We start from the raw sequence: 102,792 nt of genomic DNA on the forward strand, positions 1-102,792 counted from the left end.
CGCCGGCGGGGAGGGCGCGGTCTGGCCCCCTCCTCCCGCCGCCGCCCGCGTCCCAAACCGCGTGACCGCGGCACTGCGGCTGCAGCGCCGCCCTCCCCTCGCCGCGCCGGATTCCCGGGGATGGGGGTGGGGGTGGGGTCCCGGGGGTTCAAGACCCGACCTCCGCGGACGCGCACCGCAGACGCCCCAGCTCCCGCTCCTCATTCCTGGCCTCTTGGCGCGCGTCGCTGAGTCACCTTCCCGGAACGCGTTCGGGACGCTCAACACAGCCGGGGCGGCCCGGGGCCGCGCAGGGCGCAGGCGCGCTGCACCTCCACGCGGCCGAGCCGGCCCGCGGCCCCGCGCGTCCCTGCGGGCGCCTCCCCGGACCCGGGACCCTCTGGCACTGCCCCCCGCCCCCCCCAGGGTATTGGGGAACGAGGTCGAGCCGCCTGGGTCCTCCGGAAGAGAAGATACCGCGAAGGCGCGCCTGTGTTACGGGCGCCACCCGGACCTGCCTCTTCCTGACTTTTAAGGGGCGGCAAGAAGACAGGTGTGTGGGGTCGTACGGCTGCAGGTGGGGCGCCTGAGCACTCTGCGGCCTGGGCCTGGGCTTGGGCCATCTCGGGGGTTTAGTTTCTTCCAACTTTGGCCCTACCTGGTCAGGTCATCAGGTCAGCCTTGGCACCTTCCTCCTCTGGGTTTTCGGCAAACAACCCCCCAGGGACCTAACTCGAGTCGGTCGCGGACACGGTCAGGTCAGACACTTGCCCGTGACATGTATATCACGCACACGTTGACACACGCGTCCCTGTTGGCCTCCGTTGAAGTGAAAACTCCGGGACGCGTTTGCATCTTCCCGCCGAGCCCGGGAGAAGGGGCGCGAGGGACACGTCCCGATGCTACAGCCGCGATGGGGACCCCTAGTCCGGTTTTTCTCTCTCGGCTTCTCTCCGGTGAATGAGGGGCGTCGGCCTGGATCGCCGGCTGCGGGACAGCTTCTCTTGCCCAGGTGAGCCTCGATGGTGTCCTCTAGGGACAGGACCCAACTTTTGAGGTTCTTGGACAGGCCCCCTCCTCCGGACCTCAGCCCCTCGGGCCGGTCGCCCGCCCTCCCCGCGACAGCGCGTCCGGCAGCCTCGGCCTGGGTGGCTGCGCGGCGGAGCTGCGGCTCCGGGAAGCCGAAACTAATCCTCCGGGGAAGAACAGGGCGAGAGGAGGGACGCCCCGGCACGGAGCAGGGGCGCCCTGGGCATCTCGTTCCGGGGAACTGGGGCGGCGCCCGCGAAGGGGGCCCTGATGCCCGCCGCGGGCAGCATGGGCGCTCCCGCGGGAAGACCCCGGCGCGGGAGATGGCAGTGTTCTCGGGCACCTGCGCGTCTGCCCTTTGCGCTGAAGCGCGCGGGCCCGGCGCCGCCTCCGGGGCGCTGCGATTTTGGGCGCAGAGGCGAGTTCGCTCTGGGCGTGCGCCGGAGACGCTGAGCTCGCGGAGCGCAGCTCGTGGCCGGGCTTGGGGCTCAGCACCCGGCCAGCGCCTCTGCCTCTCTTTCCGATCGGCCGCGGTGCCGCCTTATTGCCAGTCGCCTACTCCGAGCGGCGGGGGCATGTGGCCGTGCGAGAGGCGGCGAGGTGAGGCCGGGGGCAGGCGAGCGGGCTTCGCTCCGGGTGCCGCTTCCACCCCAGCGAGCGCGGGGAGCGCGGGGTGTGGCCAGGCCGCGCGCAGAGGCACCCGCGGCAGCGAAGTTGAGCGAAAAGTTTGAGGCCAGAGGCCGCAAGGCCACGCAGTCCGCGTTCGCCCGGCGCGCCCGCTGTCGCTCGGGCTCGGGCTGAGCCCGGGACGAGCGGCGTTCGGCCGCAGACCTCTGCAGGGAACGGAGGTGGCGCCTCCCAGCAAACCGGGCCGACCGGGTAGGGTCTCCCGCCTTCCCCGCTCGCCGCTTGTGGCTCCCGGGCGGCCCGGGAAACTGGCCCCGCACCACGCGGCCTCCGCGCCCAACGGCCGCTCGGGAGCTCCGAGGGGCGGACCCGGCGACCGGCTGACTCCAGGCGGCGACCGCCCGCTCCAAACTTCGTGTCCTGAGAAGTCCGCTCAAGTTCTAGAGTTTTCAGACAACTGGACTCCCCTGCCCCAGGCAGCCCCTTGTGGGCGAGGAGCTGGTCCGCCGGAGACAGCCACGGGGCTCTGACTCATCTTCGGGCTGGAACCGGGGCCGCAGAGAGGAAAGGCCCCAGGAAGAGACTTCTGGCCCCTGGCGGATGGGGCACTCGGTTCTTGGACGGGAGCGCCCTCGGTGGCCCCCGGACCTTGGCTCTCTGTATCCCGAAAAACTAGGCGATGCCCAAGCGCGCGGCTTCCCGCGCGTGGCCCAAGGATCTAGCTGGGTGCCCCCCGCCTCAGGGAGCTTCGTCGGACTCCGCCAGCGCTGTCTCCTTTCCCCAAGATGGGGCAGCCGCAGGGAATGACGCTGCTGCCTCGACAGCCCCGGCTCCGGGCGGGGAGGCCGAGCCCCACAGCCGGCACCGCGACGCCCGCCTGCGCAGCACAGATAAGGAGCTAAAGGCAGGAGCCGCCGCAGCGGGCAGCGCCCCGACATCGCTGGGGACCCCCGGGCAGCGGGTGCCTCAGGTCGAGGTTATGGATCCAGGTTTGTGGGGACCCGGCGAGGAAGGCTATATGGGGAGTTTTCTTTCCCTGGCCAGGAAGGATGGCCAGGGTCCGCAGGACAAAAGTTGTAGACACTTAAGAGAAACTTTCCCCAACGAGTCCAGAAGCTGGCCCGCCCTGAGCCAAGAACCCGGGTGTCGAGGGCTCGGTGTACCCCACCGGAGCTCCCCTCTGAGCTCCCCTCTGGAGGCCCCTACTTCTGGCCAGGATCTACTGGATCAATTCCCCGGAGATTCAGGCACCACGTATCCACCCCAGTGCCCCTATTGTGATTCTCAGCCCCCTAGTGGCCGGTTGGGGACGCGGCCTTTTCGGGTTTGTTTTAACAGCGGGCGGCCCCCCGAACAGGCTCCCACGGCCCTGCCGCGTGCTGGTGCTGTTGAACCCGCGCGGGGGCAAGGGCAAAGCCCTGCAGCTCTTCTGGAGCCACGTGCAGCCCCTGCTGGCCCAGGCCGATGTCTCCTTCAAACTGACGCTCACTGGTGAGTGCCTCCCTATCGGTGCCGGTAACTCTCCTGGCCAGGCAACCTGAGCTCTTACAGCCACCTTTCTGCAGAGCGGCAAAACCATGCCCGGGAGCTGGTTCGGGCGGAGGAACTGAGTCGCTGGGACGCACTGGTGGTCATGTCCGGAGACGGGCTGATGTACGAGGTGAGGCCTGAACCGAAGGCCGGGGGTGGTGGTGGTGGTGGTGGTCGGGGGTGGGGTGCCTCCCAGGCTGAGGCCATGGTGCTCCAACAGGTGGTGAACGGGTTAATGGAGCGGCCTGACTGGGAGACTGCCATCAGGAAGCCCCTGTGTAGCCTCCCAGCTGGCTCTGGCAATGCGTTGGCAGCTTCTCTGAACCATTATGCCGGGTGAGAGCCCAGGGCCAGAGTGGGCTTCAGTTTCCCCTCAGTGCCACTCTTGTGCCAGATTCTCTTTTTAAATCCCCATTATGTTTGGGTGACTTCCACTCCCTCTTCTTTGGGGCAGTCTTGGTGATTCTAGCTGCCTGCCGCCACCTGCTCCATCTGTCATTCCTGCCAACTACCCCAGGGACCCAGTGTCACTCTGCATCCCCAGCTCCCCAGGAGGAGGAAGGGGAGGGTGCCCTGCCCATCAAAACTTTTCCCTTGCAGCTACGAGCAGGTGACTGATAAAGACCTCTTGACCAACTGCACACTGCTCTTGTGCCGCCGGTCGCTGGCGCCTGTGAACTTGCTGTCATTGCAGATGGCCTCGGGGCAGCGCCTCTTCTCCATGCTCAGCCTGGCATGGGGCTTCATTGCTGATGTAGATCTGGACAGTGAGAAGTTTCGGCGCCTGGGGGAGATGCGCTTTACTGTGGGCACCCTCCTACGCCTGGCAGCCCTGCGCGTCTATCAGGGCCAACTAGCCTACCTCCCCATAGAAAGGGTGGTCTCCAAGATGCCCACCTCACCTGCTCTGGACCGGCAGGGCCCTGTGGACACCTACCTCGTGCCCCTGGAGGAGCCAGTGCCCTCTCACTGGACCATGGTGTCTGAGCAGAACTTTGTGCTGGTGCTGGCTCTGCTGCACTCACACCTGGCTAGTGAGATGTTTGCTGCGCCCATGGGCCGCTGTGCTGCTGGCACGATGCATCTGTTCTACGTGCGGGCAGGTGTGTCCCGGGCCATGCTGCTGCGCCTCTTCCTGGCCATGGAGAAGGGGAGGCACATGGAGTGCAACTGTCCCTACTTGGTGTATGAGCCCGTGGCTGCCTTCCGCCTGCAGCCCAAGGATGGGAAGGGCGTGTTTGCTGTGGACGGGGAGTTGATGGTCAGCGAGGCTGTGCAGGGCCAGGTGCACCCAAACTACATCTGGATGGCCAGTGGCTGTGTGGAGTCCCCACCTTCTCAGGAGCAACAGACTCCACCTGACTGGAAGCCTCAGCAGACGCCACTTCCAGAAGAGCCCTTCTGACTTGTGTGGGCCTTGCTGTGCCTCAGTCTGTGTATTTGGTCTACTCTGAGCTCAGGACCCTCCCTCTTTCCTCCAGGATTGGAGGACCCTCCTCAGCCCGCACTGGGGGGCTGGAGGAGGACTCCAGCAGGAAGGTGGAGGGTGTGTTTTGGAAGGACAAGCTCTCTCCACCAAAGGCCAGGACAAAGCCCTGGGCCAGGGGCCCAGCTGGTTAGGCCCTGCTGCCTGCAGAAACTACCCTTTTGTTCTGGGAGCCCTACCCCATGAATTAAATCCAAATAAAGTGATATTCCCTGCCTACCAGTCATATCATAGGGGTTGTGGAGTGGGGTCTTGCTCCCACAAAGGCTCTAGAATTTAACAGTGATGGCCAAGTGTGCTTCCTGCATCAGGCAGTTCTGGCCCCTGGGAACAGTCACTCCGGTGGGGGGCACAGGAGAGCTGATCCAAGCTGCTTCTGCAGGTTGGGAGGCCCTGTCCCTACGATCATACCACCTTCGGTCTGGAAGAAGCTGGGGAGCTCAGCCAGCCGTCTCACCCAACATGGGAAGCCAAGCTTGGAGCTGGTGTCTTACCCACACAGCCAGTGAGAAGAGAAAATGTCTAAGTTAGGGGTGCTGGGGAAGCTGGCAAGGAGCAATGGGAATCAAAATGGGGGGCAGCTGTTCCCTTGTTAAAAGTAGTCTGTCATCCCTCCAGCGAGGGATCGGGGCTCTCCAGCTTCCTCTGCCCTCCACCACCGTCGTCACTGAAGGGGTTTGGGGCAGGAGCTGAAATCAGGAAGCAGCAGGGAGGACTGCCAGTCTCCCACACTGGGTAACCATTTTGGCCTAAAGCCCAGGCCAGGTGCTGCAGTGTCAGCTCCCCTGGCATCTGAAGCAGAACTGGCAGAACTGGTCAATACCAGGTCTCGGGGACCTCAGCTGCTGCTAGCAGAGTGCTTAAAAACTGCCTCTTGCGGAGCCAAACGGCCCTGCCCAAAGGCAAGAGCACTTGACTCACTGAGCTTCCAGATCCTGATCCCCAGCCCCCATGAGTCCGGTGACTGAAGGGCAGAAGGCACGGCAGCAGGCAGGGGAGGGAAGTCAACACCATGAGCCTTCTCTGGCATCAGGTCCTTCCTTCCCCTGGGAGGGGCGTGTGTGAGGTGCCCCAGTAGGAAAGAAAGGCAACGGAGCCCAAATGAATGGCAGAGGCAGGTTTAATGGTGCCACCTTGTCTTTTTTGTACATTGTAATGAGCCAAAACAAACAAAAAATGCAAGTAAAAAAAAAGTTTAATCACACAGCACTTTATACAGATATCGTAAGCAGTAGGCATTCACATCTCCACCTGAACAACACACTGGGAAGCACAGCCCCATCAGCCGCTCTAGGTGCTAGATGTTTCTCAAACAAGATACCACTCTGGGCTCCCAGTGCTGCGGCCGAGGTCCGGCCCTGTCGTTCCCCGCGGCTGCTGCCCCCTGGGCTTCACGGTGCAGCACAGGTGTGGAGCCAGCTTAAGGCGGACAAGACGCATCATGCTTTGGCTTCTTTTTTTGTCTTTTTTCTAATAAGAGTTTATATCTTTGCTCTTGAGATTATTTTCTTTCAACTTTAAATATTACATACATACACCAAAAATTACATAGCTGCAATGTGCTCAACAGCATCCTCTTAACCTGGAACTTCACATTATCAAAACCTTAGAAAACTTGTAAACCTCTGGGCCTGTCCCTGTGAGGGAGAACCCCAGCCAGCCACCTCTCCCCCCACGCTCCCCCCAGATTGAGCCTGCAGAGTCTGTAAGCGAAGGGCTGACAGGAGGCCCTGTTCTCACTGGAGGGCTGGCTCCTCCAGGTTCAGTGAGCTACAGCCACGGCCCAGCGGTAGCACTTGAGGGGCAATACCTACGGGAGACGCCTCAGAACTTGCCTGGCCTTGTTTGTGCCGCTGCTGCGGCCTCCTGAGGCCCTGGGATGGGGCTGAGCGGGGAGCAGGCATGGGCTTCGGTCCCAGCAGGCAAGGCCTTGATGCCAGAGCTGCCGATCCCCACCACCCGGGACAGGAAGCGCAAGGTACCTGCGGCTGCTCCTTTCCTGGCAGCTCCCTGGGCCTCATTCCAGGTTAGTATGTGGGGGCCACCACCTCTCCTGGTGGCACCCCGAGCCCAGCCTGGTCCCTACCTCTCTTAGAGAGCAAGTTTCAACAGGACTGAGGGCTATCCTGTGGTAAACGGCCAGAGTACAGCCAGGAGCGGTGAGGGCAGCTTTAACTCCCAAGGGCGAATGCGGATGCTGGGGCATGTAGGACCTGGTGGCGGCGGCGGGAGGGCCTAGGACACAGGGAGGCTGCGGTGGAACTGAGGGGGTTGAGAGGGACCAGGGGAACTGCTGGAGCAACCCACACTTCATGCAAGGTGCACCCACTCGGCGGCTGGCCAGCACAGCCCTGGGCCTGGAGAGCCCCTGTGTTAGGCCTTGGGAAACCCCATGTGTGCCCTGAGATGGAGACACAGGGAAGGAAGTGCCAGGTCATTCTGCCTGGGGTAACAAGTGGAGAATCAGCAAGAGGATTCAGATTTTCTTTGCTATAGGGGCCTGCCTGCCACAGATTGCTTCAAAGTAGAAACGGCAGCATCTCAAGAAACTTCTTGCGCTTTAGCATCAAACTCATCTTGGGGAAAAGAGGTTGGGGTGGAGGTGGGATGGCGGTCTGCCCTGGGGACAGAGGAGAAAATGGGAAGAGGGGAGATTCCAAGGGAGGGAGTAGCAGGCAGCAGCTGGCCTCTCCCCGCTGCGACGCTCCTTCCTGGGGCTGGCGGCTACTTGCCCTCTGTGCTCTCAGGCATGCCCGCCTCTATCAGAGTGGCCCGGAACTGCATGAGGACACCCCGGATGCTCTTGATGAAACCCTTAGAAAGCGGGAAGAGGGGGAAGCCAATGTCGGGGTAGCCACTCTTCTCAGGTAAGAAGCTCCGGTAGCTCTTTCTCCGCTTCTTTGGTTTGACACTGGGTGGCACCGAGGCATCAGGTGCTGCCTCCGAAGTCTGCTCTGTGTGGTCCCTGCTAGCTGAGGCCAGGCCCTGGGTGCCGCCCTCTGAGTCTGAGCCCTGGGAGGCCTCCCCAGGGCCGAGCCCTCCATCCTCAGGTTCTTCTCGGTTGCAGTCTGAGAGCTCGGCCATGGCAGGTGGCTCTGGAGAGCTGCTGTCCTTGGGGACCCCGTTGGGCAGCACCTGGGCCCTCTCCAGCAGGGCATGGGTTTCTAGCCAGGACTCGATGCGGTTCACCAGCCGCCAGCCACCAGTACTGAAGTGCTGCCGGATCTCCTGTTCAAAAACCTCGGGGGGCCGCCGCACCAACTGGGCCATGGACTGCACCACACGGATCAGCGCCATCTCGTTGTAGCAGCGACTGTTCTCGTAGCCCTCTTGCAGGCCCCGGTCGCTGTCAAAGCCGGCTTCGTTGTAGTACGGTTCGTTCACCAGGATTAGGCCTGACGGGGAGAAGCCCATGACAGGCCTACCCTCAACCCCCAGAGGCCGGCTAGAATCAGCAAGCCTCCCGCTGCTCCTCACCCCGCCGCCCACCTACCTTGGATGGAGATGAGCACCTGGAGAAGGCTGGATTTGCTCGTCCACCTCTCTGTGCCCTGGAACACACAGCACAGTCAGCTCGGTCCAGACAGCGGCGGATTAGCTCCTTCCCCATTCCAACAGGCTGGCACCGTACTCACCTTCCCAATCCAGGTGCCCAGGAGGCTGACACACACCTTCCCGTTGTCATACAGGTTGGGGTTCAGGCGCCCACTGCACTGAGAGAGGTAGCAAAAGTGGGGGGGCACGGCCGGGTAGATGTTGGGGAGCTGGATGTCAAATAGGTAGAGGCCATCCTCGTAGGGGGTGCGAGTGGGGCCCTTGATTAGGGCTGAGAAGAGGTCCTAGAGGGAGGGGAGGCCGAGGTTGGTGGGGGGCTTCTACAAATGGTCTCTGCTTTTGCTCTTTTCCAGGGAGCTATGCAGATCAAGTGGGAGGAGGAGCATAATGGGCCTCCAGGCATCGCCAGCAGTGGAAAAGCTAATGCTAAGTATCTCTGTGCAGACCTACTTAGCACCTTTAACTCCTGGTATAAAAGGAGTCCTCCAAATTGGCTTTCATCCTACCGGGTTTTTTCCTCATAAAGCATTACTTCTAAGTTGTATTCCTCAGAACACCTGTCCAGACTCCCACTCCCAACAAACAAGCAACAGTTACAACTAATTAGAAGGCAAAAGAACATTCTAGGATGGCAAGGCTGCACTTGCTTTTAGGGAACCAGAGGAACACAGGGATTTGAACTCCAGGGGAACATGTTGGGAAACCAGAGCAACTCAGGTCACTAAGTCATTAGACTCTCTACAGACATATGAGGTCTGTGTGTGCACGCCAGGTGGGGGTGGCATCAACTGCCAGGGCAATGGGCTTGGGGGTGAGGGATGTGCTAGAGGCGAGGGCAAAGCACCGACCTGAGTGATCAAACCCTCTTGTGTACGTTCTTATTGATGCCACCCTGTGGGCCTCAATAACACACTACTTCCCTGTCCCTGTGAGTGAGATTTGGAAAAAAACAGAAAACAAAAAAATACTATTCTCTCCTTCCCTCAGCAGAGATGAGGCAGGCTGAAATTTTCAAAAGAAATTTTACTAAAACTGAGAAAAACGACATTGTTATTAAGAACTTGAATGGTTCTGACCCTGTGCCAGTTCCCAGCCCGGTCCTGTAGTGCTGGGCCTGCAGTGAACCCATCTGAAGAGCACCTGAGAGGCCTCTCAGGGCTCAGACTCAGACCAAGCCGTGACCTTGGGCAGACTCAGTCTCAGTGGCTCGCACAGGGCCCAGCATGCAGTAGGAGCCGAGTAAAGGTTTGTGGAATAAATAAGGTGGTAGGTGGAACGGGCTTGCCCATTCCTGGAGTGAACAAGGACATGCTCACACTGCCCTGGCAGCACGACTCAAACACTGGGCCCAGGCCTCAGGGAGACACAGACCAGCAGTGTGCTGTGGCCAGGCGAGGGGCTACTCTTCTGTAGCTAAAAAGGAGTGAACTAGATCAATACACACTAACCTGTACCCTGTTGAGTGAAAAAAAGCAAACAGATGATGTGTATACAATGACATGCCATTCAGGTAAAACAAATCATAGAAAAAAAGGTGTGTTTAAGGGGATACATGAGAATGTAAAAATATAAAAACAGGTGACCAAACTAAAGTCATGATGACCCCTGGGGACAGGGCAAGGATTGGTCAAAGGCAACTTTAGCTTCTTCTATAATGTTTTAATTAAAAATAAATAAAGAGCAGACTCAGGTGATAACTGTATAAAAAGGAAGGAGGAAAGAACGAGCCATCTATCCTGACGCAGGCATGGGGCTCATGCCCCTCACCTGCTTGGGCCCGTCTCCCGCCCTGTAAGAGGCAGGCAGCCTCTCAGGTGCTGCTCAGTCCTGGAGGTGCAGGAGCCCAAGGCCGGCAGCTCCCACCAGCTCATCTGCACCTGCCCGCACCAGGCCCACGCAGGCTACTTGCCATTCTATCCTCAAACGTCTTGACCATGATGCCATCGGGCAGCGAGGTAGCCAGCAGGGCCATCTCCTTTCGCACTGTGCTGAAGAACTTCCTGGCTTCTGGAGGCTGGAACTCAATTTTCTTAAAAGAGTGATTTGCTAGAGGGAAATAAAATGGTCACTCAATCCCTGATGGTGAGGCCCTGGGAGCTCCCGCTGGAAACCCAGCTGCAACCCTTGGGAGGCTTGGCCTGGAGGGAGCAGCTGCTGGCTGTGCTCCCCAGAAGGAGGAATAAACCCACAGGCTTCCCACCCACCTCTCCTGGCCTCAGGGCCTCTGTACACACTAGGAAAATGATTTTGCTTTCCTCCTGCACCCCCCGCTCCCCAGGAGGCAGCCATGGGGGACTGGGAGGGGCTGAGCCACCTGGCCTCCAGGTCTGTTCACACACACAGGGCTAACTCACAGGGTGCAAACTCCAGGACTGAGAAGACCTCGCCCTTGGCACTGGTGAAGGTGACTCCAGGCTTGCCGCCACACTGCTGGCAGAGCACGGGGGTCTCACTGGGCCATTCGGCCTTCACAGGTGACGGCCCCTCCGGCTTGTCCTCCTTGTGCTCCGTGTCCATCATTGCCTCCATCTTTTCCTCCTCTGCGATGGCCACATTGTCCAGGGTCTTCTTGAGATTTTCCTGCAGCTTCTTGATGTCATCCAGAAACTTCTTCTCCCGAGTTGGCTTCTCTGGCTCCACCGTGGGGGAAGTGGGTGAGCCCGTCAGAAGTTGCTCCACGGTCATGTTTTTGAGGCTCTCCAGGATCTTGATGGCCTCTTTTAACTCCCGGAAGCTCTTTGGGGGCCCATCTTTGCCCGCCTTCTCCATCAGCCCAGCCACAGGGGCGGCCATGGCCACAGCCCCCTGAATAGCAGCCGTGGCAGCCTCTTCGCTGATCACCACCCCCTTGTCTTCCTCGGGGGCCACCGGCTCCTTAGTGGGTGGGATGGGGGGCTCCTCTATCTTGGGGTGCTCATCTTCCACCAGCCCGTTGTCCGTCTCCCAGCTGTCACTGTCATCTTCCCACTCATCCGAGGATGCCCCACTGGTGCTGCCTTCCACCGAGTCATAGTCTGACTCTTCAATCTCAGATTCGATGTTGTATAAGTGCTGCAGGCAGACAGGTGCCAGTAATTCAGAGGAGCTCTGCTGGGCTCCGGGGAACCCCAACCCTCAGAGCTGAGAGTGCAGGGGTGCACCGAGGCCTCAGCAGCCCCTCCATCTTGCTCCTTTACTGCTCTGGGCTCTGCAATTGGGCCTCTCTGCCCTAGGTAGTCCTTAGGTCTCTGGAAGTGTTTCTGTCTGCCCCATACCTGCCAGCAGGCCCAGAAGCCTCAGCCCATGGCCAGTTTCAGCCTTCTTGTGTGTCCTGGTCAGCATCTGCCCTTTGGGGCAAATCCAGTTCTACCCCTAGAGGACTCAGGTCAGTGGCCTTTGTAAAGACGGCTGCACGGGGGGGCTGGCAACATGTGACAGAAGGAGGAGGGGAGGGGAGAGAAAGCTACTTTGCCACATCCCATTCCTGTGTACCTGGAGCAGCTGCTGGGATGAGGGGGTGAACCACACTTTCCCCCACTCCATTAAGACACTAGGAGAGGGGAGCTGGGGTGTAAGGATCAGCTTGAACAAGGGGGCAAAAGAACGGTACTAAGAACAGCCTTGCTGCTCAGAACCCACCAGCAGGGACTCTTCTTTCATTCCCTGACCTGTGAAAGTTTCCCTAAATGTGATGGTAGGAGAGGTTCTGTCTCCTATAGAAAGTAACGTGCATTTTCTTAGCATAGTGAGATGGGGATCCAGGCAAACCAGATGCTCATGAAAATCTACACACACCTGGCAAGCTGGGGGCCATCTGTGGGCTGCTCCTCTGTCCTCCTAACTCCCTTCCCTGGGGCTTTGCATGTAATACCACCCTTTTCTCAAGCTTTCCCTGATACCCTAATACCCAAAATAAGACTCCCTCGCCAGGAAGATCCGAGAGCCTGTCTTTCCCATTCCCTGAGCAGGCACCGGGGATGGGCCACGGCTCCCAGCCCAGCTGCCACAGCTGTGAGCCAAGCGGTCAGAGTTTTGGCAGGGTCTTACCTGGGGCAAGATGATGGTCTTTGAGTTGTCAGCCCACACAACCTCCACCTTGCTACTGACGTCCACACGGGCCACCTGGCCAACTGATGGCTGCAGGGCAAATGGGACAGGGTCAAGGCTGCAGCTCTCCGGGAGGGGTGAGGACTGAGCACCTCTGCTAGGGAGCTCCAACAGGCGTGGCAAGAGCGAGGCCATGAGAAGAGAAGGGATTGGCTTCTAAGTCTTGAGCGTGGGCCTGCCGAGCTCCTACTCCTTCACCTGGCAGTCCAGGACACAGCCCCCCAGTCCCCTCCTGCTTGCAGCATTCTGGTCTCTGTGGGCTTCGACGTTCCCAGGATGGGGTTCCTCAGGACTTGGGCTCCTGCTCTCCCTCTGCCTGGAAACTGCCTGACCCCACCCAACATTCCCCCAGTTCTCCAAGGCCCAAGGCCCAGCTCAGATGCCATGTCCCCAGGCCCTCCCATGCCCCTGCAGCACTCTGCCGCCTGCTTGCAGCACTCAGGAAGAGGAGCTGGGCTTCCTGATAAAAGGGACCAGTAGGGCTTGGGGAGCAGCTCATGATGGAAGCCTGACCCTGGCAAGCAGGCCAGTCCCTGCACAGGTGCGCAGGTTGGGTGCAGAGCTGCGGCAGCTGCTGGCCTGGGAAAGGCAGGGGACAAGTGCTGCCCAGACTCCCAGGTCTTGTCTTCTGGAGCCACCTGGTGGCAGAACCAGGGACTGCAGCTGCCAAGGAGGAGGGGAAGCCGCCACCGGGCACGTGCACTTGCAGTGGGAGCACAGCCGCACCTCATCCTCCTTGTGAGGAGCGTTATCCTCAGTATTGCCAATGCGGATGACAATGTCCGTGGTGCGGAACCGGAAGTCAGGGTGGTCGGCAATGTCGTAGACACTCACGTCTTCCTCTTCTCCAATCATCTGGGGCACAGGAGTTGTGGTGAGCCCAGAGACCCTGCACCAGCCCACCAGAGCCCACCTACAAGCAGGTCCTGCACACTCACCTCCACATCGTCTCCACTTGGCCGCAGCTTGAACCACTTCACCACGCAGGTGCGGCCCACATGGTCCCCAGACTGCACCACGCCGTAGACAGTGGGGTCTGCACCGCTCTGGACTGGGGAACCACAGGAGGGGGCACAACCAGCTAAGGAGCCTGGTGGTACACCTGTCACCCACTATGACTCGGCCATAGCAGGACACAGGACCCCGGTTTTCCCTGGCTAGGTCAGTGGAGGCCAGAGAAGGCCCCTGAGTCCCCGGAAGAGTGAGTCACCATCCCAGGGTATCTCTTCCCTGACCCCAAGACCTCTGACCCATCCTTCCCAAGCCCTGCCCAGGCCGCATTACCTCGCTTGTCCACCACGAAGTCTCCGGGGCAGAACTCGTTGTTGTCCAGGTGGTGCACGGGGAAGAGGTCGTTGGAGCGGATGTTGGACTCCACAGAGCCGTCCTGCCACATTACATCTGCTGAGGTCATCGTGGTCACCACCTCCACAGCCACCCTGCGGGGCGGGACCAGTGAGAGAGGCCGTGCAAAACACTTACAGGAGAAAAGGACTGGTGCTCTTCCTACACCCCACACCCCAGCCCCTGGTTACCTGGCCACCTCTGTGGGTTTGGTAACCTGCAACTCTTAGTCCCAGGCAAGAAGACAAACAGGTCAGTAGATGCTCACCCACAGCTCCCATGCTGCGATCTCTGACCTCACCCTGTTTGGGGCTCAGGTCAGTGTGGTGGTCCCAGAGGCCAGACTTGGGGCCAGTACCACCATCCCTGCCTACACCCCCTCCCAGATCTCTCCTTTCCACCCGGGCCAACCCTGGGCACCTACGTCGTCTTGGTTGCACAACTGAGCCTTTACAGGGCCTGCAAACTGTGTACAGGCACAGAGGGGTCAGTCTCAGGCTGGACACTCAGCCAGGAGGGAGAGGTGCCCTTTCTGGATTTACCTGTCCCCCGGCTTGAAGTCACGAGTGATTTTATTCTTCTTCCGCTTGTGTTTTCGCTTCAAGTTCTTGATAGATAAGGGGATACTCTTTTTGCGACTCGTGCCGCTGCCGCTCTGGGAGGAGGTGGTAGAGCTGGCAGAGGAGGTCACTGAGCTGGTGTCATCCGTGTCATCGGCGGCCTCGTCGTCCGCATCCTGCTCTGCGGAGTGCAGTCTGTCGTCTCTGCCTTCCTTCAGCAGGAAAGGGGGCAGGTGCTCACCCGCCTCCTGGGCTTCCTCTGTGCCCTCATCCTGCATCTCCACCGGGCTGGAGGACCCATCAGGGGTCTCCTCAGGGCTGGCGGACCCCACTTCACTCTTGGCTCTGGCCCCACCTTTCTTGCCTGGGTCCTCCGTGGAATGGTCTCTGGAGCACTGGGTGTCCGGGGAGCAAGACATGATCCTCACAACCTGCTTCTTTAACAGGCGCTTCACCTGCAGGGCAGAGCAGAGGCCCGAGCTGGGGAGCAGCGGGGCTGACCCACCCCACTCTGGGTGTGGGACACCCGGGCTCTAGAGGATGCCCTAGGGGTGGGGACCGCTATACACACCTAAGTAGCCTGCAAGGGTCATCAGGCTGCCCCCCAAGGCCTAAAGCACAGACTGGCCTTCCTGGCTGTGGAAATGGCTCAAGGCCAGTTCCTCAAATGCCCACCAACCCCACCCCCAAGGACATACCTTCTTGGCCATAGAGCCCTCCCCCTGGGCGCAGTGTTTTTCTGGACATTCACAGGCAATCCTGGCCGGCTCTACCTTGGCTGGGAAGACATACAGACAGCGCTCCCCAAGCTGCCGCTGAGCATGGTCAAAGCATCCGAGACGCTTCACCCTGGGAGGGAGAGAAGTGGGGGCTGGGCCAGCAGTGTTCTTGGTCCCCATGCACCTGTGACTTCAGCACAGAGACTTGCTCAGGGTGTGCCCTTAGCATTGGGGTGGGCAGCACAGTGGAGCCACTCACCTGCCTAGGTTTTCCTGGGTGATGATGGAGGGTGGGGGGCTTGCGCTGTCCGTGCCCCCTGGACAGAAACTCTTGGTAATCCACGTGACTTTCAGTTCTACAACCTGCACCTGGGGACGGTGGGTGGGACACAGTCAGCAGGTTTAACAGTTCTCTCTTTAAGCAACTGCCCAGAGCCCACCTAACCTCCAGAGCAGGAAGTGGGTCTTCATACTGTAGATCCAAGTATGACACCGCCGGAGCAGGCCCCACCCACAACTAAAGCCACACCCTGGGATCACCACTGTCGGGGCCCAGTGTACCTGCCACTCGCCGCTCTCCCACCTTGCTCAGCCTGGGTCAGCCAGGCTGGGGGACATCTCCCTACTGGTCACCCCATGACCAGAGCTTAGGTTCCCTTCACCCTCAAAGCCCTTTCAGATCACCAGGGCCCAGATGCCAAGGAGCAGGGCTTAGCCCTCAGAGCAAGAAGGAAGACGTGGGTCAGAAGCTCAGCTCCAGAGTGAGGAGGTCAAGGATTCCACCCCACCCCAAAACTGTCCCCCAGCCCCTACCTCTTCCACCACCACTCGGAACTTGCTCTTGGTACTGAGCACAGGCTTGACCCCAGACAGCCACTGGACGCTGGAGAAGATCTTGGCAGGGCCGATAAGCACCTGGCCCGGGTAGAATCCATAGGAATCATCGAAGAAGAGACCCTGCAGGATTTGGAGTGGAAGGAAAAGTCCCTGTGAGCAGTGCCTCCTCAGGGGATGGTGCTCTTTGCACCCCCCACTTCTTGCCTGCCCCCTGCTTGCCCCACACCTGCACCCCTCCAATGCACTAAAAAACAAACTTGAGGTTTCAGATCAGCACCTCTCAAACCTAAGGTGCATGTGAGTCACCTGGGGATCTTACTGAGATGCACATTTGATTCACTCGGTTTCTAACAAGCTCTGAGGCCAATGTTGCTGGTCGAGGGGTGACACTAGAGGACGGACGCTCTAAGGGTGGGGTTCCCAAGCCTGTTTGATCATATACCCCCCACATACTTAATGTATATACTGCTGTTCCAAAACATGAGATTACAGTAAAATACTACATATACTCTAAGACAGAAAACTGGAGATTTTTTTTAAAAGATGAGAAAGAAAGTTAACAAAACGCAAAGCAAAGTTCTAATACTTTCTGCCCACACCCAAACTATCAGACTTTTGGTACACAGCCACCCCTTTTCTAGGAAACCACTCTGCCTAGAAACAGAGCTTAGCGTGGGCCAGCAACAAGCTCTTTTTAAGTCACCCTCCTTCCCATGCAGCCCAGAGGGCTGAGGAACACGAGACTGGCACCCCCACCCTCGAGCCTGCCTGTGTGAAGCAGACATACCGAGTCACTGACGTGCGGGCAGACATCATAGAGCTTGGCACCATCTTCTGTGTTCATGGAGCACCTGAAACAGTGAGCAAGGGTTTGGTCTACTCCCGGCACCATGACTGAGCCTCAGGGGAGGTGTGGCAGCCCGGACACAGTGGGTGCTAATCGGTATCGAAGGAGTTATGCAGAGGTGTCAGTCCATCGGCATGCCCTAAACAGCCCAATTCGTCCCTTGCCCACAGCTCAGCCTCTGCATGATGTAAGTAACTCTTCTAAAACAAAGCAGACCCGAACCCCATGTCTGAGTGCTCCCTACCAATAATTTCTAAAATAAAGCACCAGCCCCTAGCAGATATTCTGAATGATAATGCTTCTTTCTCCAAGTCAAAAGAGAGCCAGAAACCAGAAACCAAATGAGAGAATTTGGCCAGTATGATAAGGAGACCTGCCCAGGGCCAGGCACTGAGATGCAAGGTCCCAAATGTCAGCAGCACCTGCCATGGCCTCGAGGATACCTGTCACCGCAGGCCCCATAGGAAAATAACCCTCCTCCCCAGCTCTAGCAGCTGCCCTTCCGGGCAGATGGCTCCTGTGTGGTGAGATTACCTGGCCCCATTGGACAGCTTCAGGATGATCTGGTTCTTCAAGTCATAGACCTTCCCCAGCCAGCAGTCATAAGCAATGTAGTCCCCATACATGAACGGCTGCAAACCAAGGGGAGGGCAGATGACACTGGTGTCCAGGGCAACAATTCCTCTTTGTTTCACTGAGACAGAGAGGAAGGGTCTAGATAGCTGACTACAGGGACTGGTCGGCCACTGGCCCTAAATGACCCCTGCCCCAGGCTCCCCCAGGATCTAAGCTGCACTGTAGGTCCCCCTCCCGGTGTGGAGGAGGAGGCGGCAGGGAACTGCCTGGTGGTGATGGGAGAGTCATGCAGTGGCCTGGTGGCACCCAAGGACACAGGACTCTTGGCTGGGAGTGGGCTGTGGAGGTTGGCTACCTGGACAAGCAAGTAAAGTGATTTAAGTAAATAAATATAATGAGGATATCAAGAGCCAAGTTTCTCACTGTAGGGTAAGTACTCACTAATGTAAACGAGGTAAGGAGAGAAAGAATTGGAGGTGTTAAAATGGAAGGGGAGGTACCAGGATGGACTCTTATACTTTCATGTATATGTAGAATAGGTACTGATGAGTTTAGATGTGTAGACATGTAAATACATACATGCATATTCCTGTTCTGAAAAGGGCCTTGCAGTATTTAGTATACCTGGCATGCATTCAATTTTGGTTTTTAAAGTACCATTCTCCTCTGAAGGAACCAAAGCTCCTTGAAGAAATGGCTGATTTCAGGGCTACAGAAGAAAAAAATTCAAGATGGAAAGCCAGAAAGTGCTTAAAAAAAAAAAAAAAAAAAGAAGATGGGACATGTCAAAAGGACACAGATGCCAGCTTGAACAGTCTCCTATTGGCCAAATTTGGGATAATTAAAGCAACAACATAAATAATGGTAGTGAAAGATTACAATCAAAATTCAGTAAAACAGGACTGAATCTACACTAAATTACAAAATGAACACATCAACGGGATAGAAGGTGAAGCTCTTCCATACATTGAAATACTACCTAGTAAAACGAGAAGGGAGCCATAAAAATCATTGTTTAGTGGCCATCAGACTGCTGGTCACATCGGGGGGAACTGTTGGAGGCTAATGTGGTGGATTTAGCGTTTGACAAGTTACCGGTTCCTGACACAATTGCAGAATATCTCCCCATAAGATACAATCACTGGCAAAGGGGTAAATGGTGACTGTGGTGGAGAGGCTTGGCCGACACCAATATGACCAGGGATCAGAGTGAACGTCCCCACGGTGCTCTGAACATGATGGGCAGGGAAGAGCTCTGCAGAGTTTCTGGGGTGGTCCTGGCAAGATGGCAGGGCCTGAGGAAACGTCAGATCATCCCCACTCAGGGTCGCCCAGTGGAACGATATGAGAGACAAAGCCAGACTGGGGAACTATGTCAGGCTGGAGGGATCGGAGTCAGCAACTAAATGCAAAGTGTGTTCCTGAATAGAATCCTGGATCTGAGAGGGCAAAGGACAGTGCCAGGACCACGGAATGGGGTCTGCGACGGGGCAGGAAGGCATCCATGCTGACTCCTAAACTGGGGCCTGAATGGCGGTTAGATGGGAAAATGTTGCTGTTGGGGGAAATATGTATTGTAGTATTTGGCGTCCGTGGGCATCACACCTGTGCTTGCTCTCAAATGTTTCAGAAAAAGACTCAGAAGAGGAGATGAAGGAAGGGAAGGAAGGTGATGAAGCAGAGGGAGTAAGTGCTACCAGCTGAGGTGAGCTGATGTGCAGGGAGATACAGAACTTACCACTTTTTGGTGTTCGAAATCACTTAACAAAATAAATTAAGAGAGAGAAATTTATTTAAAAATAAAAAAAGTGTTAGGGGAGAAAGGAAACGGGCAAAGAAAACCACACCAGCAACCTGCACTGGAGACGTAAGGATGTATCCCGACCCCGTGCTGAAGCGGCTCACTCACAAGCAGGGGTGTCCAGGCCACGAGGCAGCCACAAGGGCCAACTGCCATGCTCTGCCGCCTGAGCTGGGCTGGTACCGTACCCTGGGCTGGCAGGACAGAGCCAGAGTGCCGCGAAGGAACTCACAAGGGAGGGCAGTGGGGCCGCTCACCCAGATGTGCTGGAGGTCCCTGCTGTTGACAGGGTAGATGATGCAGTTGGTGCCTATGAGCTTGACGGCGCAGTCGATGCTGACGTCTATCACTGTGCCGCACTGACTGTCCTGCGAAGGAGAAGGCATGCAGCCCGAGCAGGCACACAGCGCCAGCCACCATGGGAGACCCAGCCCAGACAATCCCCAGGCAACCCCCAAGCAGGGGTGGGGATGGGGACGCAGGACTCACGGTGGATCGCATGTGCCGGACCACATCCCGGGGCACCACGGAGCGGTCCTCCAGTTTCAGCTGCATAAGAAACACGTGAGTGAGACAGTGGCCTCTGTAGTCACTAGGGGATCCATTTCTCCCAACCTCTGAGTGAGGGAGGATGTGCAGACATTTTGCTAAGTGATTCTGGCAAACTGCACACAGCCCTCTAACAGCACCCAGATCAAGAGACAGAATTCCAGGTACTATCAAATTCCACCACAAGCAAACTATGCTGCCTGGAGGTGACCTTCATTATACTGAAAAGTGTGGCTAACAGACAGATTACATGAAGCCTCATTTAAATTTGAGATTTAACTGCCTGTCTACAGAGAGCAAGAGTGAAATCCTTTTTCTACCTTTTGCAAGCACCCTCTGACCAGCTAAGGAGTGCTGAGGAAGGCAGGGTAGAGGAGGAGCATGACTCGGGGCTCTGTGGGTCACCCTGAAGCCGCTATCACCCCACACGACCTTCTAATCTGGGCTATCCTTCCAGACCAGCCACAGCGTGCTCCTTATCTAGCGCGCTGCAGAGCACTGCGGGCTGCTGAGTAACTCTCAGGACAGCCAGCTTTGGGAGGCTGGCCAGACGCACGGCCGGCACCTGGCCCATCCCTCCAAGAACACCCTGCAGCAGCGCCTCCAAGACAGCCAGGGCCTCCCAGCAGCTGCCCCCTCCTTCTGCTAGGCACTTGGTCTTCCTCCAGGAGCCCAGGCGGGAGATGGATCCCCAACTGGGGCTGCTCCTCTAGTTCTTCAGAGTCATGGTCATGGCTGGGTCTCTGTGACTGCCCACCAACTTTGGATGGGCACCTTCAGCACCCCAAAACAGGGCATGGAACTGCTGTTCCCTCAAGCAACACCCGACCAGAGACTCCCCAAGATCACGTTCTCTCCACTCCAAACCCTGGGGCATGGAAAGGTCACCTCCATGGCAGGAGAATTGATCACTGAAAGGGAAGATACTGCCTCAAGGTCATGACATTTCGGCAGTGATGACTGAAACTCTATTAGTAGGGTACGACTTACAAAAAAGTAAAGGGGAAGCAGTGGGTCCTGTCACCAATGGGGAAATTTTCCTACAGGGAACACAAGCCTGTGATCTGGAAGAAGCAAGCCCAGGAGTTAAATATGGGGGTCCTTGAGCCAGACACTTGTGCTGGCTCTGAAACCTCAGGCAGATCGCTCATGCCCACACGTATAACAGGAAGTCATGGCAGCCACCTCAAAGTAGTCGAGGGAGAGTTCCAGGGCACCTGGCACACTGTAAGTGCTCAGCAACGCCACTGTGGTCACACCACATGACTGCACGGCTTCCAGGGCAGAGGCTGAAGACCCTTGAGTTCAAGCTCTTCTTACGTCTACTCAAAGACCCCAGGAGGCTACGAGGGGTCACATGGACCTCTGCTAAGATGTACTGAGATGCCAGTGCCACTATTCTACTGCACAGAACTTCCCAGCCTGCAGCCTTCTGTGCCCAGATCTCTGGTCTGGAACGTGGTATTTTCAGTGCTGTCCACCCATCTCAAACCTCTGCTCCCTTTTTAGACTTCAAAAAGCCACAACTGCAGGTCTTTCCAAGTTGCCATAGATACTACAAGTTGCAGTGACAGGAAATCCAATGGGAGAGGGACCTCGCTGTGTGGGGTGGAGAGGATGGCAGCACTGGGGTGAGCTTTAACAGCAGGCACAGGCTGCCTCACCTGCCCAGGTTCCCTGAGAAGAGAGCCAAGTCGAGTCTGTGGGTCACGTTTCGCCCTTGCTGTTTGTGTCCGTCCCCAAGAAAGGATCCAGGACAGGAAGAGAACAGTGCAGGGGCAGACCCTAAATCAGTGGTCTTTGATGGGACACTGCCTAGCCTCACTGCACCCAGACCATGGGACTCCGGAGGACACAGCAGGAACTGAAGCTCATGTTATGAGGCTAAAGAAGGAACAGCACAGCTAGTGACAGCCGGCATCACCACGGGCCAGGGGCAGGCTTCCCCCTTCCTTCCTTTGCAGGACCTCTGCTGGCAGGTGAGACTGGCAGGGCAGACAGTTCCCAGTGTTCCAGGGAGGAGGAGCCTGGCTAGCAAATGCCAGCCTCTGCATGTGGCCCTCCTGACTTGTGCCTGGCCTCCTGCCAGGGTATGACTCCACTCCACCACGAAGCCCAGTCTCCAGGGTCTTCTAATCTCCAATGACATGGCGTGACATTTCTCCAAAGCCCTGACAATGCTGGGAGCAGAGTCGGGGTGGCAGGGAGCAGGATGGGGTGTAGTGGCCACTATTCTGGCTATATTCCCCTCCTTTGGGAATTCTAGAAAATGAGAAAAGGGTATCTGGAAGGGCTTACGACGACTTGCAAGGCTCTGCATTCTCATTTGCAACTTTCCCTGCCAACTCCCTGTGCCCCACTCCCACTGGCACTGACTTCCTCTAATTGAGCCTAGAGGACGCTCCAGGTGAGTACCCTCCACCGGACGTCCTTCCACAGTCCTCCTTCTGCCCCCACCATGTGCTCCCCTCATTATGAAAGCTTTTGGTGTGCCCACAGGAGGAACCCTCGTGCTCCCGGGGCCTCGGGAGCTCTGGAGTGCCCTGCCTCGGAGTGACCACAACTGGTGCTTATTATGCTCCAGGCAGTTTTCTGGGCTAATCTGTGAAACCTTACACAATGCTGTGAAGTAAGTATACTATTATTGCCATTCCCGTTTTTTAGATAAATAGAGACAGAGAGAAGACAAGTAACACGTTCATGGCCACAGAGCTCCTGAGCGGGAGAGCTTGACTTGAACTCCGGCAGTCTGGCTCCAGAGTCTATTCTCTTAACCACACAGAAAACTCATCTGTATCCAGAGCTGCAGAGAGAAGCAAAGAATAATCATAATTTCTGGCATGCCTGCACATTCTAGCAGACAGTGATTATTCTGGTTAAAAAAGCAATAAATGCTGTAATCATTTCTGGAGTGTGTGGAAAGCAGAGCTGTGGCCCCTGACGGCAGATGTCGTCAGGGCCCCAAGCACCTACTGAGGCTCCAGGTGGAAGAAGCCCCCACTTCCATGCCCACCTGAAAGGTCCAGGAGCAGGCAGCAGATAGCCAGGGGTGCTAACACTGGAGGGCGCTGCGCCTGCTCCGGGAAAACAATCAGATCCTGGATCTAAACTAAGTCATTGAACAAGACCACGTTGTTTTTGTTAGGTGCACCTGGAGAGTAGTTTTTTAAAAAACTGTTACCACGAGGGGATCTGGGGTGGAGTTGGACGGACTTCAACTGTCATTATAGCTCTAAAATTCTGAACAATCTCTGAGGTGGGGAACTATTAACATTTCCAGAGGGGGAGCTGTAGCTATCACACATTCCTGAACAGAAAAAAAGGTCACACACCAAAATGTTAAAGGTCTCTGAGTGAGGAGGGGCTATCGATGGCTTTTAAAATGAACATGCATTACTTTAGACACTTCCGTGACATGACTGTGCGACGTACCTGGTGGAACCTGAGAACCAACATACTTTGCTCCCACTACCTGCTCTGGAGATAAGCGCATCAAACAACTGTTCTCCATGGAGAGGTGCTCTGACTCCTGCACTGGGGCAGGAGAGCCAAGCCTCATGGAGGGGTTCCCTGATGGGAGCAATGACTGAGCACCTTCCACATGCCAGGTGCTGCTGGGGAGACAAGTCCCTGCTCTCACGAGGCTTCCATTATAGTGCAGTGGGGGACACTGACAGACAGACACACAGGTCAAGTAGTGCCCAGTGTCATACAGAAAAATAAGGCAATATTGGTGTGTGTGTGTGTGTGTGTGTGTGAGAGAGAGAGAGACTGGTAAGGGGGGGAGGGGAACACATGTCACTTGTTTTAAATGGACGGTCAGAAAGGCCCCTCCAAGGTGACATTTTATCAGAGATCTGAGTGCAACAGAGAGCTTTCCAAGCAGAGAAAAGACCTGCCATAAAGACCCTGGGTGGGGTGTGCCTTACGTGTTGACAGCCAGCAAGGAGGCCAGCAGGGCTGAGAATGGAAGCCCTGCGGTGCTCTGAGCAGAGGGCATGCAGGACCATAATGTTAAAGGGACCATGTGGCTCTTGGGTAGAGAATGTGCTGTAGAGAGGGCTAGGGAGACCACTTAACCCAGTCATTCTCAACTGGGAGCAACTCTGGCCCCCACTCCCCCTGCCACAACTACCAGAGGACATCTGGTATGTCTGGAGACAGTGTGGGTTGTGGCCACTGGGTCAGAGGCTTCTGGTACACAGTGGGGAGAGGCCAGGGATGCCACTGAACATCCACCAGTGCAGAGTACAGGCTCCACAATAAAGAACCACCCAACCCCAAACAGTGTCGAGCTGGAAGCTCCAAGGCTCCTCCCAGGACGGGGGCTCACACTGGAGCAGTGGGTGAAAGGATGCCCTTGAAGGCAGGGCTAACAGGTGTCTCATGTCCAGAGGTGATACAAATGGGCAGGGAGGCTGGGCACTTCCATCTCCCGCCACTGGAGCCCCAAGGAGTTCTGTCCTGGCCAGGAGGCCCACTCTCCTCCCTTGCCCCCCGCCTGCCCACAGCTCCTCTGAGCCGCAGTCATGAGGCCCACCACTACAGCACAGCACGGACAATGACCTGGTCCTGCAACTCGTGGTCTAGACCCTTGTTCATAACACTGCTCCTGACTGATCTAGAGAAAGCCAAACTCACTGTATGAAAATATTCCAAGAACAGAAAAAGGCAAACTAAGGTTGATCAATAGATTGAAACACAAGGAAGCTGATACAAGAAGCTACCTGCAAGTGGATTTGGATGTCACATCCTGTAGGACTGCGGTGGCCCTATGGGTCGGCCTGCTCGGTGGAGGGCAAGCACTTGCCCTAGAGAAAGAAGGCAGCTTCCTGCCTGGCCAGCAGCACCAGCACCTACTAATGGGGCTCCTGGGTGAGAATGAACTGCAGGAGTCCAACAGAAGGCAAAGGAGGGGCCTTGAAGGTGCCGAAGCATCTGCACCCACCCACCGTCATCTCCTGTCAAACTTGGGAAGGCCAAAACGTAGGAGATGTGGGTGCTCTCCTGCAGTGCCACAGGAGGAAAACCAAGCCAGTCTTTTCTGGGGGCTGGTGATGTTATCAGTGCCACAGCCTTCATTGCAGCTGGGAGCAGCACCCATTACAAAAGGGGCAGCATGGTGCATGGCATCCACCAGGGCTTAATAAAGGCTCAGGTCGTGAGGACAAGCTGCCTGCCTGCCCCTCATGGTGCTCCTGGTGAGTGAATGGGAAACGGGGCAGCCCGCAGTGGTCCTCCATTTGGGTTTGTACGACGCTTTACCTCAGCTGAGCTGAGTGAGGCTCGAGATACCCAGGAGCCTCACGGTGCTCAGCAAGGAAAACAAAGTCTTTGGAAAAGAAAAACAAGCCAGCTGTTCTGCCTGGAGAGGGGAGGGAGGGACAGAGAAGTGGCCTATCAGACATATACAGGAATTAGGCTGTGTACCAAGGCCAGGATTCAAAGAACAGATTCCTGAAAGGAATACAAGGCCAGACAAGCACTGGAAATTTCTAAAGGCTTGCTGCTTCCCACCGGGTGAAAACAATCTGAGAAACACCACCCCTCCCATCCTCCATTCCAGCTTGAGCTGAGTGAGTCCTAGATCCACTGGAGAAGGTGACAGGCCAATGCAGCTGGCAGTTGTGCTGGGGACCCCAGGGCCTCCTAACCAATGCCTCACCTGCCTCAGTTGAGGTCACAGACACTTAAGAAGGCTCCTTTAGTTCTTCCAATGTCATCCCTGAGCTCGAAGGCCTAGCCACACACGGGGGACAAGGTTTCCATGGTAAAGATGTCCAGGCAGGAAGGCAGCTTCCCGGCCTGCACTGTGGCCATGGAAACAGACTTTTAGAACTGGGTTTCTGCTCAGGAACGAGCTGGTGACTCGCATGTGGCTCTCCCTATGTACGAACTCCAGGTCAGAGAAAATGTAAGGTATTTTCATTTTGTTTTCCCATCTAAATGTAATTTCTTTAAAGCCGAAGCACGTTCCTACATACTTGTATTCTTGTCTCATTATGAACCTATAGAAAACACTCAGAAGCTATGGAATTGATTGATCTCAGCCTTTGGTGTTAGCAGGGCTAACTCCTAAGCCCGAGTTTCCAGTTCACACTGGATTCGGGAACATGGCTAGTCAGTGATTCTGGGGTGTGCCAGTGTAAGGACTTTCTCAGAGCAGTTGACCATCTTGTGGTCAGGCTGTAAGGGCGTGTCCCAGCCGCGACGAAACCCTCCAAGACGGCCACCAGGACCTGTGCTTCTCAGTTCACGACGAGCCCCCCACCTCACTGTGGGGGCAGGCCAGCTGCACTACCACACAGGACAGACTGGGGGCATGTTTGTGAGTGTCCACATAGATGCTTCCCTGGCTGAGAAACCCAACTCAGTGCTGGGGGTTGGGGCTGAAGCAGAGGGTACCATTCAACAGGAACTCTGCTGAAACCTAGGACTTAGGTCCATTTGTTAAAGTGCTTCCCATAGAGTCAAGGCTAAAGAACAACACAAATATAAAATAAGGAATGTACATTGTCTTCTAAAGAATTCACAAGAATCTAGCACAGAGATGGGTGGGGAGGGAGAAGGCTGGCCCAGTAACCTTAACCATCCCTCCAGAGCAAAGGCCACTCGGCAGACAAGAAGCTACTTACGCCAGATTGGAAAGTTTATCCCCTAGTGTGGAATTCTGAAAAAGCTTTGGAAATCTTTTTTTCCAAATTTTCTAGAATGGAATGCTCCCTAGAGCAGTGTTTTTCAAACTGTGGTTGTGGCCCGTTAGTGGGTTATAAACTCAATTTAGTGGGTCACAGACAACACTGGAAGAAAAAAATCTGAGCACAGCTCACACAGCAAGGCTAGGGACTGTTGCGAGGTACCTTCCCAGTTGCATATGCAATGCCTGTGTGTCCTTGGTCACAACACAAAATGTACATTCTGTGACAGGTCACCCTCACCCACCATACCTAAGCTGCCCAGCCTCCGGCACGCTCTGCTGTTTCTCTCTGGCTAAGGTTTTGGCCAGTTACATCGAGGGGAGAGACACATCTCATCAGAAGCTAGTCTGAAGCAAAAACAAACAGAAGAAGACCTAGGACCTAGAGGTTCACACAAAGACACTGTGGGGCTGGGGAGCTTCAACTCTTTCGGACGTTACTTAAAATGCCAGTGAAGCTGGCTTTCAGAACAGTAAAGCTGGGAGTGGCAGGAAGTGGCGCTGGCTGCGGGCTGGAGCTGGGCTCCCCGTCCAGCTTCTTCCTAAGCCCGAGTTTCCAGTTCACACTGGATTCGGGAACACGGCTAGTCAGTGATTCTGGGGAGTGCCAGTGTAAGGGCTTTCTCAGAGCAGTTGACCATCTTGTGGTCAAGTTCCTGAGAACCCGGAAATCAGCAAGCCGCCCACCTGAGGACAGAAGGTCTTACCACCAAAACACGAATGATCAGAGGGCTCACGTGCCTAGGGCAGGAGAGGGAGAGCAGCTGGAACAGCCGGGAAATGTGGGAGAGCAGGCATTGGTGCTCCAATCAGAAAACTCTGTCAATCATGTGCTACCCAAACCTTTCAACAGAAGCCCTGCTAACACCAAAGGCTGAGATCAATCAATTCAATAGCTTCTGAGTGTTTTCTATAGGTTCATAATGAGACAAGAATACAAGTATGTAGGAACATGCTTCGGCTTTAAAGAAATTACATTTAGATGGGGAAACAAAATGAAAATACCTGGAAACATTTCTATATAACACACTGCTGAGCTGGGTAGAGGGACAAAAATTCCTGCTTCTGGATGGCCGGTGGGGAAGGCAGGAAGATGCACAGGAACGACAGTCTAGAGATTCAGGCAAGGGACTCCCCTTCCCCCTGTATGAAAATTGGCCAGACCATTTGCAATCCTCAAGTGCAGCGCCGTCCCCAGGGATCCCTTCCACTCTGATCGCACGCCGCAGACCAGAAGCTGGCAATCAGGGCCGGGCGATGCAGCATGATTTCATCACTGCCTGGAAACTGCGGCCTCATCTTGCCAGCTTGCTGAACTGGCCTGGAGGTACAGCCTGCCTAAGGGGTCAGAGAAGGGCGACTGAGCCAGCTGCTTGCTAAATAAGGGGGAAGGACCGGGCGATTGTGGCCAGGAGCCCGCATCCTGCATGAAAGAACTGGGTCTCTGCAGATGCTGTAGGGTTTGGGATGCAGCACATGCACTCCAGTGGCAACAGCTGGCCTGGAGAAGGGACCCAGCACTGCAACCCCTTGTCTTGGCCCCAGGCATGCCAACCTGGCTTTAGAAAGGGTAAAACAGCCCAAGATTCCTGGGTTTGAAGGCAGGGTCTGATGGGAAGCTTTAGCAAAAGAAGGCCTCCCCAGCAAGAAGTGTGACTAAAAGGCAGAAAAATAAGCAGATTCATTTCACGTTCTGTTCTTGTGGCCAGGCTGTGGTCCTGGGGCTGCCAGGAATCCAGGAAGAAGTAGGGAGCAGGCCAACTGTCCAGGCACAGAACATGTATCGCCTTAACACTGCCTTCCAGTCCCACAGCCCCCACCTGTCTGATGTCAGGTTCTTCAGGGAATGGACAGGCGTTTACTGAGCTCACGCTATGCAGGGGAAGAACCTCACATGCTCGGCCTCTTTCTACTTTCACGACCCCCATGGGGGAGACACCAGTACCCCTGTTCTCATTCCCAGGAGGCCGGAGGCTTGGTGAGGCAAGCAACCTGCCCAGGGCCCCTCCAGCGCCAAGGCTCCAGAGCCCTGGTTTTGCTAGCTTGTCCTTCTTTGTTTGGCATTGTGTGGTCCACAGACATGGTCCTTGTTACCCCTGGAGCAATTAGGGCTGTGCTGACACTCCAGTGCAGACCTGATCAGGAGCTGGTTGAAAATGCAGACTCAGTCCCCGCCCCAGCCCTGGTGCCTTGGGATCCACATGTTCACAAGGTCTCCAGGTGACCTGTGTGCACATCACCTTGTCCTCACACAACACTGGCTAATAACAGAGAGGGTATCAGGATGGAGTGCCCCAGGGTCACTGCCAATTGCAGACCCGAGGAGGGCATTCTGAAAAAGTTCTTAAAGGGATTTCGATGCACATCCCCAAATCCTGGCTATTTGAACTGGCATTTTAAAGGCATCCAGGGAGGAGGTGAAATAGCTAAAAGGGACTACACCTGAGTCCAGAGGGGCAGGCCAGGTACAAGAGGCCCATGGGGAAGAAACACAACCTCTCTGAATCACGCCAACCTCTGCCTGTTTCTCAAACACCTGTGCTTACTATTTCAAAGCAGGTGAAATGAGTACCTCTTGGGGTACTGGGCATCACTTGGCACCAACTGGCCTGGTGACTCTGGCACAAACCCAATGGCTCCTGGTGGCTTATGTCACCTCTTGCTTTGATCATTAAGTCTTAAAAACCTTGACTGCCCACCCCTCCCCACCAATATTTCTCCCAGAGCTCATCTGCAGTAACTCATCTCGGGATAAAATAGCTTACTGATTCAGAACTACTTACTTACAAAAATGAAAAGGCAGAATCAGAGACTGGGAGGAAGACTCCTTCCAGCCCTATGGGCACAGAGGCTGAAGCCGCAGATGGCCACACGAAGCCTGATGGCACAAGAACCAGGTCCTGCAGAACGTTGCCCCTCCCCAACCACATGCACTGAGGAAGTCCCGACACCTCCCTGGATGTCAGATGCCTCATCTGGGACAGCAACCCTGGGCTGGACAGCTCTGGGCCCTGCCAAGTCTCCAGGGGCCCTGGTTTCTCCCTGTCCCTTCCCAGGGGCTATGTGGGCAGTGCCTCTGAAGTGTGCAGACCCACAGATCCACTACCGTGCAGCAGGCTGGCTAAAGGAAAACATGTCCCTGGTCCATGTGGCCTAAGAAAGCCCTGTCCAGGAGCACCAGGCACAGCCTGAACCAGAAGGTGGACAGTTTCTTTCCCAAGGAACTTTTAGCTCAACTGGAGAAAAAAAACACATGAAATAACATTTACAAAGACTGAAACAAGATACAATATTGTATGGGTGCATCTTGTTTTAGATGCCATTATGAAGAAGTCTTCTATAAATTGTAGCGATTTTAGGCATATCAGGGGAGCTATTTCAAGAAAACCCACATGAAATCTTATGCATAACCATCCTCTTGTTTATATGGTCAACATTCTTGCCCCCCTCCTTTTTTTAAATTAAGGTATCATTGATATACACTCTTATGAAGGTTTCACATGAAAAATACTACATTCACTCCTATTATCAGGTCCCCCCCACAACCCATTGTAGTCACTGTCCATCAGCATAAGATGCCACAGAGCCACTACTTGTCTACTCTGTGCTACACTGTTTTCCCCATGACCCCCACACACACCATGTGTACCAATCATAATACTCTTCAATCCTCTTCTCCCTCCCTCCCCACCTATCCTCCCCAACTCCTCCCTTTTGGTAACCACTAGTCCCTTCTTGGAGTCTGTGAGTAGCTTCAGTTTCGCTTCATTGTTATACTCCACAAATAAGGGAAATCATTTGATACTTGTCTTTCTCTGTCTGGCTTATTTCACTGAGCATAATACCCCCTAGTTCCAACCATGCTGTTGCAAATGGTAGGATCTGTTTTCTTCTTATGGCTGAATAATATTCCATTGTGTATATGTACCACACCTTCTTTATCCATTCATCTACTGATGGACACTTAGGTTGCTTCCATATCTTGGCTACTGTAAATAGTGCAGCAATAAACATAGGTGTGCATATGCCTTTCTGAATCTGGGATCTTGTTTTCTCTGGTTAAACTCCTAGGAGTGGAATTCCTGGGTCAAATGGTATTTCTATTTTTAGTTTTTTTGAGAAACCACCATATTGCTTTCCACAATGGTTGAGCTAATTTACATTCCCACCAGCAGTGTAGAAGGCTTCCCCTTTCTCTGCATCCTCACCAGCATTTGTTGTTCCTTGGCTTTTGGATGGTGGCCATCCTAACTGGTGTGAGGTGATAGCTCATTGTGGTTTTAATTTGCATTTCCCTGATAATTAGTGATGTGCCTGCTGGCCATCTGAATTTCTTCTTTGGAGAAGTGTCTGTTCATATCCTCTGCCCATTTTTCAATTGGGTTATTTGCTTTTTGGGTATTGAGGCATGTGAGGTCTTTATATATTTTGGACGTTAACCCCTTGTCAGATATGTTGTTTATGAATATATTCTCCCATGCTGTAGGATGCCTTTTTGTTCTCCTGATGGTGTCCTTTGCTGTACAGAAGCCTTTTAGTTTGATGTAGTCCCATTTGTTCATTTTTGCTTTTGTTTCCCTTTCCCAAGGAGATGTGTTCAGGAAAAAGTTGCTCATGTTTACATTAAAGAGATTTTTGCTTCTTTTAAACTTTTAAAAGTTTTATGGTTTCATGACTTACATTCAGGTCTTTGATCCATTTCAAGTTTACTTTTATGTATGGAGTTAGACAATAATGCAGTTTCATTCTCTTATATGTAGCTGTCCAGTTTTGCCAACACTAGTTGTTGAAGAGGTTGTCATTTCCCCATTATATATCCATGGCTCCTTTATCATATATTAATTGACCATACATGCTTGGATTTATATCTGGGCTCTGTACTCTGTTCCATTGATCCATGGGTCTGTTCTTGTGCCAGCACTAAATTGTCTTGATTACTGTGGCTTTGTAGTAGAGCTTGCAGTCAGGGAGCATAATCCCCCCAACTTCATTCTTCCTTCTCAGGACTGCTTTGACAATTCGGGGTCTTTTGTGGTTCCATACAAATTTTAGAACTATTTGTTCTAGTTCATTGAAGAATACCGCTGGTATTTTGATAGGGATTGCACTGAATCTGTAGATTGCTTTAGGCAGGATGGTCATTTTGAGAATATTAATTCTTCCTATTTATGAGCATGGGATGTATTTCCATTTATTGGTGTCTTCTTTTATTTCTCTCATCAGTGTCTTTCGCCCCCTTTTAATGAGTACAGACACACCAACCCACAGTGATGAGGAGATACAACCAAGAGTGACTCAGAGTGTGGAGAGGGTGCTCTGAGCTGGGTCTGTGGGGCTATTACTAGTGTGCCTTGGCAGAGTGCTTCCCGGGGCTAAGGAGTGCAGGCGGAAGCAGCCCTGCTGGGCCAAGTGGGGGGCAGGCAGGGTCTCCAGTGAGGGAGAAGAGGGAGAAGAGGGAGGAGGGTCTGAGAGATTCGCAGACCTCATCCAGTGCCCAGAGCCACCTCAGGTGGGAGGTCTCTCATTTCAGACAGGAAACCATGTGCAGGGGGTGGTCACAGAGCTGGGAAGTGCTGGAGTTTGCTACAGTCCCCTTTCAAGCACAGGAGAGCCTCCCTGCACCACACTGTCCCCGGGTGCCCCTGCAGTGTCAGGGGAGAAGGGGTAACTAGAAAGCAGACACCAGCACACCGGACACAGGACCCTGGCCTTTCCTGATCTTTTCTGTACAATTAAGCATGAAACTTCCTTCCTTCCTCTGGGTTCCTCTAGGTCCCACGAAGGAAGACTTCTCGGCCAGAAGTCATACTTTCACAAACCTGAAGGGAGACACATTTGCTGAGAGTGGGAGATCAACATTTACCTGAACTACAGGACACCCATGTCTAGACGTCAGCAACAGCGAGGTGGTGGTGCGGCTGACCACACACAACTGTACTGGTCTTTGAAGGGCAGCTGTTGGAAACCAACAAATGGTCCCATAAAAACAGAGTGGAGGAAGTCTAGCTATTTAATTTAACAGTGTTGAAATAGCAAAAGAGTGTGAAGAAAAATAGAGGCAGCCGTGACAGGTCCCCTGGGAAGAGGACTAAGTTTTTTTTTTTTATGCCACTGATTTTATTCATGCTAAAGTCCTACCAGTTTAACCAACACTATTCTTTTTTTTTGAGAGGGCATCTCTCATATTTATTGATCAAATGGTTGTTAACAACAATAAAATTCTGTATAGGGGACTCAATGCACAATCATTAATCAACCCCAAGCCTAATTCTCAACAGTCTCCAATCTTCTAAAGTATAACAAACAAGTTCTTACATGGTGAACAAGTTCTTACATAGTGAGTAAGTTCTTACATGGTTAACAGTGCAAGGGCAGTCATCACAGAAAGTTTCGGTTTTGATCACGCATCATGAACTGTAAACAATCAAGTCAGATATGATTATTCATTTGATTTTTATACTTGATTTATATGTGAATCCCACATTTCTCCCTTATTTTTTTAAATAAAATGCTGAAGTAGTAGGTAGATGCAAGATAAAGGTAGAAAACATAATTTAGTGCTGTAAGAGGGCAAATGTAGATAATCAGGTGTGTGCCTAAAGAATAAGTATTAATCCAAGCTAGACAAGGGCAACAAAACATCCACGGATGCAGAAGATTTCTCTCAAAACAGGGGGGGTGAGGTTCTAAGCCTCACCTCTGTTGATCCCCAATTTCTCACCTGATGGCCCCCCTGCGACTGTGCCTGTCTTAGGTTGTTCCTCCCTTGAGGAATCTTACCTGTCTCTGGCTAACCAGCCATCTTCTGGGGCCATACAGGGAAATGTAAAGTTGGTAAGTGAGAGAGAAGCCATATTGTTTGAAAAGGTTAGCTTTTTACTTCTTTGCAGATTTATGCCCTGTGGCTTCTATGCCCAGCATTTGTCTTGAGGTTATCTTTACCACTTGGAAGAATTATGATACTCGGTAATTTTCGATACAAGGCACAAATTCTACTAAGGAGAACTAAGTTTTTTTTTTTAAGCAATAAGCAGGTTTTAAACTTTATTTCTCCCTTTGACTGATTTCAGTTTTTTGTTTTTTTTTAGAGGGCATCTCTCATATTTATTGATCATATGGTTGTTAACAACAATAAAATTCTGTATAGGGGACTCAATGCACAATCATTAATCAACCCCAAGCCTAATTCTCAAGTCTCCAATCTTCTGAAGTATAACGAACAAGTTTTTACATGGTGAACAAGTTCTTACATAGTGAATAAGTTCTTACATTGTGAACAGTGCAAGGGCAGTCATCACAGAAACTTTCGGTTTTGATCACGCTTCATGAACTTAAACAATTGGGTCAATTATCATTATTTGTTTGATTTTTATACTTGATTTATATGTGAATCCCACATTTCTCCCTTATTATTATTATTATTATTATTTTTAATAAAATGCTGAAGTGGTAGGTAGATGAAAGATAAAGGTAGAAAACATAGTTTAGTGCTGTCAGAGGGCAAATGTAGATGATCAGGTCTGTGCCTATAGACTAAGTATTAATCCAAGCTAGACAAGGGCAACAAAACATCCACGGATGCAGAAGATTTCTCTCAAAACAGGGGGGGTGAGGTTCTAAGCCTCACCTCTGTTGATCCCCAATTTCTCACCTGATGGCCCCCCTGCGACTGTGCCTGTCTTAGGTTGTTCCTCCCTTGAGGAATCTTACCCGGGAGAACTAAGTTTTAAGGCAGCTATTTATCAGAATCCTCAGAGCTCCTTAAAAATACATTCCCGAGTTTTTATTCCAAACCACTGAAAGAATCTCTGGGTGAAGCCAGAAATCTATTTCTTAATGTTCCCTGGGAAAGTCCAATAGTCAGCCTGGTTAAAACAGTTCTACTTCAACCAGTAAGTTTCCCTTTCTTCTAAAAGAAAATCAAACCCCAATTACTTAGGGACATTTGGTTTTAATTTCAAAAAATTTTAATGATATAAATCTGGGGATTAAGACACAAAGTACGGTGGATTAATTAACAAAGAGATTTACGGGGTACCCACCCCTCAGTATTCCCCCACATACTCCTCCCGTGCTTCAACCCTTAAACAGATGCACAGGTACCATGCCCCCACCTTGACCAACCTCTACTCAGGTGGCCCAGACCCTGGTCTAGACCAGTTCCCAGACAGATGCCAAGAACCAAGCCCAAGGCTCTGGGACAACTTTTAGCATGAGACCCCACTAACAAAGAGACAAGGGACCTAGACTTGGCCAGCTGCTGCTAAGGCAGCAAAGGACAGACTCTGTCACCATGCACCCTCAGAAATCTGGGGGACATGGTTTTGACAAATTAATGACATCCAGGCAGGAAGGCAGCTCCCAGGCCTGTTCTGTGGCCAAGGGAACTGACTTTCAGAGCTGGGTTTCTGCTCAGTAACAAGCTGGTGCCTAACATGTGGTTCTCCTTGTTTAAGAACTCAGAGAAAGAATCGCTCTGGCAGAAAGGGTGTGTTATAGCCTGGACTAAACCCTCCAAGATGGCCACCAGGACCTTGGCTTACAGATGCTCCTGCTCCCCTCTTCCTTACCTTCCCCACCTGGAACCCACAGAAAAATGACATAATCTTCAGCCAGCAAAGGGCTGAGGTCTTTTGCCTGCAGTGGCCCATGACATCTAGCCTCCCCTCCACCCTGAACATCTGCAGCTCCGGCCACGCTTCCCAGCACTGAGAATCAGCTGCTAATCAATAGCCACACTCTGCAAAATTCATCTTACTTTCCAAAGCAATCCAAAGCAGGCTTGCACTGAAAGGGATTCACTCAGCACTGCTATTTTTAAAAATGCAAATATGGTAGGAGAAGGCAGTATAAATAACACACCAGAGTCCTGATCCAAGGTGGGTCCTTTCCTAGGGGCCAGGTCCCCACTGAAATAGGAGTGGGATGCGTGGGGAGCAGGGTGGCTGGTCTTCTGTGGAGTTTTGTTCTCATCATACCTGGGAGCCCAGAGCACAGAAAACAGAACAGACTCCTGCACCCCTCCCCAGACACACAGCTCAGCCACCACAGGCAGGCAGGGGGATCCACCCCACAGGGGCGGGCAGGTTTCACCATCCTCCCTGAGTAACTATGTCAAACACTGTTGCTTCTCTGCTTTCCTCAATTCTTAAACTACATCCTTCCCATACAAACTGTGGACCGTGCCGCAAACACTTATTTTCCCCAGAGAAGCAGGAGCTCAGTATAGGCACAGGAAGCCAAGCAGAAAGTGTAGATACAGACCCCTGGCATTGAATGAAGGCCAGGGTCTTGTGTATTTCAATGATGGTCCTGACAGCCAGGTGGTTCCAAACCTGGTGACCTTCCACACTGGCCTGACCCACGCCATCAGTAGCACCACCACGGAGAGTTCCAGACAGGCTGGCCCGCCAGGAGTCAGCAGACATGGCAGGAGCACTCCCAGCACCAACCTCGCCAGTCACCTCCTCCCTTCCTCACCATGTCTCTAGAATTAGATGAGGACAGGATCAGGTCACCTGCCTTCTGAGCAAAGACTTCTAATAAAATCAAGCGCAAATATTTAGCAGCCCATCTGGGGGCTGAGTTCATGGTAGGTGGCAGGGCTGGCAAGTGGAAAGGCCTCACTGCCACCCACTGGCGAGAGGGGTGAGGAGGAAATGCCTCATGGTGTTGCAGACTTATCTCTAACAGGAAATAGGAAAGTCACAGCTAAAAGTGCCCCACAGCTGTTCGAAGCATAAAAAAACACTGCAAAATGAAATGACAGTCATCTGTCAGTCTGTGACTGACACTACAGGCACCACCCCCTCCTGAGACTGAAACACCAGTGTCATCCGCATCTAAGCCACCAGAGCACAGAACACGATTTGGGCCACTACTTCCTGGTCTCCAAAAACAGCAGCCATTGGCGTTAAGGCACTACGGCGGGTGCCCCGGGGAGTTGGAAGCCCTGGCCGAGAAGCGTGGGGGCTTTCTCGGATACACATTACACCTCTTATGGAATAAACATCTCACAATTTTGCTATCTGTCTTATCTGGGCCAACAGGTTGCTGGACCGGAAGTCTGAAAAATCCTTCCCATTCTGGCAGGTTGTATCCAGGTGTTCTCAAGAACCGCCAATCCTAAGTGAAGGTAGACAGTGACAGAGGGAGACATCTCAAGGGCTCTGCTGTGGTCCTTCCTCTGAGGGCCAGCCCGGCCACCTGAGGGGGAAGGCAGGCTGCGGCAATGCTTCTGACAGCCTGCCTACATGTAATACGCCATGAAACACACTGGGCAGGTAAGCAAAAATGACAGCTCCCAGGCCCTCTCATGCTCTCCTCAATGCTTTCCCAACTATTTCAGCTTTTACTTCACTCTTCAGCAGGCTGAACTCTCCTGAAACAGCAGAGGACACACAGAGGCTGTTACATGAACTGTGCAGGGAAAGTGTATGACAGAGGCATCTTAAGACAAACCTGCTTTTCTCGGGCTTGAGCTCCAGTCCTGTCTCTCCTCTACTGGGCCTTGGCAGGGACACAGCCTGCCCTATAGAAAACTCTGGGCTCCCAACAGGTTGCTTCCTTGACATTTATTATATGCTACTCCCTTGTTCAACTGTAGAATGTCCATCCATCCATCCTTCCACTCATTCAACAAACTAAATACCCACTAGGATGCCAGGCACTGTGTCTGATCCTAAAGAAACATGGGAAGACAAGAGACGGGTGGGGAGGACAGGCTGTTCACTAAGCGATTACATACTGACAAGCACCAGGCTAGGGGAAGTATGGGCTGCCACAGGGAGCAATCATGCCTTTACATCTGCTCCAAATAGCTGCCCTCAAGTCGTTGCTCAGATGTCACCTCCTCAGAAGGCCTTCTCCAACCAGCCCATTTGGAAACCACTCCTCCTCATTCTCTACTTGCACCCCCACCTCTCCTCCACAGCACTTGCCATTCCCTGCATTTGTTACCATTTGTCCGCCAATGAGAATGGGAACCTCCTGGGGACAGGCACTGCTTGCCCATCAGGTCCCAGCACAGTGCCTGGAACATAGAGAGTGGCCAAATGCACACTGGGGAAGCGGGTGCACCTGAGGAGACTCCAGAGAGATGCTGGAGGAAGACCCATGGAATGCAGACAAAGGCCAGCTGAGGGTGGTCAGCAATGCCCACTGCAATGCCCAGTGCTGCTAAGTGACCCAGGACCATGGCCACCAGGGCTCAAGGATCCCAGAGAGTGAACGGGGCTGGAGGATTGGCCATCCAGGCAACAGGGATGGGAGGGCTGCAGCTCCTTTGGGAACTATGGCTGAAAGGAGGAACAAGGGAGAAGGTAGGTGGGAGGGACTGGGCAGAAAGGGCCTCTTTTTAAGACATTAGCACAGGGTCAGGCGGGAAGCTGCCAAGGGAGAGTTGAAGATTCAGGCCTGAGAGGTAACCCACAGAGACAGCGTACGGCACGGTATCCATGCAGGAACCCAGGGCCCAGGACCTCCACAGCAGAGGCTCTCAGTTCAGAAACACCACTACCTCTAGAAGGTTGAGTCTTCCAAACAGCAAACCCAGAATCTGTTACCCAAGTGACCTGCCACCTTCTCTTGGTGGCAGGCAGCACTGAAGGGCCTCTGCTTTTGCTCCCACCTGCGTCCTGCTTTAAACTCATTTGTGACCAGCCAATTCCCAGCAAAAGACCTTCAATGGGCAACCACTTGTTAATACTGAGCTGCCCCCCAACCAGACCACATGCTGCTCAAGGGCAGGGGTCGGGTTACACCTCTACCTCTGATAGCTGATGCAGTGCTCACACAGTAGGCGCACAAGTACCAGCACACTTCCTATGGGCCTTATCCTGGCCCAGTGGCTCAGCTCCTAAGCCCCACCACCGGCAGCCTATTAGTCTAACATGACAGTTCTGATGGGTGTCCATAGCCACTGCGCATGTGGTGCTTGGGGCCTGTGGGCCAGCACCCTCTCCAGGGCCTTGGAAGGGTGGGGCTGAGAACAGTCAGCAAGCTGAGGATGGGAGACGCCGCTTTTCCTCGCTCATCTTCACCCTGATGTACTTCCTTCATTCTGAGCTTTAAGACTAGACTTACACAATGGTGGCTTTTATGAAACCAAGTTTCTTTTTTGGAAAGGTGGGGACAGAAGCAAGGAAAAGATGCCTCATGAGTACTGTGTGTGTAGTTGGTGGAGAAATCCATTGGCTATACAGACCTTTCCTGATTCTCAGAAGAGTTATATAAAAAAATAGGACAAAGAAAAAATAGGAGGGAGGGATTATCAACAGCTTCAAAACAAATCAGTGTTAGTGCACTTAAACAAACAACTTCACAGCTTTCTATTGGTTGATATGAGGGTTGAGTTCCAAGAATCCAGGTAGAATTACTGTTTAAGAAAGACTTTAAAACATTAATATTTCTACCTTTACTTTAAACACTGCAAGTTCAACTTGATGCTTGCAAAGCCAAGAGAAGCATAACTTCTGGAGGCTATGAATGCAGCTGAAAAAAATCTTTGGAGGTTCCTGTCTGCCTAGATGCAACCTACGTATTGTTCTAAGGCATCCATACATAGGTGAGCACATTTTTTATTTAACTAAGGACTAAACACAAAGCGTGTGGGTGGGCTGGTATTATGATAAAAGATCCATGGAAATGGTTTTGGGGTAGGAGGTCTAGCAGTTGGGAAAACTCTTCTCTGCTGTTCTCCACATTTTGCTAGATGTAAGGCAGATATGGGTACGGAACTGAAAACTCTCATCTGCAGAAGCCTGCCAGGTGACCACAGAAAGATTGTCTCTCCTCTGGTCTCAGAATCCATCTTAATCCAGGAGCATGAATTCTTGCAATTCAGTCTGGCAGGGACTAATTTAGTTTTGTTCCTTCAATTAAGACTACACTAATGGAGGCCAAGCCTCCAAGGTTGAAGGTGGGGCAGAAGTTCACCCAGAGCAGCAGGAGGTGAAACCCAGCAGGGGTATCAGCTCCAGCCAAAGGAAGACATCCAATAGGTGGGCACTGGGGATGACATGGCCCATTCTGCTCCCATACATGGGCAGTTTGATGCACTGAAACTCATTTTAAGACCCATCAGTGACAGTCCACTGTGTACAGAACAGCCCCAGGCAAACATGACAGGCAAGCTGGAGGAAGCCATGGCTCCAGCACACAGAGGCTGTGCATGCTGGACAAACTGCAAACCCTCGCCGGGGCCAAAGTTCTGAGATGCCTACAGCTAAGGGCCTGCAGGGGAGTACCTGCAGGACTCCAGGGCACAGGGCTTGCCACATGCATTGCAGAGAAGAACCACAGCACAAGCGACTGCCATCTGAAAACCAACGACTGTGCTGTTTGGGGAGAACAAGCAAGCACAGCCAAAAGTGATGGGAAAAGAAATGCCACCTGTAAAGGTGAGGCACCCTTTCCTTTCTGCTTTGTCACTGTTCAACAATATTAAGCCCAGTATTGATCACTACACTAACAGAATGCAGAGAAATCTGAGAAGACTCAGCAGTGCTAGAAACAGGACCTATGAGAAAAGAGGGAAACAAATTGTAGGACAGAAAGGAGGAGCCCAGGAGCGTGACGTCTGCCTCCAAGTCTATGACTTTCATGAGAATGCTGAACAATTCTCAATGTCTGTGGAGAACGTTAAGTACAGATCCATCTCCTACCTGGTGTCACGGCTGCCCTCAGACCCCTCCTTGTGAAGCCTAAGATCATAAAAGAGAGGACCAGGAAGTTCATCCAGCACCAGTCAGACCGGTATGTCAAAATTAAGCATTAACTGGCAGAAACGCAGAGGCACTGACAATAGGGTGGGTAGAAGATGGAAGGGCCAGATCTTGATGCCCAACACTGGTTACAGGAGCAACAAAAGGAAGCACGTGCTTCTCAGTGGCTTCGGGGAACGCCTGGTCCACAAGGTCAAGGAACTTTAAGTGCTGCTGATGTGTAAGGAATCTTACTGTGCTGAGAATGCTCACATCCCCTCCAAGACCTGCAAAGTCATTGTGGAAAGAGCAGCCAGCTGGCCATCAGAATCACCAATCCCAATGCCAGGCTACGCAGTGAAGACAATAAATACACAGCTTGTGTGCACACTGTATGTGTGTTAATAAGGCTGTAAAACCTCAATAAATAAATAAATATATAAATAAAGGAGGGATGGTTGGGTAAAAGGAAGAAACCAGGGACAGGAACCACCCTCCAGAATGGGCTTCCTGGGGTACAGAGCTGCACATCACTGAAGTCCCTCAGGGAACCATACTTCTCTCACCTTGTGGGGTCAGACGTGTGCTGTCCAGCAAGGAAGCCAGTGGCAACACTGGGCTGCTGAGCACTTGAGATGCGCCCACGTCTGAATGGAAATGTGCTATAACACAGACAGGAGTTCAAAGGCTTAGCATGAAGAACATAAAATATGTTCATTAATATTTTTTATATTTGTTAAATGTTGAAATGGTTATCTTGGACCTATGTTGACTTACGCAAAATATATTAAAATTCATTTCACCTGTTCCTTTTTGCTTTTTTAAATGTGACCACTTTAAAAAATCTTGAATTAAGTATGTGGCTCATGTTGTATTTCTATTGAAAAGTGTTGGTTTAAAACAATAAATTCTTTAAAAAAATCAAAGAGTTCCAAAAGGCTAAACAACATGAAATAAGCAGTCCCAAATTCCTGTCTCAATCGTGGTCCCTGGAGGTAAATTCATAATTTCTTAGTGATATATAGAAACAGTATGCTTGTATCTCTAATACCTAATTTATTAAAATTATAGGCATTATCTATTGACTTCCCATTTCTAACTCTTCCCCTGACAACCCCTTTCCTAGAGCCCATCCTTCCAACAGTTCTATTGCATTGACTGTAACAATATAAATGTGTTGTAAGAGTAAATATAGTTCACAGCTACAAGAACCAAGGGGCACTAGTACATACTCAACTGTATATATACTCAACCTTTGTACATATTAATAATTTTGTCAAAAATCTATCTATAACTTTTCCAAACATGTTCAAATAATCCAACAGGTGTTTTCTGGGTTTTGACTCTCTTTCTTGGCAATCTTCCTTCTGCAGAATTCCACCCTGCTTCTCCAACATGGACTTTCCTTTGCAGCCTACTGAGTTAAAGAGTGGTGTGTGTGTGCGTGTGTGTGTGTGTGTGTGTGTGTGTGTGTGTGTGTGGACTTTCCTTTGCAGCCTACTGAGTTAAAGAGTGGTGTGTGTGTGTGCGTGTGTGTGTGTGTGTGTGTGTGTGTGGACTTTCCTTTGCAGCCTACTGAGTTAAAGAGTGGTGTGTGTGTGTGTGTGTGTGTGTGTGTGTGTGGTGTCCTGGATCGCAGAAAACTCCCTTGTTTTGGTGAAGCGCACCTCCCAACAGCTTCCAGAAAAAAGGTCCGTGGGAGGCACACTGTTTTTCAGTCCTTGCAGGCCTGAAAGGAGTTAAGTGATGGGCAATTTGGTTGCGTATGAAAGCCCTCAGGATGCTGAGGGCTTTGCGCTATAGTCTGCTGACTCAAGAACCTCTATCCTAACTGGCTCATTTGCTCTGTTGATATTCATTTTGATCCTTGCAGATATATTTATTTCTATTACTTTTAGGGCTTCCTATCTCCCATTCTTTCTCTTTGCTCTTTTTTTTGTAGAAGAATGACTAGATATTCTAATTCAGAATATTTCCCTCTATTAGTTCGGAAGCTTTCAATCCTATTTCTGTTCTTTCAGTGATTACCCTCAACATTTTAATATGCCTATTTGACTCAGAAAGTCTAAGACAAATCAGTGTCTCTCCTACTCTTCCCAAACAGCTCAAAGATCTCAGAATGTGTTCATTCAAATCATCTCCCCTCTTATTTCCACTATTGTCAGGATTTTAGTTTTTAATTCTTCCCAAATTAGTAATGATCACTGTTTTATAAGTTAGTACTGATTTATATCTACCCACATGTTTCTGATGTCTGTATACCATTCCTTTTGTCTCTCTCTTTTCTCCTGTGTTTAGTTTCCTTCTTCCTTAAGTACAGTTAAGGTCTGTTAGTGAATAAACTCAGTTTTTTCTTTCTGTGAAAATGCCTTTATTTTGTTCTCACAATTGAGTGATAAGCTGCTTACTGAAAACTAAGCCAACACTTATTTCCTTAGCATGCTGAAGATTTTAATCCTGTTGCGGGCTGGCCTCTACTGTCTACTGCTTAGACATCTGCTGAGTTTCACTGTTGAACCTTGGGAGAAATCTTTTTCTCTCAACTGATTTTAAGATGCTATTTTTCCCCCTTCCCATTAGACACAGGTTGGCTCCTCTTGTGCTTGGGCTTGTTACTTCTCTTTCTCACATACCATCTCTTCATCCCTCTGTGCTCATGTCTACTTCTTTAGATCTATTTTCCAATTCATATAATTCTTGTGGTATGCCTATTTTGCTATTTAACATTTCCACCGGGTTTTTAATTTGATGATCAGTTTTCATTCCGAAAGTTTTACTTGGTTCTTTTTAAAAATAGCCCCCTTTTAAATGTATTGTCTTCTTTTCTGTTTATTCTTCTAGACCTTCAATCAGTTTAAACATTTGTATTGTACTCTCTTCTATTATCTGATGTTTTACATGTTGACAATCCTCCTATTTGTTAAAACAGGTGACTCTTGCTTATAATTTCTTCATGTTTAGTAATTTCCTGGCATAAGCTTAGTGTGTGTGGAGATCATAGGATTCCAAGTGACTTGCACTGTGGAAGGCTCATTCTATGAAAGTTTTGCTTTTCTTTCTGCAAGGAGCTCCAAGGGGTATCACCAGCCTGGTGCTAGCTTGGGGTTTCCTGAAACGTGGGGATTATATATACAGACTTCAAACTTGGATGTTTTGATTGCTTATGAGAGACTTCCCTCAAAACTTCAGACTGTGAGATGACAAATTTCATGGCCATTTCTCTTACCCCTTGGGGGAGATTTTCTTACTTCCCTTTTATCCTTATTCCAGGGACTAGCCTTTTGAGAGAATTTATATTTCAGTTCTATATATATGTCAGCTAAAATCCAAACTATTATTGCTGGAAATTTTAGGGCCCAGTAAACACCGCCAGAGCTGCTGTGACATTAGGAGACCTACTCTGTTCTGGTTTGGAGGTTTCTTGATTTTGGTTTCTTGCTATCTCTTTTCTTTTTTATAAGCTCAGCTAAATATTTTTAAATTTTTATTATATTTTATACAGCGTTTCTAAGTGATTGTAGTAGGTGTGGCTCTTCATTAGCTCAATCTACCATATTAGACTGTAAATCCATTCCACTGCCTTCCGGCTTCCCAGGAGGTTGAAAAATCTGATGCGTCTTCATTCCCAATCTTTTGTATGTGACCTGTGGTCTCCCTTTGGAAGCTTCACCCCCAGAGTTCTGGAATTTACAATGTGCCAGTTAGGATTTTTTCCATTCACCATCCTGGAGCCCAGTGATCATCAATTCTGTAAACATTTCTGATTTCTTTGGTACAGATTCTGTCCTTCGTTTTTCCTTTCTCTCTTTATAGATTTCCTACATGTCACTGTTTTTATCCTATCTCCTGGGAGTCTCTGTCAACTCAGTTTTTCTTCCTAATATTATGCTTTTAAGTTCTAAGAACTCTTTCTTGTCGTATTTTTGTAGCATCCTGTTCTATTTCATTGACAAAATACTAGCTCTCATTTCTCTGAAGATATTCACTGTATCTTGAGGGTTTCTTCTGTTGTCAGTATCAACTCTCTTTCCTCTGATTAAGTCTTTCTCTTTGTTCTAGCTTCTACCCTTCAGTTTAGGAGCTTTCTGAATATGCTCAGCATCCTTGGCTGTCCATTTCCATTTCAAAATAGGTCAACAGGAGATCTTTATGGTGATGGAAAAGTTTTCTATCAACTGCTGTGTTGGTTACATGAAACTACAGGCACACATTGTGTATCAATGGCATAGAAATACACATACACACACTGTGTATCAACGTCAATTTCCTGGCTTTGATAGAGTCTGCGGTAATGGAACCACTGGGGGAAACTGGATGAAGGGTGCAGGGGACCCCTCTGTACCATTTATGCAACTTCCTGTGACTCTGTAATTACTTCAAAATAAAAAGTGAAACAAAAAAAGCTGAGACATAAAAAGATGATGGGAGCTTTGTGAACATTAGCAAGGCTTTGGGCTGCTGCCACAGAAAATCAGCAGGAGTAGAAGCTAGCTTCTGCTTTGAGGGACAGCCAAAATGCTAGCAACTGCAGCTCTGTCTTTGACACTTGTTTTTTTCCAGAGAGGAATCCTCCAATCCCATGTCTCCTGCCAGGTCTCAGCACCTTGGGAGCAGGCAGGGGACATAGCTGGATCTCCACTTTCAGCGTACAAACTTTCATGAACCCCCCTGCAGTTCATGCCATGCTGCCCTTAGCCGTGCGTGGGATACCTCAATCACGAGTCTCTCTGTGGGCTGAGGGAGTGAGCACTGTCTGGTTTGTACACGCGGCAACATAACTTAGTGAGTTTAATCTCCCATTACAGACTCCCAACCAATCCCTCTGGAGGCTCAAACGGAGGCTTCTCGCTCCCCATATGGTGTTTCTCCTTAGTCTCCACAGGCACCAGCACTCCTGCCTCCTCTGCTCAGCTCAGCCTTTGCTCACCTTCCATCTCCCAAAACTTGAAATCTTTTGTCTGTTGTCTTCTCTCCCATTTGTTATTCTTATGTGTTCATATGTTTAAAAAATTATTTAACTGTCATTCTAGAAGGGTTTCTGGAGAAAGTGGAAATGAATGGATGTATCCAATCTACCATGTTTACCTGAAGCACGTCAACCAGAAATCTTTAACCTCAATTTTGAAAAGTACTTACATTCAACCATGGGATGTAAAGATGGAGACATGATAATAAGTCAACAAAAACAAGAAATCATGAATTCAAAAATCAGAAATCCTTAATTTCCATATTTACCTATTTCATTTAGAGACCAGTTCATCTTTGAAGAGCTCTTCAAGTACTGCTATTTGAGATTTGCAAAGGTGGAAGGGAAAAGAAAGCACAGGAATTCCATTAGAGGAAACTCCATTAGAAACTCCCCCAATCATCTCAAAGGGCCACCTATCTGCTGCTACAAATGGCTTTTTGTTTCAAATGTCAAAGGAACTTTAAATTCCATAGATTGCTGTGATTCAGTCATGACAGTTAGAACTGATCCAGGACAAAGCTGGTCTCTGGGTAGAAGAGATTCACTGTTAAGTGTCATGTGACAGGCGTGGGTAATCAACACTTCACACACTTACAAAATTAAATTAGATTCTTAAATGCTAAACTAAAAACAATCACTGAGAAAGTCACAACATATAAATAGCAGCACATGTGCCCCTCAGCAGACAGCCACCCTGCTTAAGGATGGGGGACCTGTGAAGCAACAGTGGCCAAGCTGTACTTAGAGAGCTCGGGGCCTCTATACCAGACACTGTCTGTCTTAACACAAGGTGTCTTCGCCCAGCTCTCAGCAGAACCAAACAGCTACAGAAACAATTCAGTTACCAAAGTACGCTCAAGTTAAGCAACAAGCATTTCATTACCCACTGCATAAGAAATATTATAAACCACACCATGAGAACAACAACAAAAATGGTATAGTCTTTGCCTTTGGAACATTTCAACTGTAACCAGTCTAAAATGCATAGCTCATATTACAGGTAAATATCTGAAAGCTTGCTCCATGTCTAAGAAGCCCTATTAAGCAACCCCTTTTTTTCTAGGATGACTGTGGAGCCACGCATGTAAAGCAATCAGAATGTTATTTCTAGAAAGATTTAGAAACTAAAGTCCTTTCAGTTTATAAGGGTCAAATGCCCTAAAGCATATTTAAACAGGAAAATAGGTTACATCCCAATGTAAAGCAAGACACTTGGCGCAACCCCAATGACACGGGTAGGCACCCACCACAGGGGGTGGCCACTGCCAGGCTCTAACGGACAGAGAGAAGACCTAATGCAGGGCCTAATAGAATTATTATCTGAATAGACATTTCTACAAAGAAGACAGACAAATGGCTAATAAGCACATGAAAAGATGCTCACATAATTAGTCACTGGGGAAATGCATATCACAATGTGACAGATACCATTTACACCCACTAGGATGCCTATAATCAAAAGACCGACAATATCAAGTTTTGGTGAGAATGGAGAGAAACCAGACCCCTCAATACATTGCTGGTGGAATGGTAAAATGGTGCAATCGCTCTGGAGAACAGGTTTGGCAGCTGCTCAAAAGGTTAAGCACAGATTTACCATATGACCCAGCAATTTTTCTCTCGGGTATAGTACCCAAAAGAATAGAAAATACATGCCCACACACAAACCTGTGTGAACGCCCATGGCAGCAGTTCCAAATAGCCAAAAAGTGGAAACAACTCAGGTGCCCGTCAGCTGGCAAATGCATAAATAAAGTGTGGCATATCCATACAATGGAATATTAGGTAGCATCAACAGGACTGAAGTATTGACAGGTAACCACAACTTGAAGGAAACTGGAAAACATGCCAAGTGATAAGAAGCCTGACACAAAAGGCCACATAATAGATGTTTCCACCTGAATGACGTGTCCGGAACAGGCAAACCCAGAGAGACAGAAGTGGCCTCCAGGGGCTGAGAGGAGGGGGAATGCCATATGACTGCTAATAAGTATAGGGTTCCTTTTTGGGGTGGTGAATATGTTCTAAATTTAGATAGTGATGGTGGGTACACAAATTTTTAAATATACATTTGAATTGTATACTTTAAAAGAGTGAATTTATGGTATGTGAATTATATCTTAAAGCTTCTTTTTTTTAAAGGCAAGCCAGGTTATGCTGCGATTAATAACCTGGCTGGTTCAATGGTCCTGAGTAGGAAGTTTTCTTGGATATGTCTCCTAAATCGAGGTGTGCCATATCTACATTGAGTATTGTAGATTTTACTTTTCAAGTCAAATACCAGAACTTGTCTGCAATAGCTAAGTCACCAGAAAACTAAACTCGGCACTACTGACAGCCTCCACCCCTCTTCTTGGAAATGAGACAGGTGAGTTTTCTTTCTGTAAGTCTTAGTGTCTTTGCCCACTTGTAGCTTCCATCAACCCTGTCTCAGCTGCTTAGCCTCTTGAGCCTTAGCTCCTCGTGTATAAAATAAGGAGGCTGAGCCAAATCGTCCCTTTCAGCCCCACCACTATGACCCTGACACACTCTAAACCCTGCCGCACAGCCAGTGTCGACCACCTCAGGGCCTCCGTCGAAGACCCCACCTGCACTGAGCGCCCGACAGCAGACAACTCCCTCATACTCCAACATCCCCAGCACAGAGGAAAGCTCGGGCGTGTGGGTCTCAAGGGGATGGAAACCCTTCACACAGGAAACACGCCCCTACTTCAGGAATCAGTGCCAAGAACACAGTACCAAGCCCATTATGAGTCGCATCACCTGTGAGATGTCTCACAGAGTGCTGATTAGGACAGCTCCTCCCCCTGGGGCAAGGACACAGCCCACCTCATGAGGCCAGTCTGCATCTGGGTGGTGGAGAGTCTTTTGAAAATTTAGCCCTCACTTTTGCAAGGAGTTCCAGGGGCAGCCCCAGCCCGAACCCTCACACCTAAGCGAGCAATTCCAACTGGGACAAAACTCCAAGATGGAGAGCAAAGTCACTTAGGATGTTTCTGGAAATGCTTTTTCATTTAAGCTTCCAAAAAAAGGAACCTGTCCTCTACCCCCCAAACCGGCAACTTTTGATTCAAGTATCTCCAAGACTCCCCTCACTTCCTCCAGTGGCTACTGAGGAAACCCTGCCCTAACAAGAGGGCTCCGGGGCAGGCGCCAGGGAATGAAAATGCTGGCCCACGCCACCCCTCAACAGCAGAGCTGGTCTCTCCCTGAAGTGGCTGAATACAACACAACATGGCATGTCGCCTGGCGTGAAGGGCAACACTCGAGAGAGGAGAAAGAAGGGAAGTGACATGCCCCAGACAGCACTGAGGGATGAGACACACCAGTTTGCTCAATGCCACAAAGCTAATAAGGAGGAAGGAAGAATCTGACCCAGGTTCACCTGAATCCAAAACCGTGATCTGGCAGTGCAGAAGAGTTGTCCTTAAAGCTACATTTAAAAAAGAAGAATATATATATACCTGCTAGAATATTCCTCACAGTGGTGGTCTCTAGGGAGCGGAAATGTTAAGAGACAATTTCTCTTTTAAAGCTTTGAGTGTTTGCCATCTGTATATATTATTTAATAAAGTCACACACACAGATTAAGATTTAGGTGTAAAAGTCAGTCTTATGGGACAGACAAGCTAACTGGCAATATTTACCCCTAAATCAGCAATTATACTTACTATGTGGGCTTCCAAACATGACAGGGAAACTGAAGCAGGCTGAACCATTCCAGCGGCAACTACTGGTCAGAGTTAGGCTGAGTGGGCACCAAGGCGGTCTCACCCAGTTCCCACCCCCACGCATGGCTCTGTCTGTTTGTCCGGTGGTGGGCACTGAGCAACCGCCAGTCCGCATGCCGACTTCAAGCTCCGTGTCTGAGCCTCCTCCTCCCTCCCCTGGCTTACTTACTGCCCCCCAGTCCAGCTCTCTGCTTGGGGAAAGCATGCCCTGAGCTGAAGGCACGACAGACCAGCCCACAGGTCCCACAGAGCTCAGGGACAGCCCCCTGCACAAGAAGGGTTTATTTCTTGGCAACAGTGTGGAGTATATCCAGAAAAACATCCAGTCAGCTGTCCTGAGCTCTAGACCTCTAGCTGCTGCCAACCAGGTGGGGTCTCCTGCATTAGTCCCCCAAAAAACCCACCTCACCAACATGCTGGAAAATAGGCATTCTGAGATGCTAGTATAAATGGGTATCACTTTTTGGGATGACAGTTGGGTAAAATGAATAAAAACTCTTATCCCAGAGAGGATTAAAGATGGCGGCATGAGAGGAGAGACAGAGGCTTCCTCCTAAAACTGGATACAATTAGAAAATATAGTTGGCGCAGCTAATCCTGAGAGAGCAACAGGAAAGAGGGCGGTGCCAGACTGCACACCCCTGGAGAAAAGAGCAGACCTCAGCGACTGGGGTAACGTACCTGAGCCGCAGCTCCCGGGACCCGAGCCCCCCCACAACCCCAGCTCCCCGGCAGGGGGAAGAGACGCGGGGCGGGGGGGGAGCGGAAGGCCTGGGACTGCTGAGTACCTGGCTCCGGAGAGCTGCGCGGGGAGCACAAAACTACATTTCATGGTGCTTTCATCATCCTCTTCTGATTACGGGGTTGGAAAGCTGGGACAGGTGGACTTCCTGGGGAGACTGGGATTCCGGCTGCTTGTGGAAAGCAGGGATCCATATCCGGCTGCTCTGGGACAAAAGCTTATACCTGTGTGCCCGGCCCACTGGCTCAGGCAGTGGAGACAGGCACAGCAGCGGGGAGGTGGGGAGCAGCTCTTTCCTCCCCCCAGTACCGCTCCCCTGTGACCCCCGACATTGCTTCAGGGGCTCAGCAGCTCCAGAATAGAGCTTCTGGACACTAGAGGGCGCCATATACAAACATGAAACACCAAAGGAACCTGGTCCAGAGTAAAATTATTAATACAACTCCCGAGAAAGATTTAAATGATATGGACCTCGTGACTCTTCCTGAAAGGGAGTTCAAAATAAAAATCATCAACATCCTAATGGAGGTATGGAAAGACATCCAAGAACTCAGGAATGAATTCAGGTCGGAGATCCAATTGTTGAAGAGCACGATGGAGGGTATTAAAAGCAGGGTGGATACGGTGGAGGAGACGATAAATGAAATAGAATCTAGAGAAGAGGAATACAAAGAAGCTGAGGCACAGAGAGAAAAAAGGATCTCTAAGAATGAAAATATTGAGAGAACTGTGTGACCAATCGAAACGGAACAATATTTGCATTATAGGGATACCAGAAGAAGAAGAGAGAGAGAACGGGATAGAAAGTGTCTTTGAGAGGTAGTTGCTCAAAACTTCCCCAATCTGGGGAAGGAGATGGTCTCTCAGGCCATGGAGATCCACCGATCTCCCAACACAAGGGACCCAAGGAAGACAACACCAAGACACATAGTAATTAAAATGGAAAAGATCAAGGATAAGGACAGACTGTTAAAAGCAGCCAGAGAGAGAAATAAGATCACATACAAAGGAAAGCCCATCAGGCTAACATCAGACTTCTCAGCAGACACCTTACAGGCCAGAAGGGAGTGGCATGATGTATTTAATGCCATGAAGCAGAAGGGCCTGGAACCAAGATTACTTTATCTAGCATGATTATCATTTAAATTTGAAGGAGGGATGAAACAATTTCCAGATAAGCAAAAGCTGAAAGAATTTACCTCCCACAAACCATCTCTACAGTCTATTTTGGAGGGACTGCTATAGATGGAAGTGTTCCTAAGGTTGAATAGCTGTCACCAGAGGTAATAAAACCACAGTAAAGAAAGTAGAACAGCTAATTACTAAGCAAATGCAAAATTAAATTAACTATCCCCAAAGTCAATCAAGGGATAGACAAAAAGTACAGAATATGATACCTAATATATAAAGAATGGAGGAAGAAGAAAAAGGAGGAGAAACAGAAAAGAACCTTTAGATTGTGTTTGTAACAGCATACTAAGTGAGTTAAGTTAGACTCTTAGATAGTAAGGAAATTAACCTTGAACCTTTGGTAACCATGAATCTAAAGCCTGCAATGGCAATAAGTACATACCTATCGATAATCACCCTAAATATAAATGGACTAAATGCACCAATCAAAAGACATAGAGTCACTGAATGGATAGAAAAACAAGACCCATCTATATGCTGCTTACAAGAGACTCACCTCAAACCCAAAGACATGCACAGACTAAAAGTCAAGGGATGGAAAAAGGTATTTCATGCAAACAACTGGGAGAAAAAAGCAGGTGTTGCAGTACTAGTATCAGACAAAATAGACTTCAAAACAAAGAAATTAACAAGAGATAAAGAAGGACATTACATAATGATAAAGGGGTCAGTCCAACAAGAGGATATCACCATTATAAATATATATGCATCCAACACAGGAACACCAGCATATGTGAAACAAATACTAACAGAACTAAAGGGGGAAATAGACTGCAATGCATTCATTCTCGGAGACTTCAACACACCACTCACTCCAAAGGACAGATCCACCAGACAGAAAATAAGTAAGGACACAGAGGCACTAAACAACACACTAGAACAGATGGACCTAATAGACATCTATAGAACTCTACATCCAAAAGCAACAGGATACACATTCTTCTCAAGTGCACATGGAACATTCTCCAGAATAGACCACATACTAGGCCACAAAAAGAGCCTCAGTAAATTCAAAAAGATTGAAATTCTACCAACCAACTTTTCAGACCACAAAGGTATAAAACTAGAAATAAATTGTATGAAGAAAGCAAAAAGGCCCACAAACACATGGAGGCTTAACAACATGCTCCTAAATAATCAATGGATCAACGACCAAATTAAAATAGAGATCAAGCAATATAGGGAAACAAATGACAACAACAACACAAAGCCCCAACTTCTGTGGGATGCAGCAAAAGCAGTCTTAAGAGGAAAGTATATAGCAATCCAGGCATATTTAAAGAAGGAAGAACAAACCCAAATGAATAGTCTAATGTCACAATTATCGAAATTGGAAAAAGAAGAACAAATGAGGCCTAAAATCAGCAGAAGGAGGGACATAAAGATCAGAGAAGAAATAAATAAAATTGAGAAGAATAAAACAATAGAAAATATCAATGAAACCAAGAGCTGGTTCTCTGAGAAAATAAACAAAATAGATAAGCCTCTAGCCAGACTTACTAAGAGAAAAAGAGAATCAACACACATCAACAGAATCAGAAACAAGAAAGGAAACATCACGACGGACCCCACAGAAATACAAAGAATTATTAGAGACTACTATGAAAACCTATATGCTAACAAGCTGGAAAACCTAGGAGAAATGGACAACTTCCTAGAAAAATACAACCTTCCAAGACTGACCAAGGAAGAAACACAAAATCTAAACAAACTAATTACCAGCAAAGAAATTGAAGCGGTAATCAAAAAACTACCCAAGAACAAAACCCCCAGGCCAGATGGATTTACCTCAGAATTTTATCAGAAATACAGAGAAGATATAATACCCATTCTCCTTAAAGTTTTCCAAAAAATAGAAGAGGAGGGAATACTCCCAAACTCATTCTATGAAGCCAACATCACCCTAATACCAAAACCAGGCAAAGACCCCACCAAAAAAGAAAATTACAGACCAATATCCTGGATGAACGTAGATGCAAAACTCTTATCCCTTGACCAGTAATCCACTTAGGAGTTTACCTTCAGAAACTTAAAGATGTAGACAAAGTTGTAAAAAGTATCAAATTTTAAGACATGAGTCCCATTATTTAAAATTGTGAAAACCTGGAAAAATGTAGCTGGTCAAAAGAAGATATTGGTTAAACAAACTTGGGTTCTTGATCTGATGGAATCATGTGCGTTCATTAAAAATCATGCTATTAAAAATTTTTTCTGAAATGGGAAAAAAGTGTTATGACCCAGAAACACTCCACCTATGAACATCCAACTTATGAACACTGTAGGCAGGACCAAAGTCATGTTCCAGAAAGAGTGGTCAGTCCTACTCGGCCTTTCTAATTGTGTCTGTATTCAAATGTGAACCTCTCACGTGTGAAAAGAGCAAAGGCAGTGGCAGCAAGCTGCTGCTCAGGAAAGCCCTGGATCAGGAAGGCCCCAGAAGTACCAATGACAATCACAATAGAGGCAAAGCAGAAAGAGCATGATTAATACTTGCTGTCACCTGTCTACCTGCTGATGCTCTCTGACTGCCAGTCGCCAACCCTCTACTACCAAGTGCTCTCAACAGCTATGCGCTGCTTCCAGATGCCTCTTGTTAGACAGCATCTTGCCTGACCACCTACTCTCTGGCATCAAAAGCTGTTGAACAAAATTCTTCACAAAGATAATGTCAGGGCAGAGGATGAAGTGTGGATTAGACAGAGAGAAAAATCAATTAAAAGGCTTTTTTCCAACATTCAAAGGCAATTATGCTAAATGCAACACAGTATCATGAACTGGGTCTTGGAAAAGAAAAAGGACATTAGTGGAAAACTTAATCCAAATAAAAGTATGTAGTTTAGTTAATAGCATGAAACCAATGTTAATTTCTTACTCTGACAAATATACTGTTTATATATAAGATGTTAACATTAAGGGAAACTGAGTAAAGGGTATATGAGGATCTTGTAAATTTAAAAAGTGTTCATTTAAAAAATGCCATTATCAGGGCATGAAAGAGGACCACGATCAGAATAAAGGACTGATGAGGGACAGACTGAATACGTTTCCAAGTTGGATACCTCTCTTCACACCAATGAACTCAGGCATCCAAGATACAACTACCCAAACCGGAATCTCCCTCACAGTGTTATTACTGATGGAACCACCACCGGTGGTGGATTCAAAGCCTGAGTCTCTGCCGGGCTTCTCGCCTCACTCCCTGTGTGTCAGGGGACAACATGTCTTACTTTCACAAAAAGTTATTGTTTAATGGGAACAGGGTTTCAGTTTGGTCTTTCTAACAGGAATACTATGATCTGAAAGCACTGCCTGGTTATTAGGGACACTTAATTTCCTTTCCCTCCTGCAGCCCACCTTTTGACAATTTCTGGCATTAACACTGCTACTTGAAGACTAAGCAGAGGAGAGTAAAAAACCTCAAACCAGTTTCATACTTAAACCCTAGGAGGGATAAAAACAGAATCTACTGACGTCACCAGGGCTTTTGAAGGACGTAGATATCAGTCTGATTCAAAGGACAGTCCCAACCAGTAGATTCAGCATCACAGGAAGCATATTAGACATGCAGATTCTCGGGCCCAGCCCAGTCTGACTGGTTCAGAAAATTCTGTATTAGCAAAGCCCCAGGTGAGTCCATGCACTTAGCTCTCAGAAGTGCTGGTGTAGATTTCATTTATGAATGCTTTCCCCACTCTCCCACCACCACTGATGAACAGTTTTGATATAGATGGTGCCCAACTCCTTCAAAGTAAGAGTCTGGTAATAACTGCTGCAACTCCAGGCTGGGCTAAGAATCCCCCAGGGTGCCCAGGCAGCCAGAACACAAGCCCAAGCTGCGTTCCTGGTTAATCTGCAATGGGGCTGGCATTCTATTTCCAGCAGGGAAGCCTCATACTAAAAACTCAGCCATTTCCTAAGGTGAGCAATGTGTGCTGATCACCATTTATGAAACTCACCCATGTAAATACAGTTTGCCAAGCGCTCTCAGCTGGGTTATTCCAGCCTTGAAATGGACATAATCCCCATTTGATAAGCTAAGAAACCAAGGTGAGGTCTTGAAGTTACTATGGGCACCAGAACTAGGGCAACTTCTAAATGTTAAACTGGTGCTTTTCCTAGGTCATCCATAGCCTACGCTGAGGACGTGCAGGAAACCCAGCGTGGTAACAACCAGGAAGGCTTTTCATTGGCTTCGTAAGACACAGTCTCTTAGTCCTCATCCCAGCCTATGCTCTTGGGGAGACTACAGCCAGGACAGGGTTTCAATTTCTGCTGGGGTTTGACTCCAGACACAGCTGCATTTGTATCACAGGGGACACAGCTCTAGCTAGCTCTATCCTCACCCCGTTCTATTCATACTCTGCCTGAGGAGTTTAATGGTGGAAATTGCTAAAATAGTAAATTATAATACAGTGTATTTTGATTAATCTGCTTTTCCTAGTATTAGGATACCCACATGTCTCAGTCCTGGAGCAATTATTCAGAGCACTCTCCAAAGAGCCCAGCTTAGGCAATACATTACATGTTCAACCTACCTAGTACCTGAAGGGAGTGGTGTCAGCTGTCAAAGTGCCTACACAGCTCCAGCACAGACCATGAAGGATCTGGAAAAAGGCTAGGAATACTCTTTGTAGGTGAGTGGGAAGGATCTGGTCATTCATTCAAATGATCCCCATGAGTCCACATGTGAGCCATTCAGAACACATGCTTTCACAGTACATAAGGAGTCAGTGTCTTTGTTTCTCAAGCAGCTTCCAATCCAGGGAGAGAGAACCTGGTCTAAGTACCTCAGGGTGTTAAGAGGCAGGGAACTAGCTCAAGTGAATTGGGGAAACAGTCCAATTAGCTGGAGTCATCTGAAGGAGCAGGAGATTAAGTGTGAAATGTAGGTGAGGAGCCTTGATTGACAAGCTAAGGAAGGCATGCCAAGCGGCTGGGTCCTGGCACAATCCAGTCATTTGGGAGGACAGCCTATGTTGCCATTCACTGGGCTCAAGAGGGTCTAGAGGCAGGAAAACCAAGACAGAACAGTCCAGGCAAGAGACAGTCAAAGAGTGAACCCATGCTGCAGCAAGGAAATGCAGAGGGTGCAAGAAGCATTTCAAAGATTTGATGACAAAGTAGAATGGGGGTCTGACATCAAAGCCCCAGGCAGCAAAAGGAAAAAACTGGGCTTCGTGAAAATTAAAAATTATTATGCATCAAAAGACACTATCAACAAAGTAAAAAGGTAACCACAGAATGGGAGAAGATATTTGCAAAGCCTGTATCTGATAAAGAATTAATATCCAGAATATATGGAGAACTCCTAAAACTCAACAACAAAAAACCCAAACAACACAATTCAAACATGTGTAAAGGACTCAAATAAACATTTCTCCTAAGATGATATACAAATACAATAGTCATATGAAAAGATGCTCAACATCACTAATCATCAGAGAAATACAAATTAAAACTACAGTAAGATACCATCTCACATTCACCTGAATGGCTATCACCAAAAAACCAAAAACAACAACAAAAACAGAAAATAACAAATGTTGGTAGGATGTGGAGAAATTGGGATCCTTGTGCACTGTTGGTGGGAATGCAAACTGGTACGGCTGCTGTGGAAAACAGTGCAGCAGCTCTACAAAACAGTAAAAACAGAACTGCCATATGATCCAGAAGATGCAAGCTTCAGTATTTACAGGTGAGTGTCATATGTCAACTTGACAGCTACTAACTTAACAGTGGCTCAGGAGAAAGTATATTTACAGAGACTTTACATACACAGGTAGATCAAATACGGCAGAATGTTAACTGCTGACTCATGATGGTTGGTAGCCGGTAATTAGTGACCATTGGTAATCTTCCAATTTTTCTGTATGTTTGAAATGTTTTCATAATAAAAAGTTGGGAAAAGGAATTTTTAAAAACAGACTTGGGGGTGGGAAGGTAGTTACACTTATGAGATTTCACACCCACAAAGTCTGATGTTCTAGGTGTTGGGACGGAGCTATCAAGTGAACAGCTGGGAACATGACGCAGATGTAGGTTCTACTGTAGCCACAGGAGTGGACAAGAGAAGATGGGAAGTGGGGGTGAAGAGAGAAGAGCACGAGTCTTTGCAAAAGTCTCACAGACAGAGGTAAGAGGCAAGACAAGGCAAAAGAAAAAATTCAGTACGCTCTGGTACAAGGGAACCCAACAGAAGCAAGTTCCCATTAAGAGGGCATGACTGGCAGTGTGAACAGGACTGAGGGCCAGGAGGACAAAGACAGAGAGAAAATCAGTAAACGCAATGACCAAGTGATTTGCTAGTCATGTGTGACCTTCAGGAGAGCAGTTCATACCCAGTGGTGAGAAAGGCGTAGGGGTGTACAGGACATAAGGAAATAGAGGCAGACACCCCTTCCCATGGGCAGGGTGCTGGGATGCCCTCAAAGCACGCTGGGGGGCAGAGATGCTTTCTTTGGCTGGAAGATGATATCATCAACCTTCAGGGCCCTCAAACTCCCTGAAGTAATTAAACAGAGCAGACAAATATGGGGATGCTTTCAGCGCTGAGTACGTCAGGTCCCAATGCTCCCAGAAACCACACAGATTGTGTGTATGAGACACAGATGTGTGGATGTCAGTATTCCTTCCCACCTGTACTAAGGGGGCCAGTGAGTACAGTCCCGTGGACATACCTGTCACGACAGCTTCGCTGGCCCTCACTACAACAGCATCTCCCAAAAAAAGGATCCAAATTAAAACAAGGAGGAAGAACTCCTCAGAGCTGCTGTGTGAAAGGCCAGCTCTCACTTGCAGGATGCAAATGAAGAGTGCTCATTTTAAGACTGCAGGAAGCCTCTTCTTCTAGCTGGAGGTTTTCATTATATTGTTGGAGAGAACTGAATGCTTTTTTGTTAGCACTACTCAGTATCATACATTAAAAAATTTTTAAGTTGTCATAGACTGAGTCTTCACCAGATACAGCTATGCTGTTAATTTAAACCAAGTGACCTGTGTCTTACTCCCTTGACCAAGCTGCAGAAACAAATGTTTCAGCCTCTCAAAATATGCAAACAAACCAAAAACCCTTCAACCAAACAGTCAACCAGATTTAACCCAAAAAGGACATTCATTCCAGTTCTTATTGCCTAGCTGAATACTTCTGAACAGTTTATCACTTGCTTCGATGTTTAAATCACAAACACTTGTTTTTCACAATCCTGCTTCACAGCACATCATATCTGTGGGCAAAACTGACCAAAAGATACATTCGACACAGTCAGCCTGGGTCAAAGGACACGAAATCCGCCAATCCAGAGGGCAGCTGAAGTGCAAAACAAGGGCAAATAACCTTGGAGCAGACAAATTCAGTGGGTTATCCATTAACATGATTCAATTTTATTCTGAACTACAAAAAATTCCAGTAAGCGCTTTGCTCTTCCCTGTCTGTAACCACATATATGTCAGGTGGTTCTAACTGAGCCCCTCGGGGCTGGCAGAAATGTCAGAAACAAGCAATTCTGCTCGCTAAGAGCTGCACCTGTGGATGCAGCAGCTCTGAAACCACCACCTTCTCAGGGCTTGGCATCCGGTCACTGGGCAGGCGGAGCCTCAGGGAGCAGCTACAGTTAGCAACACCAAGATCCTAGTAAATATAAGTGGTAGCATCTCGTAAATGAAAAAGTACTCTATGAATGTTCCTGATTGCCATTTTCCCCATTTGAGCACCCATTTTAAATTAGCACCCCCCACCCCCACCCAGAAGCAGCCTAAGCCCCCCACAGGGAGTCTCTGAAAGCTTCTATCAGAAAAGGAGCACACATGAGGTCTTACTGGGTTAAAACTACAGGATGGCTCTTTAAAAGAGAACCCACTTATCACAGAAATCACCCTAAATCCAACTCTGAGGGAACTTCCATAAGGAGCTGACACTGAACATTGGCCCAGCACTGTTGTGATGGCAATTCACATTACACACTGTAAATGCATCCCTTTTGTAAAGTACTGGCCCCGCAGAGGTTCTGTTGGAGTCCATGAGGCCCATGAGTAAAACAGTAAACAAGAGAGAAAAACTTCTTGATCAAATAGTAAAATGAAAAAGAGAAAAGCAGGGATAACAGTGAAGTGAGGATGAGGAGGGTGCAAAAGGACCTTTAATGCCCTAAAGCAAAAACAGGCAGAGAGCAGAGTGAAGTTCCAGGCAACTGAAGGGGAAGGGACTGGACCTGAGCGGCACTCAGCCTCTCCCCCAAGAAGGCCTTACGAACCTGTCTCATGACTCAGCATTCACCACAGGAGGGTGACAACAGCAGCAAGAGCAGGGACAGGAGGTCTTTGGGGGGCAGGACATCTAGTAGGATCTCCTAATCCTGATCATTTCTAAAGCAGCACAGAGAGGTCGGTTAGTCTGACATGGAGGTGGAGGTGGCAATAAACCAGCGAGGGAATGAATTAGACTTACAGAGGTTGTTTCCATTCAACATCTAGGGGTACTCACAGGTTCTCTAGAAATATGTTTTTTTGACAGTTATTTTGAGAACTGAAGGGCCAGGGAATGCAAAATAGAACAGTAGCACATCGCATGCACAAATACAGTGTTTGTCCCATGCTGCTCCCCAGCGATGATCTCTCCACTCCTGGCTCCTGCTACCCCTTCAACCCATTCCAGTCCCCTGCTCCTTCCTCTCTCCTCACCTGTGCTTACCTCCTACCCCACTAAGACTGTCAAGTGTTTAAAGACTGGATGATTAATGCCAACCAGAGGGTTTGTGACTCATGTTTGATCAGGGTATTCAATACTGTAATGATCTATGAATCCTGAACAAAAACATTCTCAGGTGAGAGTAAACCATATTTACTTCAATTTGTATTCAGGTTCCTCCACTTACTAGCAGGGTGGCATTGGACAAGTGACTTAACCTCACTGCTCCTCAGCTTCCTCCTGTGAAATACAGGGATAATAATAGGACCTAATTCCAGGGTTCTTGTGAGCACTGAGTAATACACACAAAGCACTTAGGAGTGCCTGGCACATAATGACACTATATAATATTATTCTTATTATCTTAAAATACAAAAGCAATACTCTACCATCCTTGTTACTCATAATCTCATTACCTGTCTTTTGGGAATTTCAAAGATGTCTTCCAGATTCTGGAAAACAGACACACATACAAAAGTATATATTCATTTCATTCCTCTCCTGGAGGTTGGTGGACTTTGGCAAGTGTTAACTTCAAATGTGCACTAAATGTGCACAAAGTAATAGAGGAGTGAAGTTCATGAGTACTTAGAGAAGAGGCTTAATAAAGAAGCCAAATCTATAATCCACCAGTTTTGGAATTCCTAAGCTAAGAAGACAAGCCTCTCCCATGCACCTTTGCTTCCCAAGGCATCTCTTGGGTGTAGCACCACCGTGATGCACAAAGTCCTAAAGGGACGGGCTGTCTGTCTGGTGGACATCAGGACGGTGGCCACTAATAGCCAAGTGGCTGTGCCACCCAGCTGTATTTCTGGTTATTCCACCCGCACAGGCTCATTTCAGGGGCTAGAAGGACAGACCTCGTATTTTCTTACAGAGCAAGGTAATGAGGCAGTCACTAGGCCAAGGTCACTTCCCAATAGGTGACAGCCAGGAGGAGCAGCCAAGGGTTTTGACTTCCAATCACAGGACACAAACACACCCCTCATCTGGTGGAAGTGCCCTGGAGTCAAGCAGCAAACCAGATAGGTGCCATCAAGGCATTGAGTCCCAGGAATCAGAAGCCGGGAAACCAAAGGACAGAGAATAAAATCACAGAACAGCCAAAAGAGTCTACATGATCCTATCTGAATAAAACGCAGTTAGATACACTCAGTCCTGCACCTTGGTTAACCTTACACAACTTCTTCCTATTACAAAGAACAATTGCTTCTAATGGGTCCAGCCCTGGATAAGCGAGGCAAGCAAACACCACATGCTATGATGCTACACCTAAACAGCTTTCCCACTGGGAATGTTGGCCTGAGTAGGAGCCAGAAATACACTGAAATGCCAATTCCTGAGTGATGTCATCAGGGATGCTACACAGACAGACACAGATATATACACATACATACACACACACACAGACTCACAAAAGCAGGGTAATTACAGACAGCTTTCATTTAGAGACATTAAGTCTCAAAGCAGGTGAGACTTGCTTGAATGTTGTGGCAACTCAAAGCAAAAGCACAAGAGATGGAAAAACTAAAAAAAGCATAAATAGGAAGCCCCCAAACTTGGACTGACAGCAGTCTACTTTCTGCCTTACAGGGGCCATTCTGTGCAACCATGACAGGTGGAGACCAGAAAGACACACCACGTCTAGCCAGTGCTCACTAAGGTGAAGAGGCTGTCAGCATTTGGCTTTATTCCAAAATTCTATGCAAAGACTGACCATTGATGAGGAAGGGGCAAGTCTCCGCACAGGAGATCTGAGATCTGAGGCCAGACTGGAAAAGTTTCAATCGGATAAATCAGCTAGGGCACTGAAGTGGTCAGGAGACTGAGGAAAGGAAGGAACACAAGCTGCATGCTTCTTTTAAGACCCTCATTTGGCTACTGGGAGCCTCAGAAACAGGACCTTAAATTCCGCAGTTTCAAGAAAGAACTACTTATTTTATTTCCATTGATAATTTTCATGGAAGTGGCCAGAAGTGGGTAGGACTTGCTGGCCAGCCTCTTCAGCTCTCTTTTGAATTTCTTTATTAAAAACTTAAGAGGCTAATATTAAGCCTTTACTCATTGCCCACCAAATAACATGGAAACTGTAAAAATACTCCATAGCCCACTAAACACTCCATTTTAAAAGGACACTATTAAAAAATTCCAATAGGTGGCAGCTTTACAAAGCAGTAAGTTTCCCAAGATAGCCACTACATTATTCTAGCAATAATTGGGTTCTCAAATTTCATAACCAGATTAGCAATGGAGTAGGAATCAGAACCCAAATGCTCAGTCTCGGTCTAATGATCTCTCCTCTACAGCACACTGACACCATAATGGGTATGGAAGGACTGGGAGGTGAGAAGGAAAACCTTCCTAAACCACAGTGCTGCAAGGTCCAACCATGGTAAGGACCTGCCACCCTAGTCAGTAGCCAGGAGCAAAGCAGGAGATACCTTCAGCTGACCAGGTCATTTGTGCCTAGGGCTCATGGTAACCAAGAGTTACCAATCAGGTAGAAGAACCCTGCCGCCCCCTCCAACAAACCTCATCTCAAGTCCTAAAAGAATTGGGTCTTGCCATCCACAAATGGGCACTACATGTCACCACCTCCTGGAATTCCTACCCCCTTAGCTTTTGCTAAGCTCAGAAGCCACAGACACTACAATGGCAAAGAAAACACCACCACTAGAGCCACAACACATTCTGATAATTTCCAAGCAAGTCACAAGAGGGCAGCTTCAAAATATATCCAAGCTGGTGCCTTCAAGTAATTGTCTATTTAATTTCAAAACAGGTATGTTCAGTCAAACTTTGCATAATTACACATGGTGGGAGGAGGCAGGCAGTACATAACTGTAAACAAAGTTAACCTGCAAAGTCAAGATGAACAGGAACAACTGATAAACATGGCTGCTCCGGCAGTGAGTGGGCCTGCTCGCCTGAGTCCCAGGGCAGGAGGCCATGCATGACACAGTAAAAGGAGCTGCATTCCAAAAGTCAAACCTCTAGAGAAGATGGCTAGGGAAAAACCTTTTTAAAAAGCCCCAAGACAGCCACTAACAACCATTTGCTACAAAGACAATGCACAAACACAGTATATAGAGCTACATCTCTTCCCGACATAACACTGGTGGTATTTTTTAACAAGCATTCCCCTGCAGAAAGTATTATTTTCCACATACTTGTGCACATGAACTTACAATTTTCTCTCCAAGTCAGAAAAGCTATTGCCTGATTTGCATTTCTCTGAGGGGACGGTCAGGGGTCATGTGTGCGGGTGTCTATGTCTGTGGATGCATGCACACTGGCAAAGAAAAAAAGCCCTGCTGGCATCAGCTGTCATTTCTGCCACAAGCAAATGGATCACAGGCTCTTCCTAGGTACGGGCCTTTTCCCCTGCTGGAGCCATTACACAGACCCCCTTCGTAGTGTGGCATGAAGCCCTATTCCTCTGTTGCCTTTGTCTCCAAGGGTGTGAGAAACCCAGATTAACTTCTAAAGTGCCCTTCCCCTGAAATCAGACCTCTCAACATCACAGGCAGCTAAAACAGCCCAGGCCTGATTCTGCTTAGAAATGTTTTCTTGAAGGGGAGGAGGTGGAGGAGATGAAGAAGTTAAAGATACAGAGGTATGTGTGTGTGTCAATCACTGATAGGAATTCACACTCCGGAAAACAAGACCTAAAAAGCCACCAACCCCACTTTGGTCCAAGGTTTCAGGTTTATGATGATAAACCCCTTTGTTTTGTACAACTGCAATATTCACCAGCCTCACCCCAATATCATAAGGGAGTCTTATGTTTGCTTAACATCCGCAGGTCAAGAAAGACCCTTCAGGTTTCCGAGTGGATGACTCTCCTTCACCCATGGTTCTACGGTATTTCTTTCTTTCAAGAAGTCCAACTGCACTTGGGAGTCATCAATCCCAGTCGCAGCTGTCACACACACCCCCCACCCCACTACTATTAATATCATGGCTCTGGTTGTTAACGATTTTACTCACAAAGTTCTGCGCAGCAATTAAAATGGGGCGACAAGGTAAAAAACAAAAAGGGGTCAGCCAGGTTTCTTCATCCATAACACATTCGATAACCTAGTACACTTCTCGGGGTTTTGTGTCGCCAGAGATTTTCACCTCTATCTTTGTTTTGGAAAGCCCACAACCCTTCCCGGCACGGCCTTCCTTTCTGGATGCACAATGCGGTACGTTATGAGCTTCTCCGGGGTCAGCAAAACGCCGCACTGGTGTAATGCCGAGCGTGCCTCAGAGCCCGAGGAGTTCCCCACTGCAGTGGGACCACGTTCATAACCTTGAGGCCCTAGAGCACAGCACGGCTTGGAAGTCCCTTCGCGTGGGCTAAGCCCAGGGATGGTGCAATGACTTTGCACCGGCGCGTCCCCTCCGCTGAGGCTTGTCCTCCCACCGCGGCCCACTGCAGCTGTACCACTCCGGGCAGCGCCTCGCACGCCTCCCTCCCCGGCCCGAGGCTCCGCACCGACTCCGTCCCTCGGCCACCCGCCCCGCCGCACCTTGGTCTCCTTCACGTGCTGCTTGACGCCCTCCGGGTACCACTGGACGCGCACGTAGCCACGGCGCAGCGGGCTGGCCCGGCCCTCCTCGTGGCCCGCGCCCCCAGCCTCCGAGCAGCCCGAGCTCCCGCGGCCCTCTTCCTCGCCCTCCGAGTCCGAATCCTCGCCGTGGATGAGGCGCACCAGTCCGAAGTGCACTGAGCCGCGGTAACGGCCCGACACCAGATCATGAGAGAAGAGCAGCCGCTGAGAGCCGGCTTCGGGGCCGGAGTCCGAGGACGGCCCAGAGGCCGAGTCCGGGGCGAGGGCGGGCGCCGGGGCCGGGGCGGGGGCTGCGTCCGGGGTCGGGACCGCCTCCGGAGCCGCGGCTGGGGCCTGGGCGGGAGCCGGGGCTGCGGGCGCGGACGCTGCGGGATCCGCCATAACTGCTCTACGCGAGTCTCGGGCGGCGGCGGCAGCGGCAGCGGCGGCGGCGGAGGCGCGGGGAGGCGGTGCCAGCCGGCGCGGGGCGGGGCCGCAGCGCGCTGACGTGTCCCTGCGTGCCGTCGTCGTCAGGGAACCGCGATGCGGTTGCTAGGAGCTGCCTCTTGTCGCTAGGGGACGCTGGAGATGATGCCTGGGGCTCTTGGGGAGGGCTCGGCGGGTGGGGTGGACGCGTTCAGGAGGGAGGGGAGGACCGGGGAGCAAAAAGCAAAGGGAAAGGACCAGGTGGGGGCCTGGGAAGAGGAAGTGAAGTGGTCACCCAGGAAAAGGGGCGTGGCCGGGGTGGGGCCGAGGGTGGTCCCGAAACTGTCAACAACATTTAATGAGTCCCTGGCATCTCCAGCCTAGTCTTAGGCAGGAATACGGAAGAGCAAGCTACCGTCCTTGTCCTCTAGGTGTTTACGATCTAGTTGGAGAAGCAAAACACACACATTAAATAGCTAAAAAAGCAACTCCAAGGTAGCTTGTAAGCAAGGCTATAATAGATAAGCATAGAGTGTATCTAGAGTGTATTGTATTAGGAAATTCCACGCAAAGCTTGGAAGGTCATGACCCTAAATTTAGGGACTGGTCAAAGGCTTGGTGAAGGAGGTCCAGAAAAGATAAAGATAGGCCCGTATTAGTGGTCCCTATGGTTTGACTTTAAACCCATCTAGATGAGTTCACGTTCCATGTAGTTTAGTATGCATGGCAAGAGGTAGCATACAGAGGTAATTAGGAGTGGGAGCCATGGAATCCAATTTTTGGCACTGCCATTGCTAATCTTATAAAGATAGGCAAGATGATAAACTTCTTTTCGCCTTTAGTTTCTTATCTGTAAAATAGGAGTGATAAGAGTAATACTCATCCCATTGGGCAATTGGGAAGATTAAATGAAAAAGAAAGTGCCCGTCCTATATTCCCCTTAATAAAGCTTAACCATTATTACAATATTTCACACACACACCATAAATCTCTTCCCGGCCATACTCAAATTCTAGATTGACAGAACTGTTATGGTCTGCTCCATATTGCCATTTTAAAATATAAAAAGTATACTAATGTGTCTCCTAAATAAGTTCCAAAAGATTTAGATACATTCTCAGAGTACAGATTCATAATGGGTTGTCAAAAGAAATTTAAGAATACTCAGAATATGACTCTAACCTTTCTCAGTCAAACTCTTTCCACATTTTTCTGCAAAACCACCAATTACAGATTATTAAGATAGTTCAATATTACAGCATTTAAGTTCTTTTAAAAAGGCAGGATCTCTGTTCTTTGGGTAGTTTCCAGGCTGCAGAGGATAGAGAACTACACTCGTGGAAAAGTCATAAGAGCTACTTCTGTAGCTTTTCTTCTTCCTACCTAATCACAACCTTTAAATAGAACTCGTGCCACATGTCGAATTTACCGAGTATCATAATTCTTCCAAGTGGTAAAGACACCTCAAGACAAATGCTGGGCATAGAAGCCACAGGGCATAAATATGCAAAGATGTAAAAAGCTAACCTTTTCAAACAATAAGGCTTCTCTCTCACTTACCAACTTCACATTTCCCTGTATGGCCCTGGAAGATGACTGGTTAGCCAGAGACGGGTAAGATTCCTCAAGGGAGGAACAACCTAAGACAGGCACAGTCGCAGGGGGCCATCTGGTGAGAAAATGGGGAGCAGCAGAGGTGAGGCTTAGAACCTCCCCCCTCATGTTCTGAGAGAAATCTTCTGCATACATGGATGTTTATTGCCCTCGTCTAGCGCGGATTAACACATAGTCTACAGGCACACACCTGATCATCTACATTTGCTCTCTTACAACACTAAACTCTGTTTCCTACCTTTATCTCGTATCTACCTACCACTTCAGCATTTTATTAAAAATAATAATAATAGAGAAATGTGGTATCCACATATAAATCAGGTTTAAAAATCAAATGAGTATTCATATTTGAACTGACTGTTTATAGTTCATAATGCATTAACAAAACCGAAAGCTTCTGTGATGACTGCCCTTGCACTGTTCACCATGTAACTTATTCACTATGTAAGAATTTGTACTCCATGTAAGAATTTGTTTGTTATGCATCAGAAGATTGGAGACTGACGAAAATTGGGCTTGGGGTGGATTAATGATTGTGCATTGAGTATTGACCCCCCTATACAGAGATTTGTTGTGGTTAACAACTATTTGATCAATAAATATGAGAGATGCCCTCACAATATATATATATATATATATATATACATATATATATATATATAAACACACTTCCAATTGTAAAATAAATAAGTAACCGGGATGTAATGTATAGCATAAGGAATATAGTCAAAATATTGTAACAACTTGGTATGGTGATACCTGGTACCTAGAAATATCATGTATATAAATGTTGAGTCGCTGTGTTGTACACCTGAAACTAATGTAATGCAATGCTGTTGTCAACTACCCTTCAATAAAAAAAAAAAAAAAAAAAAAAGAAGAAATTCAGATGGCCAACAGACACATGAAAAGATGCTCTACATCGCTAATCATCAGGGAAATGCAAATTAAAACCACAATGAGATATCACCTCACACAAGTAAGGAATGCCACCATCCAAAAGACAAACAACAACAAATGTTGGCGAGATTGTGGAGAAAGGGGAACCCTCCTACTCTGCTGGTGGGAATGCAAATTAGTTCAACCATTGTGGAAAGCAGTATGGAGGTTCCTCAAAATGCTTAAAATAGAAATACCATTTGACCCAAAAATTCCACTCCTAGGAATTTACCCTAAGAATGCAGCAGCCCAGTTTGAAAAAGACAGATGCACCCCTATGTTTATCGCAGCACTATTTACAATAGCCAAGAAATGGAAGCAACCTAAGTGTCCATCAGTAGATGAATGGATAAAGAAGATGTGGTACTTATACACAATGGAATATTATTCAGCCATAAGAAGAAAACAAATCCTACCATTTGCAACAACATGGATGGACCTAAAGGGTATTATGCTCAGTGAAATAAGCCAGGCGGAGAAAGACAAGTACTAAGTGATTTCACTCATATGTGGTGTATAAGAACATTGAAAAACTGAAGAAACAAAACAGCAGCAGACTCACAGAACCCAAGAATGGACTAACAGTTACCAAAGGGAAAGGGACTGGGGAGGATGGGTGGGAAGGGAGGGATAAGGGCAGGGAAAAAGAAAGAGGGCCTTACGATTAGCATGTATAATGTGGGGGGGCCTAGGGAGGGATGTTCAACACAGCAAAGACAATTGAGTCTACAGCATCTTACTACACTGATGGACAGTGACTGTAATGGGGTTTTGTTGGGGGGACTTGGTGAAGGGGGGAGTTTAGTATCCATAATGTTCTTCATGTAATTGTAGATTAATGATAATAAAATGAATAATAAAAATATTAAATACACTACAAAATTAAAAAAAAAAAAAAAAAAGAAAAGTCATAAGAATATACATGAAGCATAGATGGCAGCCTGGGTAACTAGGATGCCCTGAGCCACATACTTACAGAATATTGATAAAATATTGGGCTTGGGGTTGTTGTCAATAGATCCAAATCTTAGAAAACTCACATTCTAAGATACAGAAAAACAAAAAGTTGTTAATGGATCCAAGTCTTAGAAAACTCATATACTAAGATATAGAAAAAGCTGAGGCTAAATGAGCTGAAGGGCAGTTAGGTTAGGGTTTAGGGGGAAAGCTGGGATTACAAATTGTGGCCTTCCCATCCCAGACCACAGTGCTGAATGGCCACCTGGAATCATTGCTCTAAGGACTCAGTTCCCCACTTCCTCCCCCATAAAGCCCTGGAGGCTTAATAGTAGTGACATGGTAGCTTCTTTTCTGCGTGCTATGCCTTTCTAACCCTGTCTCCTTGGCCCCGATAACCTAACATTTCTTGATGACCTATTGATCAGGCAGTGTGCCAGGCACATTCACATATATTATCTCGTTTGTTATTGCAACTACACCTGCATATAGGTGTAGTTAACCCCATTTTACCATTGAGGAAATAGGGCCCCAGGAATTCAGCACCTAAGGTCACAAGGTAGTAACCGGCAGAGTCAAGTTGGAGCCCAGGTTTCCAGACTCCAAGTGCAGGGGCTTTTTTAGTTCCTGTGTCCATCGGGGGAATGGGGGGTGGTGACCAAGTAGGCTGAAGGGACAGGACAGTGCAGGCCCCAAATCTTTGTTGGATGTAAAAAATCGAAGTGAGTTGAGGATGCTATTGTAGCTTATGCTAGTGTTTGTTTTAATATAAAAAGAATGCCCTTTCCTCCCTAATCGTTAGGTAAAAATTGACACTCCAGGAAGATGTGCCATGTTTATTCTTCAGCTTCTTGTAATAATTGCTAATAATAGCTACCACTTACTGAGCTGTAGCTTAATGCCAGGTACTATACTAAGTGCTTTACATAAATTATCCACCTTTACATAGATTATCCACCTGTGAGGGAGGAAGCATGAACCCCTATTTTGTGAAGCACCACGCCACACTCTGTTGTCCCATTATCACCACAAGGAACCTGCTAGGTTGTAGGCAAGAGCTTTGGTTACAGATATTGACCTCTGCTTACCAAACCTCTTTGATCATGTGGATCACGTAGTATTTATGTGTGTAAGCAAGGTGCCTCGTACAGTGCCCTGGACAGCGCTGCTGCTCAATAATGTACCAAAGGCCTGAGATTCCTGTTCCTCCATTTGCTCAGTTTCCCTTCCTCCACCCAAGGAATTTGCCTGTACTATCTCTAAGCTCTTTCTGTCAACCCCTGTTTGAGCTGCATCTGAGCCCTTTTAGGGAGAGGCTCAGTACCTTCCTTCCCACCTTATGGTGTCCACCACTGACCTCACTCAGACCTGAGATGCTCTGAACAAGGTTTGAAGCCTGACTCCTTCCCAGACCCTGAGACCCCAGCCACACTCTCTGCACATCCAGGCTGGGGAGTACGGTGTACCTGGATGAAGAGTGTCTGTTTTGTTTTTAGTTTCATAATTGTTGAATGAATAAAATTTCCATTCCCCAATGGAGAATCCCCTCCTCTCATGGCCCCAGCACCCAGCCCTTCTTGAGAAATAGAGATGCTTCTCAGGAGAATTTTGCTTATTTACAAATGTGCCTGCAAGAAACTGAGCCAGCCTGGCCACTCCCCTTGCTAAGGGGTACAGGAGGCAGCAGAGCAGGCAGCAATGTGAACTGATCTCAGGGAAGCAGGCCCAGACTTGTCCCTATCTTCACTGGCCACTAAGCCATCTATCCAGACCCAGAAGTGTGCAGGGGCCCCACACTGCCCCCTGGGGGAACTGTCACCTACTTTGGCCTCTTCAAGCCTCCCTATATAAGCAAATCTAGATCCCAGGGAACTCCTTCCACCCTGGAGAGCATGTTTGGGGGCTTTAGGATACCTTCAGCTGGGAATGTGGGGTTGAAGGGGAGCTACTCTAGGGAGCTCTCCCACACTCACAGTGACTGGCTGGAGAGGTTCCAGCTGTTGGTTGCTCAAGAATCATAGGCTTTTGGAATTAAAGGGGTTCATCTTGCTGCTGGAGCCTCACCCCGCCCTGCATCAATGCCCTGGGAGAACATGGGACTTGTGGAAGTACAGTCAGGAACAGGACCCAGAAGTGCCAGCCCTTGGCCATTCTCATCCTGACTTAGGAATGGTTGCAATCCACTGGGCCAAACACTTTGTACTGAGGGCCACAGTGAAAAGGTTGAGCAATAATGAGAGCACAGGATTGGCAAGCTCATTCTTGCTTTCCTCCTCCCTGAGGGTACAGGGGCCAGGGACAGTGAATCCACTGGAGACCCGCCTAAAGCATGGTGGGACTGCTGTCACTCAACCATGCCACCCTCTTCACCAAATCTCAAATTGCCAAGCCAGGGCCTTCTCCTTAGCACCAACTAATGGGTACCTCCTGGAAAATGAGCCATAGGTGCCGAGTAACATCTCCCTAGACCTGTTCCTTCTCCCAGAGTCCTCATCTGGGTTGATGGCAGCATCACCTACCTGGGAACTGAGATGGCTGTGTAAGGGTTAGCCCTTGATCTGAAGTTCCACATGTGATCAAAGCCCAGGTCATGGCCTCTCTACCTCTTTTCACACCCTTGAGGTCCAGAGCTGCTCCACAGGGGGCTGCTCCATGGGGAGATGGGTGGTACATTGCTAAGTGGGAGATTCCAGAGTCACATGGCCCTGGGTTTGAAGCCTGTGCTGCCACTGATCCACTGTGTGGCCTTGGGCAAGTTATTTTATTTCTCTGAGCTTTGATTTCCTTTCTGTAAAATGGGGATATTAATCATATCTACTTGACATGGCTGTTGAGAATTTAACTGACATGATAAATATAAAGCAATTTGCACAGTATCCCAGACTGACACACGTCACCTGCTGTTACTGGTTCATCTCCATCTCCATTGTTGCTGTCATCTCCTCACCATGTCCCTCCCCACCTCCCCCAACATCGCTGCTGCCTAATCTATCTATCCCCTTGCTCCCAGGGAGACTGAAGATACAAACATGATTAGCCTGGGATACATGCTGGGGGTACCATCTTTCAGGGGTTCTCACTGTCCCCCAGAGAATGCTGCCCATGGCCTTCACTGGGTGATGTCCTTCCCTACCCCCAGCCCCATCTCCCAGCTCCGCACCTGGGTACGTGTGCCCCAGCCTCAGCTGCCTATTTCAGGGTCCCAGCGTTTTGGTGCCTTTGTGCCTTTCCACCTGTTCACCATCTGGCTGGATTTATTCCTCTACTTCAACCCGGTTTTTACCTAGAGGACCCTTTTTCATTCTGTAAGACCCAGCTTGGAAGTCTTCCAACCCCCCTTTGCTTGCTTATTCCTGAATTTACCTGGTAACAACTGTAATCATATGTATTGCCCTCTATTACAACCATTTTTTGTGCTCCTGTCTCTCCCACAGGACCGTGAGCACCTTGAGGACAGGGACTGTGTCCTCTCCATCTTTGTATCCCAGCATCTAGCATAGGTCTGACTCATACTAGGTGCTTAAAAGATTTTTGTTGAATGATTGAACAAAATAAGCCAACCTCTCCCAACAGTCCTAAATGGCATCAACAGGTCTCTGGGACACCTCTGTCTTTCCTCAAGTCCCCAGCTTTCAATTTTTCCTAGATCTAGAGAGGAACATGCAGAGACCCCACACCACTCTCACCCTGCATGCACGCACACACATCCACACTTGTATACACAGACACACAGACACACACCCCCTGTTCGTAGGCTCTCTCCTTAGCCTTCAGCCTCTAAATCTGTGCTGCCTGTTACCGTAGCCCCAAACCACATGTGGCTCTTGAGCACTTGAAATGTGGCTGATCTGAATTGACATGTTTTGTAAGTGTAAAATACACACTGAATTTTGAAGACTAGGTGCCCCCCTCAAACGAATATAAAAATGTCAGTAATTTCATATTACTTGTTGAAATAACATTTTATATATATTAGGTTAAATAAAATATATTATTAAAGTCAAGTTCGTCTGTTTCTTTTGGATTTTTCATATGGCTACTAGAAAATTGAAAAACACACATGGGGCGCACATGACGCATCTGTTGGACAACAGGGTTCCAGATGCCCAGGCAACCATAGGTCCCTTCTTTCTCCAGGAGGTGGCGATCATTCCCTGCCTTGGACATCTTCATTCCAGAAAGATCTGGAAAGTTCCTGAGGAACCTGCCTGTGTAATATGGCAGATATTGAACCCCAAATCAAAACAGGGCTCCACTCAGCCCTGCAGTGAAACCAGCCTATCTATGCAAAGGAGGCTTCAAAATAAATGCACAGGAAGTCAAGAAGCTAAGTGCCAATCTCCTCAACAAAAGAATCAACACCAAGTCAATGGACTCCTACCCTGTGGGCAGCACGATGCCACACTTTCAACTCGGTCTCTGCTTTCCAGGGGTTCATACCAGTTGGGAAGATGGATGTGCAGGGACTGCTGTGGTGCACAGCCCACGTCCGTCTTCAGGTCCGAGGAACTCTTCCCTAGCCGCCGAGCGTTGGCTGCTGAGGTTCACAGCAGCATCCCTCTCCAGGCACTGTGCTTGGCTAGGAGAAGACGCCTCACCCACCCGAGGACTGTCTGCAAAGGGGCACAAAGCCTGGCCCTCTCACGGCCTTTCAGGATGTCTGGGAGGGCCAGTGGGTTCCAGGCTCCTCCTGGGATCCGCTGAGGCCCCATCGCAGTTAAACTTCCTCCGCCCACTGCCGGCGCGGTGTTCCCACACAGGTGTTGGCCTGAGAGCTCCCCCAGTAAGTGCCTTCATGCAGATCTCAGAGTCTTAAAGGCTATTTGCTGGAAAATCTGACCTTTAATAGTGGGAACTAAGCATGGTCCTAGGGAATCCCTAACCAGGATTCTGGAGCTGGCTTGCCAGCCTGCTACTGAGAACCCTGGTAGATGGAATATTCTGTCCCCCTGGCATGCTGTAGGATTGTTATTGTTAAGACTTTTGTGAGCAGTGAACCGGGATGGGATACCAGTGGAATGAAATGGGGGTGGTGGTGAAAATCTCAGGTGTTTGCGAGGTAGGGGAGAGCAGTCATCGTAAGAACTGCGGAGCCCTGTGGCTGTTGCTGGGGGTAGTCACATTGGAGAAAGTGAAAAGCTTGGGTGATGGGTCCCCAGTTGAAAGCTCAGTATAAAAGCTGGAGGGTCTCCTTGGCAGCATGTAAAGAAACTTGCCTCCTGAAATTAGGAGACAGAGAAAAATAGAGGATCAGATTCTGGACTTAATAACATTTGCAGGACCCCAGAGGAGATTGAATTTTCAACCTTAGTGAGTCAGCTATGCCAAGGAGGACCCCCAATAGAGAAAAAGTGGGTCTCTAGGACATCTGGGGATATCTGAGTCACCGCACTCAAAACTCCGGAAGTGTTAGGTTCTCCCTGACCCTCTGGACCCTCACAGGTGTGGCCCCCTCCTGCCAGTTAGCTGTTGGCGCTCCAAGACTACAACTTTTCCTAGGAGGACCTGTGTTGCACCCCCATTGCCAGGGATCTACTCCATCTCCCCCTTTGCACCAGATCAAACTAGGTTTAAGCCACAACATAACCCAGGTGGTGAAGTGCTGGGCCACCTAAGAGAGGAAGGAAGCTGTTCCTGGCTGCAGGTCCTAACTAGTGGTGTGGACAGGAGCTGGCACATCAGGGGACAGGAACGGGAACTGCTGGCTCCAGAGAGGGAAAGCATAAAGCTGCATAAGGAGAGTTGTTGTGGAGCACTTTTCCACATTACAGGATTTATCACCCTGGCAAGGGCCCCGAGGTTAATGCCGACACTGCTAGCATTGCTCTTGGCAGCTTTGAGAAAGTGACCCCGCACACTCATCCCCCAGCTGCTAGGACTGCTGATGGCTCGCGGCTGCGTTCTGCTGCAGACTGCCCTCAGCTGAAGGAAGCTGCCTCGGCCAAGGCTGATCAGGACAAAAAGACCCGCCCTGCCTGGCGCCTCTGAAGGTCCCTCTCCCCCACCCCATATGGGCTCCTGAGCTCCCTGTGAGATGGGCTAAGGCCTCTGTCCTGGCTGCACATCACAGCCTGACTTCTCCCTCCGCCCAGTGCACAACAGGGGCTGCACCTGAGAGCTCTCCCCGTGAACCTCCTACACACAATTCTCCATCTCAGGGAACCTGCATGGGATGGACTAAGGTTGGCAAGGTAAATACTGTTAAGCAAAATGTGTGCAGTATCTTAAGTGCTGGGGAGGAGTTGGGAGAAAGAAGGTGCCCTCAAAGACACTGAACAAAGCAATTGGTGGCACTAGTGCCCAGGTAGAGGGCTGCTCCCTTGCTTGTTGGGGACTTGGAATTGCTTTGCATGGAAAATTGGGGTCTTGAGAGCATCATCTTTGGGTGGTGGGCCCTGTCTCTCCTGGGGCCCACCTCATAGTCTCCCCCAGGTAGATTCCCTGGGCCCTGCAGCGGGAACCAGGCAGCCGTCACATGGAGGGGAGGGGAGCTGGTTGGCTCCATGTAAGAAGAGCCCAGATGCCCTGGGCCCAGGCCATCACTCACCTGGGCCCAGGTGGATGCCCCCCGCCATGCTGCACCACACTCTCTAGGTGCCTTATCGTGGTCCCCATCACCCCTGTGTGGCCCTCAACAGCCCACTCCCCATCTTTCCCTCATTGGTGGTGCACTGTCATTATATTCCAGTCGACCAGGACAGAGGCCCAGTAAACACTGTCCCCTCTCCTGCCCCCTCATGGGGGGCTCAGATTCCCCAATTTAGTCATATTTAATATACTGCCTCTTGCTTGCTGAGGTTCCATGTGTTCAGAGGTGTTTTCCAGAAGGAATCAGGCCTTGTGGTCAATCAAGAGAGGGACAGGTTCACCATCCTCCCTTCTCTGGCAGCCGAGATGGCTATGAATCACCATGAGGGGCACAGTGGAGCCAGAAGGTGTAAGAAGGACAGAGGAGGCCTTTCTGGGACCTCAAGGTTGGAAGTGGGGGTGCCCAACCCAGGTCCTGGACAGGTTCCCCCTCCCAGGCCCAAAGGCCAAGCCTGAGAAGGTCTGGTCAGTCCTGAGAGACCTGTCATGGGTCTCCACAGGGGAAAGATGGGAAACTGATGGGTGGCAGTCAGCACGGGGGGCGTGGTGAGCTCTGGGGGCTCTGCTGGGCATCAGCAGAGGGGCCCTGGGAGAAGGGGACCCTACGGATAGGAATGTGGGTATGGTGTACATCTGGGCTGATCCCAGGGCACCCCAGGGTCAGGGCATGTGGGCCCCAGCAGCACCGGGCAGGGCTGGCCCTGTGGTTCCCTGCCGCTCACAGGTAAGGCAGGCTGCCCCTCCACAGTGGGTGGACGGGGTTCAGCCCTGCTGTGCAGGAACACAGGCCCTGATGGGGCAGAAGGTGCGTGTGGCAGGACAGGGGTGGATACTGGCAAGGGAAGAGCTAATGGTTGCAGGAAGGGCGCAAACTAGAGGGGAAGGGAAGCCAGGCGTTCTGCAGGAGAGAGAGGGGCCTGGAGCGGGTGTGAGATGGAAGAGCAGAAGGCAGTCTGACGGGCCTCGGATTCTAGAGGGAAAGCCCACACCAGGCGCAGACAGGGGAGAAGCTGGGGCCATTGGTAGTCGGGGAACTTTGGAGTGGATATATTAGGTAGAATTATCTCCCAAACGTTTAATTAAAGGTCAAGTAGAATGTACATAACAGAAGTACACAATTGGTAGCCTGGTGACTTCCCAGCACCTCCATCCCTTGGAACCAGTTCTCAGCCAAATACCCGATGTTACACTAGCAGCAGCTCAAAAGGCCCCCTTGGGCAGGACTGTCCTGCTTCTAACACAAGGGTTAGGACAGAATCCCTGGAATCTCAGGCTCTGGCTCTTCATTTATGGCTCGTCAGTCAGGGTCGTTGGCGAGTCATCTGGGGGACGAGTCATCACGGTTTGTTGCTGTCACTGCTGAAGGACCCTCATTTTGTGTATAGTCCACAGTCCCTTCTGCGGTTGACAGTCATTTGGATTGTCTCCACTGGGGGAACATTCTTGCTCTTTCCGTGTGCATGGGACCACGGAGGAGAGGGATTCGTGGTCTGCGTCCGTGTGTCCGTAGTGGGCCAGTGCAGCTTTAGTAGGACGGCCAAAGTCTCCCAAAGTGGTGGCTGTTCTGCCTCGGGCTTGTTTAAGTCCCTTGGGGTGATGGCCAACCTGGCAGACAAGATGGGGGTTATGAAGGGACAGGAGGAGCATGTGCGTCAGGGTCTCTTGGGCTGGTCTTTGTGACAGATGGCCCAGCGTTGCTGCTGAGCGGGGAGCATGAGGGTTTCACTCCCACCTCTGGACCTGGGAATCCCCCCAAAGCACGGGGGAAAGAGGCATGCTTCGGGTCCAGACTTTGGGTACACATGGAATGGGGGAGGTCATTTGTGAGGGCAGGACGTAGAGGGCGTGTCTCATGACCCAGCCCTTTGTGTGGCGTGCCCCTGTCTACGCAGCAAGGTCGGAGCGCTGCAGCCAGCATTCTTGCCATTCCAGGCTTACTGGCTCCACCTGCACGTCCTGGAGCCAGATTTGGGCATTTCCTCCCACAGCCTATGGGCCACCCGCAGGCCTCCTTCGCTTTGGTAGACCCTGACTTGAGGACACTGTCTGGTGAGCAGGAGAACCGTGAGGACGTGAACCAGCCCCCTGGAAAATCCACTGGGCCCAATGGCCCTGCTGTTACAGTGGGAAAGTGGGAGGCAGACCTGGGCTTGCCTCTCCCGATTCGCTGACTTGCTTGCTGAGAGGCTCTGAGCAGGTTATTTAACCTCTCTGAGCCTCAGCTTCCTTCTCTATGAAAGGAGTTAGATGGGGCGGGGCTGTCATGCAGAGCAGAGACTCTAACCTGGGCTTGGATGTGGGAAGCACACACGGTAGCCCTCGGGCTGTTGGAGCTGGAAGGACCCTCGAGGTGGGCTGGCCTTAGCCTCCAGGAAACAGAGGGTGGAGGCCCATCCCAGGCTGTAGGTACCAGAGCAGGGATTAGAGCTGGACCCCCGAGGCTTAGCCCTGTGCTCTTACCCCTAAACGCTGGGGCCTCAGGGGGCCACTGTATTCCCCTTTGCACCCAGTGTGCCCTGCTGGCAGTTTACCCTCAGCACGCAGGCCTTGGCGTGTTGCTGCCAGAGCCAGATGGCTTTGTCCTGCCTGGTGTAGCAGGAAGGTGGGAGGGGGCTTAGGGATACATGCTGCCCAGTGACACCGGCTGCAACGGCCACTCACCCTGGAGTTGCGGATCTTCCTGGCTCCTGTGCCTTGGACAAACCCCAGGGTGACTGGTTCTGCAGTGACAACACTGGGAAGTGGTAAGTGGGACTTTCCCCTCTGGCCCCCAGGCATCAGGAACAGGAGCTACCCTCCGGGGCTTCTAGGGGAGGGAAGCCAGGGGGCTAACTTCCGAGGGGGGGATGGCTCCTCCTAAGAAGTGCAAACCTGCAAGGTGTCACGGAGAGAGAGAAGGTGCCACAGAGGCCCACCAGCGCCCTGGGGGCAGCCAGGGGTGTCTCGTGTGCCCAGGATCCCCCGGCCTCCCCAATCCCTCCCTGTGTATGCCCAGCCCAGCCGGAGGTTATCTGTGTTAATGCAGAGGTTGCTTGAAGACCCACTTTAAGGGGCCTTTTCTCCAGGGCCGAGGGCGCCTAAAAAGCTCCCAGCCACAGCATCTTGCACCCAGAGGATAGGAGAGTCTCCGTCTGGGTAGGCGAGGCAAACCACAGCGGCATTAGAAGTGCTCGGTGGAGGCTCCCTCTCCTCCCACTTTGGGTAGCAGTGTTGGGGTGTCTCAGGCTCCATGGAGCCCTGGCACTTCTCCCACCACCTCCTGGGGCTCAGAGGAGCAGTGAGGCCAGGATCTGGAGGCTCTGAGGGGCTGTTCGTGGGTATTTCTGGCTGGGAGGGAAGGGTGGGGAGAGCACCACCGTTTATAGTCCCCAGACTCCACTTTGGGGCTGGCCCCACCCTGGGTCCAGCTACCAGAGGCCAGCCGCGCGCCACGCCGGCCCGCCCCTCTTGGCGGCGGGGACTAGCCCCTGACCCCGGCTCCTCTCCAGCAGGTGCTGGGTGGCTCTCCTTGAATTCAGAGGCCACTTCTGAAGCTGGGTCACTGCAAGGAGGCCCCAGGGACCAGGATGTCCATACAGAGCTTTCACCACCTGTAGCCTGTGGCCCTGTGCCTGCCACCTGGGCCCCCAGAGTCCCCAAGCCGTCAGCGGTGCCACACGCTTCCCGCCAGTGAGTTTCGCTGCCTCACCCCAGAGGATGCCACAGTGTGTTTGAGATGGAGCGTGAAGGTGCGCAGCCCCCACACAGGGTCCCACGCTAGTGCGCTCTGCTGCAGTTGTCCCGTGGGAGGAGGCCCTGTCCTTGATGTCTGGGTCCCCAGGGTATCAGACTACGAAGCGTGCGTGTTCAGGAAAGTGGGGGGAACAGCAGCCCTGTATCCTCCGTTTTCCAGGGAGGGGGTGGGGGGTGGTGAGAGATGCTCGGCATGCAGTGGAGTGGGCACATGGCAGTGACCACTAAGCCACCCCCTGTGCCTCCCACCATAGCCTTCACTTCCATCTCGGGCATTTGCCCCCTGGATCCGGACGAGATCTGACACTTCCTGACCTTGTGTCTGGAGCTGTCCCTGGGCTGGTCTGAGGAGGGCCGCCTGGCCGCCTTAATCATTGGCTTCCATTGGGATGAGGAGAGACCCAGTCTGGCGAGGGCAAGGTGGTGTGTGATGCCCCGCCCCTGGAACAGCCTCGCCGGAAGTGGGGAGGAGCCTGGGGGCTGGGGGGCTGAGCACAGGCCAAGGATCTTCTCCCGGGGCAAGAGTCTAGCCTGTTGGGGTCCCAAAGACCCTCATGAAGGCTCCTACTGGGGGCATGTAGCTCCCAATTTGGTGCCCTCCTTGGATGGGAGGCGAGGCCTAATTGGACATGTGCTCTTGGCTGAGTGGGGGCGGTTTGGGGGGCAGGTGTCAGCAGAGGTGGCCAGGAATAGTGTCCCTGCTTGTCCCCAGGAGTCCCTCCCTGATGCCACACAGCCCATCCTAGTGTGCTGGCTGTGGACCACACATCCCGGCAGCAGGGCAAGGGCTCCATCCTGCTGCGGTGCTACCCGCACCATCTGAGCAGCCAGCCAGCTCTGGGCCGGGCTGTGCTCATGTGGGAGGATACCCTTGTGCCCTTCTACCAGAGGTTCGGCTTCCGTCCTGTGGGCCCATGTGCCGCCACTGTAGGCCTGCTCAGCTTCAGAGCTCTAGGGCTCCCAGCAGAGCTGTGCCTCCCAGCACACAGCGGCTGCTGAACTGGGCTGCCTGCCTGGCCACCCACCCACCTCGGGGACCCACGGCTGCATGCCAGGGCTGTGGGAAAGCAGGCTGGGGCTCCTACCTAGCCCCAGACGTCCCCTTCTCTGCACTGGCCTCCCCCCAGCTCAGCTGACCATGAGGGGAGACAGACCCCCAGGCAGTGGCAAAGGGGAGTGGTGAAACAGAGAGGCAGGCTAGGCTGCCCAGCTGGAGCACAAGTGGTGTGTCCTCTGGTCTGTCCCCAGGAGACCGCCCCGGGCCTCCAGCGTTCCCAACTGCTCAAGGCAGGGCTGGATCAGTACCTGGGGACAGTGGGAGGCATCCTTTGTGACTCCCTTGTTCTCAGGAACCAATGGTGGACCCTCTGGGCAGGTAGGAGGGACTCAGGGGACCCTTATCTCCCAGCCCCTGGGGCACCCCTTCTTGCCCTCAGCCCAGAAATGGGGGGTAGATAGGAGCAAGGACGGATAGGGGCCACCTTGGGACCCACTGTCTGCCCCCTCATTCCAGTGCCTCACATAAAGTGGCTGTGCCCGTCGTCTCCCGGGTGTGGGGGGAAGGGCTGTGGGTGAGGCGCAGTGAGTGGGTGCACCCGGGGCTGGAATGGACGCGCAAGTGTGGCGCCTCTTCCCCACACTGTCCCAGCCAGGGTGGCCCACCCACTCCTGCTGCTGCGCCAGCTGGAGCGGGGGACCCAGGAGCCTAAGGGTCTGCCTGACGTTCCCCACCTGACCTAACCTGGTTTCTCGTCCAGCCCAGTCCCCCAGAAGTCCTACAGGTTTTCCACCGTCCATTTGGGCCAAGGCCCTCCCCCCAAGCTGCTTGTGGCTGACCCCCTTTAGCCCCCAAAATCAAGTTCCAGCTTTCACTCTACCCGAGTCGTCAGAAGGCATTTCCCTAAAGAATATTCATTTAATACATTTGAGACATCATCTATACAAAGTTAGCGTTACTTTTAAAAATTAGGACCATAATATAAAACATAATATAAAACCGGGCCTCGGGGTGGCCGCTCATTTGGATGGGAGTGAGGCAGGCGTGGTGGGCCGGCTGTCACCAGAGCCTGGCCCACGGGGCAGGACACTGACTCGGAGGGAGGGCCGGGTAGGGCTCGGAGGGGCAGGGCCTGTTGCTGACAACACGTCCAGCTGTCTCCTTGCTCCTCTGCCCCGGACCACAGCCAGAGCCTCTCCGTAATGTCTAGTCTGGAGCATTATGGGCAGGCTCACCAGGCCGCTGATGAGCTCCGTGCTGTAGGGCAGAGAGGGGAGAACAGGAAGGGTGGCCTGGCTGAGGCCGGGGTGGGAACCTAGTGGGAACCCCGGCCATGTCCTGGGTGAGGCATGCTCACAGTAATGGTGGGGAGAGATCGGCGCCAGCAGAGGCTGCGGTGGGCGATGGGCAGCGGCCCGAGGCCTCGGTGAAAAGCCCATCCCCAGGAGCTGGTCCCGACAGCATGGGAGGAAGGGAGCGGTCAGAGTCGGGGCCCCAAGCTGCGGAGCAGCATGTGCTCGGAGCGTCTCCCAGCCTGGGCCAGGGCACACAGGCCTGAGGAAGGGGCCTCACTGCCCCCAGGAACCTGCCTTTATGGCCAACTCTGCAGAGTCAGCCCCCCTGGTGCAGGGGGCCGGGGTGGGGTATCTAGACAGGCAGCCCGCCCAGGCAGGGTCCCCACAGAGGCAGCGCCTCATGGAGCCGCTGCGCCCGTCCCTGCCGGGCGGTGGTCTGGTCAGTGTAGCACCTGGTCCAGCTCATACTTCTCGCAGAAGTGGCCGGTGAAGGGGAAGCAGGTGAGGTGCTCAATCCAGGGCCAGTTGATGGGGTACACGTACAGCCAGATGACCAGCGAGGCGAAGAGGCCGGTGAAGACCAGCAGTGACACCAGGATGAGGGCACGCTTGCGGTACATGTCGCTGGTGCCAAAGGTGATGTAGGGCAGGAAGGCGAAGGCCAGCAGCAGGCCGCTGAGGAAGCCAAAGATGTGGGCGATGTTGTCGATCCAGGGCAGGAGGCCGCAGACGAACAGGAAGAGCACGATGGCCGAGAGGTTGAGGAAGGCCTTCCAGGGCCGCTCTAGCAGCTGCCAGCTCTGGATGAGCTCCACGAAGAGGCACGCCAGGAGGCCGAACTGCGAGCCGGCCGGGCCCACCTGGGTCACCAGAGCCGGGGGGGGGTCACTTCCAGGTGCCACGTGGGCAGCTGGGGCAGGGAGCCCCAGGACCTGAGCTGTCCTACTGATGAGCTCCTCCCAGGGGTGGGGACCTGGGAGGAGGCTGGAGCTGCTGGACCCAAGCTGGGCGTGTTCCACCCAGGGCTTCTGCCAACACCGAGCCCCTAACATGTGCCCGGCATATGCCCAGTACAATAATCTGGACAGGCCTGCTCCAGGCAGCAAGCAGTGGGGAGGGAAGACACTGAATAAGCCAACAGCATTAGGGTGAACCGATCAAAAAATGTCATTTTTGTGGGTCAAGAGTGGTTGCACATTGGCAAATCCATCCACGTCAATCCATGGGTAGGTGACATGCCAGCATGTGGGCAGTCATGGTCATGAAGAGAAATGAAACAGAGAAGAGTAAGAGTAAGAGTAGGGGATGGGGTCTGGGAAGGTCTTTCTGGAGGTGACATCTGGGTGTGACTCAGGGGCAGTGGTGCTCCCCCGATCCACCCCCCGGGGATTAAGGGATCGGCCGATAAGCCCCCAGCTTAACTGTCCAGCCGCTGAGCCCGGCATGGGAGGGGCCATGCGGCCCTCTGGCAGACCTGGCAGGAGGGGTGGGATGCCGCAGAACCAGCCCACCCTGCCCATGCCCTGAGTCCCTACCTCTGCCCGATACGGGAGGAAGATGGCACTAGCGAGATTGCCGGTGATGCCGCTTAGGACGAAGATGATGGCAATGCGGTGCCAGCCAGCCAGCTTCTCCAGGTCCCTCAGGATGGTCATTTGGAAGACCACAGAAACGAGGCAGTGGACCACGCTGGCAGGGGACACACCAGGCATTGGCCTTCCCATGCCTACCCGTGGCCACCAGCTAGGCACTTCAGGAGCCGTGGAGTCTGGCAGGTTGTGCTGGCTGTGCCCTGGCCTAGGAGCCCATCCTCCCTGGGTTCAGGTGGGCAGCCCCCACAGTGGCCTGGGGTGGGGGGGCAGGAGGAGCCTCTTACCCAGCGTGGAGGAACAGAGACAGCCAGAGCCTGTAGAACTGATCTGGGACCTCGGGGTTGAGGAAGGGTAGCAGCCCACACACCTTGTCCAAGCAGTGCACCTGGGGGCAAGCGCATGGTGGTCAGTGCCCAGAACCTGGCTGGGTGGGAGGCCCCAGTGTGAGGGGCAAAGCCAGGTATCTGCTGCAGAGGAGAATACATGAGGCCAGCTCCAGCAGGCTGCCATGCCCGGCTCCTGCCAGGCCCCGCCTCACCTGGGAACAGAGTGTCGCCTCTTCATGGAAGTAGCCATGCATGAACTCGCAGTATTCCCGAGTGGTGATCTCGCAGCTGCAGGGATGGGAGGCAAGGGGACACTCTCACCCGGTGCCCAATGCCTCGCCACAGCAGGCATGGCTGGCAGAAAAGGGGTGCCCCCTACAGGGACTCCGGCTGTGAGGCAAGCTCCCTTTCATCCTAGTCACACCGCCGTGACCCCATGCTTGGGGAGGGAGGACAGCAGCCGCAGAGGCGGATGGTGGAGGAGGAGCCGGGAAGCCCAGGGAGCACGCTGCCTGGCTCACCTGCCCTTGGTGCCAATGCAGCATGGGCGGCCCCTGATCTGGCAGTCCACGTGCAGGAAGCCTGTGTGGTTACTCCTGGGCTGCTCTGTGCAGATCTGTGGGAGGGGCACCGACAGGAGGATGGGCCTGTGCGGCAACAGGGGCCCCTTCCCTGCCCTTCCCAGACCACTCCCCGTCCTGGACACTCACAGGCCACTTGGTGATGTCATCAGGCCAGATGTGAGCGCCGCTGGAGGCTGGCTCCTCACAGGTTCTGGAGGCAGAGGTCAGAGGGGTTAAGATGAGGAGCTGTGGCACCCCAACTGCCACCATCCCTGGGGTGGCACAAACAACCTGATACTCAACCCCATCTTCTGAGCCCAGCTCCAGGTCACCCTGGGACTGCACCTGGGGTCCTGGTGGCACACAGCCCCCGAAGTCCGCTTCTGGCCCACATCAGACTTGTCCATGGGGGGCCCCGTATCATCCTGCCACTTGACAAAAGTGGCCAAGGTCTCCTGGAGGAAGGAAATGGGCTGGTCACGGCTAGAACAAGGTCATCAGTGCGGGCAGGGGACCCTCCAAGACAAGGCCCTTACCCCTGTGCCCCTGGGCTCAAGTCCATCCCCCAGACCCCCACCCCCAGCTAACACTCCTGAGACCTGCCTTCCACTTCTCTGGGGCTGGGGAGGTTGGTACCCTTGCTCTGTGGGCCGAGGACAGGGGTGTGGGAGGCTGGGAGGGCAAAGGAAGGGGGCAGGGAACAAGGTCATACCGGTGAAGGACCCCCTCCCCCAAGTGCAAGTGGGGACGGGGACGGAGCCGGGGCCAGAGTGGGCCTGGCAGGCTTGGAGGGCCTGGGGTTCGCGGCGGCTCCTGACCCACCGAGCAGTCCTTCCGCAGGGTCTGGATGCAGCCCGAGTGGTCGTTCTGGACGCAGCAGCCCGAGTCCCTCTCCAGGTGCCGCTCCCGCAGCACCAGCTGCTCGATCTGCCGGTCCTTCCGGATGCAGGGTGAGAACTTAGCTCCCAAGTGAATCAAGTCAATCTGGAGGGAGAGCAAGTAAGCTCAGGCACCGACCTGGCCGCTCTGTTGAGGGTCTCCCCTCAGGGTCCCCCGATGGGGGGGCTATGGGGCAAGCCACCCACACCCCTCCCTGCCCAGCTGGGGATGACAGGGCCCAGAGACTCCCTGCTGAGATGCTGTCCCCGGACTGGGCCCCTCACCGAGCTGGGGCCGATCCAGAAGTTCTCCTGCTGGATATACTTCACACTCTCATACACACCTTTGTTCCTGAGCACCTGATGCAGAGGTGGGGGGAGGGGAGTCAGGGGCTTCCCCGTCCTAGGGTAGGGCCCCCAGGAAGGGCTGAGGGGCAAAGCGAAAGGTGACCCACAGCATCTTTCTGCTTGGGCTACATTGTTGCCATGGGAGGGACTTGGTGGCCCATGACACTGAGGCCTCCCCAGGGTGGAGCCCCCCTTCCCTAGCCCAACTCACCAGCTGGGTGGTGACGTGCTGGGCAAAGCCCACCGGTGCAATACCATACGTGCAAATCACTAGCAATGTGACGATGATGTGGACGAAGGTCAGCCAGTAGGTGAAGTAGGGTCTGCGGACAGAGGCCTCAGGTCAGCAGAGCCAGACCCACTTCCTGACCCTTGGCCCATGGAGCCCAGCCACCACCAGTTCTCACCTGCTCCTTACCCTCCACTCTACTTCCTAGCAACTCATCCTTCACCACGGTGACTCTTAAAATGCACCCCAGCTTAACTCTCTTTCCCAGCCTAAAACCCTTCAATGTCTTCTTGCTGACCCAGGGATAAAGTCTAACATCAGCCCCTCCTGCTGGCTGAAAGGCCTTCCTGTGCCTGCCCACCTCCCCAGCCTCTTCCTCCTCCTCCTAGAACAAACCATGCTGCCTAAAGCCCCAGGGCCTTTGCACAGGAGGCTCCTTTTGCCAGAGATGCTCTTGGCCTCTCTCGACCCAGCTAACTCCTGCTCACCCCAACTGCACCATCCCCATGCTCTGCCCTTCTCCGGGACACTCACTCCTAATACTTCATTTTTTCTAACTCTAGGTATCATGTCTATCGGGTCACTGCCAACTGGCACTGCGTGTGAATCAGCCCAACCCTCTGGCTTCCCCCAAGGTCCTTCTGCACATTCCCCCAGTCCCCTCACTTACAGCCACAGCTTCTAACTGTCCCTCTGATCCCTGCCCTGCCCTCACGACTCCATTCTGCTGGAGCTCTGTTCCGGGGCCTGTGAGGTGGCCCTCAGTAAACGCGCTGACTACTCTCTCGGAGCCAGGATGACGATGCAGGCCAAGAATGGGCGATGAAGAGGCAGTAAGCACCCAGGGAGCCTCCCAGGTAACGTGCGTGCCCGAAGGGCGGCTCTGAGGACGTGTCCCTGCTCTCCTGACCCACAGGGAGGTGCTCACCACTCGCCTGCTAGTACAGGGCTGCTTCTGGAGAAGGCCCAGGGAATGGGGAACCTCCAGACCCTCTTGGGAGGCTCGGAGCCCCTCTTCCTTCTGCCTGCAGCAGAGGCTCCCCCGACCACACCCCTCGTCTGGCAGTGCCCTCATGCCCGCTCACCGGTGGCTGTCAAAGCTCTCGAGCTGGCGCTGCACGGCACTGCTGATGCTGTGGCGGTAGCTGCGGTTGAGCCAGTTGCCCACCACGCCCAGGCCATAGTGCCGCTTCTTCCGGTCGAAGGCAAAGTGCTTCACCGTGGAGGCGATGCGCTTGCCACGCCTGGACACAGGGGCCGGGGCTCGGCCATATTCCTTCCTGGTGGGGACAGCAGTTCTCAGCCTGACGCCCCCTCCCATACACCCCGAAGGGCTCTGGGAAACTTGCGGACTGGAAGTCCTTTCCCCACTGTGCTGCCTCCCTCCACCTGGAGGACTGCCCAGAACTCACGGAGGGATCTGCACCCCCTCTGGGGAGACTGGGGAGGCTGAGTGTGGGATCCCCCGGAAGCAGCTGGCAGAGAGTGGGGGGGACTCAAACACATCATCGGGCATGGAGCTCATTTCTTCCTGGGGTGGGGGTGCAGTGGGGGACACAGAAAGAGACCGTGTGAGGAGTCGAGGGCCGCTCAATCCAAGGCAGAGCAAGGCCAGACAGGCTCTTTGGGAGGCAAGGGCCTGTTAGCCTTGACAGTGACTTTCCCGGCTGGCACCTGCCCACCAGGTCCTCGCTTTGCTTGTCAGAAAGACGGGGACCCAGGAACTGCACAGGCTGCACACCCCCTCCCACCCATGGGCCTTTGGATCTCTTAGGGGCTCCTGGCAGAATGTGCCTGAGGCCAGGTTACCTCTCCTAGCCCCCAGGCCACCTGAACGCCAACCCCAGGGACCCACGCCCCGTGCTTGCCTTACTAAAAAATGAGGAGTCAAATGTGTCTGCCCCGTCAACTGCATCCTCCTCCAGGAAGCTGGGGTAGGCAAAGCTGCGCTTGACCACCCGGCACCGCTGTCCTGTGACATCCAGCACTGAGCGCCCCTGTGACAGGGCAGAGGCAGGCACATCAGGCCCAGGCCAGGCTCCCCTGCCCTGCAGAATCACCAGCCCACCCTCCCTGGGCAGCGTGGGGATGGACCCTGCCCACAGCATGGAGCGTCTGGGAGAGGAGGCCAGGAACACGGCACCAGCTCTTCCATAGCCCCGAACACATCACTCTCTCTACGCTCTGCTCTTACCTTCTCTCTCTGGCGACCTCCCACCCTCTGGCTTGGGCAGCTAGTACCCCACCACTCGTTCTACACCCACACTCCCAAGGCTCAGACCATCCCCCCAAGTCCTGGCTTCTTGGCATGCAGACTAGGCCCCCACCCACCTTTTCGACCCCATCTCCTGGGACTCCTCTTGTAACCACCTCTAAAACCACATCAAACCACCTGCTGCTCCCCCAAAGTGCCACACCCCCTCCTACCTCCAAGCCTTTGCATAAGCCATTCCCTTTCTGAGAATGCTGTTCCTTCCTTCCTTTCCTTATTTTTCTGGGCTCAGCTCAAGCACCTTCCCTGATATCAGCCCCTCTCCTGGGCGAGATGTGTAGCACCTCCTCTGAGTGGCCCAGCTCTTATCACACTAAATGGAGACATTTGCCCGCACCTAGGCTGGGGGCTCTACCAGGGCAGGGACCTTGCGCATTTCACTTGGTGGTCCCTGTGCCCAGCACATAATAGAGGCTCCGCAAATAGGTGAACGAGTGGTGACTGCACATTTCACTTCCTACTTCCCAGCGTCTGTGTCAGTACAGAAGCCAGCTTCCCAAACTAGACAGAAGTGAGGCTAGAAGGATGTGGGATAGGCTCAGGGGTCCCTTTGCCCTGGGATCCTGGTGCACTCACTGCCCTCAGCACAGAGGAGCCCCCTGGGGGATGCTTTGGGAAGAGGAGGCTGGGCAGAGACAGGGGGCACGCTGTGGGGGAGGCATCTTCACCTTGAGGAGGGCGGCAGCAGCTTGAAAGCTCATGTGGGCCACAGACATCCTCTTGCGGCGGGGCAGGTGGGAATAGCCAGAGCGGACGCTGGTGAAGGAGGTGAGGGACAGGACCCCCGGGGTCAGCGGTGGGTGTGGGGCGTGGGGCCGGTCCACCTCGTCCGGGTGGCGGAACGCTCGTCCCCGGGCCAGCGGATCCACAATCTGGACGGAGTGAGGCGGTGAGCAGAGCCCATGGGGCCCCGGGCCGTCGCCCGCCCCTCACCCCCAAGGGAGCCCACCTTGGGCATCTTGCAGGGCTTCGGAGACTCAGCGCCCTGAAAGGAGGGCGCCTCCTGGCTGGGGAGCTCCAGGTCCCTCTGGCACGAGGCCTTGAGCCGGCCGTAGCGTGCGCTGCAGTGGTACAGACTCCTGCGCTGCCAGTGCTGCCGCTTTGCCTCCCAGTCGCCACTGACCCCGAACCACTGTGCCGCGCCCCTGCCGTAGGGATGGAGGGGCACTGGCACGACTGCGAATGGGACCGTGGCACGTGCGTGTGCAGGGGTGGCGTGAGGTGATGGGACAGGGGTGCGTGCAGGGGAGGGACGGGTCTGCTTCCCCTCGAGCCCTGGTCCCATACCCAGTGACCAGATGAGCAGAGACGGAGCAAAGAGCAGATGGTGAGCTAGGCTGGGAAGGCCCCTGGGAGCCGCTCGGAGGGGCAGTGGTCCACCCCAGCTCCTTGAGGCCCGTCAGCCTCCACAGTGTGACTTTCCACAAGGCACAGACCCCCTCGGGCCTGTTTCCCCGCCTGCAACATGGTGTTAGTGTCACGTTCCACCCCTGCAGGGAGATGCTGCTCATTAATGCCTGCCTACTCACTCGAGAAAGAGGACACGGGGACCCAGCCAGTGTTCAGGTGCCGAGAATCCACAGGGTGGGGGGGCGGGGGGGCTGCTCACTTGCGGATGCTCTGGGACAGGGAGGCTTGGCGGCGGAAGCCAGGGCGCTTCTCCGAGCTGCCCTCCTGCCATCGTCCCCGTGGCTCCTGGAGGCTGACGCTCTTCAAGTAGGCCGGATTCCTGGGCCTCTGTGGGAGGCGGGCAGGGGGCAGGCTGTGACCTCCTGGGCTCACTCTTTGCTCCCACTGTGAAAACCCTGAGCAAGCAAACCTCAACCCTAATTTACAGCCCGAGCTGCTTTCATTCCAAATGTAAAACCACCATTTTCTAATGATTCCAGCCAATCCTGGCACGAATTTCCCTAGCTCCCTACCCAGTGCCCCCTCAGGAGCCATGCCAGCTCCCATTTTTGTGTATCGGGATGGGTGGGTGGTACCAACACAGCTTCCCTTCATGCCCAGGAAGCCCACGCTGCTTCGAGCCTGTTTTCAACGAGCTCTTTATGGAGAGTGGTCCAGACTGTTGGAAACGTTGATTCATTTCCATTCTCCCACAGGAGCCAGGCGCTGTGAGGTCAGGCTGCAGATGCTGAAGATGCACTGTGCCCCTTCCCCCAGTTCAGAGATGGCCTCACCCCTAGGAAGGGGCTGGCTAGGCAATGGGTGGCTCCCAGGGGGAACCAGCAAGACTTTCTCAAGGACAGTATTTCCTATTTTCCCTGGACCACCATAAAATGGAACCCTGAGTTCAGGGCCCACTCCCTGTGACATCTTGGGTGGGAAAAGACGGGGTGCAGGCCTGAGTCAGGGGCTACACAGGCAGCTGTAGCTCAGGAAGGGGCTTCCTCTGGGAAGCAGAGCTGCCTAAAAAGTGTCGTGTGGGCACAGCTGTCACCTGTGGTAGGGCAGAGAGCCCCCAAATTGCCCCTTTACCTGAGGCAGCAGGCTGGCCTGCTCGCCGGGGGCTGAGGTCTCGGGGGGCGGGATGGTGATGGACAGGTTGGGTGGCTTCCGGCTCTGCAGGCGGCTGCTGGACACAGAGGAGACGCTCTCGCCATTCTTGTCAGCTGAGGCCATGGTGGGCAGAGGAGGGAGGGTGGCTGGAATGGAAACAGGGAGAGGGGACATGAGTGCCTCAAGAGGTGGCAGAATGGAAGGGGGCACGGGGTCTCTGGTGCTAGGACAGGCCACCCAGACTGAGCAACCTGCAGAGAGTCGGTCCAGCCCTAACACTGGGCTGGGTGATTGCAAGGTCTATTTCTGTCTTTCATTTGTATTCCAGGCCAGCAGGGGCTGGGAGGCTCCCAGCTTTCCACCTCATTCCATTGCTGGTGTCTCTGTTGCAGGCAAGGACCAAACTCGGAAAGGAACATGAGGGCAAAGGGGGCAGAGCTGCAGTAAGCCTGGCCACCCATTGGGCTGGCCAGGGCAGGCCAGGGGGCAAGAGGGCAGCTTCCTTGAACACCCAGGGTTTGGGGGAGGACAAGAAGAAGGCTCTAGGGAACCTCAGTGCATGAACCACAAAAGAGGGGTCCACAGCTGTGCAGGGAGCAGGAGGCCCTGGGCGGCGAGCAAGGAGGTGGCTGCAGCCCAACCTGCTTCCCAGACAGACGAGAAAGCCACCTCGCTGGTCCCCGTGCCGCATGCTGGCCCAGTTCCTTTTTCAAAGGTAACTGAAATTGCCACCTGTCCAGTACTTCCTTCTTTTCACAGGAAAAATATTGTATCTTAATGATAAAAGTGGATATGCTCATTGCAAAAAAAAGACTCAGAAGATTATGAAGCAGAAAGTGAACTCATGGCCTGCCTGTCACCCCATCTTGCAGAAAAGACCTTGGTGGGGATGCCTCTGTGCACCAGGTAAGGGACACAAGTACTTAAAATTCTACACAAACTCATACCTTTCCTGCCATTGTGTGGGTGTCTTTCCCTGTCAACACCCGCACACAGATCTACTGTAACTTTCTTGGTGACTGCAAAGATTTCACTGAGTGGAATGTACCAAGATTTGCTTAATCCCAGATTCATGGCTGTTTAGCACGTTTCTGGCATTGTAGGCTTGTGTTCTGTGTTAACGATGCCCTTGCTCATGAGTGTGTGTCTGTCCCGGGATCATCACAAGAAAAAAATCCAGAAGTCGAATTGCTGGGTTGAAGTAAGTGCTTCTTGAGTTTCTGTGGGTCTTATAAAACGGCCCTGCCAGTGTTCACAGCTAAAAGTGGAGACAACCCCCATGCCACCAACAGACAAATGGATAAACAAACCAGGCTGCGTCCATATAATGGCATATTGCTCAGCCACAAATAGGAATGAAGCATTGACCCATGCTACAGCGGGGTCACCCTGAGGTGACGGGGGAACCCTGAGGACGTTATTCTGAATTCAAGCCAGACACAAAAGACCACATACGGCTGGAGTCCATTCCTATGAAATCCCAGAACAGGCAAATCCATAAGGACAGAAAGATGAGTCAGGCCGGAGGGGAGAGGGGGAGCACTGAGCTAAGGGCATGGGCTTCATTCTGAGCTGCTGAAAATGTTCCAAGTGCATGGTGGTGGTGGTTATGCATACCTGTGAATATACTAAAAACTATCAAATTGTACACTTTAAATGCATGAAACTATGAGATGTGAATTAAATATAAATCATATATCAATAAAGCTATTAAAAAAAAATCTCAAGCAGGTATATGTTGGCCCTCCGTCCATGTTGGCGCCTCTGCCCCCAGATCAGATCCTCGCACAGTGGAGTAGGCAGTTCCCTTTCATCATTCTGGTCCCAGCTTGAGTGCCACCTCCTCTGAGGAGCCTTCCCTGACTGCCAGCTGCTCCTATCCCCACAGGTCTCTCCATCACTTCACCCTGGTTGCCTCCCCCTCCGTCCACCTTCTTGCTTATTCACTGCTGCGTCTCCGCTGCCGGAAGAGTACTGGCCCACAGGTAGCATTGGTACATACCTGTCGCAGAACAAACATACAACCACAGCAGCTGATGCCCTGGGTCCAGCCCACATGGCTACCCAGCCCCCTACCTTGAGTTTGGGCCCAGCTGGCAGCTTCCTGGGTCTGGCTGCAGAGATCGTTAGAGCATGTTCTAGTCCTTTTCTCACTCTATACAGATGCCCTGCAGTCAAGCTTCAGCTCTGTGGAGAGGTGGACAGATGCAGAGACAGGTGGAAAGACGGACAGATGGTTCCAGGTCAAGCAGGGCAGCTCCTTGGTGCTCACGGCCTATAAGGACGGAAGGGCAGGCGTAAGCAGGCATGTCAGGGGCATTGCATCTTTTAATCTTGGTCTCTGTCTCCACACCTATAAAATGGGGATAATCCTATGGTCTCACGGATGAAGGATAAATGGAGATTTCCTCCTCCTCACCTGGAATAAGGACACTGGTGGTGAGCTGGGCCCTGCAGAGTGTCAGGCCGCCAGGGCTCTAGCCTCAGAGTATTTACCTAAAATAGAAAAACACCTAAAAACCCTGGCTCTGGGCTGGGAATCCAAATCAAAATAGTCCCTACTTTTTATTTCTGTTTCAACATAACTTTACTGGAAGCATTCGACTTAAAAAATCCAGGAACTGTTGGCTGTCTTCTGATAAGATTTCTTTTCAGTTAGAGTAAGCCAGGTATCTAAGGCCGTGTTCAAATGATTTGGAAGTTTTTTTGACGTTTTAGGTCTTCAATCATTTATCAAGGTGAAATCCACACAACACAAAATGAAGCATTTAAATCGAACAACTGGGTGGCACTCCTCTTCATCTCTGAGAAGTCCCACACAGCGGATGCTCTGCCAGTACAGCAAAGCAGGCGGAGGGCCCTCCTTGAACAGAACCCCAAGGGCTGTCGGGCAGGACGGTGTCAAGTCCTTAGGTGCACCAGGCCTCGAGCAGCCCTTCACATCCATTATCCCACTTTGTTGCCTTTGAGGCAGACATTATCATCGTTTCCATTTTGTGGATGGGAATAGAGGCTCAGAGGGGTTAAGTGACTTGCCCAAGCTCACACAGCCAGGAAGCAGAGCAGCTGGGACTCAAGTCATTCTGGCTCCAGGACTTGAGGTCTCCTAGTTCTCTAACTCTGGAGCACACTCAGGGCTGGACAGCTCTCTACCAGCGAGACAGAACGAGAGTCCAGCCTGGAGGCGAACTTGGTAGAGCATCCCAAGGCTTTGCAAACTGTGTTCCCCAGAGTCCTGGGGTTACCCAAGTGCCTGAAGGGCTGCCGTGGGGGGTGAACCAGAGGCTGGGTATGGGTATGGGTCCCTGATTCCACAGGGCAGCACCTTCTGTGCTTCACATATTGGATCAGAGCCTTTTGCTCTGGTTGCAGAAGTCCCCCAGCTACAGAGAGAGAAATGGATGTGGCGGGGAAGCCGGAGAGGAACTGTGGCAGACCTGGGGGCCCAGGGTGCTTCCTGCTTCTTTAGGGCTTGGCCCACACACTCAGGAGTGCTGGGAGTCCTGACCCCACACCCCAGGGCAGACCAGCTGTGGACGATGAGGCCCCTTGGAGATCACGTGCAGATGGGCCTCAGCACAGGGCCAGCTGGCTCCTCGGAGGCCATGCTACACCCACTCTGGGGACGGCTCCAAGACAACAGCCTCACCTGGGGCCCCTGCACGGAAAGTTCTCCAGTTTGGCCTCCTTTGGGTCCAGGGTGCAGTCAGAGGGCACTGGGCAGGTATTGCCCTGGGAAACTGGCACGGAGGAGGGAGGGAAGCAGTGGAGGAAGCAGGGGGATGGGACTGCCAAGTCTGAGCTCAGGTAAGGTCACCAACAGACAGGATCCTCCTGGAACCCACAGCTGATCACACCTTCCTGGAATCAGCACCCAGTCCTCCCACGTCCCCACCAGACAGCTCCCCAAACACCCACCTCCTTTCCCCTGAGCCTGACAACCTAGGCTCCACCTCATCTGCCTGGCCAATGCCTACCAGCTACTTTAAGGAAGGAAACATGTCACCTCCTTCAGGAAGTCTGCCCTGTTCCCAGCAGACAAAATCAGCCACTTTCCACCTGCCTTCTCTTGGCATCCTGCAGGGATCTGCTTACATGCAGGTGACCCCCCCCTCCAGTGGTGGGAGCACAGGGCCCAGAACAGTCAGCTTCCACTAATGGCTAACTGGAGAGGAAGCAAGTGAGAGGGTGGGTGGGTGCCTGACAGCAGGTGGTCGGCCCTGGACAGAAACTGTCTCCTCCAATCCTGCATTCAGCCCGTGAAGCACCTGCCTCTGGAAGCTTCTCTGAGGGCTGCCTGCCCTGCCCAGCTCTGTGACCACTGCAGGGCCAAGGAGAGAGGATGCTGTCCCAGCAGGAGTCCCTGGTGGACCTCCTGCCCCTCTCTCTCCAGCACAGCAGACTCCCCAGCCAGTCTTCCCATCCCAAGGTCAGATGGCCTGGCACCCACTGTGCTGCTGGCATCTATGCCAACCTCCTGCCAGAAAGAAGGGCAGACACAACTCTAGGCCAAAGGACTCTGGCTTGCTCCCCATGGCAGCCCCTCAGGCCCCTGGGTAACCCTAGGCCTCTGGGGCACCAGCCCCAGGGCAATCCTGGGGTTTCCAAGGGGAAGTGGCCTGGCCCTAGAGAGCAGAGGCAGGGTTGAGGGGGGTAGGGGGCATTTTCCTGGGGAGGAGTGGGGCATCCAGGAGGCTGTTTTAACCATTTTCACAGGGCAGGGTTGAGAGTCCCGGCCTGTAAGCAGCTTCCTCAGCCTCAGTTTCCTTCTCCGTTAAATGAGGGAGTTAGACAAGGTGATGGCCCCACTTGGACACCCATGAAGCCCACACATTTGGTATAAAAATACACTTTCCCACAGCCCCTCTGCACTGTGGAGGGGAGAGCCTGCTCCTGAGAATGGGCCCCCAACCGGTACAGAAACCGTGGGCCGGTGGGCCAGAGGTCCAGCTCCTTCCTCAGGACTCAAGAAGGAAGGGGGGGCCGGGGACAGCAGACAGCAGGCTGCGGGACCCACTCCAGGCACCCGTATAACTCAAGTCCAGGGCGTGGAGGAGCCCAGAGGCAGAGACCAGCAGAGAAAGTGCCGGAGCTTTGGGAGCACCCTGCCCCACATTTATCTCCCACGCCTCAGAAGTGCTTGCTCATTGCAGAGGAAATTGTGACACCCTGGGGCCAGGCTTCCTCCTGGCCCACAGTCACATCTGCTGCTCTAAGACCCCCAGGCCTGCCGCAGTGCCCAGCCCAAGGGCGGGGGTGGGGTGAGAGGTTTGAGGACCTGCCCTACCCGGCTAAGCCACTGCCACCTGCCCAACCTGGACCCCAGCCTCAGTGGGCTTTCCCCAGAAATGGGCCTTCTGCCCCAGCCCCAGAGTCGCAAGGAGGCCCCAAAGGGGCCTGGGAAATGGAGGGGACTTAGGGTGGGGTCCAGCATAGGGTGGGAGTGGGGTGGGTACAAAGAAAAGTGAAGTGGCAACTTCAAATCATCAGGAGGCACCTGGGGTTAAGAGTTCCGTAGCCCACCGCACCCAGGGTCTGTACCCTCATTGTCCCCACGGACCCGGTAGCATAACCCGGCTAGCAGCAGCCAGGGCAGGCGTGGACGACAGAAACGCAGACTCGGAAAACACTGGCTGATGGCACCAGAGAATCTGGTTTTCCCACAGAGGGTGGGGCTGGGTACTGCCAGCTAAGCCCGGTCCCAACAGACCCGGCCAGGGTGAGAGAGGCCATCTCCAGAGAGGTCCCCAACAGAGCACCACCAGTGCATGTCCAGGCAGGGTGCTGGAGGGCCCCCCAGCCTGCCCTCAGGTGTAAGTCTGCCTGTACCCAGGAGTCTGGCTCCAGTCCCCTCCCTCTCTCCACTTGCCCACCACCAGCGCACGGTAACAGGTTTCTGAAGTCCCCCCTGGTCCTGCTAATGGTGGCTGGCTTCTCCCTCACTCCCAGGATCTGAGGACTTCATGCCCTGCTGCAGGGCAGGGACCAAGCAGCACCTGCAGCCCCAGACACCCCAGGAGGAAGCACGCAGGCAACTGACACAGGGCTTAGCCTGCCTGTGGCCACAACTGGGAACAGTGGGAGGAGGGGACCTTGGATAAGAGGTAAGCAGCCCCTCCAGAGAGGAAAGAGGCAAGACCATTACTAACCACTAGATACAATCAGGAAGTTTAGAGGACCCCCTGCAGGGAGATACTAGATCCGGGGAACTAAGGAAGTCCGGAAAACACCACCTGGCCCAGAGGTTACTTCCAGCTGTGGGCGTGGAAGGGAGGCAGCCCTAGGGCTGCTGGGAGCCTGTCTCTCCCCCGCTGAATCACAGGATGAGGGCCAGGGGCAAGGAAGAGGCCTCTTTCCTCTGCTTCCCTGCCACAGAAACTGAAACTCGATTTTCCTTTCCACAGTGCTTCTGGGACGCAGGTCGTTTTTAGAAAGCTGCAAAGAGGAAGCTGGCCCTCACCCTGTGTGCAAACCCCAGCAAAAGCCCTGGTTCTGCTGACCTCGGGGAATTGTTCCAGCCCCAGTCAAGACCCGGAAAAGGCAACTTATATAAAGGCTGCCGTCCAACTCAGGCTGCCCGAGTAGCTGGTGACTCAGCCCTGCACACCTCCCTGCCCCAGCAAGAGGGAGTGGGGACAGGAGCAAAGGACAGGGGCAAGGAAGGCTGGCCGAGAGTCTCGGGACAGGATTTGGAGGACAAAGTGGAGAGACAAAAAGGGAAGGAAGCAGAACGTCCCCGTGGAGGCCGCAGCCCGTCATCAGAGTCAGAGAAGGGAACAGGAAGAAAGGTGCTGTCTCCAGAAGCCACACAGGAGGCCTCTGTGTCTGCTGGCCCCATCCCTCCTTCCTGGCGATCAGCCACCTGCCCAGAGAGGGAGGCAGCAGACACAGAGCTCACCAGCTAGCTACTCTGGCACATGCACCTCGGCCCAGCTGCCCAGGGAGGAAAAATGAAACCGCCTGTGGGTCTGCGCCCCTCCCACAGGGCGCCCACGGAGAGCCCTGCCCAGAGGGCCCCTTGCTTCTGCCCCCGCCTTTAAGGACTTTGCTCAAAGTCAGTTCAGAAGGCCCAAAGAACTGGGGGGTAGGTTCAAGGGTGTGGTGACCCTCTGGCTTTTCCTTCAGATCCCGGGTTCTGGGCTCACCTGACCCAGTTACTGTGGCTTGGGAGGTGTGGCCCACCACAAACATGGGAAGCCAGCGCTGGGCTCCAGGCCTCCGTAAAGGCTGGTGTGAGTGTGTGAGGGCAGGGAGGGGCCGGCTGCCATATTCTTAGAGAGGTGCTGACCCCAACTCTGTCGCTCCCATCAGGCTTTCTCAAGACCACCCTCCCGGGGGTGCTGGCAGAGATGTGAATGCCCCATCATCCTTGGTGGGCACCCCCAGTCCAGGACCCTGGCTGACCTGGGATGTGGCCACTGCTGCCAGCTGGACACAGTGCCAGGCTCTGCCCACCACGGTGCCCTCCCAGAGTCCCCTGTGGGGCTCTCTGGACTCCAGAAGCTGATGGTGGAAGCAGATAGGGGGTCAGCAGCTGAGTAGGGATATAGGTTCCCTGGATGGAGACCCAAGCCAGTGCCCGTCCACACCCCAGGAAAGCATCAGCTTCCAGAGCCTGGGGGACAGCAGACGGAGGTGAGCGCAGGGGCCGGGGGCTGGGATGCTCTGCCCAGCAGTCTCGCCTCCTTTGGGAAGGTGGCATATTCTGTCCCATTGTGCTGCTCTCAGAGCATCACTGTGAATGGGAGGAGTCAAAGGTGATACCTGGGAGCCCAGAAGGCCCTGGTCCTTCCTGGGCCAGACGCCAGAGCATAAGAGGGTTCCTAGAGAGAGAGCATGCACCGCTGGGCACCACATGACCCAGGCCTGATATGAACCAGGTTTCTCTCCATGAGGATTTGCCTCTCAGGATCTTGGGGTACTAAGCCTCAGTCTGTTTATGCATAAGATGCTAAGTAGCCTTCTGGGGGCCTGAAATCTAGGTAGCAGTTGTCACCACTGGCTAGGGCTCACCCTGGGCATTCATACACCGAAGGGACAAGAGCCTTCCCATAGTTTACAGAGAGGCAAGTCCCAAGGTCACTCAGCCAGACGTCAGGCCCTGGGTCCCTCACCTTGACACACTCAGGGCAGAGTGCCGGGTGTCCCTCACTTCTGGAGAGTTGGGGTCAGCACCTCTCTAAGAATATGGCAGCCGGCCCCTCCCTGCCCTCACACACTCACACCAGCCTTTACGGAGGCCTGGAGCCCAGCGCTGGCTTCCCATGGAGGAGGCCTAGGCTGGCCCCTCAGGAGGGAAGGAACATGCCAGTCAAAGACTTTTCAGCTTGTAAACAGTGATCAAGGAGCCAATAAACCTGACTTCCCAGAACCCTGCCCTGGAGCCTGATGCTTCCCGGGAAGAGGGGGACCCCAGCCCTAGTGGCTGCTAGGGCTTCAGCACGCTCAGACACTGGCCCATCCAGGCCACTCAGACCAGGGGTGTTATGGTCTCCATTTGACAGGTGGGGAAACTGAGGCTTAGAGAGGTTAGGTCACCTGTCCAAGACCCCATAGTTGCGGGGTGGTGAGCAGTGACCCCCACATTCCACAGCCTCCTGACACCGTGGAACTGGTAAGGTAAAGTGGCAGAGGAATGGGCCTAGGGTGACAGCTCTGAGTAGGCCAGGAGCTGGGGGCTGGGCAAGGGGCACCTTCTAGATGCACAGGCCTTTGACTCATGAGCCCCTCCCAGCCCCCCGGGCATAAATGACATCACCTGGCGCTTGGGTGGCACTTCTCAGCTTATCAAAGGTTTTTCACATTTTCTCATCCTGCCCTTATCTCACTGTCATTAGCTGCTAATAAGGTCAGGAACTGGGGAACCAGGGCTCCCCCAGACTTCAGTTCCAAGTCCTCTCCTGCCAAGTCCCACGGTGGGACCCCCACCTGCTCTCCCAGGTCTTCTGGGGGCAACCCTGGAGCCTGCCCTGGGGAGAGCCCTCTGGCAAGGGGAGAGGCGCTTTATGCCTGCAGGGGGGGCAGGACCAGCTGAGGATGCTCTCGGCACAGGCTCTGGGGCCACACGTGCAGGCAGAGGAGAAAACCAGGGCTCAAGACAGCTTACTCGGCTCCTGGTCCCAAGAGGTGGGCCAGAGGGAGCAGAGCTGAGCGTCACTGCCTCCCTGACACCCCTACACACACACCAAACAGACACACAGACTGGCAGGCAGGGAAGCCCCTGGAAGGGGGCCAGCAGTGCACTGCCTGACCCTCCCCGACCAAATGGAAACCCACCAGTCAGCTCCCCAGACCTCCAGGTGCTGAGGTCCCCCACCCCAGACCTGGCCACTTCTCCAGAGTAACAACAGTGCTGCCATTCCTCAGCACGTTCTTGCCCAGTTCCCCCAGCAGCCCACAAGGCGAGGCCCCCACCATCACCTGAATCTGTGCCAAGGCCAGACAGAGCGGCTCCTGACGGCAGTCATGATAACACTGCCGCAACGGCTCCCCCACCATGCCCGACATGGCCGGTGCCGGCTCTCGGCTTTACACAATTGCCTCTGGAATCTGCACAGCAACACGCCTAGTGGACTACTGGTTACCCCCGTGTACAGCTGGGGAAACCGAGGCACAGACTATTTAAGAGGCCCTCATCCTACTGACCATACTCTCATAGGTGCTCACCAGCCTCCAGGCCTCGCTTCTTGGCTCCCCAAGCTGGGAATCACCCCCTCCCACCCTTCCTGCCAGTGACCCTGATGGGCCCACCTTATCGGCACTGCCCACTTAGGTCCAACTACTTTCCTAGGAGGGCCCCAGAACATGCCTTCCAGCAGCTTTTAGATTACAAACATCTTGCATCTGGGTCCCTGGATAATTCACTGAATGAGGGATGTGAACACGGTGGACGTCTCTACTTCCCTGAAAGTAGGAAGACGAATTTTCCTTTACACTGGTCTAATTCCCACAGGGACGCAATAGTGACTTCATAGGCAGTCTGGGGAAAGCCCTTGTTTTCCCCAGTGGGGCAGGTGGCCCAGCTGCGGCAGCTGCTCCGGCCTGTGTCCTGGGCGCCGCCCTCGCCTGGCAGCTTCCCTGCCCTGGCCACCACGCATAGGTCGGCTTGCACTCCAGGCGCCGGCCACCCCTCCCCCAGCCTGGCTCAGCTGGATCGGAAACCAGGAGCAGACGCGTTGGCTCATTCTGGAAATCCCCGCAGTGGCCAGAGCAACCCTGAGGCCTGCTCCGAGGGGGTGACACAGAGCCCTCGGGGGATGTGCTGAGGGCAGGACAACACGTCTCCCCTGACGGTGCCCCACGGGGCAGGCGGGGGGCCGGGGCTGCCCCCATCGCACCACCACTCACTCGGACCCAAAGGGAGGCGCCAGGTGGCTCTTCCAAGTCACTCGGACATGACCAGGTATACACACACGTGTGCACAAACACACCGCCACCCCTTGACTTCTTCCTGCTCCCATCTGGACTCATCTGGGGTAAAGCTTATTAGCAAGTTAACAGGAACCCTGCAAAGGGCTGGACCACAGTAAAAATACCTGCACTGATCCAGAGCTGGACTTAGACCCCTGTGGCCTCCACAATGCATCTACGGTGTGGTTTTTCCCCTCTTAGAGGAGAAGTCCCCTCCCGGGCTGGTGTGTGTGTTACACCAGGTATTGCTGCAATTCAGAAGTGAGGGAATCAAGCAGGAGTCGCCTGGTGTTCTGTTCACTGGAAGGTGGCACAAGGTGTGGGGGCTGGGCCTGGAATGGACAGCCCAGGTTCAGTACTGGGCTCTGCTGCTCAATTTCTGAACAGTTTCGTGCAAGCAAGAGCCCTGCTTTGTGGCTTGAGAGGCATACGACAGATGACGGCCATAACTACAGGTTTTTGTTCAACTGAAAAGGTGGGAGTGTCACTCCAGCCTTTTAAAGTTGCAAGACTGACAAAACCCCAAAACCAGACCAACCAGAAAGTGCCACCTGCCCTCCTGTCCCACCAGACTTCCCAGGCCAGGAGGCCAGGGTCCAGAACTAAACTGGACATGGGCAGTGGGTACCACTAAGAAATGGGAAAGGAGGACAGTAGGGTGGCCTGGCCTTCTGGCTGTTTCATCCCTCCTGCCCCTCTGTTGACAGCCACTGCCCCCATTCCTGAAAACTGGGAGTACATTCCTTGAGCCCAGCTCAAACAATTCAGGGTCATCTGTACCAGGGGTCCCTGTGGCATCCTCCATGTCCGAGTCACTCAGCTAACATGACGGGTGGGAGGTGCCTTCCCCTGCTGGGTGCAGCGCCCACCTGGGTCTCTTGTCTCACCCAGGTTTCCCACAGCCACAGTGAAACCTTATTGCAGGAGGGGGGCAGATTGGGGAGCCGGAAGGAATTAGGAGCCTTGTTATTCCTTGGATGTTATTTTGCTGGTATAAGTAACAGGAAGAGTTAGGTGTGAGTTAGAAGGGAAAATTCCAGCAGGTCACATGGCATCAGGTGTCTATGCCCACCTCAGCAATCCAGCTTTGTAGGGGTATTTATGAGAATACAGCTCACCCCTTCTTTCCCCCCAGGGGGATATTCGAGCTGGAGGGCTGCTCTGGCGGGGAGGCTGCCCTAGGGGTGAAGCACTCCAGAAGGGGACTGTGCAGAGGCCGTTCCCAGCCCATGGCTCTCAGCTCCTCCCCCGCAGCACCCAGACCCGCTTCCTGCAGGGCGGTGGTTAGAGCAGGGAAGAGGCAGGCTTATGGCACCACAGAAGCCTGTAGCTAGGGGACTGTCTGCCCTCACACCTCCTTACCTCTTACCACAAGTCCCTCCCCAACCCCTGAGGAAACTGAGGCAAGGAGAGGAAGTCAGTGAGAAGTAGCTTGACGGACCAGTTGGTCGCTGCAGTCTCTCAACCTGAAGCACAGCACCACTGACATTTCGAGCTGGGTAACTGAGGTGGGCCATCCTGGGCACTGCAGGGCGTTCAGCAGCATCCCTGACCTCCACCCACTAGATGCCGACAGGGACAAGGCTCCTTCCCCTGAAATCTGACAGCCTTCTCCACACATTGCCAAACATCCCCCTGGCAGGCGAAAAGCAGGCCCCTGGTTGAGAACCACTACTCTTAAAACAAGCCTCACTTGCACCCTCTGCCCTCTCTACAGAGCATAGATGCGGGGCTCAGTATTTTACCAGCAATGGCCTGGCAACCAGGAGCCAGTGCAGGTGCGGAGCGTATTTGCAAGCCACCCCCTCGGATGAGCCCTCTCCGGTGCTCCGACCGTGGGGCCTCCTCCCTTAATCTTTCACCCGGTTCTTCCCGCTCTGCCCTGCGGTGGGGGGTGGGGGGTGGGGGGTCTGTATTCTATATCCCTCTCTAACCTAACCTACTACCCTGGAGTAACATCAGAAATGGGGCCAACCTTCCCAAGCTCCTCAGTGCAACAATCAGGGCTCCTGTCCAGTTTCTGAGCTTCGGTAGGGCCTTGCTGTGGGCCACTCCTGCACCTGTTTCCCCTCTTGGCTTAAAGCAGAAACTTCGCCCGGGCCGCCCGCCGCTCACCCGGGCGAAAGGGGAGTGACGGGTGGGAATTCCAGCACTTCTGGGACGAAGGCGGACTGCGCCGTCCTGCCCTCTCTTCCTCCCGGGGCGTTCAACTTCTGCCCAATCTTCGTGTCCCCATATCTGGTGGCCCGTGGCCCAGGCACCCCTTAGGCGTCCCGTCCGAGCCCCCCTGAGGAGGGCAGACCCGGTTCAGCAGCCCTGTCCGAGTCCAGCCCGGACTCAGCCTCCGGCTCGGCCCACGTGGGGACCAAGCGCTCCGCGGGGCGGGCGCCCTCGCTGCCGCGTGCCGCAGCCCCAGGGCTGGCTGGGATTCGACCCCGCGGACCTCCCCGGCGCCAGCGGCCTGGCAGCGGCGAGCTGGCCCCGCCCGTCGCCCCGCGCTCACCTCCCTGCGGCCCCACGTCCCCGGGACGCAACTCCGCGCGGTGCCGGACAGCTGCTGGGTGGCGGCTCCAGTGGGCGGGCGCCCCGGGGGCCCCGCCTCTTCCCTACCTGCGCGCGGGCGGCGGGGGCGGGGCCGACCGAGCACGCGGCGGCGGGGCCGGGCACCCGGGGGCGGGGCCGGGCACCCGGGGGCGGGGCCGGGCACCCGGGGGCGGGGCCCGTCTGTCCAGGTGGCCACCTCCGAGGCTCCCCGGGACCCACGCCTGCCCCTCGGTGCCCCGCCCAGTCTGGGGGTCCCCCCCAGGGCAGAGCCGTTTTCCGCCGAGTTAATCTGGGCGCCATCCTCCTCCAGAACAAAGCACATAACCTAGGTCTGAACTGCCATCATCACGTCAACCCCCCCGAAAAAAATCAGTAAACACCTCCCATTCCTCACGGCGCAGCGCCCTCCTTCTCAGGCCAAAGGGGCCTGTTCCTCGAACCTTTCAGCTCTCCCCTTTTCCCCCTTGAAACGCCCTTGCAGCACCTCGACTACTCCAAGTCCAGCCACAGCTCCCACCTCCTGGAAACTGCCTCTGATCTCGCCCCGGCCGCGCTCTCCATTACGGAGCCCTCCCCCGCATCCTCCTGGGCGGGGCCGCTTCCCGGGTGGAGGCCGGGTCTTGCTCAAATGCCCTGCTGTCGCCACCCTTCGCGCTAAGTCCAGGGCAGGCACGGCCAAAGTGTGCGGACTGTGCGGCTGGGAGAAGCCCCGCTGCGTGCCTGCGTGGGCAGGGGGAGGTATTGGAGGAGTCATTGGAATCTCCTTGAGGGCAGGCCCAGGAAAAACCCGCGTTGCCTCTG

General features: G+C 52.4%; 4 protein-coding genes, 1 long non-coding RNA gene and 1 pseudogene across 22 annotated transcripts; 4 read left to right on the forward strand and 2 right to left on the reverse strand.

Moving 5' to 3' along the window:
- The first annotated feature begins 209 nt into the window (after positions 1–209).
- On the forward strand, positions 210–4,868 carry SPHK1 (sphingosine kinase 1). 6 transcript variants are annotated; one of them, XM_036900292.2, is made up of 7 exons: positions 210–532; positions 810–935; positions 2,312–2,624; positions 2,974–3,126; positions 3,201–3,295; positions 3,386–3,501; positions 3,766–4,868. In XM_036900292.2, exons 2-7 carry the CDS (start codon positions 879–881, stop codon positions 4,568–4,570), a joined length of 1,539 nt encoding a protein of 512 aa, XP_036756187.1. In that variant the 5' UTR covers positions 210–532; positions 810–878; the 3' UTR covers positions 4,571–4,868. The 6 variants fall into 6 exon arrangements, with proteins under 6 accessions (XP_036756187.1, XP_036756189.1, XP_036756194.1 ...); XM_036900294.2 differs by having other exon boundaries at positions 210–991; XM_036900299.2 differs by having other exon boundaries at positions 210–991; positions 2,421–2,624.
- An 885-nt stretch (positions 4,869–5,753) lies between these two features.
- On the reverse strand, positions 5,754–64,253 carry UBE2O (ubiquitin conjugating enzyme E2 O). 4 transcript variants are annotated; one of them, XM_036900214.2, is made up of 18 exons: positions 63,759–64,251; positions 19,466–19,525; positions 19,234–19,344; positions 17,134–17,231; positions 16,540–16,603; positions 15,729–15,872; positions 15,175–15,284; positions 14,970–15,045; positions 14,179–14,651; positions 13,577–13,731; positions 13,231–13,343; positions 13,019–13,147; positions 12,233–12,322; positions 10,561–11,257; positions 10,116–10,252; positions 8,287–8,490; positions 8,145–8,202; positions 5,754–8,046 (listed from the first exon to the last, which is right to left on the reverse strand). In XM_036900214.2, the coding sequence occupies exons 1-18, from the start codon at positions 64,179–64,181 to the stop codon at positions 7,376–7,378; spliced, it is 3,813 nt and encodes a 1,270-aa protein (XP_036756109.2). In that variant the 5' UTR covers positions 64,182–64,251; the 3' UTR covers positions 5,754–7,375. The 4 variants fall into 4 exon arrangements, with proteins under 4 accessions (XP_036756109.2, XP_036756108.2, XP_036756110.2 ...); XM_036900213.2 differs by having other exon boundaries at positions 14,895–15,045; XM_036900215.2 differs by lacking the exon at positions 63,759–64,251 and adding an exon at positions 35,487–36,055 and having other exon boundaries at positions 14,895–15,045.
- Positions 36,488–41,337, forward strand: LOC130683638 (60S ribosomal protein L32-like; annotated as a pseudogene).
- Positions 64,254–75,899: 11,646 nt separating the features above from the next.
- Positions 75,900–79,034, forward strand: AANAT (aralkylamine N-acetyltransferase). The gene is given in 5 exon segments (XM_057499543.1): positions 75,900–75,950; positions 76,292–76,426; positions 77,900–78,011; positions 78,290–78,450; positions 78,768–79,034. Coding segments are annotated over 5 exon segments (726 nt in total).
- A 902-nt stretch (positions 79,035–79,936) lies between these two features.
- Positions 79,937–102,579, reverse strand: RHBDF2 (rhomboid 5 homolog 2). Of its 10 annotated transcripts, none has more exons than XM_036900244.2 (20): positions 101,951–101,980; positions 91,457–91,533; positions 91,114–91,312; positions 89,017–89,183; positions 88,145–88,272; positions 87,485–87,680; positions 87,204–87,407; positions 86,132–86,260; positions 85,676–85,794; positions 85,349–85,543; positions 84,246–84,357; positions 83,972–84,046; positions 83,631–83,792; positions 83,100–83,263; positions 82,956–83,019; positions 82,767–82,861; positions 82,458–82,533; positions 82,204–82,304; positions 81,863–82,016; positions 79,937–81,187 (listed from the first exon to the last, which is right to left on the reverse strand). In XM_036900244.2, exons 4-20 carry the CDS (start codon positions 89,158–89,160, stop codon positions 80,768–80,770), a joined length of 2,538 nt encoding a protein of 845 aa, XP_036756139.2. In that variant the 5' UTR covers positions 89,161–89,183; positions 91,114–91,312; positions 91,457–91,533; positions 101,951–101,980; the 3' UTR covers positions 79,937–80,767. The 10 variants fall into 10 exon arrangements, with proteins under 10 accessions (XP_036756139.2, XP_036756145.2, XP_036756138.2 ...); XM_036900250.2 differs by lacking the exon at positions 101,951–101,980 and adding an exon at positions 101,563–101,941 and having other exon boundaries at positions 91,114–91,224; XM_036900243.2 differs by lacking the exon at positions 101,951–101,980 and adding an exon at positions 101,563–101,941.
- Positions 93,972–95,609, forward strand: LOC130683612 (uncharacterized). Its single transcript, XR_008997461.1, has 2 exons — positions 93,972–95,141; positions 95,442–95,609. It is a non-coding gene; the product is annotated as an uncharacterized LOC130683612 (long non-coding RNA).
- Positions 102,580–102,792: the final 213 nt, after the last annotated feature.

The sequence above is a fragment of the Manis pentadactyla genome, chromosome 4 (genome assembly GCF_030020395.1).
Source record: "Manis pentadactyla isolate mManPen7 chromosome 4, mManPen7.hap1, whole genome shotgun sequence".
Lineage (NCBI taxonomy): Eukaryota > Metazoa > Chordata > Mammalia > Pholidota > Manidae > Manis > Manis pentadactyla.

Coding starts and splice junctions, on each gene's coding strand:
- UBE2O (XM_036900213.2), bottom strand. CDS start 64,181: ATGGCGGATCCCGCAGCGTCCGCGCCCGCAGCCCCGGCTCCCGCCCAG. Junction 19,526..63,758: donor AGCACGTGAAGGAGACCAAG/GTGCGGCGGGGC, acceptor TTTCTTATGCAG/CTGAAACTGGAGGACCGCTC. Junction 10,253..10,560: donor AGTCCTGGAGTTTGCACCCT/GTGAGTTAGCCC, acceptor ATTTCCCTCTAG/CAAATCACTCTTTTAAGAAA.
- RHBDF2 (XM_036900247.2), bottom strand. CDS start 89,160: ATGGCCTCAGCTGACAAGAATGGCGAGAGCGTCTCCTCTGTGTCCAGC. Junction 87,681..88,144: donor CTGTCCCAGAGCATCCGCAA/GTGAGCAGCCCC, acceptor TCCCTACGGCAG/GGGCGCGGCACAGTGGTTCG. Junction 82,017..82,203: donor TCTCTGTTCCTCCACGCTGG/GTAAGAGGCTCC, acceptor GTCCCCTGCCAG/CGTGGTCCACTGCCTCGTTT.
- SPHK1 (XM_036900291.2), top strand. CDS start 879: ATGCTACAGCCGCGATGGGGACCCCTAGTCCGGTTTTTCTCTCTCGGC. Junction 936..2,311: donor TCTCTCTCGGCTTCTCTCCG/GTGAATGAGGGG, acceptor CCGAAAAACTAG/GCGATGCCCAAGCGCGCGGC. Junction 3,502..3,765: donor TCTCTGAACCATTATGCCGG/GTGAGAGCCCAG, acceptor TTTCCCTTGCAG/CTACGAGCAGGTGACTGATA.